The 141217-nt window shown below is 34.2% G+C and overlaps 17 protein-coding genes and 1 pseudogene across 30 annotated transcripts in view; 12 read left to right on the forward strand and 6 right to left on the reverse strand.

Annotated features, from left to right (window-relative positions):
• Positions 1-216: 216 nt before the first annotated feature.
• Positions 217-5939, reverse strand: LOC123890906 (mitogen-activated protein kinase kinase kinase NPK1). Its single transcript, XM_045940642.1, has 17 exons — positions 5532-5939; positions 5323-5364; positions 4843-4908; positions 4646-4756; positions 4486-4566; positions 4322-4399; positions 4118-4200; positions 3523-3607; positions 3349-3449; positions 3234-3273; positions 3009-3065; positions 2855-2904; positions 2597-2744; positions 2048-2278; positions 1592-1926; positions 1237-1304; positions 217-651 (listed from the first exon to the last, which is right to left on the reverse strand). The coding sequence occupies exons 1-17, from the start codon at positions 5814-5816 to the stop codon at positions 551-553; spliced, it is 1962 nt and encodes a 653-aa protein (XP_045796598.1). The 5' UTR covers positions 5817-5939; the 3' UTR covers positions 217-550.
• Positions 5940-7882: 1943 nt separating this feature from the next.
• LOC123890907 (aminopeptidase P2) lies at positions 7883-13469 on the reverse strand. The gene is made up of 13 exons (XM_045940643.1): positions 13084-13469; positions 12862-12987; positions 12661-12780; positions 11857-12132; positions 11481-11653; positions 11047-11307; positions 10633-10784; positions 10091-10281; positions 9779-9887; positions 9522-9676; positions 8907-8999; positions 8548-8628; positions 7883-8152 (listed from the first exon to the last, which is right to left on the reverse strand). Exons 1-13 carry the CDS (start codon positions 13393-13395, stop codon positions 8075-8077), a joined length of 2127 nt encoding a protein of 708 aa, XP_045796599.1. The 5' UTR covers positions 13396-13469; the 3' UTR covers positions 7883-8074.
• Positions 13470-13802: 333 nt separating this feature from the next.
• On the forward strand, positions 13803-18489 carry LOC123890908 (RNA pseudouridine synthase 6, chloroplastic). The gene is made up of 9 exons (XM_045940644.1): positions 13803-14065; positions 14134-14262; positions 14679-14933; positions 15019-15100; positions 15683-15798; positions 15882-15936; positions 16319-16430; positions 16857-17026; positions 17621-18489. The coding sequence occupies exons 1-9, from the start codon at positions 13848-13850 to the stop codon at positions 17894-17896; spliced, it is 1413 nt and encodes a 470-aa protein (XP_045796600.1). The 5' UTR covers positions 13803-13847; the 3' UTR covers positions 17897-18489.
• A 5218-nt stretch (positions 18490-23707) lies between these two features.
• Positions 23708-28012, forward strand: LOC123890909 (protein AUXIN RESPONSE 4). The gene is made up of 2 exons (XM_045940645.1): positions 23708-25466; positions 27446-28012. The coding sequence occupies exons 1-2, from the start codon at positions 24276-24278 to the stop codon at positions 27671-27673; spliced, it is 1419 nt and encodes a 472-aa protein (XP_045796601.1). The 5' UTR covers positions 23708-24275; the 3' UTR covers positions 27674-28012.
• A 5534-nt stretch (positions 28013-33546) lies between these two features.
• On the forward strand, positions 33547-40021 carry LOC123890910 (probable linoleate 9S-lipoxygenase 5). Of its 3 annotated transcripts, none has more exons than XM_045940646.1 (10): positions 33547-33624; positions 33890-34124; positions 36074-36366; positions 36491-36734; positions 36945-37262; positions 37539-37624; positions 37807-37914; positions 38038-38342; positions 38438-38701; positions 38925-40021. In XM_045940646.1, the coding sequence occupies exons 2-10, from the start codon at positions 33923-33925 to the stop codon at positions 39676-39678; spliced, it is 2574 nt and encodes an 857-aa protein (XP_045796602.1). In that variant the 5' UTR covers positions 33547-33624; positions 33890-33922; the 3' UTR covers positions 39679-40021. The 3 variants fall into 3 exon arrangements, with proteins under 3 accessions (XP_045796602.1, XP_045796603.1, XP_045796604.1); XM_045940647.1 differs by lacking the exon at positions 33547-33624 and adding an exon at positions 33652-33861 and having other exon boundaries at positions 33898-34124; XM_045940648.1 differs by lacking the exon at positions 33547-33624 and having other exon boundaries at positions 33986-34099.
• Positions 40022-40935: 914 nt separating this feature from the next.
• LOC123890911 lies at positions 40936-45262 on the reverse strand. The gene is made up of 5 exons (XM_045940650.1): positions 44514-45262; positions 44165-44282; positions 43396-43748; positions 42959-43057; positions 40936-42805 (listed from the first exon to the last, which is right to left on the reverse strand). The coding sequence occupies exons 1-5, from the start codon at positions 45092-45094 to the stop codon at positions 41317-41319; spliced, it is 2640 nt and encodes an 879-aa protein (XP_045796606.1). The 5' UTR covers positions 45095-45262; the 3' UTR covers positions 40936-41316.
• Positions 45263-48392: 3130 nt separating this feature from the next.
• Positions 48393-64442, reverse strand: LOC123890912 (DNA polymerase zeta catalytic subunit). Of its 4 annotated transcripts, XM_045940651.1 has the most exons (24): positions 64236-64442; positions 64001-64083; positions 63408-63462; positions 63073-63122; positions 62841-62953; positions 62630-62672; positions 62407-62475; positions 61776-61889; positions 61493-61664; positions 61302-61393; positions 61031-61209; positions 60800-60947; positions 58291-59929; positions 57196-57417; positions 56377-56729; positions 55256-55398; positions 54531-55122; positions 53935-54081; positions 52681-52956; positions 52488-52595; positions 51910-52115; positions 50892-51195; positions 49902-50513; positions 48393-49398 (listed from the first exon to the last, which is right to left on the reverse strand). In XM_045940651.1, exons 1-24 carry the CDS (start codon positions 64345-64347, stop codon positions 49225-49227), a joined length of 6006 nt encoding a protein of 2001 aa, XP_045796607.1. In that variant the 5' UTR covers positions 64348-64442; the 3' UTR covers positions 48393-49224. The 4 variants fall into 4 exon arrangements, with proteins under 4 accessions (XP_045796607.1, XP_045796608.1, XP_045796609.1 ...); XM_045940652.1 differs by lacking the exon at positions 64236-64442 and having other exon boundaries at positions 48439-49398; positions 63929-64056; XM_045940653.1 differs by lacking the exons at positions 62407-62475; positions 62630-62672; positions 62841-62953; ... (2 more) ...; positions 64001-64083; positions 64236-64442 and adding an exon at positions 62081-62174 and having other exon boundaries at positions 48439-49398.
• A 1195-nt stretch (positions 64443-65637) lies between these two features.
• LOC123889028 (translation initiation factor IF-2-like) lies at positions 65638-69230 on the forward strand. Its single transcript, XM_045938201.1, is given in 7 exon segments — positions 65638-65748; positions 66137-66308; positions 66454-66659; positions 67655-68123; positions 68126-68694; positions 68944-68961; positions 68964-69230. Coding segments are annotated over 7 exon segments (1812 nt in total).
• A 619-nt stretch (positions 69231-69849) lies between these two features.
• LOC123890913 (sucrose nonfermenting 4-like protein) lies at positions 69850-77470 on the reverse strand. The gene is made up of 13 exons (XM_045940655.1): positions 76704-77470; positions 75862-75949; positions 74943-75125; positions 73275-73382; positions 73104-73163; positions 72923-73012; positions 72282-72416; positions 71740-71884; positions 71494-71667; positions 71030-71093; positions 70858-70927; positions 70637-70754; positions 69850-70533 (listed from the first exon to the last, which is right to left on the reverse strand). Exons 1-13 carry the CDS (start codon positions 76829-76831, stop codon positions 70442-70444), a joined length of 1455 nt encoding a protein of 484 aa, XP_045796611.1. The 5' UTR covers positions 76832-77470; the 3' UTR covers positions 69850-70441.
• Positions 77471-83708: 6238 nt separating this feature from the next.
• LOC123890914 lies at positions 83709-90576 on the forward strand. 2 transcript variants are annotated; one of them, XM_045940656.1, is made up of 4 exons: positions 83709-84014; positions 86389-86443; positions 86998-87461; positions 88128-90576. In XM_045940656.1, the coding sequence occupies exon 4, from the start codon at positions 88737-88739 to the stop codon at positions 89595-89597; it is 861 nt and encodes a 286-aa protein (XP_045796612.1). In that variant the 5' UTR covers positions 83709-84014; positions 86389-86443; positions 86998-87461; positions 88128-88736; the 3' UTR covers positions 89598-90576. The 2 variants fall into 2 exon arrangements, with proteins under 2 accessions (XP_045796612.1, XP_045796613.1); XM_045940657.1 differs by lacking the exon at positions 83709-84014 and having other exon boundaries at positions 86298-86443.
• A 40-nt stretch (positions 90577-90616) lies between these two features.
• Positions 90617-95873, forward strand: LOC123890916. 2 transcript variants are annotated; one of them, XM_045940660.1, is made up of 3 exons: positions 90617-91043; positions 92720-93208; positions 93781-95873. In XM_045940660.1, the coding sequence occupies exons 2-3, from the start codon at positions 92720-92722 to the stop codon at positions 95623-95625; spliced, it is 2334 nt and encodes a 777-aa protein (XP_045796616.1). In that variant the 5' UTR covers positions 90617-91043; the 3' UTR covers positions 95626-95873. The 2 variants fall into 2 exon arrangements, with proteins under 2 accessions (XP_045796616.1, XP_045796617.1); XM_045940661.1 differs by lacking the exon at positions 90617-91043 and adding an exon at positions 92244-92309.
• Positions 95874-97886: 2013 nt separating this feature from the next.
• On the forward strand, positions 97887-102314 carry LOC123890915. Of its 2 annotated transcripts, none has more exons than XM_045940658.1 (3): positions 97887-97978; positions 99342-99947; positions 100314-102314. In XM_045940658.1, exons 2-3 carry the CDS (start codon positions 99342-99344, stop codon positions 102213-102215), a joined length of 2508 nt encoding a protein of 835 aa, XP_045796614.1. In that variant the 5' UTR covers positions 97887-97978; the 3' UTR covers positions 102216-102314. The 2 variants fall into 2 exon arrangements, with proteins under 2 accessions (XP_045796614.1, XP_045796615.1); XM_045940659.1 differs by lacking the exon at positions 97887-97978 and having other exon boundaries at positions 98950-99947; positions 100314-101865; positions 101905-102314.
• A 2316-nt stretch (positions 102315-104630) lies between these two features.
• LOC123890918 (membrane-bound O-acyltransferase gup1-like) lies at positions 104631-113351 on the forward strand. 6 transcript variants are annotated; one of them, XM_045940664.1, is made up of 20 exons: positions 104631-104839; positions 107678-107890; positions 108017-108075; positions 108186-108367; positions 108463-108511; positions 109282-109385; positions 109465-109529; positions 109900-109970; positions 110507-110566; positions 110731-110844; positions 111207-111331; positions 111435-111486; positions 111646-111708; positions 111794-111903; positions 111985-112077; positions 112177-112258; positions 112350-112427; positions 112630-112705; positions 112784-112833; positions 112925-113351. In XM_045940664.1, exons 2-20 carry the CDS (start codon positions 107749-107751, stop codon positions 112964-112966), a joined length of 1617 nt encoding a protein of 538 aa, XP_045796620.1. In that variant the 5' UTR covers positions 104631-104839; positions 107678-107748; the 3' UTR covers positions 112967-113351. The 6 variants fall into 6 exon arrangements, with proteins under 6 accessions (XP_045796620.1, XP_045796621.1, XP_045796622.1 ...); XM_045940663.1 differs by having other exon boundaries at positions 104707-104839; positions 107737-107890; XM_045940662.1 differs by having other exon boundaries at positions 104742-106970.
• On the forward strand, positions 105116-107103 carry LOC123890917 (annotated as a pseudogene).
• Positions 113352-118179: 4828 nt separating the features above from the next.
• Positions 118180-128259, forward strand: LOC123889030. The gene is made up of 7 exons (XM_045938204.1): positions 118180-118273; positions 119410-119530; positions 119915-120400; positions 121029-122786; positions 125398-125985; positions 126213-126722; positions 126874-128259. Exons 3-7 carry the CDS (start codon positions 119915-119917, stop codon positions 128146-128148), a joined length of 4617 nt encoding a protein of 1538 aa, XP_045794160.1. The 5' UTR covers positions 118180-118273; positions 119410-119530; the 3' UTR covers positions 128149-128259.
• LOC123890920 lies at positions 124568-128259 on the forward strand. Its single transcript, XM_045940668.1, has 3 exons — positions 124568-124649; positions 125398-125985; positions 126213-128259. Exons 2-3 carry the CDS (start codon positions 125398-125400, stop codon positions 126879-126881), a joined length of 1257 nt encoding a protein of 418 aa, XP_045796624.1. The 5' UTR covers positions 124568-124649; the 3' UTR covers positions 126882-128259.
• A 2275-nt stretch (positions 128260-130534) lies between these two features.
• Positions 130535-134766, reverse strand: LOC123890921. Its single transcript, XM_045940670.1, has 3 exons — positions 134653-134766; positions 132893-133498; positions 130535-132641 (listed from the first exon to the last, which is right to left on the reverse strand). The coding sequence occupies exons 2-3, from the start codon at positions 133496-133498 to the stop codon at positions 130731-130733; spliced, it is 2517 nt and encodes an 838-aa protein (XP_045796626.1). The 5' UTR covers positions 134653-134766; the 3' UTR covers positions 130535-130730.
• A 2592-nt stretch (positions 134767-137358) lies between these two features.
• The window catches only part of LOC123890922 (acyl-CoA-binding domain-containing protein 4), a 13609-nt gene continuing 9750 nt past the window's right edge, over positions 137359-141217 (forward strand). The window contains exons 1-4 of the mRNA XM_045940671.1: positions 137359-137813; positions 138752-138822; positions 139248-139311; positions 139401-139472. Coding sequence (XP_045796627.1) covers positions 137649-137813; positions 138752-138822; positions 139248-139311; positions 139401-139472 — 372 coding nt within the window. The 5' untranslated portion in view covers positions 137359-137648. The remainder of the gene's footprint in view (positions 137814-138751; positions 138823-139247; positions 139312-139400; positions 139473-141217) is intronic.

Here is a 141217-nt window from a genome sequence, read left to right on the forward strand (position 1 = left end):
TTAGAGACATTGGTCAGCAACAAAGAAAAGAGCGTAAACTTACACCATAGAATAGCACATTGTCATTCTCTCCATCTTGGTGGTATACGTAGATTTTTAAGGAATTTTCAAAAACTTTCAAATAAAAGCTGTTTTTACCAAAAACCAAAACAATTAAAACCTAATTTAATCACAATAGTTTCGTATCGATAAATCAATTCCGTGCTGCGGGGGAAATAATAAATCAAACTGCAATTACCGTTGAAAAAAACAGAGGCAAGTGGCACCAGTTACATAGTGCACCACAAAGTTCTGATTATTTCTATTTTCATAATACAATCAGCATATAAACTTGAGATGAGCACCCATCTCAAGCCAAAAATTCCAAGCAACACCTGTATAAAAAGCTTTACATAACACAACAGCACGGACGAGCTAAGCATGTGTGATATGTCAAACGACAACTATTAAATCATAGATCAGATCATATCAGATATATATAACATTGACAACCCCAACAAAACTGCAGCAATCCGACGTTCACAAAGACAGGATGAACGCAACACGGTTATTAGCTGGGAGAAGCAAATCTTGTCCTTTCTCTCGGTCGATTTAAAGCTCGATCCTTTGGTGAAGATGTCTTTCCCGTCGTATTGGCTTGGCGCATCATTTCTGCAACATTGTCCATAAAGCACACGTAAATAAATGAATTACATGCCAAATGCTGCTAGGTGTCACATTTTGTTAACTTAAGGATCTTACAGCTCTAGTATACTAATAATAGACACTGATATGCCAATAGTTATTTTATATGTAGTGTGATTTTTTTATGATACAACAGAATCGTTGTCAATTGTGGATTGTTCAAATTCTGCAACGCATGAGTGCTAGCCACTGTTTCACCGAGGGAAAGCTATCATAACGGACTAGTTCTCTTATCCGTTAGGGTGGGGTGCTTGTGGTAAGCTGCCTTGGATATGAGTCTGAGGAATTGCTTAAAAAAAAAGGCAAAGTCCTATTTTGTACTAAACTAAATAGTGTATCGCGGAACATAGTGATTTGTTCAATTTCACTGTGCAATAGCACTATAGCAGCTATTTAACAACACTGGACAAGAACAGTGGAGTAATAATTTAATATTAACGTTAAAATTAAATAGATATGATCTATATAATAGAATTTTTAAATCAATTATGACTTTAACATTGTCCAAGTATGAACTCCAAAGATAAACAACAAGTTAGAAAAACTTCTAACCTCGTTTTCTCTCAAGCTCCTGGTCGAGCTCTTCTTTCCACTTCCTCTGTCTCTCGGAAAAGCTTAAACTGCAAGTGAAACATAGTATTATTAAATTACAGTAATTCTGAAAATAATTGATGCTGTGAAAGAGTTTAATTGTGATACAGTGTTAGTGTAAAATATATTACATTGTCAGCAAGTCACAATCTATCATATGTGAGACTTTAGAAGCAATCATGATTAAAGTCAAACGTAATTAATGATCTAACGGTTATGACCGACTGACGGTGTAAACAATATTTACATTGACATGTATATGAATTAAATCCGCTATGAAAAACAAAGCAAGTAAAAGATTGAATACAAACAAAACCTTGGGCTAAAGGGCTCCTGCTGGGAGTCAACTACCATTCCTTTCCGTTCATTAATGGGAGATGCTGGAACATCCTGTGAACCATGACTATTTACATTGCCAACAGTTGCTGAGGACCTGCCATTACTTCCAGGACTTACAGCATTGTCAACTGGTTTAGATGGAGAGCTAATTGGCATCCGACTTGGTGACTTGCTTTTAGGAGGTAATTTCAAGTATTTTTTATCAGGGGTATCATCACTTGGGCTATCAATCACATTGGGAGAACAAGATGCATTTAAACTGTTGAAAAACTCTTCATATAAAGGTGTCTGCAGTTTTTTCAGTTCAAGTGCCTGTAATAAACGGACCGTCATCATTCATCATCATCATGAAACAGCAGTTTGTAAGACAAAAATATTGATGAAAAGTTTATCGCTGACCAATTAATAACTTGATTCCAACTAAAAGCAATACCTTCTCATCCAGAAAGGCTTTAATTTTGACCTCTGTTAGGTCATCATCGTCTTCTGACAGAGATGGCACACATGGAAAGGGTAAATCTTTCTGTTCCTTATTGGACTCTAATTGAACACATGGCATGTGACTTTCATCATTGTCCAAACTAACTTCTCTATTTTCCAGTACTGGACTTGCGTCAAATTTACAGCCCCAATCATCCAAGGGTTCAGACATCGGGTTAAAACTCTACATTAGAAAAATAAAATAAAAACGGGTTTTCAGAAGTCATTACTTTCATATTAAATTAAAGACAAATGCTAAAAAGTTCCCCATAGCCCAGGGGAACTAGATAAGAAACTAATTGTAGAATTTTATTTTTTTTGACAAAGTAGAAATATTTTATTGAAAGTTGTATATTCAACAACTTAAAAGTTTAAATTTTGATTTTTTTTTCTAGAAAAAAACTCTTCTTTTATTTTCCCTTTTTGGTTCCTTAACTAGTTCCCCGGGGGCACTTATTAGCAAGACCCTAAATAAAATAAAACAAGACTTGAATGCAAGAACCTCAATATTATCTGACATTAATGATTTGTATTTGATATTACACTCTGAGAACTCTTCTTTGTCATCAATCTCACACATGTCATCATCATTGTTCATTCCCCATACATGATTATTTCCTGAGTCCTGAGGATTTTCTGTTGAGCAAAGTCTACATAAATCACAAACATTTGTTAACCAAAATCATTTTACTGTTTCAATAGAATCAACGGAAAAACTTCCAGATGTTACAAATTGAAAAAAGAATGTTTTAACACTTACAAGGATTCAACATTTGGAGCACATGATGGTGAAGATGCTCTAAAACTTCCCTGTCAGAAGTGAAAGTTATGTCTTAAAACTCAAATTTTAATTTATTTATAGAAGATAGAAGATACATGTAACAGCATTTCAAATATTACTCGAACTATCATACCATGGCAGTAGATGAATGAGAAATCGAATCCATATTTTGACCAGTAACAAAGGGATGCTGCAGCCAATTACAAACTGAATGTTAATCTCAGGGGGAGCTGAATATTTCATGCAAAACACTGACAATAGCGAAGTAGACTCCACTACTAAGTACTAATCAATAGCAGTATTAAAAAGACCACAGTGCTCATATGCAGAGTCAAAAGAGAAATGCTCATAGAATCACCTGCAGCAGTTCTGATGCTGATAGCCTCAAAATTGGTTCCCTGCGAAATTATTTAGTATGATCAGTTATCATGCATATATTCATTATAAATGGAAAACAATTAAAAGGAACATACTTCTGCAAGCACTTTAGCAGGAAATCTTTTGCTCCAGCCGAGAGATGATCAGGAATTGGTGGATGAGACTTAGTTGTCCCTATATGGAAGAGAGCAGCAACCTGAAACCCATTATTTTAGTAAATATTCAGAGCATACCTCAAAAAGAATTAAAGAAGTCAAAATATAAGTGACCTCTTGTTGGTATTGCTGGCTCCAAGGAGGCTTTCCCGTGGCCATCTCAATCACAGTACAACCCACGCTCCATATGTCAGCAGAGCTGAAAAAGAATCATCAGCATATGAAAAGATTCGATCATTAGTCTAGAAGGCTTTCTGAAAATTCATGCCGCTAACTTTTTTTCTATATCTTGAGCAAAGGTCTCTATTTTTGGAAAATGCTAGTCGGTAGAAATAACAATTCACAACTTTTATATGAACATAATTTTCCTCTCACTTTTTATCCCTGATCCCTTCCACCTTTTCTCCATACTGTTCTGTTTTCTCTCTTCACACTCATTTCACTATATGAAGGGTACTAAATAGCATCTCTATTTTTTTTAACAGAAGCCATCATCGTATAATTAATATGATTAAGGCAGTTATAATGCAACTCCAGATATGCCAGACTTGCATAGAATGGTCAACACTTGGAATCATAAAATAATCAGTCTCAGCTACTATACCGAATGACATCTAACAAGAAGAAACCTCCAGTTTTGTTCATGTCAAAGCATATTAAAAAGAAAGCAGCATATCGTAAAATATGTGAAGAGGGCTAATGTCCTTACAAGCTATGCCCAGTCTGGAGAATAACTTCAGGAGCCATCCAATATGGAGTACCCTTCATAGACTTGGCACCAGAAATGGTGGCCTAGAATGAAACAATGTACCTCTTAAACAAAGATCCAAATATAATATCCTTCACAAAGGTAAAGCAGTATATACTGTATATAATGTCATAATTGTAGAGTGGCTTATAAGAGTTACATTACCAGCTCAACGACCTGTTTGGATGCTCCAAAATCTGCTACTTTTATGCATCCTTTATTATCTACAAGAATATTGGCCCCCTGAAATTAATATATATCCGTGGACATCAGTAGCCGAAAAAGAACCAAGCTTACATGCATATCAATGAGATGATACAAATAGCAACCTTAATGTCCCTGTGCATGATTCCATTTTTGTGCAAGTACTCGAGTCCAAGTAATATCTGCTTCGTGTAAGTTCTTATGACCTGTTGAGTGAATTAGTGGAAATAGTTAGGCATAAAAAATCACCAAAGTACATTGATTGATTCGGTAGCCAGAACTTACGGCCTCAGGAAAAGCTCCAAACTTCCCCAACAGTGAAGATATGGATCCACCAGGAACAAACTCAAGGAGAATATTTAAGGTATCTTCTTCTCTGACCGTACCCAAATATCTCTACAGCACAAAAATAATAAGAAGATGATTAGGGTGAACTAATTGGTTTGTCAATATCGTTTACCAATATAGAACATCATACTTACAACAATGTTGGGATGCGAAAGATCTTTAAGCAGTTTAACTTCTTCCTCTAGCTCTTTTACGTGAGCCTGTTAGTAGTATGAACAACATTAACAAAAACAGCATATGGTCTCTGCTAATTCAATTCATATAGCAAATATAATGACGGTCCAAAATCTGAATCATACGCATGCCACAAGCAAGTCTTCCCAATCTTACCAAGTTTATACCCTTCTATAGCATATGAATGAATTTAACAAATCCAACAGTTGAATCACATGATATTAACACTAAAAGTTCATAAACTATAAACTATATCATGCACTTATATCATAAATTGAAAATGTTGGACGATGAAGTATCGATAATTTTTTAAGTTTCACATTCGATCTATTTAATTAGAACTTTCAATTAAACGGTTAGATTTACTAAATTCATAAGCAGTTAAATCGACTAGCATATAATTGATGTAATTGACGACGTGATCAGAAGCAGTTACAAACCTGTGCCTTCTCCTTCGAAGCACTACTTGCTGCAATCAAAACCTAAAAAAATCAAACAAGTAAACAAAATCAATTTAACCATTAAATCTAAATCCACATCCACTTTCTCAAAATAATCACAATCAAATTCAATTTCGAAGAATCAAGTGAATCGGTCAAACAAATAGCTTAAAATACGAAAATCGAAAAAAATGAAGAAATGAATTGACCTGTTTAACAGCAAGAAGCTCTCCAGAATCGAGATTCATTCCAACATAAACTTGACCAAAAGCACCACAACCGATTAATTCGCCTTTTCGCCATCGGATTTGAGGGACAGTTTCTTTAGGAATCGGAGGAGACGGTGGTGAAGGTTTAGAGAAAACTCTAGAATTACGAATACAGTAACCGATCTTATCAACTAGGGTTGTTCCTCCGAGTGAATGATCTTCGGTTGTCTCCGGTGATGGACGGAAGACTAGTGACCGGCGAACTGATCCGAAAATGTCTTGCATTTGTGAGAGCCGTTATGTTGTTGCGTTGAACAAAGAAAGAAACAAACTATACAACAAAGGAGAAAGAGGGAAAGAAGAAGGGTTTGTTTATTTTCAAATTTCGGTGAATAAAATATCAAAATTAATAACTTATGGGGGGGTTATTTTCTTAATTTCCAAGTTCCTTTTTTTGACCAATAAACACATCTTTGTTAAACACGTCATTATTACTAGTACTGTTATTTTAATTTTTTATAAAACTCGACATTATTACTCCTTCGTCTATGGGAGCAGATTGTCTCCCGTCACTTTTTTATAAAGTGAAATCTGGGCCCTTGATTTTTTTGCTAGTTGGACTTCCAATTTTTTAAGAATAAAATGATGGGTGGATATGGCAACTGGACTTTCTCCAGTGAATCCTCCACGGGAGAGGATTCATTCCCCTTCGTCTATTGATATGTTTGACTATTTTATACAGCTTATAACTTACTCCGAACTTTGTAGTAATATTATGTCTCATTATTTTTACTTAATTATATTTAAAAAATATCGATAATAGATATAGGAGTCGTAAAAGTACTTAATTATCTTTTATTTTTCTATGAAGTCAAGTAACTTAGTGATTAAAAATTCACCCTTAAGATAAGGTAAATAGATAAAAAATTCTAAATTTGAACTACAATCCCTATTATATAATGTGGTGTTCCTTATCAACCGAATTATGTTTAAAATAACCATAAATGAAAGGAGATATTTTTTTTGTATTAACTCTCTAGTTCTTAAGGAAAAAGGGTTTGGTTATCCAGAGTTTGGCCGTGACATAAGTAAAAAACTAATTAACAATTGTTTTCAACGGAAATTAAACATGAGTTTTCTCGAACGATTCATCCAATAAGAACTCATTAATCACTTGAATTTAATATCTAAGTTAGATAATGTATGTTCTATATTAACCACCGGATGTTTATTACTAACATCCTTCAACAAATAATCATCACTGTTGACTTGACCTTTCCATTGTTCCAAGGCTTTCTTTTCTTGAAAATAATAATTATTTTTTTTTACAACAATTAAGGCACATCATCAGAAAGGAATAATAATTGATAGTAAGTAGATACTGTATTTTTTATGGGAAAATAGTAGATGTCTTTGTTATTATTGTTATTACAAGAATTCATGTTGGATTTCTCAAGAAAAAATCATGTTAGATTATTTGTTTTTTTAGGAAGAAGCCGGCTAAGAAAAAAAATGATATAATGAAAAAATGTATGCATGTTTTAAGGAAAAAAAAAATTCAAAATAGACATATCAGTTAGTAACTTATAACAAAACGTGCCACAACAAAAAATATGAAAAATGCAATACAAATTTGTCCAGCTAATTTCCTACTTATTACTTGATGTAAAATATTTAATATGTTTTTTTTTTCATTCAATCCATAAAAATAAAAGTCCATCAAAAATATGTTGTCATTCAAATAAGATGAGAGTTGCTACGTGTTTGTCTTTTAAACAACCAAAATTTCGAATTCATGTGATGGTTCTTGTGTTCTTGTTAAACCAACACTAAATCCAATGATAAGTTGTTGAAATCGTTTTGTTAATTTTGAAATGCTACATACACTGATCATTATTAGTAAGTTTGTAGTATATGGCAGAGATGGTTTCCTTATATCAGTACATTCGTTAGACTCCCCCTGCTGCTGCATGATGGGTCACATTGAATGTTGATGGTGCTCTCTGTGGCTGTCTCCTTTTGCTGGTTCATACACTGATGCTTATGCAGATGCCAGAAATCTGTGTGATTTTTATGGGCCATGTCTACTTGCTTTTCGATTAATTTGTCAACAAAACAGACAACAAGAGCAATTGAATTTATTTTTCTTTTGAATCAAGGAGCAGTTGAATTAATGCCACCAGTTTCTTTGACATTATTAGGATCCATTCAGACTCTCCTATTATGTTCCATTATTAGGATCCATGCAAAAACTACTTAAAAGACTTTTAATCCTTGTAATTACTATATACTTCAGAGTAGAGGGAGGAGAGTGTTAACTATAACAAACACTACAACATTTAATATTATACTGAATATCATAAAAGCAAACATACTTCAATGATGCAAATGGCTAAATGCTCATTTGTCCTGCCAAGCTCAAATCCTATGGATCAAATTTCTGTAATATCTATTCACTACTTTATTCACAACGTCCAAATTAGAGCCGGAGTAGGTAAGGGCAGCACAAGCACTGTCTCCTGAGCACAATAGCATGAAAATCATTAAACTGACTTAGTGATGATGGGCCGAGTGTTGTTCCAAAGCCATTGACGAGCAGAACCATCCAACAATGGTGAAACCTGTGGGTGCATTAAAGTAGTTATAAAACAATCAACCATACAGGATTACAAAATAGAAATCTTGAGTAGGAGCATATATTAAAAGAAAAGCAGCAGCTGGAGGATGTGGAAGTACAGAATGATAGAATCCTTTTTGAGCAAGATCGAGAAAAATTAAGAAGGAAGAAACAAGGAATTTTTTTTATGAAATTGTTGCGTCCTGCGAGAGAATTTATATTTTATATTTTAAAGAAACAAAGAATAAGACTCGGGGATTACAAAAGCACATCCAGATTAATTTCTATTACTTCATAGCAAAGCCATGGATACATAGCGCCTTCTAGAGACGTGTAAAAGATCGGGAAAAAGAGAATCAAAAGACGAAAAAAAGGAATGCAACACACAGAGCAAAATACCTTTTCCCAGACTACTGAGTGGTAGTCGTTAAGCCAATCGATCTCTGTGGCCGATAGCAGAGATATGTCTACCAGTTTAATCTGCAGGGTATGCCCAGGTAACAAATGAGCGTATATGAAAGAATATATGGCTCATAATTAAGTGTTTATATCATAAGTCAAATAAATTCTTCCAAACGCTCTCTAAATTGGCTTCAAGAACCTCTGTGGACCAAGTCAGTCCCATATCTCCAATTAAAAAAAGGACTTAACAACAAATATATTAATAGAGAAGCATTACAAGATAAAATTTTATGGGACCATAACCTATTCTAACAAAATAAATATCAGACCAGGGTGATTGACAGCCATCAGCATACCTGAATGGGTACGTATGTAAGTTTTTCAAATCCTAGATATTGGATTCCTCCGAAACGGTTTGGTGTCTCAGCATTTCTCACACACAGTAGATTCTGCAAGTTAAAATAGTGTTGTCATTATGCAATCCAGAATAGGACTGACAAATTTTATCCCAAGAGTTATGCAGAAAAAAATGGAAAACACAACATAATGTACAAACTTGGTGATCAAGTAGGACGGTATCTGGGCTTTTCTGTTGACAAATAAGTGATGCTAAGAATGTCGAAATATATTAAAATATTGAATCAAGTAATTCACGGAGAGCTTCTTAAGACACTCATGATGACTCATGGAAGGTTTTGCAATCAATGCATATAAGTTGAAACTAAACTTATTAAACCAGTGATGAAATCTAAAAGATAGTTATCAAGTTTCAACAGATCTCAAAAGACCTCATCTTTCATAAGAAATTCAGCTTCTTGAATGTTTTAGACATACATTTTATTGGTATATACGATGAGCTCTTTAAAGAAGATAAAGATAATACGACTATATACATACTAAAACTAGTTGAACAAACTGGAAGCCAGGATTAACATTTCAAAGCATGTTTACATAGCTGAAGAGAATATTACCTCAATCCGAATGCCAAAGGCATGGTCTTCATAATAGCCAGGCTCATTGCTAACAATCATGCCATTCACTAGAGGCGTAAAATTTCCATAACGGTAACTGATACTTTGAGGGCCTTCATGAACATTCAATGCAGCTCCTACACCATGCCCAGTTCCTATATAGATAACGGTCAAGCACAAATGCTCAGTCAATCAATAAATTAATTTGGGTTTTTAAGCAGATGAATAACGGCCATCCGCATGAAGCAAAAATATACCATGTCTGTAGTCAAGTCCAACTTTCCAAAGAAAGGAACGAGCAAATGCATCCAGCACAAAACCAGGGGTATCTTCTGGGAAGACTGCCTGATCAAGAGCTATATGACCCTGGTAATAAGATATACGTGTTAAAACAAACAATAATTTAAGAAAGTCAGATTGCTAGGACTGATGTGTTAACATTAAAACAAGTAAAAGGTATAAATTTTCATGATTTGGTTGTGAGGAACAATAACGAATAAAATGCAGCCATCAACTTGTGAAAAAGGTTGGTAAAAAACAAAACTCGGGAAGAAGTACAAGCACGATACCTGCAAAACTCGGGTAAAACATTCTTTCTCTCTTGCCGTTGGTTTGCCAAAATGAACTGTCCGTGTAATGTCAGTTGTGCCATCAACATATTGAGCACCACTATCCAATAAGAATAATTTATTTGGATCCACAATACTACAACTCTCTGGTTCTGGTTTGTAGTGTATGATCGCACCATTTGGACCAGAACCTGAACCGATGAAATGAACAGATTATAGCTCAAGGCAAAGATAGGAGTTGAACCAAAACTTATATTTGTCTATCTAACATTAGCTCAACTACGGGTCAACATTTGTGTCAAAATGGAATAACATTGAAATATTTACATAGACTTGTTACATTTTTACACAGAATCACTAAATTGTATAGTTGTGTTCATTTACGGTCCATATTTTACCATGCAATGTTGTTTTGTAATATTGACATAGATAATTGTAGGTTAAGCCAATCTTTCAAAAAATTACAGTTGCATCTTTTTATGTTTCTTTAACCAATTTTTTAGCAAAAAAATAGAAACAGATTTATCAAAGTACTACAGTACCACTTATGGTGTCAAAGCTAGTATCCAAGAAACCATCTTGTTTTGAGCGAAACTCAAGAAGTTTGTCTGAAACTTCTACTTCTGTTGATACCCTGTTGTTAGTAATTTCTGTTTCTAGCCAATCCCAGAACTGAGCAAGAGCAGCAGCATCCCTGAAACAATAAGATAGCACCTTTTTATATATGCCAAAAGCAAGCTTCTATGTGGACACTTCTATTTTTTATTTTTTTGTAATCAATAGTAAACTCTTCTACATAAATTCAATATTCTTAAAGAGTCCAATGCATAGCTCATCTAGATAACCTGTGGTTTCTGTATGTACAATAACTCCAACTTAAAGGAGATCATCAAAATATATAAATCCAAACATGGAAAACATTGTGAGTAATCACTGTCAAAGTAAGTTATAATCACCTTAAATGACAATTTTGCATTCCTTTCAGCTCCGTTTCATTTTTTATGGCCTTCGCTAGAGAAACAGGGGATAATTTATGGACAGCAATGGGTGCACCTACATCCGATTTCTCATTCGATCCATCAAAAACTTTATTCCCAGTTTTGTGTTTATTCTCATAGTTCTGATAATATTTGTCGCAGGCAGCATTATAGGCATTTACAATAGCAGCATTAACAGAGGAAGTATCCAACCAAAGGGCGGCACCACGTGCTGCCAAACTGAAAGAAAATCAATCTTAATTCCAAAAATAGAGCTGCTTTTACAAATAAAATATGTAAGTATAAAAGAGTGGCCTATCTACTGAAATATTCTTGGACATTTCCACTAAAAGTTGTAAAAATGCAAGGGTTGTGAAAAATTCAAAAAAAAAAAAAAAGATTTCCATAGTTACTTTTCAGTCTCAGATATAATCGAATTGTATGGCTTGATCTCTATGTTTGCTTTCTTCAAGTGGCCATCCACCTCTTCAGTAACTTTTGAATTGTCGATAAATAATGTAGCTCCATCAATCTCCACAATCAAATATGCATACACAACAGGTGAATGTGGGATATCACTCCCTCTCTTCAAAGAAAAAGTCAAAAGTTACTTTCACTGATTAAGACATCAACATAGAAAAACAGAGGAAACAGGACATCAATGAGCTACTTATGTTAGACCCAAGTAACTTGAATAAAATCCTGAATGAAGGTTTTACAAGGATACATATTGTACACACAAAGAACCATCAATCCATCAAGTTAAAAGAATGTGTTTGGATGCATTACCAAGTTCAACAACCATGCAATTTCATCAAGTGCGGAGATGATAATTGCAGATGAACCAGCCTTAACAAGTTCTGACCTCAGAGATGACAATTTTGACGCAACATCTAAACCAGCATACTTTAGGTCATGCACTCTAACCGGCTTATTTGGAGGCTCAGGCCTAAATTCTTTCCATATTTCATCCACAAGATTTGAATTGTACAAATACACTAGCTCATGGTTTTTCTTAGAGATGACCTGCTTAAGTTCTTCAGCAGCATCCGAAGTAAAAAGAAACTGCCTCCTTAACAAAACATAACATAACGCCCTATCAGGCACGATAAAAATTTAAAAGCATTGCAATAACACAAGGAAAAAGGGAAAAATATGGTTTCAATTGGTTTAGAACTTTAGATTAGAAGTATAAACAACATATTTTAACATAATGCTTAGGATTGAGATTACCAATTACGAAAGATAACCTACTTAGGTCATGTTTGTACAAACAACTAATTAACATAAAAGTTCTTATGTATAAGTTATATCTATATTATCTATAACATAAAATAAAGTCAAACTATTTTTATATAAGTTAAGTTGTTTTCGTAAGTTATCCTAAACAACTTATGGAAATAAGCTGAAAACCATTTATGGACATGTCATAAGCTATTTCCACAAGCTCTCCCAAACAGCCTCACAAGTACTTATGTCAGTAGATAAGTTCAAATAAGTCCATCTAAACACATCCTAATCGCGAAAATGAAACAAATAAAATATAGAAAATAATACTATTTAAGGTGCAATGCAACATTAGTAATTACTAACAGGATCAATTCCAACTCTGGCACCTGGAGCCAAAACCTGATTGAGCCATTCACTAGTAGTAGGTACTCCTGGATTTCCGGCACGCATGAGAATCCAACTGGAATTCAGTTGCTTCTCTGCCTACAATCAATGATAAATATTACAACAACAACAACAAAATCACAATATGCAGAGTGTAGAATTGAAAAGAGTTTGGAAAACCTGAAGAAAATAGCGACCATCAGTCCAAAGAGCAGCTTTATCATTGGTAACAATAGCAGTTCCAGCACTGCCAGTAAAACCAGATATGTATTCTCTTCTACCGTAACATTCAGCAATGAACTCGCTCTAATAAAACATGAAGAGTTTAATTCTCTTAGTGTTTGGAGGAGGTGAAGGAAGTAAAAAGTGAGGTGTTAAAAAGGAACGAATGAAATTGTTTACCTGATGAGCGTCTTGAGAAGGGATGATGTAAGCGTCGATGGAGACGTCGGGTTTGGAGAAGAGACGGCGGAGGGAGGTGAGTTTGGGGTCGGAATTAGTGGGAGGGTTTTTACGGAAATTGGAAGATGGTTTTGCTGAGATTGAACTGGAAGTGCAAGTACGGATGGAGAAGAAATGAGGTTTATGATTATGATGAGATGATTTGAATTTGTAGAAGAAGAAGAATGGATTGAGAGTGAGGAAAGAGGAAGGGTGGATTGAGAGGGAGAGTTTCGTTACAGTTGCAGGTGATGCCAGCGACCTCATATTCATTGATTGATGATGGTGGTGGTGGAATACGGGTAAGGGAATCAATACAAGGCGCACACACAACAAATACCAGTCCGTTTAGTGGTCCTTGACACCGAATTTAGAAGGGAGAACCACGATTCGATCCCGTAACTGCTATTGAGAGGGGTTAGAATGTCTGAACTGACATCCGAATTGGATTAAAAACAAAAAAAATTAACATTTTTTTACATCATTTTATAGATATGGAACATTTTATTAAACAGTATAAATTCAATCATTTAACTTATTTCACATTATGGAACACTGCAAATTCAATCTATTTGTCGTAAGCTAAAATTTAACTTATTATTTATCTGCTATTTTTTTACCGCCAATGTAATATAACAGTTACTTATTAAAAACAAATTTATTTTAGACAGATTCAAAATTCAAAACCCGATAAGTGAAGGAGAAAATCGGAAGCAAAAGATAAGATGGGTTCAGTGGCGGTGGTGCCAATGTTGTTCGCCGACAGCTGCCGTAGCATCGCCGTTACAGATGCGGCAAGTGCGTTTCCCATATCAGTTAACAAACACCTCAACAAGCACGCATTTGGTTGGTGCTGTCGAAGTTCAAACAACACTAACGCCAGTGAAACTATATCCTCAACAACCGTTGCCGGAAAATTAACCGCCACCTCTTCTTCCAATAGGTACTATCTTCACTTACACTTTTTTTGTTTTCATAATAATTGATACTGATTCTTGCTTTTTCTTCAAGTTACCCAAAGTATGATCGATTGCTTCCATGTCCTGCACATAAATCACCACCAAGAATTGAACACTTAGTTGTTTCAGAAGGAGGACCTGTTTTAGAATACATTTGCAAAGTTTTGGATCTTCCTCATTTGTAAGTGCCAAATTCTTTTTATCACTGTTGAACCCAAACACACCGAGGCTCTGTTTCGGAAGGCCGTATAGCTTTTAGCTTATAAGCTAAGCTAAAAGCTCTGTTTGGTAACAATTTATAAAAAAGAGCTTATAACTTATTTTACTAGCTTATAGCTTATTTTTCAAACGCTATTTCAAGTAGATTATAGCTTATCATTCGTTCTTCCAATTTTATATTAATTAAACATATCTTTTTTATGTCATTTCATACTTATAAGCTAGTTCAACCGCTAATTTTACCAAACACTACAAATTCAATCAGCTAGCTTATTCACTATAAGTTAAAAGCTAGCTTATAAGCTATCCGCTATAAGCTAGCTTATCAACTATCGGCTATTTTTTTACCAAACAGAGGCTAAATTTTATTTTGTGAAGGTTTGTTGCAGATTTGATTCAATTTGGAGCTGTGTATTTCGCTCTTGTTTCTCCGGAGCCTCCTTCTACTGCTACTGCAGAGCAAATTAGAATTTTCAAAGAAGTAACCAAACCATTGGTTCTTCAAGAAAGAGATTCTATCAAAGGAAAAACTTTAAGAGAAGCTCAGAAAACTTTTCGTGTAACTGATGTGAATCAGGTTGTTGAACCAGGAACTTATTTGCGAGTTCACGTGCACCCTAAGCGTTTTCCTAGGTAAATTAGAATGTTCGTTGGAAATTGGAATGTTATTATAGAGTCATGATATGATAATGTTTGACATTTTAAATCTAATTATTAGGTGCTATGAGATTGACTGGAGATCAAGGATCATAGCTGTGGAGGAATCATATGTAGTTTTGGATAAACCTGCCGGTACTTCAGTATGTAATCAATCCTACTTTATGAACTCCGTAAAGTTATTAATCCCAATATACGATTCTTATAGAATTGTTAGTAAATATTGGATTGCAGACAACATTGTTAAGTCCTGTCATTTTCGTATCCAATGGCAATTTGTACATCAAGTGAATCAAAACTGTTATCTGAAAGGTTGTTGTTGTGTCCAACATTTGTTTCAGTCTATACCGAGTAGGTGAGATTTATGTGTAATCTGATTCCTCATGCCAGATTCCTCCATCTTTTGATAGGCGTCGAGGTCCATCAATTTGAAGTCCGTGTCAAGCAATAATGGTTTTGTAAAACACTGTTGAGTAAAGATATAGAAATCTCATGAATGGTTGTTTGTAGGCTTGATGCTTAGTAGGTGGAGTTTTTGAGAAGTGTCTATGAAGTATGCTCACTAGTTTTGGACGAGACATGGCGTTGGATTTCTAACTCGGAGCATCAAGAATTTAATATTTTGTATGGCTTGTGTTGAAATTTACTGATATGATATGTCTACATTATTAATTAGTTGATTGCCTAAAGTTTTTGTGCATGTATTCTTTTCTTAATTTGGTTAGGTAGGTGAAACTATCGGCAACATTGAAGAAAGTTGTGTAACCTTTGCAACCCGTGCCTTGGGATTGACAACCCCTTTGATGACTACCCATCAAATTGATAACTGTACAGAAGGCTGGTAATATGTTTATGTTAAAATAAATGTGTTGTGTGTCATTCTGGCTGTGATAGATAATGTAATAGACTTTTATTTAAGTGCAGCGTAGTATTGGCTAGGAATAAAGAGTATTGCTCCATCTTTCATTGCAAAATCCGGGTAACTCTGATGTCTACTTATAAAACCACACTCACACACGCCATGAGCTTTTTGTTCTTTGTTGTGAGATGGGGCTTTATTCTTTAAAAGATTTCATTTCGCTCCAAGTGAATGTGCAAATTAATTTTTTATTATATTATGTTCATATGTTATTGAACACTCAAGCCCTATGCGATGACATATCCCAACAAATAAAGAAGGTAAAGCATCACATAGGGCTCTAAATCCAAGTACAAAATATTTGCAGAAACTACTTCAAACTTGTTCTTCAACTTACTTTGATTGATGTCATAATATTTATTCTTTTCAAGTGACTGTTCAACTCAACTTTATCTGATATTATGTTGTCATTTGTTATTGAACACTTAATTATTATTTTCAGGAGAAAAAGGTGAAGAAGATCTATCTTGCTCTTGCAGCTTCTCCTTTACCAATTGGAATCATTAAGCACTATATGCGTCCTGTAAACGTGGCTCCTCGACTTCTTTCTGAAGGTAACTACACAAATTGGAATGCTTAGCAAAGATCTTGAAATGAAATAATGAAGTAGTAAATAAGTGTAATTTTGATGCTTATGTATTATAAGCAACTTCTAGGAAGAAGCCAACTCCATGCCTCATCAAATATTATGGATTATATATGTAGTGAGTGTTGCCTTGCATCCAGAGTTGGGCTTTGGCACAATCCTTTTCTTTCCCTTAGTCAGAATTCTGTTAAAGACAGCTGTCATTATATTATAGTTAGTTGTATCTAGCTATTCTACAAAAATACACCAATGTGTACTGCAACAACATGATGTGTCAGTGGGCAAAGGCACTTCCAGATTTTAAAATGTTTGTTTACTCTGCAGAGTTGGTAAAAAGGTTTCCAGATAAGTGTCTTGTATTGTCGATTCAACCTCGTAAATTTATTGAATGCAGATTTTATCAAGGGATGGCATATTTGTCAACTTGAGGTCATGGAATGCAGAAAGATTCCCTGGCCGACTATTGTTGTTCAAGATGAATATTGTATTGAAGACTGTGGATGGCCCTTTCAAGATTACGCGTACGAGTGTAAAATCAACCTTCTCACTGGTCGAACTCATCAGGTCTGTTAGCTGTCCTTTTATGTATTGTTTGTACTTTTCTTATGTTGATTTTTAACACATTACAATGAATATGAATGTTCAATTCAAAAAATAATGAAAACATATTTGATTGATGATTCTTATCCTCGGGTGAACTGAAAAGTTATTTATTGCCTACTTTTTCTGTGTTTTCATGTCACATGCCTTCATGAGCTGTAGTCTGTTTGCCAACTGATTTTGCTAGTGAAGCAATCAGTAGACAAACTCTATTGTTCTAGCAATTGTTGGATCTAACATTAGGCGATATTTGTGTTAACTGTCAAGTACTGCTTCAATTTTAAAATATCTCCCCCTCCATTTGTTTTTTGGAAGAGTATATCTTCTATGCTACATAATGGAGTCACTTTTATATAGGCTCAAGACAATAAATACAAAATTAAATATAGGAGATAGTACTAGGCCTATTTTCATGATATGCCTATACAATAATACAATTTCAAAGGCTAAATTTATAATGAATGAACAAAGAAAATTTCCGTATTTCTTTTATTTGGTTATCTTTTAGGAAGACAGAACTAGGTTTTTATTGATATAGTGACTTTAATTTTACTTCAGATTCGAGCTCAATTTGCTGCTTGTAAGGCACCGATAATTGGCGATTCTATGTATATGGCTGCTACAATTGCAGAGATGATTAATCCTGGACTTAATCCATTTGGAAAATATAAGAAAGATTTTGACTGTGAGAGTGAAAAAGAAACGGCCATGATAAATTGGATTGCACAACATGGAAAAGAGCCTAGTGTTGCAATTGGCCTTCAAGCTTGTCAAATTTCATGGGATGATGATGAACACTTTTACAGAGCGGGTTCACCTTGGTGGAGGTGTTAAAATGCTGGAAATGTGTTTGAGTTGCGGATATGACTCAACTCTGAAGTCATTATGTTTTAGTATTGACTCAGTTTTGAGTGAGTATCACTCATTCAAATCGAAAACATCCTGATTCAGTGTTGCAACTGATTTGTATACCTGAAAAATGAAGAGATTTTTTTACATGCAGATATTCAATAAGAGGAAGCGTTCTCATGTATCATTCTATGTTTGGTTTCTCCATTTTACAGCAAGAGTGCAAATTTCCCTAAGATGGTAGAGGAATGCAATGAGGTTGTGCGAGTTTGAAAAGATAAACCCAAATAAAAGGGAAAAAAGAGGAGCTTCATGGAGGGATTGGTACATGCTGTCACATACCGGCGAGCCTTGATCATCCTTTTCTATTTTAATCAACTCTAAAATCTAAATAGGTAGGCTAGAGGATAGATTATTCTCTGTCAAGGCCTCTTTCTGAAAATGTACATTTACTTGGATATTGAAGAATCGAGAAAATGTCACAATATTGGAAACTTGGCTAATTAGAATGTTCTGTTCCGTACTGCATTTTGGCATATAAGTTTTTTGTTTATGCTTGTAACTTAATCGTTTCTACTAACTTGCAAATCGAAAATGGTGGAATCCAAATCTAATGGAAATATCCATATAACTTTGATTCATTTGAAATGAGAGGTACTCTAGAGAGTAAATTATTGTAAAATTTCAAATTCAAACTAAACTCTTGAATCGTACTTTCAATCTTATATGAATGATTCTTGACAAATCATATCCTATAATGGTTGTGCATAAAAATATCGATTAAAAAAGTTGTAAGAAAGAATTGTGTCAAAAAGAGGTTGCAAGAAAGAACCGATATTAGTCCTGCCGGCAGAAGAAAAGAGTCTCGGAAGATTATAAAAAAATCTCGAGGGTTTGAGTGAAATTGTTTTTTCTTTTTTTTTTTTTTTTGGGAAGCATTGAGTGAAATTGTTGGACGAATGTTTTATTGTGTATTTTTAACTAAAAAGTCTCTCAAAATTTATCTATCAAAATATGTAGACTTTTGAATACCAATAATTTTTTTTTGAAGTGGCAAGAAATCTCAATTGAATACCAACATATTTTGTTGCGTGAAAAAAAAAACTTGTCTTAATTGAATATCACAAGATTTATTTGACTTTTATAAAAGTCTTGATTGAATATCACACGACTTTTTATCATAAAAAATTCTTTTAAATCACAATCCAATACACCCTCCTAAAAGACTTTTTAGGATCAAGATTCTTAATTCAAGAATTTGTGAGATTTTATAACACATGTTTTTGAGATTTCAAATTACTTTATAGATTTTTAAAATTTAAATACCTTAATAAATTCGATACAAACTTCTTCTAAAAAAAATAATGAATGAATATGAATCATTTCTTAAAAAAGTCAACGAATTAATATAAACAAATAAAATCAATAAATCAATTTTAAACAAAAAAAATATAATAATCATAAAAAGGAATGACTCATTAACAACGTTTTATAAGAAAGTGTAAAAATTCTACAACTTTTTGAAGGAATGACTCATTAACCTTGTAAAAAGACAAATAAACGTTGTGAAAAATTTAACAGTTGATGAAAAGAAAATTAACTATGAATCATAAAAAAAAAGTTGTGAAATTAAATTGTTGGTAAAACAAAGTTATTTTAAATTAATGTCAACTCCGGATGAACACACATCTACGGATAACCTCTGTTGATTATGCTGGAGGGGTCACATAATGTGTTGAATGATTGGATGACACAATTGAAGGACATAATTATCTAGTTGATCAATTCACTTCATTTGGAGGTAAGACTAAAATTTATCGGGAAAAATCAGATGATATTACTGAGATGACAACTTTGATGTTTGAAAGACATTTGCTAGATGCATAGGAATCACCAAGGTGTTTCTACTAGTGGTAGAAGATTTGAAGAATCATGTTATTCGATAAAACATAATTGTTCAAAGTTTCAATGTATTTTTTTCTTAACAGAGTTTTAATGTATTTACAAACAAACATTTTGTGCACGTTTTTCATTTGATTTTAGGAAAATGATTATGGGTTTGCTTGGGGTTTTGTGCTTCATTCTTACTAATGAGATTTCCTTTTGTTATGATCTTACAAATAGCCCTACTTTGTGATTGTGTAGTTTTAACTTTTAAATGAGCATTGGTTAATTGTACTTATCAATAGACAATGTCAACCCGTGTGTTTGAAATTGTCAACCGAAAAGAGATTAGTGTCCATCCAACATGAGATGGATTGGTTCCAATGAAGCAGATGCATAATATGAGCGTTAAATAGAATATTTGTTTGATATGGCGATAGATCAATACGACATATATTCAATATGTCTATACGTCATTCCTTGAAAAATACATTATATCAGTATAAGTTTGACATTTGATTGTCTTTTGACTATGATTTATTATTGTTGCAGGATGTTGTTTACGATAAGCTTATATTTCTTTAAGTATCCATCAGATATTGATATTTACCAGATCCCTTCTCATGATATCCATTTTAAATTTTCCAACACCTCCATCTCCCCAGTTTGTGCCGTGGCTGTTTTCAACCAGCCAATACTCCACTTTTTTCCCGCGGACATACTTAAATGCATATCCTATAACTAGTAAAGCATGTCTATCTACTGGATTGATTTTATCGACATGTCGAAACTGTTCATTGCTGGCGGGCCCAGTGTATATTCCTTTCTACAATTAAATTAAACATTAGTCATTCAAGCAAATTATTGATATTGATATTTACTGTTGCTTAGGTTGTGATAGTGTCTTCTTCGCATCTTTGATCATAGTATGCCTAAAGCGACACCTTGGAAAATATCGGCATTGAATGCCGATAAAAAAACTGCGACACATACTGGTTCATAGATGTGGGTCTAAAGCCAATTGTCGATTATCGTGAGGTCAGTACAAATATTTGCACTTACGGGTATAAGAACCTGTTTGTAGCCACTTGACAAACATCGTGCCTATAAAGGCAAGTAGGGCCAAAGTAACACTGAACAACATATAAAATGTTCCAGCAAGGTTTGTCGTATACCCATTGTACACTAGGTTGTCCCTCTTGCCCTCTTGGATTTCCCTGGCAATAGACAAATGATTTATAAATTGTTCATAAATGTCTGGTTATATAGTGTTTGTGCGTAGGTTAAATGTGTGTTCATCCGGAGTTGAGAAGATATGTTTGCACATTACTTTGATGTTTGAGGCATTTTGTAAAACAGTTAAATAAATGCTCTCCGTCTTGCTGATTGTCGTCATGTTGCTGATCGCAATGATACTGGTATACAATTATACATAGTAGAATGTCCACAATATTTCTAGTGGTAGTAGATTTCCATGATGGTGTTGAGATGGAGGAAGGCATTGTTTATGCTAGATGTATATGAATGACCAGGGTGTTCTACTAGTGGTAGAAGATTCGAAGAATCCTAGTTTCAATGTAATTTTATTTTTTTTAACAAAGTTTCAATGTATTGTCATTCAAACATTTATGTTCATGGCTTTTGTTTTATTTAGGGAAATGATTATGGGTTTGCTTGGGGTTTTGTGCTTCATTCTTACTAATGAGATTTCCCTTTGTTATAATCTTACAAATAGCCCTATTTTATGATTGTGTAATTTTAACTTTTAAACGAGCAAACATTGATTAATCGTACTTGTCAGTAGATATTGTTAACCTGTGTGTTTGAAATTGTCAAACCGAAAAGAGAATAGTGCCCTCCAACATAAGATGGATTGGTTCCAATGAAGCACATATATAATATGAGTATTGGATACGATATTTGTTTGATAGGGCAATGGATCAATATGATTTGTATTCGATATGGCTATACGTTATTCCTTGAAAAATACATGATATCAACCATTGAATTAAAATTAGTGAAAAACCAATATGCATCGATAATATAAAATTTTATACTATCAACCAATAATAATCGTGTATTCCTTCATGTCACTTCATTTTACCGCTTTTTTTTTTTAATATGACATAAAAGTTTGAATTATTTTTATTAAACTGATGGTGCGTGTCTTTCAAACTCTTAAACTTATAATGGATCAAAGTATAAATAGTACTATATCCAACGAAAATGAAAAAATGTATAAAATGTCATCTAACCATTCAAGATGAAAATACACATAATATCAAATTCAAAATCCAACACCTAAGGAAGAATATATCCAACAACAAAAATGGCCATTCATGAAAAACACAAGGGCTACCCTGCTTCAAGGCTATAAGCCCAACTCCAAGAAACACACTTTATAGCTTATACACTACCTCCTCTGTAGTAAGAGTGTTTTGATAATAGTTTATTATAATAGTTTATAAGCTTGTTTCATAAGGTTATAGGTGTTTGGTAACAAACTTATTTTACTAGCTTCTAACATTTTACCTTTTATTCCAATTTTAACTTGCTTATTTTAATTTCTTTATTTTTTTTAATAAAAAAACTATCTACTCACAAAAATAACTACTCATTCACATAAAATAACCATGTACTTTTGAAATTCAAATCAGTCCCTAAATTTTACAACTTAAAAGCAAAATGCACCTTGACATTTTCAAATCATAGACGAATTGCTCCCCCAACTTAAATGCATTTAATAAATGAATTAGCAGGATTACACATGGAGTGGATAATGAATCTCCATGTAGTGGTTCTAAAAAAATCATTTGGACTCATTGTCCAAAATTAAGGTGGTTGTTGCAAATGCAAATGATCCTAAAAAAAATACAACGTATCCATTTTCCTTTACTCGTCTTTTGATCATATCTAACATGTGAATATAAGTTGTTGTTGTTGATGCTGCACAATTTTCCGTTTTACAAAGCTTCATTTTTATTTTTATGAAAACATGTTTCAACACATATATGAGTTGTAGAATTCAATGATCGATTTGAATATTTTACAAGGTTGTTTGTTAAGATTGTCCGACAATCTTTCTACCTCTCTAACTTTCTCCCTCTTTAACTCTCTTTCTCTCTCCCTCCGTCCACCTCTCTCTCTCTCTCTCCCTCTCTACAAATTTTAAAGAATTATCCCTTCGATTTTGCAATTTTAATCGATTACTCCTATGTGACATGGAGTCACATTGACAGATATCACATATGCAGTAAATGTCTATTTCATTATCACTGACGGAGTAAACGAATGTATGAATAATTTGACAGATGGAACACAATTTCATAAAAGAATTTGATGTTTCAATTTTTTTTTAAATATTTGATGATTTTTGCAATTTCAAATGGTATTTAACTTGTGTAAAAGAAAAAAAGAATGTAGTACTTTCTTCGGTCCTATACATAAGAAAACATTTGTTTTTTAGATTCATTGTAAATATGTGTTTGGTACGCATGAAAGAGCGAAGAGAGAAACAGAGACGAAAGAATAAGGGAAGAAAGACTGTCTTTCTCTTGATTAGCACAAAAAGAGAAATAGGGGCGATTGATTAAAAGTGTATGTGAAGAAAGATGGAAGAGAAGCATTTTTTTCTGCTATTCCTAATATGCCCTTGTCTCTATACTACTTGAAACACTCAGCATCCATCTCAATAAAATCTCAAATGTTCTTGGTATTTTGGTAAATCTGTGTGGTGGATGAAGAAAAGGTAATAGTCACACTTGCTATGCTCATGGCGGATTGATAAAGATTTTTTTATTATTATTATTAAAATAAAACTTTACATACTAAAAAAAAATTGGCTAACCTGATTTTTGTTTTAAATTTATTTTTTATGGATATATACACGGAGTGGAGAAAACTGGACAACTAATTCAAATAATGCTTTGATGAGTTTATTTTACAAAGTGTATTATGCTGGGAATATTGATTTGGTGTTGTGGTTTGAGTAAATTTTAAAAAATGCAAATGTGAAAGGTTTTTTAATTCAAGGGTATTTTAGTACTTTTAAACATATTCAACAATTTTTTCTTTCTTATTTCTTGTCTCTTTCTTTTATGCCAAACAATATATTAAATCTACTCTATTTCTCTCTTCTCACACTCTCTCACATATTTCTCTCTTCTCACTTTCTCTACACATCCAATCGAGGAGCTAGGAATCCTCTCCTGTGCTTTTTTTATGCAATGCAATCGCAATCACACCCTAAAAGTTAATGTTATCTAAATACATCAAACTTTAACTTTATGATAAATCTAAAAAACAAATATGTTTAGCTTATTCCTTTGGTAGAAAGACTCACCCCATAAGCAACACACCCCATGCAATGCAATGATGATGTCCCCCTTGATCTAGATTTCATGGTATCATCTTTTTTGAATTAAAGCCTGAAACCAAAAAAGAAACCTTTGAAAACTTTCCCAAACTTGATCACTCATTCATGGCGATCTTAACAGAAGAACAAAATCAACAACAACCTAAACAACACTCAACCAAAACAAAAACCAAGTCTTCCCACAAACCCAAAACACAACAACCTCAATTATCTTTCTGGTTCTACTTCACTCTTTCAATTTCTCTCATAACCCTCTTCTTCTTCTTCTTCTTCTTCTTCATCTTCACTTCTTCATCCCTTTCACCACAAAAATCGTTACTTAACTTACCCACAACTCTCCGTAAACACTACTCCAATGGCAGAACAATCAAAGTCCAAATTCATCCAAATCAACCACCCATTCAACTCTTCACCTTCCAGCGAGCTCCCAATACTCAAACACCTTCAGAAACTGTTCTCATTCTTCATGGTCAAGCTCTCAGTTCATACTCTTATCGGAATCTTGTTCAATCTCTTAGCACACAAGGTGTTCGAGTTATTGCCATTGATCTTCCTGGTAATGGGTTTTCTGATAAATCGGTAGAAGTTTCTGTTGAAGGGTTGGATGGGATTTTTGGGAGGTTTAGTTATGTTTATAGTGAAATTCAAGAAAAGGGTTTTTTTTGGGCTTTTGATCAAATTGTTGAAACGGGTCAAATTCCTTATGAGGAAGTTCTTGCTCGAATGTCGAAGAGGAAAGTTAGTATACCGGTTGATTTGGGTCCAGAAGAGATTGGAAAAGTTTTGGGACAGGTTATTGATACATTAGGGTTAGCACCTGTTCATTTGGTTTTACATGATTCAGCTTTAGGGTTTGCTGCTAATTGGGTTTCTGAGAATTCTAATTTGGTTTCAAGTTTGACGCTTGTTGATACACCGCCTTTGAATTCGGGTGCTTTTCCTATTTGGGTTTTGGAGGTTCCTTTGATTAGAGAGGTGGTTTTAGGGTTGCCTTTGGTTTTTGAAAAAGTTGTGAATTTTTGTTGTTCTAAGAGAATTGGTGGTTTGGATGCTGATGCACATAGGGTGCTGTTGAAGACTGGGGATGGAAGGAAAGCGGTTGTGGCTACTGGAAAGAATTTGAATTCTAGCTTTGATTTGGCTGAATGGGGTGGTTCTGATGGATTGAAAGATATGCCAATGCAATTGATCTGGTCTAGTGATTGGTCTGAAGAATGGATCCGTGAAGGGAATCAGGTTGCTGGCGCTCTTCCGCGGGCGAAGTTTGTTACACATTCTGGAGGCCGGTGGGCTCAGGTGTGTACAAGATTTATTATTGATTGTTCTATCTTGTGTATGATTTTATTTTATTTTTTGTTGTGTAGAATTGTTTAGTTGGATTGAAATGAATGCTGGAACAAAATGCAAACTGTGTTAATTACACTGAAAATTTGGGGGAGAAGTGATTGTGTTCTTAGCTAGCTGGCCACTGCTATTGTTCTTAAACCTCGATCAGATGTAGAATAGTTTAAGTGCGAGATTTTGTGATGTCTGTGACTGTTACATTTGTCTAAACTTTCCTCTAAACTCTAGCTTGCTATGCTTCGATAGCAAATTAACGATAACAATAATGCCCCCTTTCTCACTCAGTGGGCTCTTACATGAATCAAATAACACCATAATGCCTTTCACCATTTCATGCATGAAGAAATGCATTTGATGTTGTTTGTTTCATTGTTTGCACAATTAGTTTATGTAGGTTTTTCCTAATATGAGACAAAGAATGAACTTCATGCTCCAACTTAAAACTAGTCTAGTGAAGAAGGAGCCCTTTTTATTGCTATAAGTTACAACTTCAACACATGCAAACCTCTTCCATATATGTTTGCACACCGTTTGCTGATTTGACGTTCTGGAGTAGTTCTGTATTATTATTACTTTACAGATATCTACTTGACATCGACTCATAATTGGTCTTCTCTTATACTTTGGGATGTTTTCATTGGATTTGAAAATGTCGTGCAAAAACCTACAGTACAAACAAGTTTGTTTGCTGTATGTTTCAACAAAGAACTATGGAAGTCTTTCTAGAATTGGCTAAAGAACTTGTAATACTTAATTTTCACTTTCAATGCTGTGTTATATACCCTGGTTCTTCATGGGATGAGAATTTGAGACCCACAATACAGACAAATCCAGTGTTAGCTGCAACCTTAGAGAATCTCAGTGTCACCGGCTACAATAGTCCTTTAGTTGCTGAACTAGTTGGACTTAACTGGTCATGTTACTCTCCTGTAGTAAATAGCAATATCAGTATCCGATACAAAATGAGAACATAACCTTCTCTCGGTAACAATTTTTAAAGAATTATATGCAATTGTTTCCCCTTAGTAGAATTTTTAAAGAATTATATGCAATTGTTTCCCCTTAGTAGAGCCATTCATATGTCACGAATATCGAGGCCTAACTCATCCTTACAAAACCGGCTTGTAAGGTGAGGATTGCCTCCTCTTTATAAACTCTTCTCAAGAGTCCTATCTATCCGATGTGGGACTAAATCCCACCGAGTGTTGGCCGCTAACACACCCCCTCACGCTTCAGCCCGGCCCAATAATTATATGCAATTGTTTCCCCTTAGTAGAGCCATTCATATGTCACGAATATCGAGGCCTAACTCATCCTTACAAAACCGGCTTGTAAGGTGAGGATTGCCTCCTCTTTATAAACTCTTCTCAAGAGTCCTATCTATCCGATGTGGGACTAAATCCCACCGAGTGTTGGCCGCTAACACACCCCCTCACGCTTCAGCCCGGCCCAATGGGCCTGAAGCGTGAACGATGTCGGAAGCCCAACGATAGACCCGATAGGCTCTGATACCATGTCACGAATATCGAGGCCTAACTCATCCTTACAAAACCGGCTTGTAAGGTGAGGATTGCCTCCTCTTTATAAACTCTTCTCAAGAGTCCTATCTATCCGATGTGGGACTAAATCCCACCGAGTGTTGGCCGCTAACATCATAAACTCGGGGAGGTATAGGGATGTTCAAATATGATATTTTGAGGTATAGGGATAACTATGTTGCTGTGCTAATGAACTTCAATTCTTGGTTTTACTTTAAAATATCAAATAATGAAAGCTTCTTGCTCTCATCTCTACACCAGAATCATTTATTTGTTTGTGCCCAATTTCCAATACTAAAGAGTTTGCAATATCCCCATAAATCACCATTTTAGTTAGTGGTATTATTTTCTGTTTACTATTGAAACTAATTCAATTTGATGTGATCTTCTTAGGAGGATGTAGCAGTTGAGATAGCTGGAAAAATTTCTCAGTTTGTCTTGTCACTACCAAAGACTGTCAGAAAAGTTGAGCAAGAGTCCTCCATCCCAGACCACATACAGGAGATGTTTGATGAAGCTAAAACTGATGGTCACGGTCATGATCGCCTTGGTGAAGATGACATCCATGAAGTTGGTTACATGGACGCGTATGGACTCGGTCACGGACCTCGTGATTTGTGAAAGTGATCACCGAATATTGCTAGCTAATAATATTCACGCTAGTAGATATCACTCTGTCAACAAAAGCCGATATGTTGTATGTTAATTTATTTTAGCTGTTTTACATTTTCAAGTGTGGTGAGAAGATTGTGTGGCTTATGTAACAATTATGCATAGGGAGACTCTTGTTCTAACCGAAAATCTAATTACATATTACACTCTCGTTTGGAGCCAGTTTTTGTGTTTGGATTTAGAAACAATTTTTTGAATGTGTTTGTCAAGATGAAATGTTAATCATGTGTACTTGAAATATTTTGGTTATTTTGATGGCTGAGTAATGTTTGAGTTTGATGTATTTAATTTGAATCTCATGACATAAATATGAGATATAGTTACTGTGACTGTTTATATATATATATGCTGTGACTTTTAAAAGTTAACATGTTGTAATCTTTAATAGATGTTACCTTTTAAAATGTATTATAGTTTGGTCTAACATGTTGTAAGCTTTGCCTCTTAAACATGACTGTGATTGTTCATCCTGTGATTGTTCATCCTTGAGGACAAGAATGTTTGAAGGGGAGGGTATAGTTTATTTTATGTCATTTTACTCTTTTACCTCACAGAGTTGTATTTAAAGGTCTAGTGCCTCATTCGAAACACGATCAATCAATATGCAACAAATTTTCTTCTCCTAAAAACTTTCAATATCTCTTTACATGATTTCTTAATTATACCGATTCTATTCAAATTATTGGAATCCCTACTCTTGAAACTTGGGTTTTATTAGTTCGTCCCTAGAATCCTATGCAAATGAGTAATTTCAAAACACTTTTTAAAAAAACTTAAATAATATGCCGATGCATTAGAATTTGAAATATTTAACTTTTTAAATAAGTAATTTTGTTAAATGAAATTATTAAAACATGTCCTGAGAACACACCTTTATAATATAATATCATTAGTATGATAAAATAATAAACAATACGTAGTGATTTATGGGTATACTTAGATTCTAAAATGATACGTTTTGTTATATTTTATGCACAGTTATATTTCGACAAAAGAACTAGAAGTGCAGATATTTAATTTTAACTTTTACCTTCTCTTCCATGACTTGTTTCAGAAGCAATCGATCATGAGATCTTGAGAAGAGTATACTCCAGGTAATCAATATTTCTTACTTGGCAAAAATTACATTGTGACAGACAGGCAATGATCAGGGAAAATGGATTCTCTTGTCGCATTTTCGTTTTGTGACCATCCATAAAACAAGGGCGAGGGTTATAAAACTTGAGAGAAATTAATTCAGACAACGTCTCTGTTATGTTTGAAAATTCATTTCCACATGATAAGAGCAGAGAGCCAATCATAGATAAATCTAATTTGGAATTTTCAATAGATTTTTATAAATAAAATTGAGCAAACTGCCAAATATATCCCCCGAAATTTGGAAATAGACAAATATCCCCTGACATGGATTCTGACTAGTAGTGTCAGGGAGCAATATGATTGACGTTTTATAATTTCAGGGATGTATTTGCCTATTTCCAAATTTCAGGGGATATTTGACGAATTTTAAAATTTCAGGGGGTATTTGACAATTTACAACTTTGCACACTAAATATTAAAAAAACAAAAATAGAAATATTGAACATTTATAAAATATTATCGGTTAATAAAAACATCATATCATATATGTAGATGTTAAAGTTTGAACTCGAAATTTTTCATTTATTCACTTTTGTCCTTAAAGGGTAAATTTTTAATAACTAGACTATTAAATAAAAATAAAAAATCCTTACCAGTTTTTACCATCGTAGTTTACTTGCTTGACTTTGTTGAATACTAATGTATCTAGACTTACTTAAGGTCAAATACATTGGTTTTTCAATAATCTAAAAAGTAGAATTTGCTTATAATTAAGGCTGAATATAGTATCTCACAAATAAAAACTTTCACGTTTTTTATATTCTAATGGTAAAATCAATTAAAAATTGAAAACAAATCCTATACTCCAAACACTTGACCATTAGTAACCAATCAATGAAAAATGTTGACCATCTAATTTCTTGTTAGATTAAACTTTCTTTTTTCTTTCCTAAGAACAGCTCATACTAAGGAATGGTTCTGCGGATGATAGTTACATGAAACACTTTCAATGCAATGGGAGGAACATAAAGTGAGTTGCATAAATTTTGTTTAAGTAGCTTAATTAAAATGCATTAGTATTGTTCACAAAAAAAAATGCATTAGTATTAGAATAAAAAAATTGTGGATAGTTTAAGAGTTGCATATTTTTTTACTATTCAAATTAAAATTAAAGTATGAGTTTTACACATTGGTTTAAAAAAAATGTCAAAGGTTTGAATTGTGAGCTACATTAATGGTGAACCAGTTCTATACTTCTATTTTGTCCAAGACAATGACATTAAATTTGGTGGCTTAATGCACTTTCAAAATTTAAATTCTAACTAAGAGATGATCATAACTAATGTTCGACACACCTCAAATCAATGATCAAACTCTGAACCAAATAAGATTCAAGTATCTATCATTTTCTTTTTTTATGGTAATTCAAGTATTTTGTCCCAACCTATTCCATATCAACACGACAATTCAATGAACTCATTAATGTCCATGAGACGTGACAATGCTGGTAGCCTGGTACTAGAATTCTATCTATATTTTGAGCACGAGATAAGAAAATCAAACACATATTTAAGCAAATCTATTATAAATTTGTATTGAAAGTGTCTCTTTTTTTCTATGAGGTTATTAAATAATAGGCTTACAACAAAAGATAATTTGGTTCGTCGAGGAATGTCTCATTTGGACGATATTATATGCAAGTGGTTGTGGAGTTGCTGAAATTGCCAACCATTTGTTTTTTTGTTGCAATTTTTCTCTTTTTCTCGGGAATAAAATTCTTAATTGGTTGCGTGTGTATGATCCGTTATTAAATGTTGTTGGTGACCACGCTTTACAATTTTGTAATGCCTATGTTTTTCGTAAAGAAGTTCGCTCAGGTTTACAAGTTTTTTTTTTTTTTTATAAGCCTCAGGTTTATAAGCTGTTTGATTGTCTTGTTGTTGGATTCTCTGAAATGAAAGAAACAATAGAATTTTTGCTCATAAAAATTCTTCTGTAGAGATGTTGTTTGACAAGGTGAAGAGATTATCGTGGTGGTGGTGATTGAAATTTAGAAAGAAAAGTTTTTATTATAATTTGAACATGTAGTGGTTAAATTCATTTTCTTATCTAATGTTAATTGGTTGTTTTGGATGTTGATGTTTGTACATTTTTTTGTAGCCCTTATCAACCCTTTAATTAAACACATCTTGTACTTAATTTTATTTTAATACATAGCATATTTCTTGCCTTCTTAAAAAAAATTGGTAATCATTGAATTAAATATATCTATCATCACACAAGATTGAGTAAATCAATCACCAAATAATAAAATGTGCACATGCATGGATGCAATTTGCAAAGTGGAAGGATTTATTTTATTTTATTTTTAAGGTGAATAAGTAAGATGATTGATGTTCGAACCCCAATTATCGCGTATATAATGTGATGTTCCACCAACTGAGTTATACTTATAGGAACGGAATTAATTTATTCTTATGACAGTATTATATGCAAAATGGGATTAAATTATTATAAAACTAGCGGGTTTTTTATTGATAAGGGCCATAGGAACCTTCTTGGAAGAATTACATGGAAATTTTCCCTTTACACCTCTTATATTGCTTTCAAGCATTCTAAACTTCTATTTTTGACTTTTGAATATGGTTCGAATTCTATTTTGCAAACTAAATAGTAGTTCGGAAAATATTTTTCGCTCCACTTGGTTCGGATTCTATTTTCAAACCACTGGAAAGCAGAACAAAAACTAATTAACTCAAATTTATTACTATTTAACTCACTTTATTTTATTTTATTTTTTGGCATTAATTAGCCTTCTGGTTCTAAGAGCATCAATATCCATAATATCCACTTGAGTTCTTTAAATGGGTCCCACTTAATTTTTTATATTAATTTATACTTCTCAATTAATTAAACGACTCAACATATTTTTTAAATATTCATACAACTCATCAAAAACTCTAACTTGGTCCCACTAAATCTCTCATTATTGGGTCTTTAACTCTTTGTGCGTTTAAATACATATTTTTTAATCCAAACAGCCAATAAAGTTAGAGGGTGGCAGACAAAGAGCGTTGGAAAGCAGAGCAACGCTTGCAAATTCAAGAGCGTTTTTAAGCATGAATTATCGGTGTATCCCTGACAAAAATGTTTTTGTTCTGTGAAAACTCCATACAAATGCACCGATGTGGGTGCTCTAAGGAAAGGGGTCCGTAAATCTAAAGTTAGGGCCTGAGGTTAAAAAAACCTGACCAATAATTATTTCCACCAAAAATCGAATTCAAATTCTTCTGAACCATCCGTCGTAAGGAAAGTTTATTAACCATTTAATTCTGATATCTTGTTTTATTTAAGTCACTTTGAATCACTTTTATCTACAACTCATTTTAAAAGGAAATTTTCAAATAAAATCCCTCAAAATTAATTTTCATCACCTTAATTACAACCAAACACATTTAATAGGTTTTCTAGAAGTAACTCCATCATTTATTTTGATAGTAACTGGACAACTAACAACACTGTGTCGTGCTCTTTTCTCCACGATCATACTCCTTATACTGTAGTCCGTCCACATTCATTTTGAAGTAAGTGCAGTGGAATATGATTAAAATTATGTAAAATATTTTGAGCATCAACACCAATGGTACTCATCAATTATTCCACATAATTTTAATCATAATTGGTATACTTGTCATAGTGGTTAAAAATCACCGAAGGGTTGCAGGTTCGAATCTTAATTAAGACAAAATTGTATTATTTTTTAATAAAAATTACAAGATAAAACGGAGGGAAAACAGGAAAAACAAATTAGGGTTTAGAGTTTGTTTGTGTATAAAAACTTATAATATAAAAGATATAACTCACCGTTATTTTAGCCAAGAAGCCGCCATATCGTGCCTTGGAGTAGAAAGAAGTTTCTCAACATAAAAAAAAGGGCATGTGGAAGTTTTCTATTTGTAAATATTTTGCAAAAATATTTATGACCACAAATTAGGGGTGATCGTATCCGAACCAATCCAAAAGTAAAACCGCAAATCGAACCAAACCAAACCGAAAACCGCAAAAACCGCATTTGGTTTGGATGTATTTGGATGGCTTTCTTACTGAACCGCAAACCGCAAAAACCGCGGATAACCGCAAAAACCGCATTAAGTTACTATTATATATTTATATTCCAATATCGTAAAAGAAAATATATTTATATTCCAATATACATGCACAATTACCAAGTCAGTCGACCAAATTAATCGAACTTCAAGTTGTTTTTATTTTTTGTACTGAAATTTTATTTTGGTGTTGTAATGTTATTTTAAATAAACAAATTTTATCGGTACCGTGATGTTATTTTGAAAATTCAATTTTTTTATATATTTAAAATTGTAAGTTACTATAATGTTATTTTGGATAAATAATTTTTGTTGGTACTACAATGTTATTTTGGAACTTCAATTTTTTATTTTTTTTTTATGCTTAAAATTGTTCGGTACAATCATTATGTTTTAAACCGCACCAACCGAACCGATCCAAACCGCATTTATTTGGTTTGGTTTGGTTTGGATGACTTTTTAAAAATCAACCGAACCAAACCGAACCGCATGCATTTTTATCTCGCGGTTAGGATGACTTTTATGCTCAAAACCGAACCAAACCGCACCGCGATCACCCCTACCACAAATTAACGGATTATATCAAAATCAATCAAAATATATATAGGAGAGATGTCTTGTGTCAAAGATTACTACATATACATCACATGTCAAATTTAACGAGTGCAAGTTTCCATAGATGTTCCTATTTTGAGTCGACTTTTTCTTTTTTTGGTATTCATTTTGAGTCGACTTTATTAATGCCTCTTTTTTTCTTTTTCTTTGTTTCATTGGTAGATTTTAATTTCTAGTAAATCATATATATAGGTCAATATATTTTTTTATATCATAAATTTTCTTTTCTATCTATAAATACGCAACTTCATTCATATTATAAATTTCACATATATATTTTTTATTCTTTGTTTTTAATCTTGTGACAAATTAAGTACCAATTGCTTTGATTCTCAAATAGCTTTTTATTTTTTTTTTGACAAAGATTCTGAAATAGCTAGAAGGAACAAAAGAAGAGATGTTTGAGAACATTGTAAATGCCCTTAGCACACTTTGTTGGAAGAATAGTGATCGCATGATGATAAAAGGGAGAGTGGTATTGATGAAGAAAAATGTGTTGGATTTTAAGGATTTGAGTGCTTCTTTACTTGATAATCTTCATGAATTTGTGGGCAAGAGTGTTTCTCTTCAACTTGTAAGTGCTTCTAATGGTGACCCGGGTTAGTATTTTGATCCTCATATTTCTTAGAATTAATATCATCTGCATATATAAGTTTTTGATTTTTTGTTGCTAATCCATCATGATTAGTGTTTTTGATTCCAATAGCCTCGCAAAGTATCTCTATATAGTATTTTACTTTTTTTTTTTTTTGTGTTAATTCAATTTTAGAAAAATGATGCTCTAGTAATTTGGAGTTTAGTTACGTGGTATGTAAAATTGTTCTGCTTAAAAAACGAACTCGAGTTTTCTTAGATAATCTGTCTTTTGATAAAACTCATTAACTACTTAATACTAATGTCTTAATTTTTATTTTACTTCTATAATATACTTCCTATGTAATTAGTTGAAGGTCAATAGTAGCTAATTTTATTTAATTTATATGTTGTGGTAAAGTAAATAAACCTTCAAATTTTCATATATGAAAATTATTTCATAAAACTATATGTTATTACAAAATAAAATTTAAAATAATACTATAATTAAATATGATATAATTATCTCAAATTTTATTTATATTTTAAACCATTAATATTTCCTATATTCAATATTCTACTATTGAGTAGTTCTATAATAAACCCTTAGAAGTTAGAAACACGTGATTTCTTTTTCATGGATGTAAAAGTCCTATACATTACTTGCAAGGGATAACATAATAAAGATCTAGGATAAAATAGTCAAATGCCCTCCAACTTAATATATATGCAAGATTTAGAATAGAAACATTAAAGAGTTAACTTAGATAAAAAGAATCAAGTCATCAAGCTTAATTATATTTATAGGATCATGATACACGTTGCAGAACACTAGTTAAGTATAATAAAATAAAATAAAAATAAAATAAAAAAAATAAAATAAACCCACTTGGGTTGGTGCATTGATATTGGCTTGAGACCTGGGAGTGTGCTCCTCTTGAGGTCTGAGGTTCGATTCTCTCTGGCGCCAATTTGGGTGGGCTAATTTAGCTTCTTCAAAAAAAAATAAAAAAAAATAAAAAGATAAAATCAAAGTTTTTTCTTTAAGCAAGATATATAAAAAGATGACTTTTTACATCTTTAATATGTGGTAACTTGGCTATCCATTACATGAAATTAGGTCAGATTACCCATCTTTAATGGACCAATGTATTTAAGACACTTAGGATGGGTAGCCTGTTAGAACATTTTGTATTGGGGGACTGCTACAAATACTCAAACAAGAAGATGATGAGGACAAACATGATGATGGTGCACATAAATTCCAAAGCGTGTGTATCACACTAAACATTAGGTTCGATTCGCCCCGACCATAAACTGGATGCAAAAGGGTTAACCGGTGAATCCCCTTCAGGATACTTTGGAAACCTTGACATGGATTGCATATATACACATATCAAGCATATCGATCAATGATATTTTACGGAATAAAGTTTCTTCAATAACCCTTGTGCACTAGAGAAATGAAGAAATGATTTAGAAATAATTTTGGCAGAATTGACTCATGAAATTCATGATTTCTCTTATGTATTTTCTGTCTCCTAAGTGTCTCTATTTATTTATAGAGAAACTTATGTCAAATGATGAAGGGACACAACCTTTAAAAGGATTTCAAAAATGTAAATTTGAATTTCAAATTAACCATTGCAATCTTTCAAATATATTTTGGAAAATATCCAACATAGCCTGACCCAATTTCATGTAATGGGTAGATAAAAATTTGCCTCTTTAATATGTTGTATGTACAAGTTCTAAGATAATAAATTTTGTATATCAGTATGTTTAACTAGTGATCCGAGGGCACTATTTAACATTTTCTTTTTTTTTATATCGTTAACAATTAAATAATATTACTGTCAAAAAATTCAATTAAATATTAATATAATACTTAGCAAGAAAAATTCTTTATATTTACTTTTTTTTTTTAATGGCACGGAGTTTTATATATTTTCCATTATGATCATAAATTATGAAGGCAATGGCATGAAAGGAAAAGTTGGAAAGGTTGCATATTTGGAAGATTGGAGTACCACAATCACACCATCATTGTTAGCTGGAGAATCAACATACAATATTACATTTGAATGGGATGAAGAAATAGGAACACCAGGAGCATTTTTAATAAAGAATAATCATCATAGTGAATTCTACTTAAAAAGTTTGACACTTGAAAATGTTCCTGGCCATGGTGTTATACACTTTATATGCAACTCTTGGGTATACCCTTCACATAAATATCAAAAGGATCGAATTTTCTTTAGTAACAAGGTAAAATTTCATTTGATGTTCTATATTGACTTTATGTCTTTCAAGACAAATTAATATTAGTATAGTATTAGTTGTATATATTTGAGAAATATAATAAAAAAATTCGATTTTTTTTTTTTATCAGACGTACTTTCTAAGTGAAACACCGGAGCCACTTCTTAAGTATAGAGAAGAAGAACTACAAACTTTAAGAGGAAATGGAAATAATCTACAATTGCAAGAATGGGATAGAGTATATGATTATGCATACTACAATGATCTGGGTGATCCTGATAAAGGTCCAAAGTACGCTCGTCCGGTTCTTGGGGGGTCTAGTGAGTATCCTTACCCTCGAAGGGGAAGAACCGGCAGACAACCCACAAAGTCAGGTTTGAATTTTTTACTATGATTACGAGTTTAATTATTATGTACTAACAATTATTTAATTTTGTACATATGCGAGCAATATTTCATTATAGTTTGGTAAGATACGATTGAAAGTTGGTATATATAATAAATAAATTAGACGATTATTTGAGTCGTTTCTCGTAGTGATTCTAAATTTCTAATGTGGTTTTTTTTGTTGATAATATTACCAGATGCTAATAGTGAGAGTAGATTGAATCTTGTGATGAGCTTAGACATCTATGTTCCAAGGGATGAAAGATTTGGTCACTTGAAATTGACTGACTTTCTTGGTTATGCACTAAAAGCAATAGTTCCAATTATCAAACCTGAATTAGAATCACTATTTGATAGTACTCCTAATGAGTTTGATAGCTTTGAAGATGTACTTAAACTCTATGGTGAGATTAAGGAAATTAGGGATTATAATATCCATGCAGAGAGGCTCAAAGAAAATCTCCAAATTGATGGTGAAAAGCTTTTCAAATACCCTGTGCCTCAAGTAATTAAAGGTATTCTACACATGATTCTTATGCAATCTATAAAGCACCAACGTAGACACAGAAAGACACCGAACATGACATTGACATTGATACGTAGACACTGATAATAATTTTAAAAAAAATGAAGTGTTTGAATGTTTAACACATGTTACACATTTGACACATTCATTTTGAAGTGTCGGTGCTATGTAGATCTTTACGTATTATATTGTATAATCAAGAAAAGTTATGCATTTTGTTTAGCAAATTTGTGTTCTAATGGCACTCTTCAATGATTTGGAATAGAGGATACATCTGCATGGAGAACTGATGAAGAATTTGCAAGAGAAATGTTGGCTGGTGTAAATCCTGTCATAATTCGTCGCCTCCAAGTGAGCCTTACAAATTTTAGTTATCAAAATTTCTTAAAATCATTGAATTCAACAAGAATATTGTGTTTTTCTTATGAGTTACGATTATCCAAATTTATTTTCTTAAACTTAAGAGGGTCACTAGTCAAATAAATAATTGACTATATTTTCCCTTACATTTGTCCTAAATAATGAAATTGCAGGAATTCCCACCAACATCTAAGCTAGATCCTAATATCTATGGCGATCAATCTAGTACAATAAGGAAAGAACACATTGAGAGCAATTTGGATGGACTCACAGTTGACGAGGTAATCTTCGAGTTCGAAATGATATTGTTTTCATAATAAAAATAAATTGTGTGAATATTGTGACAGCTTTGCAGTCAAATTCAATGTTTTTTAATCTAATGCTATTATTCATTATGTTAATAGGCAATTGCACAGAATAAGTTGTTTATATTGGATCACCATGATGCATTGATGTTATACTTGAGAAGGATAAATTCAACTTCTACAAAGACATATGCTAGTAGGACTATTCTTTTCTTGCAAAACAATGGAACTTTGAAGCCATTGGCCATTGAATTGAGTTTGCCACATCCTGAAGGAGATCAACATGGTGCTATTAGTAAAGTTTACATTCCTGCAGAAAATGGTGTTGAAAATTCCATCTGGCAGTTGGCTAAAGCTTATGTAGCAGTAAACGATTCCGGCTATCATCAACTTATCAGCCATTGGTAAAAGCGTTTCTTCGAAAACATTTATTTTACGGTCCCTTATCTAATTTAGTTTGAAATATACTGATGATATAAGTACTCACCGTATATTACAGGCTGCATACTCATGCGGCGATTGAACCATTCATTATATCTGCAAACAGACAACTTAGCGTGCTTCACCCCATTCATAAACTATTGTATCCTCACTTCCGCGACACAATGAATATAAATGCACTTGCGAGACAAATCCTCATCAATGCAGGTGGTATTTTAGAGGCCACAGTTTTTCCATCCAAATATTCCATGGAGATGTCATCCGCGCTTTATAAGGATTGGACTTTCCCTGAACAAGCACTCCCTGCAGATCTTATCAAAAGGTAAACACATCATACAATCAGGACCAATGACCTGTTTGGATTGAATTATTTAAGTATGTTTATCAACATAAATACTTGTGAGACTGTTTGAGTGAGCTTGTGGAAACAATTTATGACATATTCATAAGTTGTTTTCAGCTTATTTTCATACTTGTCCAATTTTTAAACCAGACTCATTGACATGACATGATCACATGATTCACATCCCAATTTGTTCTTTCAGAGGAATGGCTGTTGAAGATTCAACGTCACCGCATGGCCTTCGACTATTGATCAACGATTACCCTTACGCAGTGGACGGCTTAGAGATTTGGTTTGCAATCAAAACATGGGTTCAAGATTATTGTTCCTTTTACTACAAAGATGACGACACAGTGAAGAACGATGTAGAGCTACAATCTTGGTGGAAGGAATTAATAGAACAAGGTCACGGCGACAAGAAAAACGAACCATGGTGGCCAAAGATGAAAACAGTTAAAGAGTTGATTGAAACTTGCACAATCATTATATGGATTGCTTCGGCTCTTCACGCAGCTGTAAACTTTGGACAGTATCCTTATGCAGGTTACTTACCAAACCGTCCAACGATAAGTCGTCGATTCATGCCTGAGAAAGGAACAATAGAGTACAATGAACTTGTGGAAAATCCTGATAAGGCTTTTCTGAAAACAATCACGGCGCAACTGCAGACACTTGTTGGCGTTTCGCTTATTGAAATATTGTCTACTCATTCTTCTGATGAGGTCTACCTTGGACAAAGAGACACTAAGCATTGGACATATGATGCAGAGCCATTGGAAGCATTTGAGAAGTTTGGAAAGAAACTGAGAGAAATTGAAGAAAGAATTGTAGCTATGAATGATGATGTTATACTCGAAAATCGAATTGGAGGGGTTAAAGTGCCATACACTTTGCTTTTTCCTACAAGTGAAGGTGGATTAACTGGTTCTGGTATTCCCAATAGTGTCTCCATTTGAAATGCCAATGTAAGCGATCATGACACGTATTCTTTTACTTGGGTAGGATACTTCATCTAAGGTTATGTTTTGTATCACGGTGGTTTACTGTGATTTTTCAAAAGCTACACTTTGTAGCTTCTGCAAAATCACGGTGAATCACCGTGATTCTGACATATTCACCGTGATATCAAACATAGGTTAATAAGGGATCATCACTACCTTAAAACATGCAACATTCCAATGGATCGGTGTAGTTGTAGGGTGAAGGAGTATGTATATGGTGTTGGTGTATTATTATATATTGTTTCTAATATTTTATGATGATCTTGGTTTCCATTTAAATAAAAATTGTAATTTAATACTTTCATGTTATATGTATATACTTTTGTAAAAAATAAGTCTATGCTGTAGTGAGAGACGAGACAGCAAGAAAGATTAAAACCAAAACATAAATGAACACCTCAAAGCAAAGTAATACTATGGATGGAACAAATAAATTCTTCATTGCTAACTCAAGAAAGTTGTAAAAGAACCAAAGTGGAGACAAATTGAAAACATAAACAACAAAGTGAAGACTAAGTTGCAGATGAAAAGCTTAGTCTTGCTAACATCGTGCTCTCAATTTTCCTTATCTTCATACACTTTCCTTTCGTACACATATTGTTGCGGAGAATATTTAACTACAAAACTAGCTTCCTCCTACAGATTAAATTGCATCGTTAATTCCTATTCCGACAAAACTAGCTGCTGACTCAACCTCCCCTCGGGTCTACGCCCTCGATGTTTTTGTCGACTACAAGGCATGGGCCTTGCTGCAGGCGTGTACCCACGTCTTCATCTCTCTCCCTCACCCCACATTTTGATCAACCAACAGCCATTACAAAAATTTGCAACCATTTCAATTTTCTTCTCCCAAATTCACCTCTCACCATTTTCACATACCCCTCCCCTGATTTTGGCCGCTACGCGGCCAATACAATACCCCATGATTTCTGTCGCCACCCAATCAACAAATAAATTATGGTGTATAATTTTACCAAAAAATGAGTTTAATTGAGATGCACTGACAGTGTAAAATAGTTTTATACGATTATCCAATAAAAAATCATCAATTTGACATGTCATATAAAGAAAATGGGTTGATGTGGCGAAAAATATGATTGTTATTGGTTGACATGTAAAATACAACCATATTCTTTTTTCTCAGAATATATATATATTTTTATGAAAAAATTAAGCAAGAATATACAGTGACAAAGAATTACAACACTATTATTTGGTAAAAGAAAAATATGGTTGTTATTCAATACTCCTGGACAATATACCGGATGATCCCATTTTAGCATGGCACAACGGTTCATATGGCAAGTTACCTTTGCCGATGGATAGCATAAGACACAATGGTCCCTTAACACTAATTCTAGCCAACTCCAATGATCTGACATCTTTTTTCAACTGACTTGGTATATAGGTAGATTGAACAGGGAAATTTTACCATGATTGAAGTCTTTCGGTCGATACCATGATATTTAAACAACAAATCCCACAGAAAAACAGACCTTTAGAGACTTGTACCACATTTAAATTTTGGTGATTGGTAGTAGTTACGTGCAACGACAAACCGGGTAAAAAAAATGTGTTCATGGAACTAATGGACTATCTTTCAATCACACGCCTACTGTTTCTAAAATCACCATCACCCTTCTCATCCATACTGTATTTATTAAACTGTCCTCTGCCATGCTCCCTGTCATCAAATTTCTGTCTACTCCGGCCATTTCCTCGGGACCCTCTATCATTCCCATAAGATTTCCGGGATGATCCATCAAAATCATCAAATCTCTTCCGATCACGGCTACTTCCCTGAGATCTTCTGTCATTACCATAAGATTTCCGGGATGATCCATCAAAGTCGTCGAATCTTTTCCAATCACGGTTACCTCCCTGAGACCCTCTCTCATTAGCATAAGATTTCCTGGATGATCCATCAAAATCATCAAATCTCTTCCGATCACGGTTACTTCCCTGAGACCCTCTGTCATTACCATAAGATTTTCGAGATGATCCATCAAAATCTTCAAACCTCTTCCTATCACGGCTATTTCCCTGTGACCCTCTACCATTCCAATAAGACTGCCTGGGTGATTCGTCAAAATCTTCAAACCTCTTCCTATCACGGCTATTTCCCTGTGACCCTCTACCGTTCCTATAAGACTGCCGGGGTGATTCATCAAAATCATCACTGAAAATATTTGATTTGTAGCCACTACCAGACTTTCCGTCTTTAGTAAAGTTCCTTCTCCCAGAATCATGTCTGTTCCTTTTATTTTGTCTGGATGAATATGCCTCATTTAAGTCATCATCCTCATCAGAGTATAAGCCAGCACCACCATCTTCGTCAGAGTCAGAACCGAAGCTTAATTTCTTGGTTGGACCTCTGCCTTTCCTTTTCTGGTCAGCAGCAGAAACATGGCCATATTTGAAATTGGAAAGAATAGACCGTTGTTCATCAGAATCATAATCAAGTTCATCATCCTTGGATCGAGAGAAAGATGTATTTTTGCGAACTGAATGGTTCCGTTCAGTTCTTCCATAAGCTGTTTTATTTTTATGATGTGCGTGCATTTTGTCATCAGTGTCTTCAGAATCTTCCCAGTCCAATGAGTCTTCTGTTTCTGAAAAATTACTTTTTGTAGCTTCCGTTCTTGCACTATTAGATCCAGTTTGAGTGTCTAGCTCATAACTATCTATATCATCTTCATCGTCAAAATCATCAAACCCTGTTCTAGGTCTAGAAGCATTGGGATTAACATATTCTTCATCATGGGACCCTGGCACTCTGCTATTCTTTTCAAAATCATCGTCCCACCCCACACGCCGAGCATTGTTATCTGAAGGAAAATCCTTGTCTATACCATGAGAATCTGCATACTCAAAAGCAGCAACGTCTGCACCATCCGACTCATTGTCATCAAAGTCAAAATTCCAGGCATTGGAAACCTCTTGCCGACTGCCCATCTTATTAAAGTTAGGCCCGGAACTGTACTTATTATCTTGAGCTTTATTTTCCAGGAATTCATCAGGTGGGCGTTTACACTCACAATGAAAACATACCACATTCCTCCTGTAATTCAAGAAGTTGCACCTGCCAGATAAAAAATAAACAACAGATGCTCAAAAAGTTTTAGCAAAATCTAACAATACTTGGTCAACATAATTTGTTTTTGTATCTCTCTGTGAGGGGAGGGGGTTGAACAGTAAAATGTAACCCCAGAACATTAAATGGACTTGAACTTACTCGGCACATTCCCATTCTCCTGGAAGCAACTGTCTCTTGGGACGCTTGGCATCACACTGTAGGCAAACATTATTCTTTGCAAAATTCATGAAATCACACCTGACAAGTATTTAGCATCTTCAGTTAACAGGAAAATAAACTATATACTTCATGCTATTCAAAGTAGCTTATTCATAACCCATTTGTAACATAGTCTAATATTATATCATTAATTACCAAAAGGAGAAATAGCAAAAATATCTAACAATGATGCCTATCAGTGGTTTGTCGACAAAAAAAGTTCACTTGGTTCACATGGTGTACCAAGCATAATAAATTGGTAAAAAGAGTTTACTACAAGAAAATTCACTAGAAATTGACAATGACATTCACTTAGGTGTTAAATAATTTTTTTAATTTAATATTGCAAGTAAATCACAGAGATTCCAAGGACATACTTAGAACATAGCCAGTCCCCCCTTTTCATCTCAACATCATCCCGTCCAACACGTCTCTTTGGAGTAGGAGGAGGTTGTTTCACCTTTGGTGGAGGCTTTTTTATCACAGGAGGAGGGAGATTTGGATCAATAGGAACTGAACTCAATTTGACAACTTCATGAAGCAATTTACGAACCACTGCTTTGACAGACTTATGCTTCAGAAGTGACTTATTGAGGACTGATCCATTAATAGGATCAAACCCAAACGTCAGTAGCATTCGCATGATATCAATAGTCCGTGCCTCATCTTCTTTGTTTGTAAGAAGATATGCGTTGTCACAATTGTTTCTCAAACTGCAGGAACTACATACCTGATTTCAATGAATATTGCATTATACATATATAAAATATATTCAAATAATGAGAAAAATATGCTTTGGGTTAAATCCGACACCGAATAAGAGAAAGATCACAAATGGGGGGTCTGAAAAAATAAAAAGTGACAGATGTGAGTGAGAGAAGAGAATGATAAAAAGGATGCCCAAACAGTCAAATCAATCTAGGTCCTGTGCAACAACCATAGTCCATAAATATCGACACTACTAATTTAAATATCTTCTCAATACAATAGTAGAGACGGGATTCCTACTTATCACTTGTAATGTATCCACACAGATGGATTTAAAAAACTCAGACAAATGGATTTTCGCAACTAAAATAACAATGAATCAAGAAGCACTCAGTCACTTAATTGTGTTGAGCACCAAACGGCATGTGTTCAACTTACATCTCCTTCATCAAGGTGGACAAGCTTCCTTAAAAGTTTTCCGGAGAAAACCACCTTTCTGTCCACATTGGGACATCCAAAACCTACCAAAATTTGAATATCCTGCCTCGACAACGACCTGAAATCAATCAATCAATGAATCTATCTTATCACCACATAAACAACACTCTCATAGATTAACGAACAAAACAAAACAATAACAGCCACAATATCATTATGCTACTCTGCACAATAAAAAGAGCATAACATCACATATAACATTGTCAAAAATTGATACTTTTCTTAATCTAAAAAAAACCCAACCAATTCAACCACCAAAATGAATTCAATTTAGGTGAAATGCACAAACCTCAACAAATCAAAACGATCTTTCCCAAAATTAAGACACGCAGCATGAACACTCTTAAAATCCTTAGTAAAATCAAACCCCTCATCATGTACAATCTCAGGAGAATCAAACCCTAAATCCTGCACCATTTTATCCTCATCCTTCCTCTTATGATCAAAATAATTCTGATGAACCAATCTCTCCATCAATTGAATCCATTCCGGCCACGGATGCACCAATTCCACCTCTTTCTTCACCAATTCCGTCGATTTACTGTCAATCTTAACCTCTTCATGAGACGAAGAAGAAGCTGTAACAATTGGTTCTGAAACGGGTTGTTCGGGAATTTGATTTTGAGTGTTTTTGGAATCACGCCAAGCACGAATTCGTTGAAGTGTTTCGTGTTTTTGAGAACGTTCTTTTTCGATTGCATCGATTTGATCAAATACGAAGCTGAGACGAGCGGAAAGGGAAGAAGGTTTAGGGTTTGGGTTTTGGGAGGTTGAGAAAAGATGGGAATGTAAGAATGGGGTTTTAGGGTTTAAGAAATGAAGAGAGAAACGGCGTTTGGTGAGAAGAAGAGATAAACGACCGTAGGCCATTGTCGTTTAGAAAGGGAAGACGGTGCAAAGTTCAAACCTCCATCGGAACACACGCTGCCGGAAAAAAGCTTAAACCCTACTTAGTATGTTTTTAACAGTTCATGCAAATGCAATTATCTTTTACACAATTTTTTATTTTTTTTTTGTCGAGTTATCTTTTACAAAATTAATTACCAATTAAGAGTGATATTTATTTTGGAGTGCATATGAGATAGAAAGAATTTTACAATTATTAAAACTGGTGGCTAAAAGGGCATCCCCATTTTTTTATGTTGTAAATGGAGATTTATTATAGGAGAATGTTAACTTGTGCCCTTAAGGGCACATGTTAAGAAGATAAATGTGGAAAAAATTTATTGAACTTGTGGTGTATTCAATTATCTAAACATTAAATGTTTTGTATCATTAAATGCTATATTTCTATTTTTAGGTAGCTTAACATGTGCCCTTAGGGCACAAGTTAACATGACCCTTTATTATAAAAGAATACTGGAACAAATGAAAAGAAAGTGGTAGCGTATAGTTGGTTTTTGAAAGTTACTGTATTAAAGAAAAAAGTTTGAATTTTAAAAAAATGCGTAAAATGAAAAGAAAAAAAAAAGTAGAATGCGTAAAATAAAAAGATAAAAAAAATTATTGTACTACCTTTCTACAAGATGGGTGAAGTAATGTTGGCTGCATAATCTAATGCCTCGGGTTTCAAAAATTGTGCAGGGATAATTTCGTGAGTTTGGACCTAAATGTAATAATTTGGATTCAGTTTAGGTTTGGGTGCCCCGGCCAATTCTAACCTAGTAGAGAAAATAAGAAGAAACCTTCTTGATCACGCGAAATCAGCAGAACGCACGACCGATGATGGATTCTACGTCAAGGGTTAGCAGAAGAACATATCCTCCACTATTGTTCTACATGGATTCCGACGTCGACTACCATGGTCGGATTATTTTTAAGGGTAACAAGTCCTCCTCCGAATCAAAGATGGTCAGCAAAAACTCTATTCCACTATCGTTCTACTACAACACAACCGTCGTCTACTACCCTAGTCTATCAAAGATGGATATATTTCTGTCAAATCATGAAGAAACTACCATGCTCCCCAATAAAAATCATCCACTATCGTTCTACTTCTACTCGGATTCCACCGACCCCGACCCCTGGTCTGCGTGTAAACTATATTCCATCATCATCCATGCCTTCCACCGCCGTCTCCAACTCCTCTGATCAATCAAAGGTCAGCTTTCCTTGCTTTGGTTCTCAATTTGTGGCGGGCAAAAACTATATTCCACTATCTTTCTTTGGTAGCTTTGGTTCTCGGTCCTCCAAATCAAAGGTTAGCGGAAACTATATTCCCGATGAAATTGTTTTCTCTATTCTTTCAAAACTGTCCATAAAGTCATTGAAGCGCTTTGGATGCGTTCGTAAATCGTGGTCTATTTTATTTGAAAACACTGATTTCATGACTCTGTACAGCAAGCATTTCATATCTCGTCACGGTTTGTGATGATGATTATCATACATTTATTCTCGCTGATGATGGTCTTTACCACTCTGAATTCCATTTGTTCAACAACAAACTCAAATTTAATTTGCCATCTCCAATTCAACCGGCAACTTCTACTCTGGATTTTAATGCTACTCGTATTCTGGGCTCCACAAGTGTTAACGACATTTTTTGTATTGGGCGAAAAAGTTGAGATATGATGCGCCGATATATATTGTGGAATCCCCTTATCGAGGAATTCAAGATCGTTCCTCTTAGCCCTGCTGAACTAGTACCAAAATACCCTGAAGACGACATAACCTATGTGGAAAATCGTTTTCACGGGTTTGGTTATGACCAACTTACAGATGACTTTAAGGTCATTCAGTATGTATCATTTACCTCTCGTTTTGGATGTTATGGCTATTATCTGCCGACATGTTTTTTTGAGATATAGTTTAAAAAATAATTCTTGGAGAATGATCCGCATGGACAAGGGTATGCATGGTCATGGTTTTAATGTTCATGCTGGCCCATTTAATGGTCTTGAAGTTTATGTGGATGGAGCTTGTCATTGGTTGGTTTCGAGATTTGAGGACCATCTTCATGCTATGACTCTGTTGTCATTTGACTTCAGTGATGAGGTGTTCCTTACAACACCCATCGGGGAAGAAACATTTTCTTCTCCATACCATCATCATCACCACTTGGCGGTGTTAAATGGATCAATTGCTTTAATCTCAAATTATTACGATGATATTGTTTATCACATATCTATTCTGGGTGAACTCAGTGTTAGTGAATCATGGATCAAACTATATATTTATAGCCCCTTACCTTCCATCCAATGGCCCCAATTGGATTTGGGAAGATGGGATATATGTTCATTAAAAAAAAAAAGATTACGAACTCGGCTATGTTGATTTGAGCACACAAATAATTGAGGAGGTTGGTATTATTACTGATGGTGGGAAGAGTCTTCGTTTTAATATCGGTCTTTACAAGGAAAGCCTTCGAAGGATCAAGTAACTCGTTTTTTTTTTCTTTCTTATTCTTCTTGTTTTCACTCATAGCTATATAGTCTATGGTGATATGATCTCGTTTTATCAATTTATTTAATTTTAAAGGTTTAGATCTTTGTGACTTGCAAACTGATTGTGTTTTCTTTAATGAATGTACTCCTATTTTACATTTATATATCTTTTACCTATTTTAAATTGGATCTTTATTTATAAAAAACATTAAAACTTGAAAATTACAAAGTGTTGCAATGGGACCTGGATTCCATGCATTCATTTTTTCGGTACAGTCGTGCAGTTGGGCTATTTGTAGCCGTTCGATCAAGATCGGAAGGTTATGATTTAAAAGCATATTTATTAACTGCATTTATTTAAATCGTCCGATTGTGATCGAACGGTTATAAAGTGACTGCACCAGAAATTCAACTGCACCTAATTGATTTTCGTTGCAATGTCCTACTTTTGAGAAAAATTCTGCTCCGTCAGTCTAATGCAGGTGGCGACACTGCCCCTGCCCTAATTTTAAAGCTGGACCTCTAATCAAAAGAAACTCAAAAAATTTATTTAAATTAAAATTAATATCAATAACATAAAATATCATCTTTATAAATTTGTCTTTTTCTCTTCTTTCAAAGAAAGTATAGTGAAAATCATGTCAATTGATATAAGGCTTATGTATGTTTTTTTATTATAGAACGTATAGTACAAAATTAATCCCGTTATAAAATTACTCGTCATTGTAAGATTATTGTCAGTGTATCATTATTATAATTGCAATATTTATCGGTAAAACAAATTGGATAGCCACAGCATATTACAATTGATTAATTGATAGCCACAGAACTGAACACAGATTTATTTATTTTTATGAAACAAAAATTACATTTAGAATCACTGAGGCAAAAACCTAGAAAAAAATACATCAGATAGACACAGATACACTTTAGCTAGACATCACTGCAATTGCAAGTGACAAAAAATTCAAAATCACCCTTACCAAAGTACTTGCATTACAAAGCCACTATGTTTGGTCTAGTGGTGAGGGATTTTGATAGTATGCTAGAGATCCTGGATTCGATCCCCGACTCCATTATGAACAAAAAAAAGTACTTACATTACATCTAAAACAATTAATTTTGGATTACAGCTATACAATTTTTTTGCTTATAACGGTGACAATGAGTTTGGACATGGAACATCATGTATGATGTATCCATACCTATTTTCTACTAGCCCAATGCCAGGGGCTTCGAATTTACAGAAAGCTAAGCACTTTGTGTAACAAATACTGGGAATTGTTAAATATAACCCAACAATTAGGAGTATGTCTTTACATTTTTCATTTTTGAAAAAAATAACCTTTATTAAAAATGTATATCACAAATATGATCTGTATACTGTAAACTTCAAATTTATGGTACATATCGTTAAAAATTGTACAGTCAACTTGAAGTTTACAGTAAACATTTTGTATACAGTGTATAAACTTTAAGTTAACAGTACGAAAAACTGGAAGGTTAGAAAGAAAAAAGGGTATTTTTGTCCAAACAGAAAAATACCGGTTAAAAGACCATCTGTAGCTATAAATTTAACAATTCCCAAAATATTTTACTAGAAAGGAACACATGCTTTCAAAACCATTCTACCGTGCATTTTGGGTAGAAGCCTTTGTCTGCAGCAACATGGGTGGCGGCTAGTAACTCTTTCTGAACTTTTCGCCTCTCATAAAACACCAAGCATGAAATCGATGTGCATTTCACACCACTTTCAAGAAGCCTATCACCGCCTCCACAGTGGTGACATATCTGCAAGAGAGGAAAAACCCCATTAACTATCACCAGAACAAAAAGAAAATATTACAAGTCAGATTTGAAATAACAGAAACTATCATTAAACCTGACCTGAGACAGCAAAACTACAAAATAGATAATCTTATGCGAACCAACTACACACCTATGTTGCATGGATAGAGGTACGGTACCCGTATCGAATACAAGTATAGAATTTTCAAAAAACAATCCAATAACCATTTTCCCTCTTTCCTTTCTCTATATATTCCTAAAAATAAATAATGTAACTAACAAATAATAAAAACATGATTCCCACGAATACGGCTACATGCACAACACGAATTTGGAGTGCCCATATTTTAGAGTTACATACACAAGAGTGATGCAACTGCCTATCATTTTCAAGCATATTTCCTCCATGTGTAAAATAACCTATTCAATCCCCTTGGCGAGAAAATAAAGAAGGATAGACCTACACACATTTTCATTACAATAGATGAAAAACATAATATACTTACAGACACAAGATGTTGCATCTCCTGCTCCAACTTTGAAGTTTTACCAATCACTGCTGTCGCAGCAGCCACCTCATTTTCAGAACATTGATTGCATAAACGGGCTGATGCCTGGACCAACTCACCACAGAGTACACAGTGTTTTGAGAGATAGTAATAATCAATTCTGGTTCGATGGAAGTTTGGAGTGAATGCATGTTTTACAGAAGCTTCTCTTATAGGGCGAGGCATCTCTGCAAACCACTGGTTCAGGTCAGCACCAACAAGCCCAAATACTCGCTGTAAAGCCGGTATTATTTGCTTATTAATGTAATATAAATCATTTATTCTGAATGGGGAATTAATTGCCAAGACTTCCAATGGATCAACAACCATATCAACCAGGCGGGCTCCAGGCTCTCCATGGATTACAACGTAAGGTATTCTCTCTGCATAACGTGGTTCAGCCCTACGATCAACCCTCATTGCCTTAGTTGCCACAATTGCAGCAGGAGGAAGTGATGAGATCCTTGCACTGTAGGTACCCAAGCGAACCTCCTTTGCAAAGATAAAATCCTTAAGGGAAACTCTGCCTGAAAGAATCCTCTTCCACTGACGTTGCAAATAAGTCTTCACCTGCATGCAGCAAATAAGAGATAATAATGAATTCAATAAAGTATCCAGAATAATCAGTTGGAAATCTGTTGTTTTGTATTTTTTCTTCCTTTCAAAAAAATTTGCTTGAACAAGAAGGGAAATTAAAAGGGGGAAAAATTGGCGTGGAGGATTCATTAGATGGACTTTTCAGTTGATGAGGATGCTGAATACAACATCCAAGTGATCAATTATGCAGAAAATGTATCCATGAGAAAAAGGAAAGTAAATCAGGGAAATACCTTGACAGTAACAAAACACGCATTAGCTTATATATCATGAAATATATTATGATCATTTTTAGAATATTACATTCATTGGGATGTATACAGGAAAGATGCGACATGAAAGCATGTGTACCTCCAATACACTCTGGTGCTCAAAAAAAAGTCTCAAAGATCGCTCCATTATTTTTGCAACTGCTTCACACGTGTCCCTGCGTACTGTTTCAATACCTTTGGCGTCAAAAACAGGTTCAATTTGATTGGGGCTTTCATAACTGTAGCCAACATATCTCTTTTTAGTAATGAGGAAACACGGGTGATAAACTTTCTCCATCTTCAAGGTGATGGGACTTGGATTCATAGCAGTGATAGCAGAAGCAATCTCACTCCCAATTTGGAAGGACTCTTTGACAGTGCGTCCTTTAAGGAGGACAAACATACTGCAGCAAAAACACCCTTTAATTCTGTCACTTTAATACACATTACTTGATATAATAATAATTGCAAAGATGATTCAACAATGGCCATCATTCAATTTTTACACTATCCAAGTCAGCTGTATGCGTAAACACTTCAATTGAAAGGAGCACATAAATACTTGCAAGTGATTTATGTAAAAGTTTGATTTTGCAATTACACAATCACTAATAATCATCTTTTTTACATGTGACAATGTCATGATATAGGATAAAAGGGGTTTCATGTAATTTTCAAGTGATCTTTCTCTTTGGGGATTTTATTAATTATTTTAAGATAACTATGTTGTATTTTTCTTCTTTTAGATAGAAGAATGATTAATTTAATAATGAAGAGGAAAAAGTTCACAAGCGCAAACAAAACAACAGCAAAGGGAAGGAAAAAACAATAATAAATAAGGTCAAAAGAGCAACTCAATTACGTAGCCAAGTTTGACCAAATGCCAAGAATGGCACGTGTTAGAATTAGAACATCAATATATAAATTAAGAATGCTATGGAAGACTTCCTGTCAGAAAGTTTTTGTCATAACTTCTATCACGTTTCTTAATTCCTTGTGTGCATATGTTTGTTCAGGAGAAAAAATTACTTTCTATATAAGAGAGGTAAGTGTAATTAGGCATATCTCATGAGCGTGTAATTTAACCTAGCTAGAAATATTGTACATGTTAGTGTTACCTATCAGTATCTCCATAAATAACTTTAGCATTCCACTTTTCATGTAGATTTACAAATGATATAGCCTTTTCCAGTGTACACCGTCCACATTGAACAATGCTGTCTGCAAGTTCTGCACAAGGCATGCGACCACTAAATCCAGCAGCAGTGTAACCATATGTTACATTTGATATGAGCTTCAAAGCAAGCTGTCGTGCATTAAATATCTGAAAAGAAAATTGCAATATTTGGTAAATCTATTTACATGCATTTGAAAAATCATGTCCTACATTGCATATAGCTGATGCAATTGAATCCATGAAAAGCAGCAACACATTAAGTTAAAAATCTTTAGCATGTATTCAGTTCAGAAAATCATCCAGACTGAAAAGAATCATAAAATTAATTTTACGCCAGTATGGGAAATAAATATTTTAAAAGAGAAAAATTATACTTTAAGAATAACACAGACTCTGTAAATTTATTATCATATGGACATGGTCTCCAATTCTTTACCGTTATACTAGTATATACAAGTATTATTGAATAATCATACTGGGTGTGACTTGAAAATATTCAATTCCAAATCACATGCATACCCGCTGAAGGACTTGCTCTGAAGGAGGCAACTTTTTCATTGCTTGTTTTACCATTATTCTAGTTGATAAAATTTCTTCCAATAGACGGGGAAGTATGCCTCTTTGAACCTATACAGTACAGTACAGATTGAAGTTAGTTTATCCTCTCCTTGAGTCATGACAACTCAATAGGAAAAAAAATTGACTGAATCACCTTGGAAGGTACAAACATAACACCATTTGGAGTGAGCAAGATTTGATCTTTTAAATCCTGCAGAACATGTCGTTCTGGTGAAAATGGACTAACCCCAAGAATGTTAGTCTTTGATGCCCCAACTTTGCCAAGACATGTACAAAAGCAAAGGTTGTATGCAATTATCATTGATGGATATAAAGATTGGAAGTCAAGCACGACAACAGGATCTGAATAAAATCCTGACTCTGGTTCCATTACTAGCGGCAGGCATTCCATGGCAGGTTGAGAAGCAACCTACAACAAGAATGATTTGGTGAATAAAACAAACATTAAATAGACATTTAAGAAGCCCCAGAATCAGAATGACAAAAAACAACAATGAATAAGGGAGAACAAAAGTCAGTTTTGATGCGCAAACAACAATACCAATAGTTTGGGCTCTAAGCCCTCTTTGTGTAACCCAGGAAAAAAAAATACCAATAGTTTGACTAAAGGAAAAACTTGATAGCTTGAATAATAATAATAATACAACCTGTTTCAATGGGTTAATAGAAAGAAAAAAAATGCCCATAGAGATATAAATGCACTGTCCTTCAGAATGACTCAGCCGTTATATAGTCCCTGGTGATGCACTGAACACATAACCCACCAAGAACCTTTTTATTAATGGAATTATCCATTCATCACACTCAATCTTCTTTTTCAACTAAAATAACACATCTAGAGAAGAGTTACAAAAGTAAGTTGAGAAAATGAGAGATCCCTTAAATAGTAGTGGCAACTTGAATATGAATATTTCTCATTAACTTGAAAAAGGTTGAAACAACTATTTATATACATATAATCTACATAGGATTGTAATCCTATCATAACTGCAAAAGATACTAACAAATCATACTACAATAAATATCAATATCTCAACAGACATGATATGTTATGATCAATAACACATCTAGAAAAGAGATATAAAAGTAAGTTGAGAAAATGAGACATCTCTTAAACACAGTCTAGACTCTAGAGTATTTGATAGTAGTAGTAGACATGATATGTTATGATCATAGTACTATAAATTTAAAGATCATAAATGAAATCTTCCTAGGAGGGCGGGTGAACAAAAGGATGAAGTATATTGAGTAGTAGTAAACTCATTGTTGTCTGGACATCCAGAATAATATTATGGTATGTAACTTTATTATGCCCTGTATGGATCACAAATATTGTAGTTTTACATGGATAAAAGGAAAGGAGAGGATGTGAGAATTGTGAGAGAACCTGTTGATTTCCAGGTGAGATAGCAACATAGTTTTGTGTGTGGGCCAACCTCAAAAACATGGATTCAACCCGATATTGTGAACCTCGAGAAAGAACAGAAAAAAAGTCTATTCCAAAGACGCGAGCAAGTTCTGATGTTCGATTCACCTGCAAAATAAAAATAAATAAGAATTAACAAAAGCCTAAAAATCCAGTGAACAAGAAAAGACGCGTAAATGTTACTTTTCGACCCAAAACGTCATAATAAAGCAAACTAAGGAATCCACGGAGTTATAGATTCACAAAAATACAGTAACATATTACTACCAAGACCTGAGTATTATGTATTAGTAATGAAGGTTTTGACCAAATAGTAAATAGTCCAAATAGTAAAGAGAGATTTAGAGGCAAGTGGTTTATCTTTAGACTTAATACATGACAAGCATATAGTGTTGATTGATCTATGCAACCAACACCGCCTAGTGGGAAAGTTTAATTGGTAATATTGTTGTATCATCCATTAACTTATCAAGAATAAAAATAGACTCTGCTTGTAGTATAGCCAAAACAAGCAGCATAGCTACGTGCATTGGCAATAATCTTATAATCCTACTTACCATATCAAGTTGGTTTAATATCTCAAGGTTCAGCTTTGCTCTATCCATAACATATTTGATACACTGATATCTTGCTTTCCCTGGACCACTTGAAAACCATTTTGTCAGCACCTTGTGGTTAAGTGAAGGAACTTTACGCCTCAATACAGCTTCAGCAACAGCTTCAACCGAATACAAATTCAGCTTAACTTCTCCACGAATCAATCTCCATAAATTAAGGACAATTCTTCCACCAACATGAACTCCGCTAGCATGTGTACGTCCCCATTCATCCTCAATTATTGAACTTTGTTGCGCACAACAATCTAGACTAGGAGTATCCGAGATGTCCGGTTCCAAGATACTTTTTTCAGATGTTTCAGTGTCTTGAGAATTAATCCAGGAATTAGATGGAGTGCGAGACAAATCATTAAGTAATCCCAAACCAAGATGTGAAGCCCTTTCTGCTAGAAAACCAAGAGAACTCCCTTGAATATCCCAACCCATCAATATATCTGGGTCAGATGAAGACACAATCTTCATAAATTCTTTAAACAAGTGCTTCTCATCAGTGAAGTTCAGTACTTTGCAGTCTGATAAGCCATCAAGACTTCTGGAAACCAATCAGGAATAAACATGAATAGTAATTTAGAAAACATAAGATGAGCATATAAAATTTTCCACCAATAAAAAACCAATCAAGAAAGCAAATGAGTAACTGTTGACATAATGAGACATTACCATACCTCTGACAAGGTACAAATTTACTATGCAAAAGAACTTGAACTTTAATAGTAGCATCGCAATCGTTCTGAAAACCAAGAGCTACAATGTTCACCCCATCAAATTGAGGATCAGGTAAAAGGTCTGCTCTAGATTCTGCAAGCACCTATCAGTGTTGCAATCAAGTCAGACCGACATGAATGCCAAGACTATAGAAATGTTAACTAAAAAATACAACAAAAGAAGCTTATTTAAAATATTAAGATATATTTAAAACATAACACAGTAAAAAATGTACTCTTCAATAACAAGAAATAAAGGCAAAATAGATGCCTCGGTTCCTAGAACAACAATGATACTGATCACTTCTCAGAAGGTAACATCAATTAATATATTTGGGTTTTAACTAATTATCATTAAAAAATAAAATGTATAAGAATTTGGAAGTTGAGAACTATACTGATAACAAAAGAAGCATGATCGCAGATCACCAAAAAGCATCTAACAACAATAGAAAAAGCTAATCTATAACAATATATAAAAAGGATAGGTGAGTTTGGGCTGGATTTTTTATATTGTCCAAATTACCCTTCAATTTTAAATTCAAATAACACAATGGTCCTTTCTTATTAAGGTCTTCCAACTATCACAATTCTTGCAGAAATTTAAATAAGGTACTTTTTTTAATTGCAAAACTTTATTAATCTCTGATTTTTAATTTCATAACATAAGAGTTTTTTTTTTTACATAAGTTAGACACAGGCAGGCGCGGAACGCGCCTGTCTGGCCCGCTAGTAACTAATAATATAAATATAAAATAAATCATTAACCAAAAAAGAAATCAACAATACAGTTAGTTATTCAGTTATCAACATCATCACTTTTGAAGCATGACCAATAATGGGGATTGATGTTTTGTGTGTGTGTGTGTGTGTAAGAGAGAGAGAGAGAGAGAGAGAGAGTAACTGTCACCCAATATTAAGAATCAAGTTCTTAGAAAATGTTAGAAAAAAGTTGTTGTATTGCAAAAATAAGGTCTTCAAATCAGAACCAGATATTAAAATCTCAGAGGCATCGAAAAAATTTAGAAGACATTGTCACATATTTTCTGTAAATAAAACTATGACAATACTATGTCCAATACCTCTATACTAAGTAATGTCAATTGCTGTCCACGGCCAACACTTGCAGGGTCCCGAAATCCAGTTTGACTTAGAGGGGTAAAACTTGAATTCTCACCAGGGCCTGATATCTGCGAAATATCTTGAGAGCGATCCATGCATGCTTTTATTCCTTCTGTTTGTCCTTCGCTAATGCATGGAAGCTTCTTTTCTGTGCCAGCATCTTGATACAGCTCAGGCCTAAGAGGAGGTCCAGATGCGCATTTAGACACAACCTTGTCCTCTGCACCAGGTTCTTGACGCACTTGATCAGGAGAATGCCTAAGAGAAGGTCCAGATGTGCATTTAGGTACATCCTGGTCCTCTGCATCAGGTTCTTGATGCATTTGATCAGGAGAATACCCAGGAAAGAGAAGATTAGTATAACCAGATTCAGGTATTACCTTGTCATAATTATTAAACATGTGGGATGTTTCTGTTAGTCTTGTTGTTGCAGACTTTTAGTTTGGTGATGTATCTTTGTGTGTTATTAATTAAAAAAATTCAGAGCAGTGTCTGAACTAGACATGAATACCATTCTTTAGAATTGGTTCTCTTTCTGTTAATAATAACAAACTGCCTAAAGAAAAATCAACATTTTGCTAGAAAATTTGCCCATGAATAATCACTCATGGACCAATTCAAATTTTCAAATTATTTTTCTAAAAATAAAAAATAACACCCTAACATTTTGCTAATTTTTTTATATTTCTTTAGTGAATTTCCTTGAGTAAGTGAAATTGGTAAAAACTAAAAACAAATCACTGATAAGCTATGAAATGCATATATGTTCAAGCAGATACCTCTCTCATCACAAAATAGCCATCTCTGCACAGAACTGGCAGCAGGAGGCAAAATATTAGGTGTTAATAGGTATAGGTGAGAGCCATCATTTTGATAGTAAGTGGAAACACTGTTTCTCCCAGAGGATCCGGGGGTTTTAATAGTAACACACTTTTTCCAAGATTCCATCTGTTTCTGGGAATTCCTTGCAGAAATAGGAAGAAAAACATCCAGAGCATTCCCTTCAAGAATTAAACACAAGCTCATGAGAAGTTTCATCAAACATCCAGTAAGATCAGACCAGAGGATATGGAAGAAGACATAACAAGCTAAACTTAACAACCAAGACTTATCCTACTAGATGGGGGTCAATTACACAGCATATAACATCTAGTTCAGGAATTCATTATTTCACAAAATACCTTACTTCCTGGTTAAATCAAGTCACCAAAATTCATTGGGATGATAATGCATCTAAACATGCGTATATGACGGAGACAAGCATTAAAAAATACAAGTCTCTAGGACCAATACGAGAGAGACAGTGAATAAAATGATAGCAGTTTGTAAAGTTTTGCTCGCCTGAGGATTTTCAGCCAGATATTGACATTCATAATACTATTTCCACTGCAAAGATGGCTCCTTCTATATCGCTTTCATGCCAGAACCATGTGTCTTTAAGGGAAAACAATGCCAAAAGCAGCCACCCGGCAATGAAAATAATTTTTTTCTATCAAAGTTTCTTTAAATGGTCACAATCAAATTATTCACAACATAGTAATTCCATATAAATCAGCACTCAATCTAAGAAAAGGATATCTTCTATACACATTTTATAAATGATTGGACCTCTGGAGTCTGGACACCAAAAATGACATAAAAGCATAAGTTTTTTTATGTATACTGGCTATTCCACACAATGGCAAGTTTTCAAAAAATAGTAATAAAGGCTGACTGACAAGTTAACGAAAGAACCATATATTCACCAAAATGTCTCTAATGAGTAAAGATAAACATATCCAAAAACCATTCAAATTTCAATGTATAACAAACATGGAGACAAATTTACAAAAACAAGGGGTGGGGAGTTGAGTTAAAGAAGGTATAGTTAAAACCTGGCATTTCATCATCCTCGTCCAAATGTAAATGGGTATCAGAGAAGGTTGACAACGACAAATTACTTTCAAGATTCTTGTCGACTAAAGAGTTATTGCCTATGGTTATTTCAGTTAATTTCACGTGATTACTCTTCAGGTCATCAACAATGGGTTCTGAGCCAACAGTCTCACCCAACAATTTTTTATCCAGCTTTTGATTATCGACCTTTTCACTTAGCAATACTCTTGTGTCACTTTCAGCACTTTTTCCAACAGCATGCTCGTAAGGCTTCATCTGTTCATGCTGCACAAAACATATGCTACCACAATTTTTTTTATCCATGCAGTTACTTTTGCCCGACACTTTGTCATCAATTAACGAGTTCTGTCTACTACCTGAAGCAGCAGAATCAGTTTGCTGGCACCTCTCAGGAGCTCTGACTTTATGATCATCATCAGTTCTCAACTGAGCATCTAAAGAGGAACTTGGGGTATAGGTATCCGAAGCTACAAGTTTTGCATAAGTTGTTCCATCCTTGGTATTTTTCTCCCTGCAAGCTATCGATTTGTCCATGGCATCAATAAAATGAGAAGTTTCAAGAAGGTCTGGCCCTTCATGCATTGAAGAAGAACTTTGATTTGTGGATTTTCTCAACACCACACTTGCTTCTAGACACCTCCTTTCATGTTGGCCTAAACATTCATCTTCTGATATATTAAAAAAACCATCACTGCCAGAAGGAAGCGACTGTTTCCCACACACTAAATTATCACGACTGCTCACTTCATGATCAGAATTTGTCTGGAGTTCTGTTTCTAATTCATCGGTTTGCATTGTTTCCAATTCAAGTTTTTGCCAAAGGCATGTTTTTGGTCCCCCGTGCCTGTCCAAAATAAGCTTCTTTGCAGTTCCAGATTCACGTTCATCATGTTCAACTCGATAGGATCGCTTTCGCCTCATCAAGTCCCGTATAGAGCAGCTAACTAAACTATGTACTTCTTTTGAATCTGAAGCGCCTTCACCAACATTTCTTTTAATACAAGTATTATTTTTAACCTCGTTTGTGGTTAAGTAATCTGAGAGAGCAGAATCCCTGGTTTCACTTTCAAACAGATGAGCCACTTGTGAAGTAGTATGCTCTCCGTCATTATTAACCTTTCCGGTCATGGAAAAAGGCAAAGACCCCCATTGCCTATTCCTTTTATCTGCAGTAACTGTTCGTGTGTTTGTATTGTGCAGTAAATGGTACTCAGAAGCTCCTTTCTTTTCCCTGTTTATCTCAACTGCAGAAGAAGTGCCAGCCAAATTAGCACATGGACTTGAGCATTCATCATCGTTAGAACCATCAACTTGAGGTATCATACTGTCAGATGAAGCTTCAACGGGACAATTGTGATCAAAGGAACGAGAAGGCTTTTTCTTTGGAAGGTCTAACTCCTCCATATCATCAATTGAATCTAGAATATCCTGACACTCCTGCTGGGACTCACTCTCATAAGCCATATTCGCTTTCTCCAGCATCTTATCAATTGTTGCAGCAGGTAGCAAGGGACTCAAGATTGTTTCACAAGCAAGTTCATCATCAGAGTTTATATCCTCTGCGGCTTGAGAAGTCGCAAGCCACTTAAGAAGATTTTGTGCTTCCATATCAGCATCCTAGAAAGCAGGAAATACAGAAATGGAAGGTAAAATTTCAATAGACATAATCGTGCAAAAGAATATGAAAGACTGAATAGTGTCGTGATTAATCTAAATTCTAATCCTTTGGCTCCATGAAGTCCAGTAAATACTGTTCCGGGATTTTTTTTTTGGAAAATGACAACAACTTTATATATAAGTGAGAGCATTATTTTCTATTTATTTAACAGGTATTTTTTTAATGGCTTAACAAGTTTATTATTTATCCATAAATTTATAATTTGTTTGAATAGTTCATATATATCATCCATAGATACAGTTGTCAACAAAAAATATATATGGAAAACATAAACCCAGGATAAACAATTTAAATATTTTTCATCAACTTCCATTTGGGAGTGTAAACAACGCATGAAATTGATGCAATTGTGTACTAGCAGAACAGCAAGCTCTAGTTAAAACTTGCACTATTTTATTAACGATGATCTAGACAATCAGCGACAAAAAATATTATTTATGGTAGGTGATACCAGCTTTTAAGAAAGAATGAAGATTTCAAATTGAACAGTTCTTCCAGATAGACCATTCATGGGATCCTGACTACATATAGAGCAACTGATCATATGGTAAGACATATTTTTGTGAAGGGGTGGGAGGAAGAGTCTATGAAATAAACAGGTATGTATTTGAATACTTATGTTATTATGTAATTAACATAAAAACCAGGTGCGCATAATAGAAAGAAAAACACACTCGCCGTCTATAAATTAAACACTACAAACTAATATCCCACTCCTGAAAAAGGTTACCAAATTTTTTTTTAAAAAAAAGGTAATAATGAAAGTATCTTATTGTATGTGGAAGAAAAACACTGGAAAAACTTCTTGCCTTTATGTCCAACATTCTGATCTTTTCAGCTGATTGCATTTCACCAATTTTCAACAAATTGAGACTTGTGGCAGTCCCTTCCTCGGGCAATTTGGCATTTTCACACAATGAAGCTGGTGGCGATGCTGAGCCTATTATGTCTGTTTCTCTGCAACATTTCAAGGCTTGTTAGGCCTTCATATATAAGATAAGATACAATAAATTGTCCATCGGCAATGGCTGTAGAAGAACCTTAATTCTTTCTCCAAAGGAGTGCAAAATAAAGTGGTCTCAGCTTCACTGCACAATTGAATAACTTTATTCTCAAAGTCGAGACCAGATGAGAGAAGTTTCATGACATCTTCAGGTAGTGGTTTACCAGGATCAGAAGCCATAGTAGCCTCATGAATCCCCGTTCGTTTTCGCTGTTCCTGAAACATTACAGGAAAACTAATTTAGAAAAACCCAGACATTGACAACATAACATGTAAAATGGACATAGAAAAACAGATTAATAGGTTACCTCCCATATTGGTACAAGTGACTGAACCATGTTGACATTTGAGCTTGTTTGTGAGAGAGATGAAAACATTTTAAATTTCTGATTAAGAATCTCTGCAGAACAGATATGTCATAATCAGAAGAAGAATAACAGTAGCAGAAGACATCATTATTTGTATTTGTGTGTCAGTATGGCCATGAAACTAGACCAACCATCTACAGAAGCATCTCCTTCAAGCTCACAGATGCTTTGACGCTTAGGACAGTGAGCCTTATCATTTGATGAAGCACCAAATTCACTAGGCACTGACCACATCCAGTCAATTGAGATCATGGAAGATGTCCACAGTTTTGACTCTAAACAAACATCAGCACCTGGATCTGCCTAATGAGAATATTATAGGGAACACATTATCGAACCGTAACATTACAGTAGTCTAACAAATAAACAAAGTTAGGGAAACCTTGAACAATGAAAACATTCAAGTCAACTCACCTTTCGGTGCTGGTTATTGATGTCTAAATTCTTGTGAGTAGAATCCGGCATGGGATGGCGGAACCTCATCTTTGATAGGTGTAAATGACCCATGCCATACAAGTTGTAATCAACCTAACATAACAAAACAAATTTTATCGACCGGCACTAAGCAAACATGTGCTAAAGGATTTTTCATTCAGGCAATGAGGCAATCAAATGAGAGAACACTGGTGGACAAACACAGTGCGTTTTCACAACTAAAGAAGACAAACAGCAAAGGCACAAAATTTATTTAACATTACCGGGGAAAAAATGACACTTACATGTACAATTAACAGAAGGTACAGAGTAAAATGAGCAGAAAATCATAAGACAGTGGTAACTTAAATGTATCACAATTCCAAGCTCAAGACAGTATCTGGATGTTCCAAGCCAATCCCAATCATAGAAATAATAGGAAAAAGAATACATAAAATTAGATTGAACAAATTTAGTGGCTGAATGCAGCCTGATGAGTAAAATTCAGGGCGTTGATAACGGCATGTAAAGAACAACAACTAATTTAAATAGAAAATCTTATATCATGTTTAGTTACACATGAACTACAATAAGTTTCAGTTATACCAAATCATCATATGAAAATACATACCAGAAACTGAAGAATAAAGGGAATATGTGATTCGTGCGGCTGTAAACTTTTATCAAGAACAGCACCTGCCTGAAAAGCAAATGTCATGATGAAAGCTTATTCTCTGTAACATCAAATGAAGATGAAGTAGTTTTAAAAAAGATTTTCTAATTATCAACAAAATTTGTAGTATTCAGAACAAAATGGTGACAAGTTTACAAGCAGCAAGCTGCATGAGAATTACCAAGAGATGATTTGCTGCACGAGAGACATCTTGAGGATAATATCTATATGAACCGGTCAAGGCTTACCCTTTTCTGGTAAGAAGTATTCCCATAATTTAGACATGATATCATTGTAGCTTGTACATGCAACTGGCATGTGCAGGATGTGCAACTGTGCATGTGAAAACATATTGCAAAAAGAATAAAAAATTGTATAAAACATCCGGATACAGGTATATCTTTACAAAAAACTCTTCAAATGAGCGATAGCCATAAAATTTCCTTGCTCGTACAAGGCTGCAGCCATGTACATGTTGTCTCGATGAACCAGCACTGCTTTTAAGCTGTAAAAGTTCAAAACATGGTATTACATCTTTAATATATGAAAAAGTTTATCTATTAATGCAAAAAGAAAATCATAAAATAGAGGGCGCAAAACCCTTTCTAACATGTCCAAAGATACCTTCAAAGCTTTCTCGAGAGAAGCAGCTACCGTATAGGTGTATGCATCACCTGTACAACATCAACGAAAAAATATTCTAAACAATGAGTAATTAAACCGAAATTTGACAAATATTTCAAGCGTAAATACAGAATACTGAACAAAACTTAATCAATAAAAAAAAACATCATGCAGATGATGAAAATTAGCCTACAAATAGTACAGAATCGTTAGACAAGTCAAATCAATCAAATTCAAATATAAAAATTTTAACAAACACATGAACCTGATTTGTCAAAAAAACAAACACTTGATACATAAAAAACAGGGACCATGAAACGTGACTTGTTTATTACCTTGGTCTAGTTGAAGTGGTATATCCGAACACGGAACATATAAATAAGGTAAAGCCTACAAAGAATAATATGGATGAACAATTAAAATTTAAGCATAATAGAATTATTGAAAGATAATGAAACGTTAACAATTTTGCATCATACAAAATTAATATAAACATAATAAGAGAGTGTAGATCAAATATTTCCTGTCCCTGTGAGCTTAGCTCAGTTGGTGGTAGGGACATTGCATTATATATACAGGGGTCGAGGTTCGAACACCGAACACCCCCACTAATTCACCTTAAGGTGGGATTTCTAACCACTAGGCAAAAAAAAAATTAAAGAGAAAAAGGAATATGCACTGACAGTGTAAAATAATTTTACATTATCAACCAATACCAGCCATATTTTCCGCTACATGTGTAAAACTATTTTACACGGTCACGGTTAGTACATCTCCATTAAACTCTTATTAAAACAGATCTAACTAACATCTTCAAAAATATTTAAAAATACCAAAACATTGTTTCGAAAATTACATTCTTCCTAATTTGTCATCGATTTTCTCTCTATCACAATTGTTATAGACAAAAATTGATATGAAAACTTACTCCATGTATGTGCAAGCAAGTTTTCTGTCCAGCAGGAGTAGAACCATACACTCTTATTACAGGAACTTCATTCACTTTTCCACCTTACAAATAAATACCAAACCACAACAAAATCAGTGGAAACTGAATCTGAATATTGAAAAACGCATAACGAAGCATAAATCGTAGTCGTTTTGTTCTTCGAATAGTTTAATTGATGATTGAAAGTGAAATTAGTTAGGGTTTAGTGTGATACCATGGAAGCTGCTGTAAGAGATATCGATGTCTGGAATTGGCGGTGCCATGTAATGATCTATGGAGACAATTCGAACACTAAAAACCTCTGAATTTGACTGTGAATCTGACATTTTCTTCGAATCGCGATGAAGAAACTTGCCAAATGAAAAAGTGAGCGAAATTGAAAACGGTGGAACTTTTGGCGCTAGGTAGTAGTCGGAACGAGTTCAACATTTTTACAAGAAACTTCCACTAATTTTCAAATGTTTAATTTCACTTATGCCCTTATTTATTATTTATTAGAGAGAGAATTTTAAAAATAAATAAGTTAGTTGAATTAAGGGTAACTAAATAAGAGTATACATTGAATAAATTTAAATTTATATGAGTACAGGACAGGTGAAATTCTAGTCATTAGGCTACTGGACAAAAAAAAAAGGCTTAATTAGTAAAATGGTCCCTTAAAAACATTTTTGGTTTCAGATTGGTCCCTTAAAGAAAAAAATGTCCAAATAGGTCCCTTAAAGAAAAAAGGTCCGAATAGGTCCTTAAAGACATCTCCGTTAATCAGTTTGGTCTTATTCGGACCTGTTTTACCAAACTGATTTACGGAGATGTCTTTAAGGGACCTATTCGGACCTTTTTTCTTTAAGGCCAAACTGATTTACGGAGATGTCTTTAAGGGACCTATTCGGACCTTTTTTCTTTAAGGGACCTATTTGGACCTTTTTTTCTTTAAGGGACCAATCTGAAACCAAAAATGTCTTTAAGGGACCATTTTACTAATTAAGCCAAAAAAAAAACTTAAATTAGTCATAATTTATATAAATAAAAAATTAGTTTTTGACATATTATAACATGGATTAAATTGTCTCCAATATAAAAATGTTAAAGACTAATTTATATATTATTTTTCAGGGGTTAAATTGGATCACGAAAAAATTGTGAGACTGAATTGAATCTCTACTCTACTAATTATATGGAGTGCTTTCCAGTGTTCTAGAGTTTGTTTTTACAATCGAGCTGAAAATCGAAACTAGAATCTCGTGCATAGTATCAAATATGATTTAATGTCATTTTTTATATTTAGTTTTTCAAAAATAAAAATAAATTTTAAACTAGTTTCACATATGATAATGATGCCATCTTTCAAGATACAAAATAATAGTCCATTCATTTTTTATTTTATTTTTTGTGAATATAGTAGGAGATATTCTTAGATGGTCACATGTCCAAATAAATTGCATTTGGTCACACTCACAAAATATAAAATAAGTATTTTAAAAAAATATATATTTACTTTTCAAATTATTAAATAACATAATAGTTTTTGTACGTGTGATCAAGTGCAATTTATTCGGTCACGTACCATTTAAGAAAAATCCATATACTGTAGTAGTTCGTTGATACAGAGACACATGATGGACAGTTATACGGAATATAACAAAGCAATGAAACTAAACTTTATTATGAAGATGAAGATGAAAGCAATGCTTTGTGCTGGTTCCGTTCGCGCCAAAAACACCATGAACGTACATTATGCTAACCAACATTCTTGATGCTGCGATAGGTGGCCTTTTTTTTTCTATATCTTCGGCTTTGCCCTTGCTTTCAGCATACCTTCAAACGGTTTCATTGAAAAACATTTTTTCGGTCTTAACGATTTCCCTTCTCAGACGTTTGATTTCGGTTTTTTTCTCTTTCAATGGGCTTTTGCAATTGCTGCAGCAGGAATCACTAGCGGATGAATTGCCGAAAGAACACAATTCGTTTCTTATTTGATTTATTCGTCTTTTTTTAACCGGTTTAGTTTATCCAATTGTTGCTCATTGGTTTTGGTCTTCTGATGGTTGGGGTAGTCCTGTTAGAACTGAGAATCTTTTGTTTGGTTCTGGTGTTATGGGAACTTTCTTACTTTAGTTTGGTTGGTACAGTTTTAACCCCGGTTCTTTTCTTAATATTTTGAAAACTTATGGTGAAAGTGGTAATTACTATGGTCAATGGAGTGCTATTGGGAGGACGGCCGTGACAACTACATTGGCCGGTTGCGCTTCGGCTCTCATGACTTTGTTTGGTAAAAGGATTCAAACAGGTTATTGGAGTGTGACCGATGTATGTAACGGTTTACTTGGTGGTTTTGTGGCTATAACCGCAGGGTTTTCATGTTGTGGATACATGGGCCGCAATTATTTGCGGAATTATTGCTGCTTGAGTTTTAATTGGATGCAATGTTTTAGCTGAGAAATTCCACTATGATGATCCTCTTGAAGCTCCACAACTTCATGGTAGTTCTGGTACATGGGGGAATATTTTCACTGCCTTGTTTGCCAAGAAACAATATGTGAATGAGATTTATGGTGGTTCAATTGATAGGCCTTATGGTTTATTGTTGAGAGGTGGTGGAAGATTATTGGCTGCAGATGTTGTTCAGATTTTGGCTATTGTTGCTTGGGTGAGTGTTACTATAGGAACAATGTTTTTTATTCTTCATAAATTGGGATTGCTTAGGTCTTCCCGGAAATCATATGGGAATGATAGAGTGTCCCGAGGAAATGGCCGGAGTAGGCAGAAATTTGATGACAGGGAGCATGCCAGGGGACAGTTTAATAAATACAGTATGGATGAGAAGCGTGATGGTGATTTTAGAAACAGTAGGTGTGTGATTGAAAGATACTAGTAGTTCATTAGTTCCATTGAACACATTTTTGTTACCCGGTTTGTTGTTGCACGTAACTACTACCAATCACCAAAATTCAAATGTGGTACAAGTCTATAAAGGTCTGTTTTTCGACCAAAAGACTTCAATCATGATGGTAATGGTAAAATTTCCCTGTTCAATCTACCTATATACCAAGTCTGTTGAAAAAAGATGACAGATCATTGAAGTTGGCTAGAATTAGTGTTAATTAAGGGACCATTGCTATCCATCAGCAAAGGTAACCTGCCATTTTATGGTTTATAAACATGGATTATTATGTTCCCTTTTTGTACATTCTATCATGGTTTTCTCATGCCCACATGTAAGCTGTTATGCAAAAGGAAGCATCAGCAGAATTAGAACTTGTACTATTAAACACAGAAAAGTTAGAGCTAGTAGGAGTGAGTTCACTTTTTAAGATATGCATAAGATTGTACACAGATGGATGAGTGAACCTCCAAACTTTTAAAGATAGTGCTCTGTGAGTTGATAGGTTACTGCATGGTGATAATAATCCTGGTTGGAAGATTGGGCTGGGTTTAGTTACATACTAATAATACTATAAATGGTCCTGGATTTTTCAAGCATCTTTTGGCTGTAGATGAAAAAGGGAACACTAAAGTTTGTGTGATTGCACATTGAAGAAAAAAAGTGACATTAGTTGAAAATTTGGAATGCTTCATGATGGATATTTGGATTTCGGTATGCCTTAATTGGTTCATTGTTGTTGGCTGTTGCAGGAGGTCGGCGTCAATGTTAAGAGGTTACATTCAACTGAAGGTTCAGAAATTTTACCACGTCCTGCAGTTGTAACAGTGATGGGTCATGTTGATCACCACAAAACTTCCCTTCTTGATGCTTTGCGTCAAACATCAGTGGCAGCCAGGGAGGCTGGTGGCATTACTCAGCATCTAGGTGCCTTTGTGGTGGGCATGTCATCAGGAGCATCAATCACGTTTCTTGATACTCCTGGTCATGCTGCATTTAGTGAAATGCGCGCAAGAGGTGCAGCAGTCACATATATAGTAGTGCTAGTTGTTGCTGCAGATGATGGTGTAATGCCCCAAACACTTGAAGCCGTGTCCCATGCAAAATCAGCTAATGTACCAATTGTAGTTGCAATCAATAAATGTGATAAACCAGGTGCAAATCCTGAAAAAGTTAAACTACAGCTTGCTTCCGAGGGCTTGCTGCTGGAGGAGATGGGTGGGATATTCAGGTCGTTGAAGTTTTAGCGATTAAAAAGACTGGATTGGATAACCTAGAGGTAGCTTTACTCCTTCAGGCTGATATGATGGATCTTAAAGCACGATTTGATGGGCCTGCTCGAGCATATGTGGTTGAAGCAAGACTTGACAAAGGACGGGGTCCATTGGTGACTACTATAGTGAAGGCAGGGACTCTAGTTTGTGGACAGCATGTGGTTGTCGGCTCACAGTGGGGAAGAATAAGGGCTATTAAAGATGCAGCAGGGAGGTTAACTCAACGAGCAACTCCGGCAATGCCTGTTGAGATTGAAGGGCTTCGAGGGCTGCCAATGGCTGGTGATGATGTCATTGTTGTTCATTCTGAGGAGCGAGCTAGAATGCTTAGTTCTGGTAGGAAAAAGAAATCTGAAGAGGACAGGCTTAGGGGCAAGATGGTGCAGAATATCCCAACTACTTCAGATGATACTGAGGAGGTTCCGCTGAGGGTTGAAATGCCAGTAATTGTAAAAGCAGATGTTCAGGGAACTGTTCAAGCCGTTACAGATGCTTTGACAACTTTAAATAGTCCTCAGGTATGCAATGATTATTAACGAAAAACACATAGATTAGTATGAACACAAGAGCTTAAACTTTTTTCCGTTTTTGTGTTGAAGCATCCTTGATCAAGTTATTAGCTTAAACATGGTTTGTGCTTTGTCCAAATGTTTAGAGATATAAACTGACACCATTCACAGGAGTGCAAAATTTTAGTATTGTTTTTCTATTATTTACTATTTGTTTGTTGCTGTACAATAATAACCAGTCTATAATATCGTTGCCAGGTTTCTGTGAATATTGTCCATGTTGTAAGGTTGTTGAAGGTTTAGTGAACAGGACAGCAACCATGAGGCTTCTGCGGAGCGGTGATGTGGTGTTTGAAGGACCTTGTTCATCTCTTAAGAAGGAGAAACAGGATGTGGATTCTGTGAAGAAGGGAATTGAGTGTGGATTAGTTATCAGTAACTGTCATGATTTTCAGATTGGTGATGTTATTCAGTGCTTAGAACAAGTAGTTAGGAAGCCCAAGTTTATTAAGTCGGAGAGTGGTGCTGTTCGAATAGAGTGCTGATGAAGCCAATACTTCTTTCAGCATACATTTTTGTGGTAAAATTATACCTGAGATGCCAAAATAACTAACAAATACAGTTACATGACATGACACCCTTTGTTGATAGGTGTGTGTGTGGCTGCACATGTTCAGATTTTGGCTAGTTGGTTTGGTGAGTGTTACTATGGGTACAATGTTTTTTGTTCTTCATAAATTGGGATTGCTTAGGTCATCAGCTGAGGAAGAAGTGGCTTATGAGTATGAAGAAGAGGTTCAAGAACAAGACAAGACACATGCATTTGAAGTATGAAGAAAACTAAGACTCTTTCTCTAGATAGTATATAGCTAGCTACTTGGACATTATGTATGGTAGCCAAAAGTTGTGAATGTTCTCCTTCCCAATTATGTTTGTGTTTTTTTCTTTTTTAGCAATGTTTATGTTTCGTTTTAATTCGTTTTCTCAACAGACTCGTACATATTTCGAAAGCTTTGATTTCTATACAGTCAATAAAAATGTTTTTTACAAATTATTTTACCACTTGGATCAATTCACTATTGGTAGAAACAAAACAATTTGCAATTGAAAGGAAAATGAAATAAAAATATAACCATCATCTCAACTCAGGACCGTAAATCTTTCTAAGCTCATAAATAATAAGTATATTAAACACCGATGCTTTTTCATTCAATACAATGAATTTCTACTTAAGTGATATTTTTACAAGTCTATTTAAGTAATTAAGACATAAAAATATATCATTGCTCTTCTTCCTCATAATGCAAGGGACAGCTCGACAAACTCGAGCCATGAAACTTTAGCTGCTAAGAGAAATATAAGGCCATAATTATCTGAAAAAATAAACCTTAGATTACAACGATACAACCAGCCAACGGCATGCGCTGCTGAATATGGTTAAACATTTCATCTTTTGCTGGTCCTTATTTTTATTGAAAAATTTTGTTGAAGTTTCTCCATGAATTCTGTTAGCACTGGACACAGATATTGCAGATGTGCCGGCACAAAGGAGAAAACTGATCCTCAATTTACAGAATTTTCTCTCCAATTTCTATCCTAAAAAAGCATGTGGGCAAACAGCAAATGATCTTCGCCCAAACAAAGACTACGAAAAATAGAAAACAAGTGCGAACAGAAAAGTTGTTCCCTCCAAATGCTACTAACACTGCTATGCCCTTCATAATTCATATTAAATAAGATCACCAATATATCCCAACTAGCCCAATAAGAATCTGAAAACATCACTTAATGAAATAATCCCTTCCACACGCTTGCTACCAGCCTCCACAATCACAAGTCTCCTAACCCCTGCAAAAGTGCAGAAAACCCGTGAACAAAGGAATTATATTATTTTCCTTCTAAGAAAGGGGAGAGTGCTTTAGCTTATTTATATTAGTAAACAAAGTAATACCAGGACTAGCCAACCGCTCCATCACTTTGTGCAACGAATCAGACCTCAAACACATATGACATCTGTGGCCATTGTAAAGCCCATAAGGAGCATTTGCATCTTGTCCCAAAAGTAATGCCTACAACCATGAAGCACTAATATTTAGATTCATTTTACGCTGAAACAACAACCAAATAAATGTATGACTGTTAAATCTCAAAAGTTATCACATAGTAGGATACCTGATGAATACTAATTTCATCGAGGGATATTCGAGCATATGCTTTATCTTTAGCCAATGCAGTAATATCGCTGCAAAGAAAATAATAGGCATGTATCATATATGTTCGAGGAAATCTTTCAAATTTTAAATATGAGAATCACACACAAAAAGGGGGAGGAAAAAAACACTACCTTCTTGAATATATGTCGAGCAATGAATCGTTATCATCCACAACTGGTATTGAGCTAACTTTAGCTGCAAAGAGAGAGCGTATTCAAGTAGGACATCAAAAGCAAGACCACAACAGGTTAAAGTACCAAGATTTTAACAAAACTGACATTGCTACAAACTAAATCAAGAGAGAAAACTATTCAGCAAATATTGTCCCACTTGACAACAAAAATAAAAACCACAAATGTGTATTGGTGAAATGACATTTTAATTTTAAAAAAATTCTAATTTTGACATGGAGTGGCTGTTTAAATTGACAGTTAAATGGACATTCTTAGGTTTGAGTCCTAACAGGAACTATTTGTTAAATAAGCTGAATGTTTCTATTGGTTCTATACAGAAATGCATGGTTATACACAATAACCGCCCCTTCAATTTCCTTTCCCTTAATTAATAGATAACATTAAAACATAAGAATGATCACCTTGGACAAACATCGACAAGGCAGCACCAAGAGAAGCATTTGGCCTTAGCATTGCGAGTGGCTGTCCATTTGGATCCCCAACTCTAGGCACCCATGTACCCAAAGGTATTGAACCAATAGGAAGTTGAAGAATGGGCAAAGAACCAGCAGAGTGCTTAAAATGCCTGCATATACCTGAAATTTATTCCAAACATCAGTTCCAACTTCCAAACCATTTATCTAGAGACAATAGACCTAGAAGCTTACATTTTAGAATTCCTGATAGGGAGGCAAGATGCAGCAGTTGGGGAATTGGTCCATCCTCTGGAGAAGAATGAATGATAGGAATTGTTGACACCTTGTTTTGCAAAACCTTCAAAGCCACGTCTTTTAGGCATTCCTTGGGCCCAGCCTGAAAATCAAAGACAAATAAAAAGTATCATAAAAGGTTCAAGAGTTTACCTCCAGTCCTTTTTGATAGAGGGGAAATCAAACATCATCAGAATTAAGTACACAGCAAAAATGCATTTTCTTCAACATTTAATGTTAAACCATCATCCATATGAATGCAAAAGAAGGAAGCTATCAAAAGTTATATGATACAAATTGATAAATACTGTAGAGAGGAAAGGAATAAGGATTAATTGAGAGAAGGAATGAAGCAGAAGTATGACATAACCACAGACGGACATTTGTAGCTGACAAACCTGAATCGTCTAGATACATAAAAAGTGGAGAACTTACAAACTATTAAATTGGGAGAACTTAGATACAATGAAAACTTTATCACAGTTGTCAGGAGGTCTTACATGAACAAAACAGTGAGGATCTGATACCCCATTAATATCAAGTGCCCTGCGTTGCTTTAATTTTCCCTCTTTCCAGGCTGCTATAGTATGAGTCTCAAGTTGTTCTTCAGTCAAATTTGATCCATGATTCCCCAACTGAAATCAAACATGTTACAGATAATTGAATTTACAAAAATAAAAATGCATTCAACTAGAATAGTGGGCTAGGAACCATAGATACTAAAGGGTAGCAGTGAACGATCATGATTGCAAATATGTTCACAAGAATATAGACCAGCCACGCATATCTAGAATGGAAGAACTAGAAGACATTTAGCAAAAAGACAAGAGCATGAAAGAGATTTCACAATGCACATATTTTCAAGGCATTCTCCCAAAAAACAATTTTATGGCATTACTGTATGAGCTGAAATAATTTTCGTGCCAGCTCCACAAATTATCTATTACTAGCCTAATATAAGGATGACATGATCCTCTTTTTAAAAAATTATGTCATTTCCTACCCATCAAGTTTTTATTTTTTACAATTTTGTAACCAGCTGTTTAATAGCGTCTTAAAACATCAACCCAATAGTTTGTAGGGTGTCTTTTACCGAAAACTGGCACAGAAGGGTTGCATAATTGTTTTATTACCCACAAACCTCTTTCAATATGAGAATGAAGTCCATTGCACTAAGCACTCCAACAAACCGACTGCTGTGAAAATCCCATAGAGGGGCCATAGATACATCCTGAAAGAAGATAACATTAGACACATATATGGGCATGAGTGTGTGCCCTGATGCAAATAGACAAAATATATCTTAAAGAGGGGGAAAATACCTGCTCATACAGAACATGGAATGCTTGCTTAACTGGTAAATTTACATCCAAAGCAATGACCTGCAATTATTATAATATAATTATATAACAAACTATAAATGATCCAGCGTCAAATAAGTCTCAAATTAGTATGAGGAAGTAACAAAAGTTGATAACGAAAATCATTCAAACCTTCCCAGATTCGGGAAGCAGTTCATATGCAGTTTGACCGGACAAGAATTCAGATATACGGCGACGAGAGACCTCCAGATCAGACTCTGACATCCTTGGATTAGCTTCCTGGTAAAGTTATCAAGTTAAGCAACTTCTATTGTGTAGCACATAGTTTAAGACTACAATTCATTTCAAAGCAAAAATAAAAACAAATTTGACACTTCCCAGCATCAATTCCTTTTTCATTTGTATTCTAAGATTTATCACTAGAGGGAAGAAAGAAAATTTTCAAAGGGAACCTGTTAGGATCCTTTCTTTGTGTAAGAAAGAATTCCTAAAAACTGAACAGAATAATTCTAACTAGAATCAAGATTGATCAACAAAATTGAGAAAAAAATAATTCTTTGAATATCTTTCTGTTACTATCAACTGAATGGGATAATAGGAATGAACTAGAAGATAACCTTGGTTAAAGGAGAGAAAAGGGAGAGAAACGGAAATGGAATTTTATGAATTCCTTTTGAATATTCTCTCTCGGTGCCGGGTCTCGAACCGAGTACCTCAAGGTTGAAGAACAAATCCTCAACTCAACCAAGTGACCACTCAGGAGACAGGCTCCTTTTGAATATTCTGTTATCTGAGAAACTCAGAGAGATACAATATTTATAACAGAATTGCTCCGCAAGATAGACAGTTATAACTGTGTTATAACCGCTAAGCTGATGTGGCTCACCTTTAACGGCACTGAGATTCTGAGGTGGCACTCTAACTAACTAATAGAGAGAATAGTAAAAAGTAATACACACTGATCCATGAAATAAAACTTGTATATTCACACAACCTTGCGCACAAAGCTACCCCAAAGGAGCACTCTCAAGTCTCACTCTCCTTTCGCACCAGATAATTCTCCAGTTACAACTTAATTATTCAAAGTTATCATTTCCCTCTACCAATTGAGGGATATTTAAAGACTTCCTAAAAGGAAACAAAATAACAACTTTTAACAACTACCTGACAAACTTATCAACTTACTAACTAATCTAATTATCCTCTATTCTATATCCTAACAGAGCCGCGACATCAATTCATTTTTCATTTGTATTCAAAAGATTTATCACTACAGGGAAGAAAGAAAATTTTCAAAGGGAACCTCGCCTAAAAAACAAAAGTGGAGATAAGGTGACTCCTAAAGAAAGTACAAAGAAAAATAGGGCACATCGTTATTTCTACAGATAAACAAATTAATCAAAATAATAGAGCTAGAAATCATCATTTCTAGGCATGATCATTATTTTGAAAGTAATAACTAAATACACCACCATTATTTCTACCAACACCTATTGGTAATGAGTGGCAACGAGTTTGATTCTTCTTACATTCTATCACCTTGAAGACAATGATATGACATAGCATTAGTAATGCAAAAGGTGAACACCCATCCTAAAAGCCGGTCTGTCTAGAGAGGAAAGCCACTACATTAAGTGGGAGTTCAGTTTCTTCCACAAAGCCAGTGTGGAACTTGTGCTACTAAGCCAGTTGTGTTGGAATGAACAGTCCATCCACAGGGAGGGGGGGCAATAAACCAGGCACCATTACCAATTTCAATTAGAGATGAGACTTGAGAGCACTAAAATATATGGAACAACAAAAGGATGTGGCTGAAGAGGGAACGAAGAAGAGACATACCGCATGCCCAAAGACATCATTATCAACCTCCATGTGGGACCTACTGGTTGTTTCAGCACTTAAGATGGCAGGTAAAATATCCGGTTCTCTCAATACATAAATAGTATTTACTACTCCATAGGTCCCATTTGCAATTGGCTGCTCAATATCATGCCGCCACTCACCATCCACATTAAATTTGTACTGCACATAATAGGGAAACGATATTGTCATGGTTAGTATGGCTTCCCCGAATATCAGATATTATACTAGCAAATTAGCAATACCTCGGTTTTACAAAAATCAATATAACAAAAATGCTCCCCCAAATATAGGAGTATGGATTATATGTAGTCTATTGTTTTGATGGATGAATTAAAGCAAGTGGAAAAATTACAAGGTCTTTCAATTTTACAAATAGGAACAAAATCCTAGTCAAAATCATAATGTGTAAAATTTTATAGGGTAGCCAAGTAATATGGCATTGTTCAAGTTCAAATTTAATGAAATATGCGATATCATCGAATAAACCACTAGAGTAAAACCCTAGTCTAGCGATCTACGTAAACATACTGTTTTTGAGAAAAACATGTTCAAGAAAAATAGACACAAATCACCTAAATATTTTCACATTTAAAATCCAACCAATAACCATTAACATTCACTAGTTCACTCCTTCCAAAACTCCAAAGGCAGCTCTAATACCATCACAGAGGCCACCCCAATTTTACCAATCAATTAGTGATACAAACTGTTTACGGAAGTTGGAAATTATCACAAAGATCCAATTTTTGTTTCTGAAAATTCTAAATTAAAATTTTAAACTCGCACTATTCAGCCACACACATTAGTAAACAATGTAGAAAAAAAAGCTAATCATAGAACCGATAAGATTATTTTGTCCCATTTTTGCTAAATTCATAAAAGCCGAACAAACAACCTGATGATATCCTGGCATCAAGCTGCAAATAACCTGAAACACAGAAGGGCATCCTTCCATCGGAGACATAGGAATATGTTCCGACCATCTGTCCACACACAAAAATTGACATTATCAGATCAAATTTAATTCTAGCATTAATAAACAAAAAAAAACTATAAACACGGACACGTCGACACTGGTAACGTAAAAAAACATAGGACACGTCACTGCTATATATATAATTTTTAAAAAAATCCAAATTGATAATCAAAATATATACGTGTACATTTAAATCGACCAATTTATTTCTTTTAAAAAAGTTCTAAAACAAGATATAGTAGAATTTGACTTTTTTCTATGCATCTACTATCGAAAAAACTAAAGATGCCGTAATCAAATTTAATGACTTTAACTCCGCATTGACCAACATTGTGTCAACACATCTTTAATTAACCATTGATCAACAAATTTTCAAGACATTTGTCTTAGTCGTCCTACACGTGTCGTACAAGTGACATACAACTGTCGTACACCGATCCAAGGAGTGTCACAACAAAGGAAAAAAAATCAAATTTTTTGGGATACTTATGAGTTATTACCAAGTGTCATACGAGTGTTGGACACCGGCGCGTGCACGCGCCACACGTATGTGCTTCATAGAACAACACAAACAAAAAAAACACACAATCCCATCTATCTACCTATCTACCTATCTACCTATCTATGTATCTATCTATCTATCTATCTATTATCATATGCATATGTTAATAATGAATGTGAATATTATATTATTGAAAAACAAATTAAGGAAGTTAAGAACAACAACTAGCATGAAAACAATAAGAAATTGTATTGTATACCTGGTGAAAGAACCAGTGAGAAACACTCTTCTTCCACCATGACGCCAAACAAAACGACTCGGAATCAAAATAGTTCCAGAACCTCCAACACTTCCTTCATATCCCCTATCTGTTACCGAAGCATACATTTTTTTTCTTTTCTTTTCACAAATCTCAAAAACAACAACAATATCAAAGTTATGACAAAAAAATCCTCTGCCACCGGAAAAAATTGTCAACGACGGCAGAACAGAGGAGAGGACACAATCCCCTCCTCTTCAATAGTTAAACATACAGTGCACCTTCACAATCACCACACAGACACAAAGTCTCTGATTGTTAAATCAGAAAGTTATGATCGATAATTGAGAAGCAGAAATAAAAATGAAGGAATGAATTAGGGTGAAATCGATGAAATCGGAGTGAAAAAGAGGAATTAGGTCAAAGAGAAAGAGATATATGATGATGATGATGATGAGAGAGAGAGAGAGAGAGAGAGAGAGAGAGAGAGAGAAATTTGAAGAGAAGAGAGAAGAAGAAGAAAGCATTAAATGATTAATAAATATGGAAATAATTTAATTGATTGAAATTAAATATTAAAATGAAAAAAAAATATGAAAAAAAAAAAGGGAAGGTAACAGAGCACTGAATCTGATAGACATATTCCTTTTTATGTTCTGGTCGGAGTCGGAGAAGACATCTAAGCTTGGTGGAAAAATAAAATAAATAAATTTATTGTAAAATTGCTCAAAATTATAGGAATATGTTGGAATAAAAAATGTCTTAATATTTTTTAAATGTTTTTTTATATTTAAATATATGTTAGCAGATTACTCCTATTTGCGTAATTATTTGCGCAATTTTTTTTGAAGCAAGTGATGCAATCGTTCGTGTAAAATTAGTATTATAAGATAAGATATTGGCATAATATGCTCTTCTTTCTACTTTTTATCATTTTATAGATAAAAATAATAAATATTGCAAAACTAAAAAGGAAACATAGAATCGTTTTTTTATTGATTGGCTATTTTTTTTTTATCTTACATGAATTGATAAATTCACATATAATTGTTGTGAGATCCTAAGTTCGAACCTGAGTCACGACATTCGACCTAACAATTTTGACATTTTATCAGTTGAAATATGACTTATGGGACAATTGACTAAATTTTTATGACATCGTTTTTCATTTTTTTTTACTAATTGACTACATTTTTATGATATCGTTAAATATTTTTAATAATATAGAGTTATCTAAGTATACACAAATTTAAAACATTTTTTTTACGGATACACAAATTTAATTTAAGGGTAAATAGTGTCATACCCCCTGCAAAATAGGCGAGTTTTGCGTTACCCCCTGCAAAATATTTTTTTGAGATTACCCCCTGCAATGTCAAGATTCCTTGCGTTACCCCCCTGGCTCAACAAGTGGGCATATGACATGGACGAATCTTGACGTGGCATGACACGTGGAAATTAATTTATTTTTTATTTATTTTTAATTGCCAACTCAGTAATTATTTATTTTTTAATTAAAAAAAATGAAAAAAACTTTTTTTTTTAAAGAAACTTTTTTTTTAAAGAAATCTTTTTTTTTTAAAGAAACTTTTTTTTTAAAAAAAAACTTTTTTTTAAAGAAACTTTTTTTTTTAAAGAAATTTTTTTATTTAAAGAAACTTTTTTTTTTGGTTACTCTATTATTATTAGTTATTATTATTATTATTATTATTAGTTTTTTGGTTACTATTATTATTATTAGTTTTTTTTCATTTCATTTTTTTTTTGGTTACTCTATTATTAGTTATTATATATATATATATATAAGAATTTTTTTATATATATATATAATAACAACTTTTAGTAAAAAAAAAAAAACTTTCTTTTAAGTAAGTTCATAAAAATATAACAACTTTTAAGTTTTTTTTTCATTTTTTTAATTAAAAACCCACATTAATTAATGAGTTGGCAATTAAAAATAAATAAAAAATAAATTAATTTCCATGTGTCATGCCACGTCAAGATTCTTCCATGTCATATGCCCACTTGTTGAGCCAGGGGGGTAACGCAAAAAATCTTGACATTGCAGAGGGGTAATCTCAAAAAAATATTTTGCAGGGGGTAACGCAAAACTCGCCTATTTTGCAGGGGGGTATAACACTATTTACCCTTAATTTAAAGATGAAAATTAATTTAAAGATGTAGATATTTTAAATACAAAGATTAATTTGACACCAAAAAAATGTATGAATAGTTTATTTGAAACTTTAAATTAACATAAAAACGTACTTTGGTTTAAACTAAGTTTAAATTAAAAAAACAATTTGTCATTTATCTTAAAATAATTTTTAAATTTTTTAAATTTCTTGTTTTAGATATTTTTAAAAGTTTAAAATGCCGCATAAGCAATTTTTAGTCAAAAAAAAAATCAGCAGCGGCTCGCAAATGCAAAAGAGGGTAAAGTTTGGGGTCAAAATAAATCAATTGAAATTTGGGGGGACAAAATCGAACAATTGTGAAACTTAGGGGGTCACAATCAAGCAATTGAAACTTGGAGGGTTGAAATTAAACAATTGTAAAATTTACGGGGACAAAACTGCATTTAAGTAAACTATGATATTGTCATACATTGTTGTCAAGCGAGTAATAGGTGTGGAATACTATAAAATGCAACATGTCAAGGACAATAAATAAAGTTAACATCAATATTAGATGACGGTGTGATGACGTCGATGATAAGTTGAAGACGAGACTGAAAATTATGTCAAATCAAAGTGAGAGAAAATAAAATAATAGAATCTCGAAATAAGACAACATATAATTAGACGAAACAATTTAATTTTCAGATTATGATTCTCAAATATGTAGTTCATCGTAAAATTGTAGAATGCACAAATGTAGGTTTACAAGTCCATTTTTTTCTTGCAAGTCTATGTTTGGTAAAAAATGAAAGAGTCTCTAGTTCTTCTTATTTCCAAAATATACTACTCGTCCTCTTCTACCAAGGGCCTATTTCACGTGGATTAATGTTTTCTATTTATGATTCTTCGTGTTGCTAATTATTCCACCACTTCTTTCCTTTATAACTAAGAGTCTATAAGACCATATGAGAATTAACAATTGCCATGAGATACTTTCCACTTGCCATTGAATTTTTAAGAGAGAATGGTCTAACATAATTTTTGTCAAAATATTTGTCTTAACATTATTATACCATGATCAAATACAAAGACATGCTTCTCATTATTTTCACACATAAAACAAACTAGAATAATTTGTTTTAAATCATAAACTTAATTATTATTTTCAAGTAAGTGAAATTGTGATAGAAATTTAAGCTCACGGATCCATAAAATAGTGAACAGAAACCAATAAATTAGACTTGTGGTCAATAAGCTCCTCATAGGATGAATTGTTTAGAAAAATTCGAGTTCGATTCCTAGTAAAAGCATTGTTTGATTATATTTTACTTACCTCGTCCTCGGCCGAACTGTGAATTACCGAGATCCCTTAAAAATTAGTAGTGAGTTAATAAAAAAAAGTAAACAGATAGAGGCTTACCGCTTGCTATCGAGAGAGGCAGGGGCGATTTTGCGGCCTGGCGAGCCGGGGCACGCGCCCGGGATCGGCATATATATATATATATATATATATATATATATATATATATATATATATATATATATATATATATATATATATATATATATATATATATATATATATATATATATATATATATATTTTTAGGGTTCTTATATATTTTAATATGAAAATTCGAAAGTTAGTTTTAATATATATATCAGTCAAGCTATTCCTATTTAGCCAAGTGCACATTGGCCCAGTGGTCGAACTTTTAGTTGAGCATGTAGAGGGCTTGGGTTCAACTCCCAGTTTTGCCCTTTATTTTTTACTCAAACTAGTTGATGTCATTTATATTAGTTAAAAACGGTCTAATCCGGTTGAACTCCGATCCGAAAACCTTAAACTAATAAACATTTGTGCATTTGCGGTTAAAATTGTGCTCAGACTTAATATTATTCCTGGAGTCGCCACCGGATAGAGGGACTAACGAACTTATTATCACGATTGGTCAAAGCAAACTATCATGTGCTATGTGATGCATGCATGCATATTAAAGTGTTTTTTTTTTTTTTTTGTAGTTTTGTCAACAAAAAAAAACCGTTTTTTGTAGTATTGTAGATTTTTTTTTGCATGGATGCATATTAAAGCAAAGTACAATAAGAGTAAGACGTAGTATAAAATAGTACTATAAACTATGCTAACTAGGGTCTTTAGGACACAAATTAAAGAGACTAATATTTGGTACTAATATTACCCCCAAAAGTACTTTTTCCATAGTTTTGGCTACTAATATTTGATATCTCCACGTCAAAAAATTAAAGACGCGTGTGTGTGGTATTAGGTAGCCATGGAATCTAGTTCACAACAATGTTAGTTCCTAGTTTGATCGGGCCATGCTTTGATCATTGATTTTACTACTAACCAAATTGAGACAAGAATCTCTTGTTTTGTTTTTGTGATGTTGCCAACGAAAGGGAAATACAAACTAAAAGACGTAATGGGATCATATCATGGGACCATAAATTTAGTACCTTAAGTATGAATTTTAATTATTTTTTTGGAGTAGTAAGTGAGTGACTAGTGATCGAGTGGGATGAATGGTCTAATGAATTGACGGTGATAGAGATTTTTTGTTGAGTAGGACCTTGAGATTAAGAGGCATTGACGGGCTGGGCCAGTGGGCTTACAACCAAACGTGATTCTTGGAGGGAGGCCCCCCCTACAATTTATTGGTTGGATTATGACATTTAGATTTGCAGAAGCACTGCATGGTTTTCACCTACACCCCGTCTAAATGCATATTTTAATTGACGTTGAGATATGTGATGTTAGGTTATGATGTGATTATATGAAGAGATCTGTTAAGAGTCTCACATCGATTGAGAGATGACCTGACTAAGTGATGACCTGACTAAGTGTTTATATACTAGAGGCAATCATCACCTTACAAGCCGGTTTTGTAAGGATGAGTTAGGTCAAATACTCAATTCTAAGAAGATCTAAAGCGCGTCAAATAGTGTAACATAAGACAACACTTAAACGCCATGATATTTGACGAGTTATTGTAGTAGACCTCGCGTGACACTTGAGGAAAATTTGAATTGTCGCTTCAGATCACATATATTGAATAATATCGCTCTTTTCCAAGACGACCTTTCAAATTCAAAATTCAAAGTATCTCTTATGGCGTATTATCAAATATTTTATTGACTTTGGGATCTCAAAACATCCGAAAGGGCTACACATCAACGACAAGAGTTCAAGGCGTTATCTTACCAAACATGACATCGACCCTAACAAAGAACACAAATTCTAATTTCCTCATTCACGAGTTAACAACCTAAGGGGATTGTATTTGAAACTAGGTCAAGAGACTCAAGACCCAACTAGAATGAAATTTAATTCAATGGCATATGCAATATTTGTTGCACTTTGAGCACACATGTGCGCTAACAACCAGTCATCGCACTAAATGAAAGACCAAACATGAACAAAATTATTCCCCAAGTACAACTCAATTTGCTAGCTATAGTAATATTGATATGCAAGAGTCTGAATTTAATTTTAGAATTTCTCATTTCTTTAATATTTAAAGCGTGTAAGTCTAACAACTAAATTACTTGAAAAAAAACATAAAAATATTATGAAGAAAAAATGAATTTCATTAAGCAGCTAAATCACCGGAAACATAAGAGAGAATATATAATAAGGATAATGATTAATCAATTAGAGTCTATGAAACTCAAAGCAAACATAGCTAAATGATTATGAGTAAAAACATTTGCGAAACGTTTAACATGATTTAAAGTAAAAGAAGGGAAAAGTGTACTAAAAATTTGACAATCACCAAATCATTTGCATCACACATAGTAACAAGTCTAATATCCCTTTTCTTGTTAACCAGTCCAACAATATCAACATCAACTTTAAAAGTTGTTGGTGGGGAAAACTATGAGATTAATAATTTAAAACTAAGTGTTCAGTATAGTTTTATGGTCATCAATAATGGTCCGAACTTTACGAATAATTTCAACATAGAAAGTATTTTTCCTTTTAAAACTAGCTTTGTTTTCGGGGAATCAGATTCTGTATAGTCGTGACCGCATGTAGTTAGGGATTATGAACCATATGATCAAGACGGTTTATATTTTAAGATAGTTTTTATTTATTTATTTTGTTTTAATATAAAAAATTTAGTTGACATTTGAACCGTTCGATGACGATTGTACGGCCTAAATCTCTTGACGGCATGATTGCACATACGGTTGAATTTACTGAATCCGTACAACCACTACCAACACAAGTGCAAAACAAAATTACTTTCTTCTAAGAACCTCTTCTAAGAGAGATTTGAGATAAGAGATAGTGGAAGAACGGTTAACGATAACAATTGCAATGAAAGTAGAATTTGTTTAAAAAATAACACGATCAAGGTGGAGATGGCGAGCAATAAGCATAAAATGAAGTAAACTCTCACATTGAGAATTATTGCGGCCAAGATTGCAATAGAATCCTTGGATAAGGCAACCCCTGAGCATCTATAAGTAATCCATCACAAGCTAATAAATTAATTACGTCTTCCATCAACATTTTTTTTTTGGTTTTCACCTTTAGGTTCCTAGAGAAAAGGAGCCCTAGTAGTCCAGAGTTCAGGGCGAGTTCTGGTATCAACTGGTTCCATTACGTGTTCCATCAACATTAATGATGCCTGTAACAGAGGGCTCCCATTTAATATAGACACTGAAATGCGAATTATCCGTATAAGCTCGAGGTTTAGCAATATCTTCCTCAATACAAAAAAATTAAAATTAAAATAGTATCAGAGGTTCCAATGCTTCTTAGAAAAAACATAGTTAAATCGATGTCACAAGTTTTATATGGATCACAAATAAAAATACAAAACCCAACCCAAAAAATCCATTTTAAGTCACAGTCTCACACACACAAGGACTTATGGAACACAAAAATGACATTGTCAACACAACTGAACACGAGTGTGACTATTTTTTTTTTTTTTTTCAAAAACTTGGTATCCGGCCTACGACCAACTAACTAATCTTAGGGGACCAATCCCACCGCCATCTTATTTAAAGCCAATTTTTTTTTTCTCTGTATGGACTTAGCCCACTGAAATTAACATCAGGGGAGTCACGTTGTTAACTCGGCATGAAATGAGCAGTGTAACACAAATAGTTCATTAGTGCTGTTTGTTCATGCCTAGCAAATTCACTTACCTCACTTCACCAGGTTCTCTTTCTTTCTTTATCTCTTTATGTTAATTAATTAATATATTTTCTTGCACCTTCAAATATCTTAACTCATTTGTGTATTATCATTATGTATTCTTTGTTCTTGATGCTTGCTTACCCTTTGATACTTGAATATGTGGAAAAATGTGAAAAGATTAAGCTCACAATCATCTTATCTCGGAATTAAAGATAAGATCACAATTAAGCATTAGTTAGTGCCAATTTATGGACATAAATCAGATTGCAAGATAATTCAGTGATATGCAAAACATCAATTAAGAAAAATCAGTAATGATAGTAGAACCATTTGGCAATTTCAGAGTTATAGGTTTTAATTCTTTTGATAGTTTGAAACAAAACATGATTTGTATCCTCAGTATCTAAAAGTCAAGAAAATGTGAAAAAACTTGCATTGAATACAAGATCACAATTATGAATTAGTGCCAATTTAGGGACACAAATCAGATTGCAAGAGAATTCAGTGTTATAGGTTTAATTCTTTCAATAGGTTAAGTAGTGATGTTAATGTTATGAATGTTATCTGAAATCTGACCTAAAGAGGTGAGAGGAAGATCCTTGAAGGAGGGTAAGTAAGGCTTTGTGTTGGTTATGACCAAGATTGTCATCAACAGCTGATTTATGTCTTCAGTATCACTGTTACAGTTATTAATAGCACTGCCTCTAGGATTCTGATAATATGGCGGAATTTGAACAGATCGCTATTGTTACTTGATACTTTGTTTAGCACAAAACGTTGTCATGTAATGGCTATATAGCGACACTATAACATTGTTGCGCAGCACAATTTGAATGAACTGCTGTTTTCCACAACCCGCTTTCGACAACATTGTCAGGAGTAAAAGTAGGATTGTTGCTGTTATGATTATGGCCAAGGTTGTCATCAAAATCTGATTTATCGTCTTTAACATGGTCCTTAGCTTCATTTTTATAGTTATTAATAGCACTATCTCCAGAATTTTGTAAATATGATATGGTAGAAATCCATGTTTCTTGAAACAAAATTCCACTGTATGTCATGTTTCGTTGCAAAAAGCGCAGAATTCGGTTCCTTGACCAAGACCAACTGACCCTCATTTCCATGGCCAGAATTAGAGAGACTAGCTACCAATTTGGTGTCGTCAAGGAGAGTAAGGTATCAACGTTCTTGCTGAAACCTTGGGAGAGGCTGAATACGCATTATTTGGGATCTGGTAGGGCTATATTGTTTAGTACAAAATGCAGTAACATAGCGGTTATAGCAGCGCTATAGCACTGTTGTGTAGTGGAATTTGAATGAATAACTATTTCCCTCAATCTGCGATTGACAACACTGGTCACCAGTAAAAGCAGGTTTGCTGTTACGACCAAGATTGGCATTAAGATCTGATCCATCGTCTTCAGCTGGTCTTTAGCATCTAGATATTTTGAATGTTGTCTAGATATTTTAGTCTTCAGCATCATGTTAAAGTAATCAATAGCACTACCTCTAGGATTATGAAAATATGGTGGAAATTCATGTTTCTTGAAACAAACTTCAATTGTATGTCATGTTTTGTTGCAGTAAGCCAGTAAGTACATAATTTGGTTCCGGGAGCACCTCCTTTATCCTTAGAGTTTCCACCTTAGAGTTACCAATTTGGTATCATCAAGAGGAGCAAGGTTTTGACATTCTTGTTGAATGAGCATGGTAAAAACCTTGTTTATAATGTGGACTGGACTTCTAGAGCGTGACCTGAGTGGCCCGATAGCAGGCTTCCTAATGAATTTTAGATATATTTTGATACCATCTTAGAATTTTGGTTGGCACTAACTCAATCCTTACAAAATTGACTTGTAAGGTGAGGAATGTACCCACTTATAAACATATGTTCAGACCATATGTCATCCAATGTGAGACTCTTAACAAAATTCATGGTCGCTGTAGTCGACAATCATGACGAATGTCCCCACTTATAAACACATGTTCAGGCCATATCTCATCCAATGTGAGACTCTTAACAAAATTCATGGTCGTTGTAGTCGGCAATCATGATAGTGGATATAACGTAGGAGAACAAAGCAAAGAAAAAAGAAAAGAAAGGGACGGTCAAAGACAAATGATGGAAGAAAATACAGGATATCTTCTGATACCATGTGGAAAAACTGAAGCCTGGCATTTAATGTGTTCACCGTTTGTGCTCGTGCTACTGTTATGTGTATGATAACATAGGGAGAAAGATACTTGGAATATTTTATTGTAATGTGGGTGTACTCAATCTTGGTGTTGTTAATCAATGTGCTTGTTTGTTATCTTCTGGTTTTCATGCTTTATTTTACTCTTCATCGATTACACGTTCTAATTGGTTTTGTTATTATGTATTAATCTGCAACAGTTTTAATTGTAAACTAGCATACACGTGGATCTGGGGTTGATTATCTTGTTTCTTGGTAATCAAAATTCTTCACCTTTATATGAACGGTTTGTTATTTTATATGATGTTATCTATTAGTCATTGTTGGTGTATTTATGTTGAAGTTGTGTTAAGAATGGCATCTTTGAGAAAAAATGTGACAAATTTGGCACAGAAAAAATATGTTTTGATTGTTGTGATCCTTTTAGCTATTGAAGATTTCCTTACCTGAAAATTGCTCATGTTTAGTGAAAACATTTGAGATCTAATATTGTTTTAGATAACAAATATGCAAAGGCTTGTAAAGTTAGAAAACAAACTATCAGTTCCTTAGGGTTAGGGGTAGTTAATAGTTTTGAAATCTGAATTCCTTCATTAAGTATGATGCTTTGAAAAACCAGTGGCCTTGTAAAGTTAGAAAACAAAGTATCAGTTCCTTAGGGGTAGTAAGTAACACTGTATATTAGTTTAATGCCTAGTTACAACTCATGTCTGAAGCATGCTTCTTTATGATGTTATCTAATCTACATTTCTTCTTAAGCCTTGATTTGAGTTTATATTTATCAGGTTTGTTTCCTATATTTCTCGCAGATGGGGTCCTTTGAGGAGAATGATCATGATATTTTCGTGGAGCCTTCATCTTATGGAGTCCATGATTTGAGTCCTCGAATAGGTCCTGAGTACCAGGCGGAAATTTCTTTTGTGATTAAGAAATCAGAGCAGCTTTGAATGAATCCTGCTGATTCAGAATCCGTGCATGATAAATCACGTTCCTTTGAAATTGGTTTTCCCATCTCAGTCACATGGAGTGATGCTGATACAAAGAGTTTTCTACTTGGTTTGTTTATTTTCAGGAAGAACTTTGTTCAGATCAAAAGATTCTTAGACAACAAAGGGATGTGGGAAATACTTTCATTTTACTATGGAAAATTCTACAAAAGTGACGTATATCGTAGATGGTCAGAGTGCAGGAAGATAAATGGGAGAAACTGCATCATAGGACAAAGACTCTTTACTGGACCAAGGCAACACAATCTCAAGATGCTTTGTTACAGGTATTCAACTTCATTTCATGTCCATCTTCCCTGTTGTTTATGAACTGCATCTGTATATTCCAGTTGCCCGGTGATTGGCTTTCCTTGTATGACTGCATTTTGTGATTTCAAAATTTCATACATATTCCCATGTCCCTTTTCAGATATTGTCCTCACTCCTTTGCAAGCTGTAATATTGAGTTTTTCCCATTTAATTTTAAATATAGCCTTTTTTACTTAATTCTTGAAGTGCGGTGATATTTCATGACAATAATAATTTCATGACAGTAGTATTTTTTTTTTTTTTTTACAGTCTGACAGTTATAATTTTGTTTAACAATAATCTGGTTTATATGGTGCACTCACTACATGTATAAGATTGTCTGTCCATATTTTATGGATTTGTTAACCATGTTGAAGAATAGAAGTCTTTAGGAACAAGAGACTACATATCCTATGGAAATAACTGTTATTTATGAGCTTCAAACAATGCTTAGATTGTTTCTTCTAATCCATTTGATGTTACTAAGTGAAAGCTTCATTAGTTTATGGAACATCTTATTTCTTCAATATTACATGCAATGTGCATTTGATAACATGATAATTACGATTGAATAGCCAAGCGAAATATCATTTTATTGTGACGTACCATTGTTATTTGAACTTCTATGCCATATTTATACTCAGGTTTCTAAGTCGTATATGGAGGGCGTAACTTCTCTAGAAGAATACATATCTTCTTTGAAGTCTATGGTGTTCTTGTTGAGGCAGTAGGTATTGGCAATGAGAAGGGAGACCTTACTAGGCTTGGTGTGGAACATGGAAAGAACAGTCGAGCGTCTTCAGATCCAACCAGCAAATCTTTGTTTTCTCTTAGACCGAGTGATATAATACAGTCTTTAACAGGAGGATATCGGCTTAGCAACCAAGAGTACTGAACTCTTCTGGGAAGCTGTTTGGCCCCGCTTACAGGCAAGAGGTTGGTACTCCGAGAAACCAAAGAATCGAGGCTATGTTACTTCTGAAGATTATCTGGTTTTTCTTATTCCCAGTGTCAAGAAGTTCTCGAGGAGAAAACTTGTTAAAGGTGATTATTACTTTGATTCTGTTAGTGATGTCTTGAGCAAAGTAGTAGCTGAACCATATGTTCTTGAGCTTGAAGAAGAAGCTAAAGTTGGTAGCTTTAATGAGGAAGAGCTGGAAAAGGGATCAAATGAAGGTGATTTATCTGATGATCATCGTCAATGTTACCTCAAGCCCTGATCTTCTCCTTACAAAAAAGATTATACCAAATTCATGGTTATTGATACCAGTTTGGTGCATGGCAGAAAGCTATCTGATCTAAGGGGATTGAAATCTGTGCATATTAATTCAGTGTGTAAACTTGAGGTATATGCTGATGGTAAAAGATATAAAGGGAAAATATATACGAGGAAAGTAAGCCATAGCAAGGATATGTCTAAAAGTGTTAAACAGAATTCGACAGAGTTAACACTTACTGATTCCAATAGACTTTCTGAAGGAAAACTATTGAATGTGAAACAACTGAGATATCCGCCCGTTGAATTTGCAGATGCTTCTACGATGGCTACTGGTCTTCTGAGAGAAAGTACGGGTGGAATTTCAACTGATGATTTACCAAGTATGGTGGAAGCTAAGATGCGGAGATGTGGCAAAAAGAAAATCAATGAAACTGATAGTTGCAGGAGTGTATCTAACAGTGATGCTACCTATAAAAAAGTATATGATATTTCTGATAATCATGCAAGGAAGATGGTTGAAATCCAGAAAAGTCAACAAGCCAACGTGTTAGACGATAACCGACTGAAGAGGATCATAAAATTTCAATTCAATCGGAGGGCAAGATCAGGTGATTCTAATCATGTAGCTGTTCCTATTAAAAGGAGAAGGTTGACTGCCTGTGCCAAGGCAGAGGAAAGGCGTATCATTGGGAATTCTTCAGGAGGTATAGGATCAGATAAACTAGGATTCTCTCTATCTTCTAGCTTTCCATATTCCAACAAAAATGTTTGTGATCCAATTAGTCATCAGCAGAATGGAAGTTCAACTGTTTTTTCAGCAGAAAGAATTGTGGAAGAGAATAATGAAAAGAACATTTACTACGACAGTTATCAATGCACAAGTGTTTCTTATTAACCATTATTCTCCAGGCGTAGAGAACAAAAAGATATATTTGAAGCCAACAGGACAAAGGTCTGCAGACTGATGAGTTGGTTGATAAAGAATGAAGACTCCGAGTATTATCAGAAGCTGAGAGAGTTTGAATATAAAAAGACTGCACGAAACAAGTTAAACCAGGTTGTGCTGCAGAAACATCAGAAGAATTTGGCAAATGATGTCAATCGAGAAACAGATGAAGCAGTCATCAAGACGCAGCAGGCTGAAGAGAAGAACACTGAAGAAATCAAAGTGAAACAGGTTGCAGAAGCTCTTGCATCTTCCTACGGAAACCAGTTAGCCTCAACTTCCTCGGCGCTTAATGACAATGAAGTGGTCATTCTGACCAAAGCAAAGTATGAACGGATGTTGCAGAGTGCTGAGAAGGTTGATAAGCTTGAAGAGAAACTTCTACAAATCCTGAACCTTCTTCAACAGAGAAACATTGTCATTTCCGACGGGTTAACCACTCAGAAAGTACAAACTGTTAAATCTGTAAATTTCTAGGGGTATACTACTTGAATTTGTCATTATACAGTAGAAACTATAGCAAACCAATGAGATCAATTGCAAAACATTTTCATTTCAAACAAATGGAATGAAAAAAATAGAAACTGTACTAAAATTTTGACAATCATCAATCACCAAATCAAGATATGAGAAGTCTTTGAATTTTGCATATATTCCTCGAATGACGTTGAAAGAGCCTCCTTCATGGACAACACATCGAAATCCAGTGTCAAGAGAAACTGGGGGCTAGTCCAACAATATCGACCACAAATAGTTCTGAAAAAAAATTCTAATACCCCTTTATGGTCATCAATAATACTCTAAGCTTTACTAATAGTCTTAACAAAGAATTTTTTTCCTTTCAAAACTAGTTTTGTTTCTAGCATACAAAATATCATAACACAAACTAAAAGCAAAACCAATTTGACCTAACTCTGAGACATGATTGATCATATTTTCAAAACATATAGCTCTCAAAACAAACACTCAAAGAAGATTGAAACCAAATCAGTTTTGACCACAAATAGTTCTTAAAAAAATGATCAATATCTTCTTCGGCCGAACCACGTCTAGAACAAAAAAGATCCATCATCATACCAGTATGAATAAATTTCTACTATTTTGGGAATCTAGCTATCTTTCAAAATCCACAAATTCAAGTGAACATATTTTAAAATAGTATCAAAAGTTCCAAAGCTTACAGAAAAACACATAATTAAATCAATCTCACAAATTTTATATGGATCACAAATAAAAATATAAAACCCAACGGACAAGCCCCATTTTAAAACTCTCTCTCTATTCCTCTCTCTCTCTCTCTCTCAATAAAACAAAAAGCCACGTTATAAAAGAAACAAGTAGTATAGTTCATTGGTGTTGCTTGTTCATGCCTAGCAAATTCACTCACCTCACCAGGTTTTCTTTCTCCCTTCATGTTAATGTATTTTCTTGCACAATAATCATCTTCATGTTATTTATTTGTTTTGTTATTATTATATGTATACTTGGTATTTCTTGATTCTAGCTTTACCCTTTGAAACTTGAAAATGTGAAAAAACTTGCATTGAAGATAAGATCACAATTAAGCATTAGTGTCAATTTAGGGACATAAATCAGATTGCAAGAGAATTTAGGGATATACAAAACATCAATTAAGAAAAAATTACTTGAAAGAACCATTTGGAAGAGTTATAGGTTTAATTCTTTTAATAGGTTAAGTGGTGGTGCTGTTAATGTTATCTGAAATCTGACCTAAAGAGGTGAGATGATTCACAGTGGGAGTTTGAGAGGATGAAGATCCTTGAAGGGGGGGTAAGCAAGGTTTTGTGTTGGTTATGAGCAAGATTGTCATCAACAGCTGATTTATGTATTCAACATCACTGTTACAGTTATTAATACCACTTCCTCTAGGCTTGTTCAAAAAAAAATACCACTTCCTCTAGGATTTTGAAAATATGGTGGAAATCTATGTTTCTCGAACTAGACATCTGGAGCGTGACCCAAGTGGCCCAATAGCAGTGACCTGATAGCAGGCGGCCTAACGGATTTTGGATAAACTTAGATACCATGTTATAATTTGGGTTGACCCTAACTCAATCCTTACAAAGCCGACTTGTAAGGTGAGGAATGTCCCCACTTATAAACACATGTTCAGGCCATATCTTATCCAATCTGAGACTCTTACCAAGATTCATGGTGGTTGTTGTCGGCAATCGTGATAGTCGATATTAGCATAGGAGAATGAAGCAAAGAACAAAGAAAAGAAAGGAATGGTCAAAGACAAATGATCGAATAAAAAGGCAGGATATCTTCTGATACCATGAGGAAAAACCGAAGCTTTGCATATCTGGTTCAAATTCAGAGAGAAAGAGGAGAAGGAACAAAAGCAATAACTAAGTCACTGACAGAAAGCCTTAGCATTTAACTTATTCACCGTTTGTGCTCGTGCTACTGTTATGTGTGCTCATGCTAACAGTTTACAATATTTGTTTGTAATGTGTGTGTACTCAATCTTCTTGTCGTTAATCAATGTGCTTGTTTGTTATCTTCTGGTTTTGACACTTTATTTTACTCTTCATCGTTACACGTTCTAATTGGTTTTGTTATTATGTATTAATCTGCAGCAGTTTTGATTGTGAACTAGCATATAAGTGGATCTGGGGTTGATTATCTTGTTTCTTGGTAATCAAAATTCTTCACCTTTATATGAAGATTTTTTATATATTTTTTTTATGATGTTATGTTGAAGCTGTGTCAAAAATGGCATCTTTGACAAAAAATGTGACAAATTTTGGTTTGACAAAGAAAAAATAATAGCTTATGTGAGTGATTTAAGTAACCATGTTGAGGGTTTGTAAAGTTAGAAAACAAAGTATCAATTCCTTAGGGATAGTTGGATACTAATAGTTTTAAAATCTGAATTCCTTCATTTAGTATGATGTTTTGCAAAACAAGTGGCCTTGTAAATATGAATGGGCGGTGAGTAACACTGTATATGAATTTTATGCATAGTTACAACTCATATCTGAATATGAAGTATGCTTCTTTATGAGTTTATAGTTATCAGGTTTGTTTTCCTATATTCCTCGCAGATGGGGTCCTTAGAGGAGAATGATAGTGATATTTTCATGGAGCCTGCATCTTATTTGAGTCGTCGAATAGGTCCTGAATACCAGGCGGAAATTTCTTTTGTGATTAAGAAATCCGAGCAGCTTCGAATGTATCCTGCTGATTCAGAATCTGTGCATGATAAATCATGCTCCTCTGAAATTAGTTTGCCCTTCTCAATCACATGGAGTGATGCTGATACAAAGAGTTTTCTACTTGGTTTGTTTATTTTTGGGAAGAACTTTGTTCAGATCAAAAGATTCTTAGACAACAAAGGGATGGGGGAAATACTTTCATTTTACTATGGAAAGTTTTACAAAAGTGATGGATATCGTAGATGGTCAGAGTGCAGGAAGATAAAAGGGACAAACTGCATCATAGGACAGAGACTCTTTACTGGACCTAGGCAGCGCAAACTATTATCTCGCTTGATTTGTCATGTCTGTACAGAATCACAAGATGCTTTGTTACAGGTATTCAAATTTGTCAACTCATCTCCATCTCCTTTGTTAGTAATGATATCCATAAGTGTATTCCAGTTGCCTGATGATTGATTTTCCCTGTATGACTGCATTTTGTGATTTCAAAATTTCTTACATTCTCCCATGTCCCTTCTCTGATTTGCAGAAGTAAATTCAGTCTTGAAGTGCGGTGATATTTAATGACAATAATAATTTTGTTTAACAATAATCTGATTTATATGGTGCACTACATGTATAATGATTGTCTGTCCATGTTTTATGGATTTGTTAACCATGTTGAAGAATAGATAGTCATTAGGAACAAGTGACTCAATATATTATGGAATTACCTTTTATTTATGAGCTTCAAACGATTCTTAGATTGTTTCTCCTAATCCATTTGATGTTACAAACTTACAAAGTGAAAGCTTCACTAGTTTATGGAACATGTTATATCTTGATTTTTTTTAATACTACATGCTATGTGAATTTGATAAAATGGTAATTACGATGGAATAGCTGAGCGAAATATCATTTTGTTGTGTCATTTGTTTCAGTCCTCACTTGCCTATATTTATGCTCAGGTTTCTAAGTCATATGTCGAGGGCACAACTTCTCTAGAAGAATACATATCTTCTTTGAAGTCTATGGTTCGAATTGGTGTTCTTGTTGAAGCAGTAGGTATTGGCAATGAGAAGGGAGACCTTACTAGGCTTGGTGTGGAACATGGGAAGAACAGTCGGGTGTCTTCAGCTGCAACCAGCAAAGCTTTGTCTTCTCTTGGACCGAGTGATATAATACAGTCTTTAATAGGAGGATATCGGCTTAGCAAAACCAAAAGTACTAAACTCTTCTGGGAAGCTGTTTGGCCCCGCTTACTAGCAAGAGGTTGGCACTCCGAGAAACCAAAGAATCGAGGCTATGTTACTTCTGAAGATTATCTGGTTTTTCTTATTCCCGGTATCAAGAAGTTCTCAAGGAGAAAACTTGTTAAAGGTGATCATTACTTTGATTCTGTTAGTGATGTCTTGAGCAAAGTAGTAGCTGAACCAAATATTCTTGGGCTTGAAGAAGAAGACGAAGCTAAAGTTGGTAGCTTAAATGAGGAAGAGCCAGGAAAGGGATCAAATGAAGTTGATTTATCTGATGATCATCGTCAATGTTACCTCAAGCCCCGATCTTCTCCTTACAAAAAAGATTATACCAAATTCATGGTTATTGATACCAGTTTGGTGCGTGGCGGTATGCCATCTGATCCAATGGAATTGAAATCTGTGCCTATTAATTCAGTGTGTAAACTTGAGGTATATGCTGATGGTAATAGATTTAAAGGGAAAATATATACGAGGAAAGTAAGCCATAGCACGGATATGTCTAAAAGCATTGAACAGAATTCGACAAAGTTAACGCTTACTGATACCAATAGACTTTCTGAAGGAAAACTATTGAAGGTGAAAGCTAAGATGCCAGATGAATTTGACGACGCTTCTACGATGGCTACTGGTCTTTTTAGAGATAGTAAGGGTGGATCTTCAACTGATGATTTACCAAGGATGGTAGAAGCTAAGATGCTGATATGTGGTGAAAATAAAATCAATGAAACTGATAGTTGCACAGGTGTATCTAACAGTAGCGCTACCAGTAAAAAAGAAGCATATGATAATAATCCTGATAATGATGCAAACAAGATGGTTGAAAGCCAGAAAAGTCAACACGCCTACGAGTTCGATGATAATCGGCTGAAGAGGATCATAAAGCATCAATTCAATCGGAGAGTAAGATCAAGTGATTCTAATCTTTCAGCTATTCCTATTAAAAGAAGGAGATTGACTGCTTGTGCCAAGGCAGAGAAAAGCCGCATAATTGAGAATTCTTCAGGAGGTTTGGGATCAGATAAACTCGGATTCTCTCGGTCGTCTAGCTTTCCAGATGCCAACAAAAATGTTTATGATCCAACTAGTCATCAACAGAATGGAAGTTCAACTGCTTTTTCAGCAAACAAAATTGTGGAAGAGATTGCCGCTGTCTTTAACTCTCCTATCATGAGCCACAACTCTGGTATGGTGAGCAAGGTTTTAATCTCTCCTACCATGAACATGGCTGCTGCTTCTGTTCTTGTTCCACCCTCAAAGCCTAGCTCCTCTACCCTACCCAATATTCCAACACATATTGGATCGATTGACTCCATCAATCAACAAGGAGAACCAAAGGATAAAGCTGCTGCTACTCAAAAGGATGTGAGTCGGCTGGAAAAGAATCAAAGGAAGATGAGAAAGGATATCAAAAAGTTGCTTGCAGTACAAGAAATAATTCAAAAGCTTCTCCTTCGCGTCCTTGAGAATCAAGCTAATGTTTTTTCTGCTGTTCCTCCAGTAGAAGACCAACCTCTGCCTAAGCCGTCCACATCATTTTCTTCGCCGTCTAAGTAGTTTTACTACTTATGTTCCTTATTTTGCTAATGACAAAAGGATGCTTAGTGATCAATTCTGATCTTTTAGGATCTTTTTGGTGAAGTCTTTTTGGCATACAATCAACAAATGAAGGTGTTTCACATTGTTATGATTGTTGGTTTGTAGGATTAAGAATGTTCTTTTTTTCTTTTTGAACTATTGTACTTTCATGATCATGTTGTAGCCATAATATTTTGAATTAGTGAAAATTACAGTTTTTGGTTTGATACTTGTTCTTAATTATTATAGATCTACACTATATCTTTGAGTTCAGAATCACTAATCTCATCTCAGAAACATGTGCACCTACAGTTGCTTGGTCACAAAGTCTCCTATGTAGACTAAGAAGCAACGACTAATTTTTAGCTTGATCTCGAGGATCCTACATGGACAAAGAGCCACAGCCATATTGAAGCTTGGCCTCCAAGATTAGAAGGAACAAACTTCTCTATAAAAGGAAACCAATCACACCCAAGCTCATACACTATATCTTTGTATAAATCTTTTAAGTGTGTTGCAAACATAGTTAGTTGCAAACACTTTTAATCTTCCTTGGACATTCTGCTATTCACCGAGGTGGAATTTCTAGCCATTAGATTACTTGACAAACACAATAATATAATTAGTGATTAATAATCACAAACTGAATTAACCTATAATTTAAATTTGGCTTTCACCACAAGTTTAATCTGATCTCGGGGTCGATTTTGGCATCAAGTGGTTCCAGCCCCTCCCGATCGCAGTTCAGGAGATCGAATCGTGATTCTTCGTACCAAGTTTAGTGTCAATCACCACTGAACTAACTAACGATTGATTAACCTATTATTTAAATGTCATTAAACATCTAATTTTTAACGCAATGTGAAAAAGTAAATTTATCGTCAATTTTTTTTAACTGATCATTAACCAAGTATTTGTATGTCATTAAGGGCATATTTTTTACTAGTAAGTTGTTAAAAAAAAATTTAAAAACTAATTAAATAAAAAATAAAATTTACAGTTCATTAACTACTTTTTTTTACTCTTAGTTCATTAATTACTTATTATGCACATTAACTACATATTTATAGTAATGTTTATAGAGAATTAGAAATCATAACTATTTGTATTGGTTAAATTTTATTTACTTCGCAGTTGAATTTTAAATTACTTTGATATTCTTCCTTTAAGAACTAGCGAGGTAAATATCGCAAAAAAGAAATGTTGACATTGTACGTTAAGATAACATTTTATAATTCATAGTCACACTTTTTTTTTCTTCATTTATTTTAGATAAATTGACAAACATCATAATTTTAGATAAATCAACAAACATCATACAAAAGTTCACAGATAAAAAGAAGATCATGAGTTTTAGACCAAACAACCACATAAATGTTGAGGAAAAAAAATTTAAATCAATCAATTTGTTTAAAAAAATTTGGATCCTCTAACACAAAAAAAATAAAAAAAATATTTGTTATGATATACGGGATTATGACCATGTTTGTTTAAGCTTATATAAAAATGATTTTTTGAAAAAAATCTAGAGATTTTTTTGGTAGATATTTTGAAGAAAACTATTTTCGAGTCAAGTTACGATCATAAAAAATTTAATGAAGAAAGCTATTTTATTTGCTTTCGAGTCAGTGTTACGATCATAAAAATTAATTTTTTTAGAAAATGATTTTAAAAAAAATAGATTTTGAAGAAAGCTATCGAAAATAGCTTTTCATTTTGAAGAAAAAAAAAGATTTTTTTAATAAAATAATTTTTGAAAAAATCTGAAACAAACACAAGTAAAATAAAATAGTAATTTTTTTTTTAAAAAAAATAGATTGTTTTCCCGAAAAATCTGAAACAAATAGGGTTTTTTTTTACAGGAACAAATAGGGCCTATACACTTTACTCTCTACCTCAATTTAGATGACGCTCAATTTTTTTTCCCAGACCGCTTAATCTGGTTCGAAATCAATTCTAGTATTATGTAGTTCCAATTCCTCCAAATCTCACTTACAAGAAATAATCGTGATCCTCTTTATCAAATTCAGATGTACAACTGTCTAACTCAATTTAGATGAGCCGAATTCTTTTGAAAAAAAAAAAAAATACAAAACATTGAAGTTTCAACTTGCTTTTTTTTTTTTTTGGGAAACAAGGACTTGTTTTTTTAAATAAAAAATAACGACGTCAACTTAACTCGAGTGTGACGAACTCAGGCGAGTCAAGTTTAAACTCGGTCCGTTTTTAAAAGTAAAAGTAAGCAAATAAAACTAGTATAGTACAAAACAAAACTTAGTTGCTTTGTTCGTTCCTCGCAAATTCATCTCTTTCAACAACAAAACCAACCAAGGTTCTTTCTCTTTTCCTTTCTTCTCCTTCTCTAATCTCTACATTCATGTATATATATATCTTCGATCACCCATTTATTTGTTTATTTATTTATTTTTTGCTGTTATTATTATGTATTTATGTGTATACTTTGGTCTTTAATATGCTTGCTTATCCTTTGAAAATTAAACCTTAGCAACATTTATCACTTGTTACTCAAAGCTTAACAACAATCCTTAACTTCTTCAACACGTGCTTCTGTTATGTTATGTCATGTTATGTGTGTGATAAACAATAACATATATGTATTTCGATTAATAGTTTACAGTATTTGTTTGTAATGTAGCTGTGTTCGATCTTGGTGCTGTTGTTGTTGATGAATATGTTTGTTAGTTATCTTTTGGTTTTCACGATTTGTTTACTCTTTATTTCATTATTACACGTTTTACTTTATTGTTATTATTGTGTATTAATCTGCAATAGTTTTGATTGCGTGTGTTTGATTGTAAACTTGCATTGCATACAACTGGATCTGTTCTTTCTGGGGTTCATTATCTTGTTTCTAGGCGATCAAAATTCTTCGCCTTTATATAAGGGGTTTTCGTTAATTATGTTTTCCCTTGCTCATTCTATATGGTGTATTCATTTTGAACTTGTGTCAAGACATATTTAAGATGAAAAATAAGTTGACAAATTTTGGTTTATTCACGAAAAAATCTTAGAATTGGAAGTTGGGCCTAACTAAACCGGCCTGTAAAATGAAGATTGTCTCTACTTATAAACTCGCGTTCAGACTATCGATCTCACGTCGGATGTTTTACATTGTATTGGAAATTTTTTAGTCTTAGCTTTGTTTTATTTTTGGTACAGAAAAACATATGCTTTTATTAAAGTGATTTTTGGTAATGAAAATTGCTCATGTTACTTGTATTCTATTCTGATCCTGAGTTCATTGATAGTTATTAAAATTTAAAGTGAAAAATAAGTTGAAAAATTTTGGTTTATTAACGAAAAAATCTTAGAATTGGAAGTTGGGCCTAAGTCAACCCTACAAAACTGACTTGTAAGGTGAGGATTGCCTCTACCATAGACTCAGGTTCAGGTCATCTCACATCCGATGTTTTACATTGTAGTGGAAATTTTTTAGTCTTAGCTTTTTATATTTTTGGTACAGAAAAAAATATATGATTTATTAGAGTGATTTTTGGTAATGAAAATTGCTCATGTTACTTGTATTCTATTCTGATCTTGATTTCATTGATAGTTATTAAAGTGAAAACATTTTGTTAGATGACTAGGGCTAATAGTTTATGAAATCTGAATTACTTGTATGCATGGTTTGAGTTTATAGTTATGAGGTTTTGTTTTTCTATGTTACTTGGCAGATGGTACCCTTTGAGGAAAATGATAATGATATTTTCATGGAGCATGCGTCTTATGAAGGCCTTGATTCGAGTTCTCGAATAGGTCCCGAATTCCAGGCGAAAATTCCTTTCGTGATTAAGAAATCAGAGCCGTATTCACTTCGAATGAATCCTGCTGGTTCATTAGCTGTGCATGATAAATCACTTTCTTTTGCAATTGGTTTGCCCATCCCAGTCACCTGGATACACAATGAAATGGAGGATAGTGGACATGAAGAGTTGGTATATCATCGAGACATCGATTCATGTCAATTGGCCCCTGGCATATTGAGTAGCTCTTGGAGTGATGCTGATAAGAAAAGTTTTCTACTTGGTTTGTTTATTTTTGGGAAGAACTTTATTCAGATCAAAAGGTTCTTAGACAACAAAGGGATGGGGGAAATACTTTCATTTTACTATGGAAAATTTTACAAAACTGATGGATATCGTAGATGGTTGGAGTGCAGGAAGACAAAAGGCAGAAAATGTATGATAGGACGGAAACTTTTCACTGGTCCGAGGCAGCATGAACTGTTGTCTCGCTTGATTCCTCATGTCTCGGAAGAATCTCAAGATACTTTGTTACAGGTATTGCTCATGGTTCACTACATGTTTAATGGTTATCTGTCCCTAAGTTATAGATTCATTAGCCATGTAGAAGAATAGAAGTCATTAGGGACTTTGTATCTATTGGAAATACCTTTATGTATGAGCTTCGAACGATGCTTAGATTGTTTCTCCTAGTCAATTTAATGTTGCAAAGTGGAGGCTTCAGTAATTTATGGAGCATCCTGTTTCTTTAGCATTACATTCTATGTGCATTAGATACATTAGTAATTACGATTGAATAGCTGAGTCGATTAAAATTTTATTGCGATATATCATGATTATTTGAGCCTCTATGTTGTTATATATCATTTGTTTCAGTCTCACTTTGTTTTTGTTTATACTTAGGTTTCTAAGTCATATGTAGAGGGCAGAACTTCTCTAGAAGAATACATATCTTCATTGAAGGCTACTGTTGGACTTGGCGTTCTTGTGGAAGCAGTAGGTATTGGTAAGGAGGAGGGAGACCTTACTAGGCTTGGTGTGGACCCTGCCAAGAACAGTCGGGCGTTAAAAGCACCAACTTGCAAAGCTTTGTCTTCTCTTGAACCGAGTGATATAATACAATCTCTAACAGGAGGATTTCGGCTGAGCAAAACCAAAAGTAATGAACTCTTTTGGGAAGCCGTTTGGCCCCGCTTACTGGCAAGAGGTTGGCACTCTGAGCAACCAAAGTATCGAGGCTATGTGACCTCCAAAGATTATCTTGTTTTTCTTATTCCCGGTGTTGAGAAGTTTTCGAGGAGAAAACTTGTGAAAGGTGATCATTACTTTGATTCTGTTAGCGATGTCTTGGGCAAAGTAATAGCTGAACCGAATATTCTTGAGCTTGAAGATGAAGCAGCAGCAGCAGCTAAAGTTGGTAGCTTCAATGAGGAAGAGCCGGAAAAGGGATCAAGTGAAGATGATTCATCCGATGATCATCGTCAATGTTACCTCAAGCCCCGATCTTCTACTTACAAAAAAGATCATATCAAATTCATGGATATTGATACCATTTTGGTGCATGGCGGAAAGCCGTCTGATTTAAGGAAATTGAAATCTGTTCCTGTCAATGCAGTGGGTAAAGTTGAGGTCGATGCTGCTGGTAAAAAATATAAAGGGCAAAAATATATGAGGAAAGTAAACCATAGCAAGGATACCTCTAAAAGCATTATACAGAATTCGACAAAGTTGACAGTTATTGATACCAATAGACTTTCCGAAGGAAAAGTATTGAAGCTGAAAGTGAAACAATTGAAATACCCGTCAGTTGAGTTAGAGGGTGCCTCTACGATGACTACCACTCTTCTGAGAGAAAGTAAGGGCAGCTCTTCAACCAATGATTCGCCTAATATGCTGATATGTGCCAAAAAGAAAATCAATAAAACTGATAGTCGCAGAGGTGTATCTAACAGTGGTGCTCCCATTGAAATAGAAGCTTATGAAAATCCTGATAATGATGCAAACAAGATGACCGAAAACCAGAAAAATCAACACACCTATGTGTTTGATGATGATGTTAGTCTGAAGAGGATCGCAAAGCATCAATTCAATCGGCGAGTAAGATCAGGTGATTCTACTGATGCAGTTGTTCCTATTAAAAGGAGGAGATTGACTGATTGTGCCAAGTCAGAGAAGAGCCGCATCATGGAGAATTCTTCAGGAGGTTTTGGGTCAGAAAAACTTGAATTTTCTCAGTATTCTAGCTTTCGACACGGCAACCAAAATGTTTGTGATCCATTTAGTCATCAGCAAAATGGAAGTTCAACATCTTCAGCAGACAAAAGTGTTTCTTGTGTTAAAGTTGAGAAATGTGAATCTTTCACCTTCAACATACCTCAGGTTCCATCGAAGTCCCAATATAGCAAAACAATGGCAATCGTGGAGGAAGGTGAGCAAGAACTAAAGTCAAAAGATTCATGTCTAACATCTACTACTCATGAAGTAGTTGAGGAGCCTCTTAGAATCCCTTGTGCTGTTGGCTCTTTTGAACAAGAACAACCGGCTGATATGATTCCGAGGAGACAAAGCACTAGAAACAGACCATTGACAGTTAGAGCATTGGAATGTATAGCAAATGAATTCTTGTATGTGCAAAGGAGGCCGAAAAAGAAAGACATCGTGACACACAACAAAGATGCTCTCGATCGTTATTGTAAGGCTCGGAAAAGAGGCAAAACAATGCTGAACCATCATTGTTCCGATCATGGGACTGCTGTTTTGGTACAAGAAGAAAAACATTTGGATGGAGATGGTAGTGTTAGCTAAATATTGCCCAAAATGTACACAAAAATGGCAAAAGTATAAATTATGCCATATGATTTTTTTTTAAGATAGAATATAGATATAGATAAATTATTATTCGGATATCGATCATTCGGTAAAAAAACTCTCTTAAGCATCTAGGGTAGGAGAGAGACTTTGAAGCAATATTATCAAATTCGGATCAGTCATTGAGTCAACCATAGTACTAGATCGTTGAATCATTAGTTGAGTCGCACGAAGTAGCTCCTATGACCAAAGTTATTCCGATCATGACAAACTAAATTTTACAAAAACAAAGACCTTAATTAAAACCAAATGGTTAGTGTTTGAGAGAAATGAATACCTTAACTAAGACATAAATGTGAATCAAGAATTGATTTAGGGTTTAGTAGAATCTAAGTTAGTGTACATTCTAAAATTATGAAGATAATCGATATAAAAAAATGAAGATAATACAGGTTCAACAACAACAACAACAATAATAATAATAATAATTTTGTTTTGTTTAAAAATTACATAAAAAACAGAATTAAGGATTTTTTTAGTACAAAATTTTGAACCTAAAGTCTTTGCTCGGGTCGTTTGGCCTTTGAGCCAACCTGAACATTTCAATTTCGCACTCTCGGAAAATAACCCAAAATATCTATTTTGAAATCCCGAAAAGAAAACTTAGGGTTGCAATTTTTCTTCATCTAATCTAATTTGAATGTAAACACAAAAATCGTATATTTTTTTTAACTTCAAAACCTAATAGAAGCACACAACCTCAACAATCAATTTATTTCTTTAATTCATGTTTAAAAGACTTAATTAGTCTTTTGGTCCCTTAAAGATATTTTAGGTTTTACAATGGTCCCTTAAAGAAAAAAATGTCTGGATTGGTCCCTTAAAGACACATTTGTTTCTCAATTGGTTCTTTTCGTCAATTTTTTACCAAAAAAGGTTAGTTTTAGTAGACTGAATTGTGGATGTCATTAAGTATAAGTGGTCCACCAAAAACCTTATTAATTTTTAAAATTTTAACCATTGGAATTTTTTGTTATATTTGGAGTTAAAATTTAACGGAAAGGACCAATATGGCAAAAATATACTCCCTCCGGTCCTTATTATAAGAAACACTTTGACAAAATCACACAGACCAAGGAAGGTAAATTTTCTCATTAATGATTCTAACATTTTATGTTATATTCCAAAACTAACCTTTGACTAACATGGGAAATAGGCCTCTCTAATTAATGCACTAGCATTATAATGAATTATTTGATTGTATTTAATAAGGGTACAAATGAAATTGTGTCAAAGTGTTTCTTATAAAAAGGACCAAATAAAAATTCCAAAGTGTTTCTTATAAAAAGGACCGGAGGGAGTATGTCTTTAAGGAGCCAATCCGAGTCTTTTTTTCTTTAAGGGACCAATCCAGACATTTTTTTCTTTAAGGACCATTATAAAACCTAAAATGTCTTTAAGGGACCAATAAACTAATGGGTCTTGCTAACGAGTGCCCCCAGGGCACTCTTTAAGTATTCTATTTAAAGAAACTTTTGATTAAAAAAGTTAAACACTACAATTTTCAATGCGTTGACTTTACGCATTCCGATAAAAATTTTATAAAAAACTTACACTAACTAAGGATTTTACTATTTAAGGGCTTAAAGAGTGCCCCAGAGTCACTATTTAGCTTTTGCCTAAACTAATTAAGCCTTATTGAAATTTACTGAAAAGTTTATCCATTATTTATTGGCTTAAATGCAGTTTTGACCCCCCAAGTTTCACAATTGCTTGATTTTGGTCCCCCACATTTTAATTGCTTGATTTTAACCCCCTAAGTTTCACAATTGCTTGATTTTAGCCCTCCAAGTTTCAATTGCTCGATTTTGGCCCCCCAAGTTTACCCCCTTTTGCATTTGCTAGCCTCCCATTGAATATTTTGATTAAAAATTGGTTATGTGGCATTTTAAAATTAAATAAGTATTTAAAAATAAATAAATAAATTACAAACTGTTTTTTAAAAACTAAATTATAATTTTTTTTATTATATGTAGTTTGTAAAATAATTTTGTTATATAAAAAAGTAAAAAAAAACATTTTATGAATTATTTTTTAAAAACTTTGTAAACTTTTTATTAAAAAAACAATTTTTAATACATTTTTATAAAAACAAATATTATTATTTTTTAATTAAAACATATTTTTAATTTTTTTAAATGTCACATAAGCAATTTATAGTCAAAAAAGTCAATGGGGGCTAGCAAATGCAAAATGGGGTAAACTTGGGGGGCCAAAATCGAGCAATTGAAACTTGGAGGGCTAAAATCAAGCAATTGTGAAACTTAGAGGGTTAAAATCAAGCAATTGAAATGTGGGGGGCCAAAATCAAGCAATTGTAAAACTTGAGGGGCCAAAACTGCATTTAAGCCTTATTTATTATACTGTATTTACAGGAGACAAAAATACTATTTTGCCCTTGATGTGTAATAAAATTACAAACAAAACCAGTCTCCTCACATGCGAACAGCAACACATATCGACGCCACCGCTTGCGGTTCTGCGCAACCTACCGCCACATCCCGCCCTTCCACCGTCGACCGTCGTTCTCTCATCTCTCTGATTTCTGTTCGCTCTCGAAGGTCTCACTCTCTGATTTCTGATTTCTGATATTTTGTTAACTTTTTATTGATTTCTGGTTCTCTCTATAACACTATTGTTAAATGTTGCTGTTATTGAATGTGTTGATTTTTTTATTGAATGTTGATGAATTTGATTCACAACACTGTCTTATTCTCTTCCAAAACGTAACCTAACACACGAAACCGGTTCAGTGTCTGATTCACAACAAGACTGAATTTTGGTGATGTTTTCGGTTACCCATTTTGGTGATTAAGCAGAAAACACAATTTTTATCAATGGGTGTTGGTGGTAATTTCTGGGACTTGTTGAAGCCCTATGCACGCAATGAAGGTTTTGATTTCTTGAGAAACAAGCGAGTTGCTGTTGACTTATCGTTTTGGATTGTTCAGCATAACTGCATAACAATGCTATCAAAACCCATTTTACGATTAATCTGTTTTCTATGTTTGGAGCATTTCCCGTGTTTGTTGTTGATGGGACTCCATCGCCATTGAAATCACAAGCCAGGATTGCTAGATTTTTCCGGTCATCTGGAATTGAATTGACTAGCTTGCCAGTACCGCCACCACCTGGAGGTGGTGTTTCAGCTGAGAGGAACAGTTCATTTTCAAAATGTGTTCAAGAGTGTGTGGGATTCATGTAATGAAGGCTAAAGGAGAGGCTGAAGCACTCTGTGCCCAGTTAAATAATGAAGATCATGTATATGCATGCATCACACCTGACAGTGATGCATTCCTCTTTGGGGCCAAATGCATTATAAAATCTTTCGCTTCCAATTCCAAAGAACCGTTTGAATGCTACAATATGTCAGATATTGAAGCTGGGCTTGGATTGAAGAGGAAACACTTAATAGCTATGTCTCTTTTGGTTGGAAATGATCACGATTTGAGTGGTGTTCAAGGGATTGGACTTGACAGTGCTCTTCGTTTTGTTCAAGCTTTTAGTGAATAGATTACATGAGATAGGCAAAGGGAATGCTTTTCAAATTCCTATTGACATTAAATCTGACGACAATATGGATATTGATGGGAGCTCCCCAAATACGAAACAACCTCACTGTTCATTCTGTGGGCATCCAGGCAGCAAAAAAGATCATACCAAGTTTTCGTGTGAATTTTGTGTCACAGATGACCATGAAAGTTGCATGAAAAAACCAGAGGGTTTAAATGTGATTGCTTCTCTTGTGGTATGAATAGGAAACATAAGGAGCAGAAAAAGATGGAAAATTGGCACACAAGAATTTGTGACAAGATTGCAAAGGAGCCAAATTTTCCAAAGGATGAAATCATTGATATGTATTTATGTAATGACAATGGTTATTTTTCTGCAAATGATGGCCCTCAGATCTCATGGGAAAAACCAAAAGTTGAACTCCTGATTGGTTTTCTAAACTTCCATAAGCACTGGGATCCGTCATACATTCGACGGATAATGTTTCCTATGATGTCCACCATCTTCTTGAGAGAAATGGCTACAGCTACAACAGATAATTTGTTGTTTGGACAATTTGAGTTTGATTCTTTAAAACGTGTGAAGACGAGATACGGATATCAGTCTTATGTTGTCAAGTGGAAACGTGTGATGGTCAATGTTGCTTCTAAAACTCCATCAAATCAATCTGGCACGCAACAGGATGCTATAGATCTAGAGCTCGATGAAACGGTGGACCGACATCTACTGGACGATTGCGATTTTCCTGAGACTTGTGAAGAAGGTGGATGTAGTTTTCTGTTGACAGATGAAAATATGGACCTTATAGGTGCTACTTTTCCAGAAGAAATGAAAAAGTTTTGGCAGGAACAGGAACTGAAGGATTCGAAAAGAAAAAAGAATCCAACCTCAAGATCTCAAGAAAATGAAACGTCCTCAGCATCATCACCAAACTCAAAAGGTGTCCAGCTAAATATTAAAGAGTTCTTCCCAACAACCAAAAGTAAACATAATCCAAAACATGGAGAAGAGTCATCATCCAAGAAAGACGATAGCCCGGACAGCGGAGGCTAAAAAATGAAGAGAAAATCGTCAAGTCCTAATATTTCAAAATCTGTTAGGCGTCGCCTTTTGTTTGATTAGTGTGCTAACTGAATGTTGAAACAGTGACAACAGACCCTTTTGTGATCATGACCAAGGGTAGTTCAGTGTGTATGTGTAGTTAAGAATTAGTTTGAATAATGTCATCAATTTCTACCTTTGAGTAAAAAATATAAAAATTAACTCTATTGTTGAATGTTGCTGTTATTGAATATGTTGATTTTTTATTGAATGTTGATGAATTTGATTTTATTGTTGTAAGTAAGTTGTTGTTCTTGTTATTTAAGTTATTAAAAAGCTTTGTTGATGATGTGATTCTTCTGTTGTTATTGTTGAGTGCTGGTTTTTGCATAAGATATGTTGTTATTGAAAAGCTATGTTGATGAAAGTTTCTTCTGTAATTGTGCATAAATGAGGTGGGGAACGAACGGGAATGAAATTAAGTTGATTTATTGATTTCATGAGTTGGGGAATGGCTTTCCGCCATGTAATGATGTAATCTAAATTGAATGATACATGAATCAACATTTATATTTGGAAGGTTTTGCTTCAATCATTTTCATTCTAGTGATTTCTTAAAAGGAAAACTTGGGTTTCCATCTTAAATCACTTTCATTCATTTTATGAGTTCTTTATTTTATTGAAGCTTTGTTTTAGTTTTTGGCTAAGTATGAATAGCCAAAGTTAATAGAGGTTCGTGGTATTATGCATCATGTTATTTGATCGATACTCTTAGTCTTGATAATTGTTGTATTTTCATGGATGAACTGGAAATAATCTGCAAAAATCTCGTATTTCCAAAGCAGGTAAACACGAATTGCTGGAATTGAGGTGCTAATTAGAGTACATTTGTTTATTATTTAAGGCCATATCAAATATGGGTACATCTGTTACGAACAAGGACAACTATAATGGCAGGAAGAGTGGGACTTGGAAGCAGAAAGAGTTGTTTTTTCTGGTTACTTATGTATTAGTTTTCTATGCTATCATCATAAGACGTTCCCTTCAAATCTCTCATGGTATATTTCTTTTTTCATATATTCTCTCATAAATTGTTTCTGTAATTATGTCTTCTGCTGGGTTTTTTCTTATTGTATTTTCTTATTAATTGTTGAGCATTGTGTACTTTGTTTTTATTATCACAGATCACTACAAAAAACTATTTGGTTTACGCCCAGGATGGCTCATACCTAATCACCTCAATGTATGATTGTGCTCTTTCTATCATTATGATGATCATTTGTCTGTAAGTATTTCAGTAGTTGGTTTGCATATTGCTGATTAAATGTATGTCTTGTTCTGTTTTGTGTAAAGGATGTCTCAGATGCTCAGTGGAGGAATTTTCGAGGAAATTTACCTGTTCTAACTCTTGTCTTTGGAATTTTCACTCTTCTGGCCAACTTGATGAGGGCTTTCTTCAATTTGAATGTGAGAGGAATGTCCGTTGTCTGGCTTTTATTTTCCTTCGCCTACCTATCATATCTACATGGAGCATGGTATCAGAATTTATAGTTCATTTTGATGTTGTTTCTTTTAATATTGATATTATTTTCTTTGTTTATTCTAATTCTGTGTTTGTTTCAATTTGCAGCGTCATATTTGTGCTCTCAATAGCTACTATTAATTTTCTTCTTGTTAAGGTGTGTGTAACTTAATTTTCTTTCTTCAATTAAGTTTTAGTGCAACCTTTTTAGCTGGAATGTGTTGGTTTTAATTATTAACTTAAGATTACAAGTCTCATGTCATAGCAATTCTGTTTTTTTGTTGTAAACTTTATTGTATATCAGATGTAGAAATCTATTGAGACATTTATATCAATTTTCATGAATTATTTACATGAATCAGATCACTCTGCTATAAAATATGAATTAATTTTAATGCTTGTTTTCATGTCGATTATTTGTGTATTTTTAATGTTGTATATTTTTGTTTCTAGGACTCTGAAAAGTTTGAAAAAATAGTGATTACTTAAATGAGAATGGTATGACCATGGATCACATAGATTAATAGGTTCTACCATTACCATATTAAAATTGTGTAGTAAACTTAATTATATAGGAAGTTTGCATTTGCAACAAGCATTCATTCCCACGATCCTACTAAAGAAATAGGGGTTAAACTTAAATAAGTTTTTTAGGTTGGTTAGGCTTTGAAGTTTCAACATATTTATTTTTTTAGGGACATGAATGGCCAACATATATAAAATATCACTTAGAAATTTGAAAGCCAAATAAATTAACTTATGAGTTATTGATGCTTTGACCTATTTTTTAATATTTGGCTATCCACATATGTGATCTACTTATTCCTAAATTGACAATGTTTTGGACTTTTGGTATATCATTTAATTAATATATTTATATCGCTCTTTCCTCAGTTATCATGTAAGACTAAAATGATATTTCCGCAGATATTTGCACGGAAAAAGTACTTTCCACTTATAATTTGGAGTTACAACATATTTTTTCTTCTATGTAATCGGATTTATGAAGGATATTCATTCTCTGTGTTTGGGTAAGATGCATCCAATTGGTTGTATTTACTCATTTATGGTAGGCGCAATCCCACTTAAGATTATGTATTTATATTGCAGGCAACAATGGAGATTTTTGGACAAGTACCGTGGCAGCTTTAGGTGGCACATATGTTTCAACTTTGGTATTTATTGAGTTTCTATAGCATCTAAAGTTGAAACTGTCCATGTATTTATGGTTCATGTATATCTTTTGCGTGTCCTATTTTTTTCCCATCTTGCTGGTTGAACTATTTTCATTTGTGCTATCACCAGCATTCTTATGACCTTGTAAAAATTGCAAACTCAACCATTCCTCACTTACTTTGAAACTGGTTTCATCTTAGGCTGATTTATTAATTAGGACACTTATGGGCTAGAATATTAAATTTGGTGATCATAACATTTTAAACATTCTATTTTATTGTGCATTTTACTAATTCTATATGCATGTCTTTCTATAACATGATGGGAAATATAGGTTACTTTATATCTAAGCATAGTTGTTTGTGGCAGTTGTTTTGCGCATGATAAGCTTTGGATTGGATTATCATTGGACAAATCAAGATTCTCATTTTGACCAGGAGGTATTACTATATTAAGGAATATCGTATTTGTTTGTTTTGAGTATAAGTTTCTATTCTATAGTCTCTCTTAATTTGATATGGTTCTGGTGAACGATTATTTATTATATTGCTGGGGCAAATACTATGGAAACTGTATTGCCGAAAAGTAACTTTTGATATTACACAAAGTGACTGCACAGAACTTAGATTTTGTTTGATTTCTATTTAATAATTTTGCCTTGGGCGCTTCACTCAACAATTTTAAAAGGCCTGACAGACTTAATTAGTTTGTTGTAGTGTACTTATGTTTATATAGATTTGCTTCGTCTGAGAGAAACCATGTTGATATTTTTAAGCTAAAACCTACAATGAAGTTGTCCTCATGGTTCTTAAAAAGTCTAATTGCTAGTCAATGCATTGCTTGGAAGTTGAAACATATTAGCTTGCAGTATCAGCGTCTAATGCACATCTTGTCATGTCATGTAGTTGTTGACATGTTAACTGGTTCATGTGATCTATAATAATTTTGTCAATATTTAGTTCTTTAATGATTGCAGAAGCATTGTCAACGTTGTCATATTTGTAAATCAGGAAACAGATGCTATCAAGCTTTACAGGTTAGGATGGCTGCTATTTAAAATCAAGCATGGGTGAAATATCATTGCTAAATTATGTTTTACACTTCTTTTTCTCTCATGCTTTCCATTTTTATAATTATATAATTTTTCTTCGGCGTGTGGTGTCATGTTTTCCAGTTCAATAATTTTGATTGCATTATCAGGAGAGAAGTCTACACATCAACAAGTTCGGATATGTCGTGTACCTTAGTTATTTGGTGTATGCACCACTTTATATTGCTGGTCCAATAGTGAGCTTCAACGCTTTTGCTTCACAGGTGTGTGACTGCAAGTTATTTTTATAAGTTTCAAGATTGAATTTCATTACAATTGTATGGTTGTGGTCTTTGTGAAACCTTTAGGGGTGAAGTGCATCCTCGTCTTGTTATTTTCCAAAATTGAAGTATATGGAAGATATTATTTGTTTAAATTGAAGAAAAAAACAATTTTGTCATCATTGTTTGGAGTTTGAAACTTTAACCAATATATATAGTTAAATGCAAATGTAATCAGTCAAAACACTCTTGTGAGTTTTCTATAATACAATCAAACTGTTATTGTATTGCTAATTGTTTTCAAGTTTCTAGTGGTTGCTTGAGTCTATGTTATGTTGATGGTACTGGTTCTAATGTTTTTGCAGCTAGATGTTCCTCAAAATAGTAATTCAGTTAGAAATGTGATACTCTATGGTTTCCGTTGGATATTGTGTTTTATCCTTGTGGAGTTCATGACACATCTATTCTACTATAACGCCTTTGCTAATAGGTAAGTGCTTCAAGTTCAACACTCTTTAAAGCACCACATGTTATATTTAATTTTTTAATCTAATTTTATCCTATGGTAGCTAAAATATTTCTTCATCAATCAGTGGTTTGTGGAAGCACTTATCTCCTCTGGAAGTGTTCATCATCGGATATGGGGTAAGAGAATGCATGTCCATCAATTCACATAAGTGGTTCTACTGAACCTAATGACGCTAACCAATCACGTAGCCAAACCTACCTAGTGAGATACTATGCTTTCCAATTTAGGTTACCATGGTGCATTTTTTTAACATTTTTATTATGTATTTGTTTCAGGTCTTAAACTTCATGTGGCTAAAGTTTTTACTGATCTGGCGCTTTTTCAGGTTCTGGTCACTGGTATGTTACTTGCTCTTTTAGCATCTAAACATAAATGTCCATGTATCTACGTGGAGAAACTCATTACTTTGGAATTGTGTTGTAGGTGAACGGAATTGATGCTCCAGAAAATATGCCAAAATGTATTAATAATTGCTACAGCTTGGAAGGATTTTGGAAAAATTGGCATGCTTCCTTTAACAAATGGCTTGTGAGGTGCAATCAAGTCTTTTTTACCTTGATTTTCCATTTAGTTTTCCCAAATAATAACTTAAATTTGAATGGGTAGAAATTCAGGTATATGTACATTCCTCTTGGGGGATCTCGGAAAAAGCTCCTAAATGTATGGGTTATATTTACTTTTGTTGCCATCTGGCACGATTTAGAGTGGTATGCTCCCTTTATTGCTCAGTTTTTTCCATTCTATTTGTAAAAGTTGCACATTCTTTGACCAAATATTTTATGCTTGATTATTCTCATGAACCTTAGGAAGCTTCTTTCATGGGCATGGTTGACATGTTTATTTTTTATCCCCGAATTGGTATTAAAATCAGCTGCAAAAGCATTTCAGGTAATATGTATATTATTGTTTTCTCTTCTAAATTTTTCAAGGTAAAAAATTGTGATTCTTACTGCCTAACTTAGTTAAATTTGAATATCAGGCTGAAAGCTCTTTTGGGGAATTCATATTTCGTGAACTCAGTGCTGTTGCTGGTGCAGTTACAATCACTTGCCTCATGGTTTGTCCCTGGTTGACCTTGGAAGCTAAGCATATATGATTATTATAACTCGTAATTATTTGTAGTCACAGTGACAGTAACCATTCTTTTTTTCTAATGCTGAGTGGTTCTCATTTCTGTTCCGGTAGATATTGTCACATTTTGTTTATAAAACAAAAATATAGTCAATATCTAATTTGAAAGCCGAGACTTTTGTTAACAGGTAGCAAATCTGGTTGGTTTTGTTATTGGACCAAGCGGTATTAACTGGTTGCTTTCTTCTTTTCTACGCAAGGAAGGTCTGTTGAGATCCTTAGCTTTTTAACATAGCAAAAGTTCTGTACATTTTAAATTAATTACAAAATTCCATTTCTCAGGGTTGCCTGTCCTAGGGAGCTTGCTCATGACATTTTATGTTGGAACAAAGGTATACATTTTTTTAAGTGTTTTCTATCGTTTGAATTGTTTCTTTTCCTCACATTTGTTTTTCTAATAATATTCTACATGTGTATCTGCAGATTATGTTCCACATAGAAGAAGCAAAGAAAAGGTCACCCTGAACCAGACAAATGCATGACCATGATTCTTGGTGCAAATTCATGTTTGGTGCTAGGAGTTTCATATCTGATACAGAACAGTTTGTTTGGCTTGGAGGTATCTGTGGGTATGAATCTTGACCCATTTTACAGATTGACGATGCATCGTACATCAAATTTGGGAATCACACGTTCAGATTTTGTACACCATACACTGTAAAAATCACTGTTAACAGAAAACGAGGAAAATGAAGAAGGAAAAAAAAAAGTAATTTTATTGAAAATAGGGTAGGTTTGCTTAATGAAACTAAGATTCCTCTTTCGCCTCCTTTTTTATTGTTGCTGAGAAAATGGTCAAACAATTTGATACCTTGCAAAAAAAAATTGGGTTCTCATATGCTGTTTTCAATATATGATCTGATATATATTCGTATCTGAGTAGTTCTAATCTTATACAAAACCCTTCAATGGTACATTTGGTTATGGATTTGGATTCTCTCATGTTGGGCATGTTATACTAATCTTAGCTATTCACTCAATTTTTTGGTTATTTGTCTTTTGGCCGCGGTTCCTGTGTTGCCTGTTTAGTTATTAAGGTTCGATTGAAATATGCCAACTTATCAACAGAATATCTCTTACCATGTAATAGATAGTTTGAGTTCAAAGAAATCTAAGTATATACAGTACATTACAAGGAGACTTGATACACAAATAACAGTTTCTTTTTTCATTTTTAAAATTTTAAATTACTAGTACTAACTCTTAATTCTCAATCACCAGGACACCATCATAATTTTTCATCATCTCCTTTATTATACAGTTTTATATATGGTATTCCAAGTTTGAATCAAATAATGCTCTTAATGAATCAAATAACACTCTTAATGACATATTAAGTTGGTAAACTACAAGATATGTAACCACCACAGTTGATACAGAAACTTTATTCTCTTTAAACATTGCATTTCATAATTAAAACCAATAACATATTTCATAATAATTCAAATAATTACATCAGATCATGTTAGTCACTTAAAAATGCGATTGAGGGTGGCTGCCAATCGAACTCCCCCTTGAGCTAATCACAAATTGACTATTGGTGACTATTGGAAAACGCGATAGGAAGTAATCATCTGCAGGGTATTGTTTCATGATACAATGAGAAAATGTAAATGAAAAATCTCTACTTGCAAAACTACTATAGCTTACCTTCTAGTACAGAATCTTCAGGGGCACCTTTATAGGCCCATTGACAGGCTGCCTTAAAAAATAACCAAGTTATAGAAGTAGGTTTGTACAGAAAAATGTTGGGGATTTTCTAGCTAGTTTTGAACACAAATTAATTGCCACTGTCACTGCCAATTTTCATTACTAGTTTAGTATTGGGACTGGGCATGTTGTCTCATCAGAACTGCAGGCTTCCCATCCTGCTACTTCATCCGACCATGTTTTCTGTTTCATAAACGTTGAAGTAAATATTAAACTATGATAAGTAAATACTTTTATCGAGTACTAGTAAGTATCTGGTGCAAGATTGTACAAATGTCGAGAAAAAATGACAGGAAAAAGTGGTGCAAAATTTAGTCGCATGTCATTAAATAGATAGATAACAGAAAATTGTTGGCTAGAATACCGTGATATTGGAAATTGCAAAGACGAGGAGGGGTATCAGCATAGTGCAAAGGAGACGACCAACGGAGATAAAACTTTACACGATCAGCCCATGTACACACACTTGCCAAGTCATTTTGTGCATAATCTGGCAGCAATTTTTTCACAGCCTCTGCAGCTGTATCGCTGAGGCGAGACTGTACACAAAAAAGAAGAAAATAATGGTTTTTTTTTTTCTTTTTTTTTTTTTCTTTTTTTTTTTTGAAACAGCATATTCATAAAACCACCTTAGGTACAAGAAATACATAAGGAGGAAAACAGGTTAAAACCTGAAAACAAAACCAAATCTCACAAGGAGAAACCACCTAAAACCAAAACCCCTTACAGCAAAAACAGAAAGCAGCACAAACACTAAAAACACACCAGAAAACTAAAAGCAGCAGGAAAACAACAAAACAACTCCAGAAAAAACCCCGCACCGCACGGCAAACACATCACCGCCGGAAACAATAACACGGTTCCTGCTGCCATTCGTATAGTAAACAAGGCGCAATCTTTAAGCGATGAACACTCCACCTCCACGACATAACTTTCACCTCGTCAACAATATCAATTGGTTACGGATTATACCGGTTACATATATTTAATAATATTGCAAAGGTAATAAGCCACCTTGACCAAAAAAAGAAAAATAACCACGAAATTGGGATTTTAGTGTGAACCGTGTGAATCAGTGACTGAATAAAGTGAACGTTGTACAATGGAGAAACTGCATCATAGGACAGAGACTCTTTACTGGGCCAAGGCAACAAAAACTATTATCTCGCTTGATTCATTGTGTCTGTTCAGAATCTCAAGATGCTTTGTTACAGGTATTGAAATTTGTCATCTCATCTGTTGTTAATGATCTGCATAAGTGTATTCCAGTCGCCTGATTATTGACTTTCCCTGTACCACTGCATTTTGTGATTCCAAAATTTCTTACATGCTCCCATGTCCCTTTTCTGATCTGCAGTAGTAAATTCATTCTTGAAGTGCGGTGATATTTCATGACAATAATTATTTTGTTTAACAATAATCTGGTTTATATGGTGCACTACATGTATAAGATTGTCTGTCCATATTTTGTGGATCTGCTAACCATGTTGAAGAATAGAAGTCTTTAGGAACAAGAGACTCCATATCTTATAGAAATAACTGTTATTTATGAGCTTCAAATGATGTTACAAAGTGAAAGCTTCACTAATTTATGGAACATCTTATTTCTTCAATATTACATGCTATGTGCATTTGATAAAATGGTAATTACGATGGAATAACTGAGCGAAATATCATTTTATTGTGCTGTACCATGGTTATTTGAACCTCTATGCCCATACCACGTGACCTTTATATATTTATGGTTTGTTTCAGTCCTCACTTTGCTTACATTTATACTCAGGTTTCTAAGTCATGTGTGGAGGGCACAACTTCTCTAGAAGAATACATATCTTCTTTGAAGTCTATGGTTTGAATTGGTGTTCTTGTTGAAGCAGTAGGTATTGGCAATGAGAAGGGAGACCTTACTAGGTTTGGCGTGGAACATGGGAAGAACAGTCGGGTATCTTCAGCTCCAACCAGCAAAGCTTTGTCTTCTCTTGGACCGAGTGATATAATACAGTCTTTGACAAGAGGATATCGACTTAGCAAAACCAAAAGTACTGAACTCTTCCGGGAAGCTGTTTGGCCCCGCTTACAGGCAAGAGGTTGGCACTCCGAGAAACCAAAGAATCGAGGCTATGTTACTTCCTAAGATTATCTGGTTTTTATTATTCCCGGTGTTGAGAAGTTCTCGAGGAGAAAACTTGTTAAAGGTGATCATTACTTTGATTCTGTTAGTGATGTCTTGAGCAAAGTAGTAGCTGAACCAAATATTCTTGAACTAAGAAGAAGCTAAAGTGGGTAGCTTTAATGAGGAAGTGCCAGAAAAGGGATCAAATGAAGGTGATTTCATCTGATGATCATCGTCAATGTTACCTCAAGCCCCGATCTTCTCCTTACAAAAAGATCATACCAAATTCATGGTTATTGGATCATAATTTCATAAACCATTATTCTTCTGGCGTAGAGAACAAAAAGATATATTTGAAGCCAAGAGGACAAAGGTCGGCAGACTGATGAATTGGTTGATAATGGATGAAGACTCTGAGTATTATCAGAAGCTGAGAGAGTTTGAATATAAGAAGATCGCACGAAACAAGTTAAACCAGGTTGTGCTGCAGAAACATCAGAAGAATTTGGCAAATGATGTCAACCGAGAAACAGATGAAGCAGTTATCAAGACGCAACAGGCTGAAGAGACGAATGCTGAAGAAATCAAAGCGAAACAGGTTGAAGCTGCCAAAGTAAAAGAAATGCAAGAAACAAAAGCTTTTGTATCCTCCTATGGAAACCAGTTAGCCTCAACTTCCTCTGCGCCTAATGACGATGAAGTAGTCATTTTGACTAAAGCAAAATATGAAAGGCTGTTGCAGAGTGCTGAGAAGGTTGATAAGCTTGAAGAAAAACTCTTACAGATCCTGAACCTTCTTCAACAGAGAAACATAGTCATTTCCGACGGTTAACCAGTAAGAAAGTACAATTGTTAAATCTGTAAATTTCGAGGAGTATACCACTTGAATTTGTCATTATACAGTAGCAACTAAAGCAACCCAATGAGATCAATTGCAAAACATTTGCATTCAAACAAATGGAATGAAAAAAATAGAAAAAGTGTACTAAAATTTTGACAATCTCCAAATCAAGATATGAGAAGTCTTTGAATTTTGCATATATATTTCTCGAACGACGTTGAAAGAGCCTCTTTCATAAACAACACATCGAAAACCAGTGTTAAGAGAAACTGGGGGTTAGTCTCAAACCCGTGGCTTACGTACTATCATACTCAGATATTTCCTCAAAATTCAAAAACCAAGTGGCCGCGGCATCACCAAACGATTTGCATCACAAATATAAATTCTAATACCCCATTTCTTGTTCACCGGTCCAACAATATCGACATAGTTTTATGGTCATCGATCATACTCTAAGCTTTACTAATGGTTTTAACAATGAATTTTTTTCCTTTCAAAACTAGTTTTGTTTCTAGCATACAAAATACCACAACATAAACTAAAAACAAAACCAATTTCTTCAATTAAGACATGATTGATCACATTTTCAAAACACGTAGCTCTCAAAACAAACACTCAAAGAAGAGTGAAACCAAACCAGTTTTGACCACACATAGTTCTTAAAAAAATGATCAATATCTTCTTCGGCCGAATCATGTCTAGAACAACAAAGATTCATCATCATACCATTATGAATAAATTTCTACTTTACTGGGAAGCAACTATCTTTCAAAATCCACAAATTCAAGTGAACATATTTTAAAACAGTATCAAAGGTTACAAATCTTACAGAAAAAAAAAAGATAATTAAATCAATGTCACAAATTTTATATGGTTCACAAATAAAAATACAAAACCCAACCGAAAAAACCCCATTTTAAAAGTCACAGTCTCTCTCTCTCTCTCTCTCTCTCTCTCTCTCTCTCTCTCTCTCTCTCTCTCTCTCTCTCTCTCTCTCTCTCTCTCTCTCTCTCAATAAAACAAAGCCACGTTATAAAACAAACAAGTAGTGTAGTTCATTGGTGTTGCTTGTTCATGCCTAGCAAATTCACTCACCTCATTTCACCAGGTTTTCTTTCTTTCTCCCTTTCACTCACCTCCCTTTATTTTCTTGCACAATAATCATCTTCAAATATATATATATATCTTTACCCATTTATTTATTTGTTTTGTTTTGTTATTATTATGTATACTTGGTATTTCTTGATTCTAGCTTTACCCTTTGAATCTTGAAAATATGAAAAAACTTGCATTGAAGATAAGATCACAATTAAGCATTAGTGTCAATTTAGGGACATAAATCAGATTGCAAGAGAATTTGGGGATATACAAAACATCAATTAAGAAAAAATTACTTGAAAGAACTTTGGAAATTTCAGAGTTGTAGTTTTAATTCTTTTAATAGGTTAAGTGGTGCTATTAATGTTATGAATGTTATCTGAAATCTGGCCTAAAGAGGTGAGATGATTCAGAGTGGGAGTTTGAGAGGATGAAGATCCTTGAAGGAGGGTAAGTAAGGGTTTATGTTGGTTATGAGCAAGATTGTCATCAAGAGGTGATTTATGTATTCAACATCACTGTTACAGTTATTAATACCACTACCTGATTTTGAAAATATGGTGGAAATCCATGTTTCTCGAACTGGACATCGGGAGCATGACACAAGTGGCCCGATAGCAGTGACCTGATAGTAGGCGGCCTAACTGATTTTGGATAGACTTAGATACCATGTTATAATTTGGGTTGACCCTAACTCAATCCTTACAAAGCCGGCTTGTAAGGTGAGGAATGTCCCCTCTTATAAACACATGTTCAGGCCATATCTTATCCAATGTGAGACTCTTAACAAGATTCATGGTGGCTGTTATCGGCAATCGTGATAGTGGATATTGCATAGGTGAACGAAGCAAAGAACAAGATATCTTCTGATACCATGAGGAAAAACTGAAGCTTTGCATATCTGGTTCAAATTCAGAGAGAAAGAGGAAAAGGAACAAAAGCCTTAGCATTTAAATTGTTCACCGTTTGAGCTCGTGCTACTGTTATGTGTGCTCATGCTAATTGTTTACAATATGGGTGTACTCGATTTTCTTGTTGTTAATCAATGTGCTTGTTTGTTATCTTCTTGTTTTCACACTTTATTATACTCTTCATCAATTACACGTTCTAATTGGTTTTGTTATTATGTATTTGTTCTCATAACAGAGAACCTTATCATAGGCCCTTAGCCTTAGTTGGAAGCTAAACAAATACAAAGCTAATCTGCAGCAGTTTTGATTGTGAACTAGCATACAAGTGGATCTGAGGTTGATTATCTTGTTTCTTGGTAATCAAAATTCTTTACCTTTATATGAAGAGTTTTTTATTTTTATTTTGTATGATGTTATCCTTGGCCGTTGGATGGTGTATTTATGTTGAAGTTGTGTCAAGAATGGCATCTTTGAGAAAAAATGTGACAAATTTTGGTTTGACAAAGAAAAAATAATAGCTTACTATGTGAGTGATTTAAGTAACCATTGTTGAGGTGAGGGTTTTGATGTTTTATCGTGTTGGCAATTTTTGTAGTCTAAGCCTTGTTATATTACTTTTATGCATAGTTACAACTCATGTCTGAAGTATGCTTCATTATGATGTTATCTAATCGACATTTCTTTGTAAGTCTTGATTTGAGTTTATAGTTATCAGGTTTGTTTTCCTATATTCCTCGCAGATGGGGTCCTTTGAGGAGAATGATAGTGATATCTTCATGGAGCCTGCATCTTCTTTGAGTCGAATAGGTCCTGAATACCAGGCTGAAATTTCTTTTGTGATTAAGAAATCAGAGCAGCTTCGAATGAATCCTGCTGATTCAGAATCCGTGCATGATAAATCACGTTCCTTTGAAATTGGTTTTCCCATCTCAGTCACATGGAGTGATACTGATACCAAGAGTTTTCTACTTGGTTTGTTTATTTTCGGGAAGAATTTTGTTCAGATCAAAAGATTCTTAGACAACAAAGGGATGGGAGAAATACTTTCATTTTACTATGGAAAGTTTTACAAAAGCGACGGATATCGTAGATGGTCAGGGTGCAGGAAGATAAAAGGGACAAACTGCATCATAGGACAGAGACTCTTTACTGGACCTAGGCAACGCAAACTATTATCTCGCTTGATTTGCCGTGTCTGTACAGAATCACAAGATGCTTTGTTACAGGTATTCAAATTTGTCAACTCATCTCCATCTCCTTTGTTAGTAATGATATCCATAAGTGTATTCCAGTTGCCTGATGATTGATTTTCCCTGTATGACTGCATTTTGTGATTTCAAAATTTCTTACATTCTCTCATGTCCCTTCTCTGATTTGCAGAAGTAAATTCAGTCTTGAAGTGCGGTGATATTTCATGACAATAATACTTTTGTTTAACAATAATCTGATTTATATGGTGCACTACATGTATAATGATTGTCTGTCCATGTTTTATGGATTTGTTAACCATGTTGAAGAATAGAAGTAATTAGGAACAAGGGACTCGATATATTATGGAATTACCTTTTATTTATGAGCTTCAAATGATTCTTAGATTGTTTATCCTAATCCATTTGATGTTACAAAGTGAAAGCTTCACTAGTTTATGGAACATCTTATTTCTTAATTTCTTTAATATTACATGCTATGTGCATTTGATAAAATGGTAATTACGATGGAATAGCTGAGCGAAATATCATTTTATTGTGCCGTACCATGGTTATTTGAATTGAACCTCTATGCCCATACCAGTACCTTTATATATATAGATATATCATTTGTTTCAGTCCTCAGTTTGCCTATATTTATGCTCAGGTTTCTAAGTCATATGTGGAGGGCACAACTTCTCTAGAAGAATACATTTCTTCTTTGAAGTCTATGGTTGGAATTGGTGCTCTTGCTGAAGCAGTAGGTATTGGCAATGAGAAGGGAGACCTTACTAAGCTTGGCGTGGAACATGGGAAGAACAGTCGAGCGTCTTCAGCTCCAACCAACAAAGCTTTGTCTTCTCTCGGACCGAGTGATATAATACAGTCTTTAACAGGAGGATATCGGCTTAGCAAAAGCAAAAGTACTGAACTCTTCTGGGAAGCTGTTTGGCCCCGCTTACAGGCAAGTGGTTGGCACTCCGAGAAACCAAAGAATCGAGGCTATGTTACTTCTGAAGATTATCTGGTTTTTCTTATTCCCGGTATCAAGAAGTTCTCAAGGAGAAAACTTGTTAAAGGTGATCATTACTTTGATTCTGTTAGTGATGTCTTGAGCAAAGTAGTAGCTGAACCAAATATTCTTGGGCTTGAAAAAAGCTTTAATGAGGAAGAGCCAGAAAAGGGATCAAATGAAGGTGATTTATCTGATGATCATCGTCAATGTTACCTCAAGCCCCGATCTTCTCCTTACAAAAAAGATCATACCAAATTCATGGTTATTGATACAAGTTTGGTGCGTGGCGGTATGCCATCTGATCCAAGGGAATTGAAATCTGTTCCTATTAATTCAGTGTGTAAACTTGAGGTATATGCTGATGGTAATAGATTTAAAGGGAAAATATATATGAGGAAAGTAAGCCATAGCACGGATATGTCTAAAAGCGTTGAAAAGAATTCGACAAAATTAACACTTACTGATACCAATAGACTTTTTGAAGGAAAACTATTGAAGATGAAACAACTGAGATATCCGCCGGTTGAATTTGACGATGCTTCTACGATGACTACTGGTCTTCTGAGAGAAACTAAGGCTGGATCTTCAACCGATGATTTACCAAGGATGGTGGAAGCTAAGATGCTGATATGTAGCGAAAATAAAATCAATGAAACTGATAGTTGCACAGGTGTATCTAACAGCAGCGCTACCAGTAAAAAAGAAGCATATGATAATCCTTTTAATGATACAAACAAGATGGTTGAAATCCAGAAAAGTCAACAAGCCAACGTGTTAGACGATAACCGACTGAAGAGGATCATAAAATATCAATTCAATCGGAGAGTAAGATCAGGTGATTCTAATCATGTAGCTGTTCCTATTAAAAGGAGGAGATTGACTGCTTGTACCAAGGCAGAGAAAAGCCGCGTCATTGAGAATTCTTCAGGAGGTTTGGGATCAGATAAACTAGGATTCTCTCGGTCTTCTAGCTTTCCAGATGCCAACAAAAATGTTTGTGATCCAATTTGTCCTCGGCAGAATGGAAGTTCAACTGCTTTTTCAACAGACAGAATTGTGGAAGAGATTGCCGCTGTCTTTAACTCTCCTATCATGAGCCATAACTCTGATATGGTGAGCAAGTTTTTAATCTCTCCTACCATGAACATGCCTGCTGCTGTTCTTGTTCCACCCTCAAAACCTAGCTCCTCTACCCTACCCAATATTCCAACACAAATTGGGTCGATTGACTCCATCAATCAACAAGGAGAACCAAAGGATAAAGCTGCTGCTACTCAAAAGGATGTGAGTCGGCTGGAAAAGAATCAAAGGAAGATGAGAAAGGATATCAAAAAGTTGCTTGCAGGACAAGAAATAATTCAAAAGCTTCTCCTTCGCATCCTTGAGAATCAAGCTAATGACAAAAGGGGGAGATGACATTAGGATGCTTAGTGATCAATTATGATCTTTTAGGATCTTTTTGGTGAAGTATTTTTGGCATACAATCAACAAATGAAGGTGTTTCCCATGGTTATGATTGTTGGTTTGTAGGATTAAGAATGTTTTTTCTTTTCTTTTTGAACTATTAATTGTACTTGCATGATCATGTTATAGCCGTAATATTTTGAATTATACTTCAGATTCAGGACTTCAAAAATCACTTTGAAGGTTCAAATTCAAAGCAAAGTCAGAACTAACCATTAAGACACATTAGTTCAGGATCATGCAAACAAGACAAAGTCAAATGGTTAACAGTGAAGAATTAATGACTGACAAGGTTCACCACTTCATAATCAATTTCAGAATCATGAAGATTCGAGTTCAAAATCACCACATTATATCTAGTGAATATGAAATTGAATTGAAGACAAAAAGGATCAAAATCAAGATCAAATCTGAGAGTTTAGAATCACTGATCTCATCTCATAAACATGTGACCTAAAGTTGCTTGGTCACAAAGTTTCCTATGTGGACTAAGAAGAAGCAACGACTAATTTTCAACTTGATCTCCAAGGAAAAAAAATAAAACCAGTGTTGTCATGAAAATAAAAAAGAAAATTTATTTAAGTACCAAAGGAAACTAAAAACAGAGGAAACAAACAAAGTATAAAAAGGCTAAATTTCACTTTTGACCCCCTATGTTTTAGAAACTTGCGATTTTAGCCGCTTATGTTTCAAAATAGCACTTCTAACCCGCTATGTTCACCCCTTTTTGCAAGTAACTGGATTTAATGTTGTAAATAATGACACGGTTTTCATGTCGTTATTCATTACAGTCGTCCGATCAAAATTGTACGGTCACGATTGTTTTAAGGGATTTTATAACTGTGTTGATCTGGACCGTACGATCTACAATCAACGGTCAAGATTTGAAACAGCGTGAAAACAGTGTGAAAACTACCACAGCAAATCCTTGTCCCTTTTGTAAAAAGTCAATTTTGATCAAATCAAACGCTCATGTGACAAGTCACTCAAGTGACTCAACTGTCACATCAATTTTTTTTTTCACTTATAATTTAAGAAAAAAATAAAAGAAAGAAGTCACGGTGTGCTATCTTCTCATCTATTATTTGTTTACAAAATCAATAAAAAAATATAACACGCAAAACCTTGTTTCTTGTGTCTTCTCGATTCCAAAACTCAAAACAAATTACATTGATTCAGTTATTGACAGATTGGTAGTGGTTATGTGATTAATGAATTACTTGATATTACATTAATTAGCATTTTTTTTGTCAAGTAGTCTAGTAGTTAGAAAATCCACCCTTAAGATGGATAAGTGGGATGATCGGGGTTCGAACTCTGACCCCCTACATATATAACGTGATATCCTGTCAATTGAGCTAAGCTCGTGGGACCATTAACGCTTCTTTTTATAAGCATACATTAACCACTTGTATCTATCGTAAACCGCACTCAATTTAGATGAGCCAAATTCTTTAAAAAAAATACAAAACCTTGATGTTTCAACTAGCAAAAATATTAAAATTGTTAGGCCGAACGTCGTGTCCCGGGTTCAAACCCGGGATCTCCCAATTATATCTGAGTTTAATTACACTTATTGACAAAAAAAACTGTTTTTTTTTTTTGGAAATAAGGACTTGTTTTTTTAAGTATAAAAATAACGACGTCAACTTAACTCGAGAGTGACGAACTCAGGCGAGTCAAGTTTTAACTCGGCCCGTTTTTAAAAGTAAGCAAATAAAACAAGTACAAAACAAAACTAGTTGATTATGTTGCTTTGTTCGTTCCTCGCAAATTCACCTCTTTCAAGTTTCAACAAAACAAAGAAAGGTTCTTTCTCTTTTCCTTTCTTCCCCTTCTACAGTTCTACGTTAATGTATAATCATCATCATCTTCAAATATATATATCTTTGATCAACCATTTATTTGTTTGTTTATTTTTTGCTATTATTATGTGTATATATAGTTTGGTCTTCAATATGCTTGCTTACCCTTTCAAAATAAAACCTTAGCAGCATTTATCACTTGCTCCTCAAAGCTTAACAACAATCCTTAACTTCTTCAACACGTGCTTCTGTTATGTTATGTTATTATTATTATTATTAATCTGCAACAGTTTTGATTGTGTGTGTTTGATTGTGTGTGTTCAAAATTCTTCGCCTTTATATAAGGGGTTTTTGTTAATTATGTTTTCCCTTGCTCATTCTATATGGTGTATTCATTTTGAACTTGTGTCAAGACATATTTAAGATGAAAAATAAGTTGACAAATTTTGGTTTATTCACAAAAAAATCTTAGAATTGGAAGTTGGGCCTAACTAAACCGGCCTGTAAAATGAAGATTGTCTCTACTTATAAACTCGTGTTCAGACTATCGATCTCACATCGGATGTTTTACATTGTATTGGAAATTTTTTAGTCTTACCTTTGTTTTATTTTTGGTACAGAAAAACATATACTTTTATCAAAGTGATTTTTGGTAATGAAAATTGCTCATGTTACTTGTATTCTATTCTGATCCTGAGTTCATTGATAGTTATTAAAGTGAAAACATTTTGTTTTCCTATATTACTTGGCAGATGGTACCCTTTGAGGAGAATGATAATGACATTTTCATGGAGCATGTGTCTTATGAAGGCCTTGATTCGAGTTCTCGAATAGGTCCTCAATACCAGGCGAAAATTCCTTCCGTGATTACGAAATCCGAGCAGTTTTCACTTCAAATGAATCATGTTGATTCATTAGCTGGGCATGATAAATCACTTTCCTTTGCAATTGGTTTGCCCATCCCAGTCACATGGATACACAATGAAATGGAGGATAGTGGACATGGAGACATCAATTCATGTCAATTGGCCCCTGGCATATTGAGTAGCTCCTGGAGTGATGCTGATACAAAAAGTTTTCTACTTGGTTTGTTTATTTTCGGGAAGAACTTTATTCAGATCAAAAGGTTCTTAGACAACAAAGGGATGGGGGAAATACTTTCACTTTACTATGGAAAATTTTACAAAACTGATGGATATTGTAGATGGTCGGAGTGCAGGAAGACAAAAGGGAGAAAATGTATGATAGGACAGAAACTTTTTACTGGTCCGAGGCAGCAGGAACTGTTGTCCCGCTTGATTCCTCACGTCTTGGAAGAATCTCAAGATACTTTGTTACAGGTATTGCTCATGGTGCACTACATGTTTAATGGTTGTCTATAGTATTACATGCTATGTGCTTTCGATACAATGGTAATTACGATTGAATAGCTGAGTCAATTTAAACTTTATTGCGACATATCATGATTATTTGAGCCTCTATGCGGTTATATCCATACCAGTACCGTTTTACTTTAAAATACTTCAGTATCTTGTTTTAGTCTCACTTTGCTTATGTTTATACTTAGGTTTCTAAGTCATATGTGGAGGGCACAACTTCTCTAGAAGAATACATATCTTCATTGAAGGCTACTGTTGGACTTGGCGTTCTTATGGAAGCAGTAGGTATTGGTAAGGAGGAGGGAGACCTTACTAGGCTTGGTGGGGAAAATGGGAAAAACAGTAGGGCGTTTTCAGCACCAACTGGCAAAGCTTTGTCTTCTCTTGAACCGAGTGATATAATACAATTTCTGACAGGAGGATTTAGGCTGAGCAAAACCAAAAGTAATGAACTCTTTTGGGAAGCCGTTTGGCCCCGCTTACTGGCAAGAGGTTGGCACTCTGAGCAACCAAAGTATCGAGGCTATGTGACCTCCAAAGATTATCTGGTTTTTCTTATTCCCGGTGTTGAGAAGTTTTCGAGGAGAAAACTTGTGAAAGGTAATCATTACTTTGATTCTGTTAGCGATGTCTTGGGCAAAGTTGTAGCTGAACCGAATATTCTTGAGCTTGAAGAAGAAGAAGCAGCAGCAGCTAACGTTAGTAACTTCAATGAGGAAGAGCCAGAAAAGGGATCAAATGAAGACGATTCATCCGATGATCATCGTCAATGTTACCTCAAGCCCCGATCTTCTACTTACAAAAAAGATCATATCAAATTAATAAAGAAATTTGGTGCATGGCGGAAAGCCATCTGATTTAAGGAAATTGAAACCTGTTCCTGTCAATGCAGTTAGTAAAGTTGAGGTAGATGCTACTGGTAAAAAATATAAAGGGCAAAAATATATGAGGAAAGTAAACCGTAGCAATGATACCTCTAAAAGCATAATACAGAATTCGACAAAATTGACAGTTATTGATACCAATAGACTTTCCGAAGGAAAGGTATTGAAGCTGAAAGTGAAACAATTGAAATATCCGTCAGTTGAATTAGAGGGTGCTTCTACGATGACTACTGCTCTTCTGGGAGAAAGTAAGGGCGACTCTTCAACCGATGATTCACCGAGGATGGTGGAAGCTAAGATGCTTATATGTGCCAAAAAGAAAATCAATAAAACTGATAGTCGCAGAGGTGTATCTAACAGTGGTGCTCCCATTAAAAAAGAAGCATATGAAAATCCTGATAATGATGCAAACAAGAGGACCGAAAACCAGAAAAATCAACACACCTATGTGTTTGATGATTATGATCATCTGAAGAGGATCACAAAGCATCAATTCAATCGGAGAGTAAGATCAGGTGATTCTACTGATGCAGTTGTTCCTATTAAAAGGAGGAGATTGACTGATTGTGCCAAGTCAGAGAAGAGCCGCGTCATTGAGAATTCTTCAGGAGGTTTGGGATCAGAAAAACTTGAATTTTCTCAGTATTCTAGCTTTCGAGATGGCAACCAAAATGTTTGTGATCCCGTTAGTCATCAGCAGAATGGAAGTTCAACATCTTCAGCAGACAAAAGTGTTTCTTGTGTTAAAGTTGAGAAATGTGAATCTTTCACCTTCAACATACCTCAGGTTCCATCGAAGTCCGAAAATAGCATAACGATGGCAGTCGTGGAGGAAAGTGAGCAGGGACTAAAGACAAAAGCTTCATGTCTAACATCTGCTACTCGCGAAGTAGTCGAGGAGCCTCTTAGAATCCCTGTTGGTTCTTTTGAACAAGAACAACAGGCTGATATAATTCCGAGGAGACAAAGCACTAGAAACAGACCATTGACAGTTAGAGCATTGGAATGTATAGCAAATGAATTCCTGCATGTGGAAAGAAGACCAAAAAGGAAACACATCCAGACACACAACAAAGATCCTTTCGATCGTTATTGTAAGGCTCGGACAAGAGGCAAAACAATGCTGCACCATCATTGTTCAGATCATGGAACTGCTGTTTTGGTACAAGAAGAAAAACATTTGGATGGAGATGGTACAAATGTACACAAAAATGGCAAAAGTATAAATTATGTCATGTGATTTTTTTTTGTAAAGATAGAATATAGATATAGATAAATTATTATTCGGCTATCGATCCTTCAATAAAAAATTCTCTCAAGTATCTAGGGTAGGAGAGAGACTTTGAAGCAATATTATCAAACTCGGATCGGTCATTGAGTCAACCATAGTACTAGATCATTGAATTTTATTTTTTTTTATAAGCAGATCATTGAATCATTAGTTGAGTCGCACGAAGTAGCTCCTATGACCAAAGTTATTCCGATCATACAAACTAAATTTTTACAAAAACAAAGACCTTAATTAAAACCAAATGGTTAGTGTTTGAGAGAAATGAATACCTTAACTAAGACACAAATATGAATCAAGAATTGATTTAGGGTTTGGAAGAAACAAATAAATTAACTGAAGTAAAATCCAAGTTAGTGTTCGTTCTAAAATTATGAAGATTAAGATAACAGCACTGCTAAATGGTACGAAGGAAGTGTGCAAAGAAAAGCAAGAATATGCAACGTGGAAGCTTATAAATAGCTTCAAACTTTTATCTCCTTGTCCCACAGAAATCATGCGGTGGGTGGGTATAAAATGAAGGGTCCAGATCATTCTTGCCTTTCGTTTTTTCCCTTTCTCGTTACAATTATCATTATCCTTAAGATAATAACCTAAAATTTCACTTCACTAAAAAAAAAATACAGGTTCAACAATAATAATACTTTTGTTTTGTTTTTTGAAGCAATACTTTTGTTTTGTTTAAAAATTACATAAAAAATATGGAATATTAATCTTAAAAAACTTTTCAAGTAGATAATAAAATCACTTCATGAGTAAATAACCATCTACAAAAATGGATTTGGCTCATCTAGATTGAACAATTCACTTTATCATATGAAAAGTGAGCAATCTTACCCATTGATTAATAAATTAAAAGTAGATATTATAGGTACATCATAATAAATCATGAATTTGTTAAAATAACAAGTAACTATCATTGATATTCTTACATTTTCTTACTCACTTTAGAGATTGAAATCCTTAAAAAAATGTTTCATATACCTATAATTTTGTTTTATTTAAAATGTGAGAAAAAATAAATGGATGGAAATTGACAAAAAGAAAAATGGATGGAAAATCTTATCTATTGAATGTCATAAATGATTACTTTGATTTGATTATGGACCTGTTTGTTTGAGATTTAAAAAAAAATCATCTTTTTTAGAGATTTTGAAAAAAAATCTAAAGTTATTTGCCGTTTGTTTACAATAATTAAAATCTATTTTTTTAAGATGGTGAGGGAGGATGAATGATAAAAAAAAGGCTTAACTACGTATTTGGTCTCTTACGTTTATTTTATGTTTCAATTTGGTTTTTACGTTTAAAAAGTATTAATAAGTCAAATCAAACCGGGCCTTTATCTATATTTGGTAGGAGTCTCTGGAAGAACAAATGGCTTCAAAATTTAATTTACAGGTCCAAATATTTAATTTTTTTGAACTTTTGTCGCTTAAATAATTCATATTTAATTCATCCTTCGTTAAAAAATTCACATTTTCAAAGGGTAGACGTTCAAAATTTTGAAGGGTACATTTAAGTTAGCTTAACAGTAGAAATATAAACAACATTGTGGGGACGAAAAAATCGAAGGAATTTTTTATAGAGATTAAAAATAAAATCCTATATGAACTAAAAATATATTATTTAACTCTAATAAATTATAAATGCATTTATTTTATTTCTATTATGCATTTCCATATTTTTAAACAATTACTATTACTATATGCTTTATTTTAATTCTCTCAAACAAACTCCGACATTTTTTTAATCAAGTAGTTTAGTGGCTAAAATTACACATTTTTAAAGTGAATAAGTGAAATGTTTGAAATTCGAACTCTGACTCTTACATATAAAATATGATATTCTTACCAACTGAACTATATTCACGGAAACTTCTTTTTAATGTGCATTATTCTTTTCCTCTAAGCAAGAAGTTTAATTGGACGAACATGGCATATTGAAAAGAATTCGTTAATGCTTGGGTGACTTGGAAATGAATGTGACAAGTACCTCTTAGAGTTGTCTGTTGAATTGCATGCTACATTGAAATAAGATGATATCAACTTTAACACTTTTCATTTTATGAACTAAGATGAAAAGTAACAATGGTTCCACCGACGATGAATCTATATGCTAAAACTATTCAAACACACTCACAATGTGATGTTCAATATCCATTTATCGCAAAATGGAAATTCTATGTCCTGCTAAGATAACATTCAATTCAACCGATGTTGTATAAATGAATGGAAGATCAGCGCATAAAAAATTTTAACATTCTTCCACTTGGATGGCATTTTAATTTATATAAAAATAACCAAAAAAAATTGACATCAAAATAAACCAAAATATTATGTACAGCATGTGTACAGTGTACTCATCTAGCAGCCTTAGAACACAATTTGCAAGTCAGGCAGGAGAAGCATCAGTACATTCAAAACCAATTTGTTTCCAAAAGTCAAAAAATCTATGATAACAGATAGTTAGGTAGCTTAAGAAATAATAACTATTGACCTCTACTCTTTAACTTAACCAAATGGCTTTGCAAATATTTAGCTAACACTACCATCTCCATTCAAATGGTTTTCTTCTTGTACTAAAACTGCAGTCCCGTGATCTGAACAGGAACGACGCAGCATTGTTTTGCCTCTTGTACGAGCCTTGCGGCATGGATTGAAAGGATTTTGGGGTGTCTGGATGTCTTTCTTTTTTGGCCTCTTTTCCTCAAACAAGAATTCATTTGCTATACATTCCAATGCTCTAACTGTCAATGGTCTGTTTCTAGTGCTCTGTCTCCTTGGAATTATATCAGCCTGTTGTTCTTGTTCCAAAGAACCAACATCACAAGGGGTTCTCAAAGGCTCCTCAACTACTTCATGAGTAGCAGATGTTAGACATGGATCTTTTGCCTTCAGTCCCTGCTCGCCTTCCTCCACCATTGTCATCGTTTTACTATTTTCAGACTTTGATGGAGCATGAGGTATGTTGAAGGTGAAAGATTCACATTTCTCAACTTTAACACAAGAAGTACTCATGCGTTGATAACTTTCGTTGCAAATGATTTCTTCATTATCCTCTTCCACAGTTCTGTCTGCTGAAGAAGCAGTTGAACTTCCATTCTGGTGATGACTAACTAGATCACAAGCATTTTGGTTGGCATCTTGAAAGCTAGAAGAACGAGAGAATCCTAGTTTATCCGATCCCATACCTCTTGAAGAATTCTCAATGGCACGGCTTTTCTCTGCCTTGGCACAATCAGACAATCTCCTCCTTTTAATCGGAACAGCTGAATGATTAGAATCACCTGATCTTACTCTCCGATTGAATTGATGCTTTGTGATCCTCTTCAGTCGATTATCATCAAACACACTGGCCTGTTTAATTTTCTGGCTTTCGACCATCTTGTTTGCATTATTATCAGAATTATCACGTGCCTCTTTTTTACTGGTAGCACTTCCGTCAGATACACTTTCGTGACTATCAGTTTCATTGATTTTCCTTTTGCCACATATCAGCATTTTACTTTCTCTAAGAAGACCGGTAATCGTCATAGAAGTATCTTCTAATTCAAGTGGCGGATGTTTCCGTTGTTTCACTTTCAGCTTCAATATTTTTCCTCCGGAAAGTCTATTGGTATCAATGACTGTTAACTTTGACGACTTCTGTTTAATGCTTTTAGACATATCCTTGCTACGGTTTACTTTCCTCATATATTTTTTCCCTTTATATTTCTTACCAGCATCATCTATCTCTGCTTCACACACTGAATTAACAGGCACAGATTTCAATTCCCTTATATGAGATGGATTTCTGCCATGCACCAAACTGGTGGTATCGATAACCATGAATTTGATATGATCTTTATTGTAGGTAGAAGATCGGGGTTTGAGGTAACATTGACGATGATCATCAGATAAATCATCTTCAATTGATCCTTTTTCTGGCTCATCCTCGTTGCAGCTATCAATTTTAGCTTCTTCTTCGAGCACGAGAATATTAGGTTCAGCTTCTACTTTGCTCAAGACATCACTAATAGAATCAAAGTAATGATTACCTTTCACAAGTTTTCTCCTGGAAAACTTCTCAACACCAGGAATAAGGAAAACCAGAAAGTCTTTGGAGGTAACATAGCCCCGAGTCTTTGGTTGCTCGGAGTGCCAACCTCTTGCCAGTAAGCGGGGCCAAACAGCTTCCCAGAAGAGTTCAGTTCTTTTGGTTTTGCTAAGCCGACCTCCTGTCAAAGACTGTATTATATCACTCGGTCCAAGAGAAGACAAAGCTTTGCCCGTTGGTGCTGAAAATGCACGACTGTTTTTCCCATTTTCCCCACCAAGCCTAGTAAGGTCTCCCTTCTCATTGCCAATACCTACTGCTTCAACAAGAACACCAATTCCAACCATAGACTTCAAAGAAGATATGTATTCTTCTAGAGAAGTTCTGTCCTCCATGTATGACTTAGAAACCTGAGTAAAAATATAAGCAATAAGCAAAGTGAAGACCGAAGCAAAAAAGGTACTGGTGAGGGCAGGTTCAAATAACCATGGTACAGCACAATATAATGATAATTCCCTCCCCATCAGATTTACCATTTTATCAAATGCACATAGCATGTAATGTTAAAGAAATAACATGTTCCATAAACTAGTGAAGGTTTCACTTTGTAACATCAAATGAAGGACTAAACATGAGGAGATGAGATGGAAAATGTGAATACCTGTAACAAATTATCTTCAGATTCTTTAGAGACATGAGGAATCAAGCGAGACAACAGTTCATGTTGCCTAGGACCAGTAAAAAGTTTACGTCCTATCATACATTTTCTCCCTTTTTTCTTCCTGCACTCTGACCATCTACGATATCCATCAGTTTTGTAAAACTTTCCATAGTAAAATGAAAGTATTTCCCCCATCCCTTTGTTGTCTAAGAACCTTTTGATCTGAATAAAGTTCTTCCCGAAAATAAACAAACCAAGTAGAAAACTTTTCGTATCAGCATCACTCCAGGAGCTACTCAATATGCCAGGGACCAATTGACATGAATTGATGTCTCCATGATATCCCAACTCTTCATGTCCACTATCCTCCATTTCATTGTGTATCCATGTGACTGGGATTGGCAAACCAATTGCAAAAGAAAGTGATCTATCATGCATACCTTCTGAATCAGCCGGATTCATTCGAAGTGAAAGCTCCTCCGATTTCTTAATCATGGAAGGAATTTCTGCCTGATATTCATGACCTATTTTAGGATTCAAATCAAGGACTTCAAAAGACGCATCCTCCATGAAAACATCATTATCATTCTCCTCAATGGATCCCATCTGCCAAGAAATATAGGAAAACAAAACCTGATAAGTGATAACTACACACTCAAATCATGGCTTAAGAAGAAATGTACATTAGATAACATCATCAAGGAGCATACTTCAAACATGAATTGTAACTATGCATAAAAGTAATATAAATTGATACTTTGTTTTCTAACTTGACAACCCTTTGCATATTAGTTACCTAACAAAATACTAGATCTCAATTTTCAGGTAAGAAAATCTTCATTATCCTATTACTCCAAAAGGATTATAAGAATTAAAGCATTTTCTCAGATAAACAAGGTTACCTAAATCACTCGCATAAAAAGCTTTTTCCTTGTCAATAAACCAAAATTTGTCAACTTTTTTCTCAAATACACCCTATGAAGCACAGACACAGACACCAAACACTATGCAGACACCGACACATTGACGCCGATAATTTGAGAAAATGACATGATCTAGTGTAATCATAAGTGTTGGTGTCGTGTTGGTGTCATGTCGGTGTCTGACACTGACGCGTGTCCAACTACAGGACACGCCTAATCCGAGGAGTGTCCGTGCTTCATAGAATACACCATTCTTGACACAGCTTCAAAATTAACACGCAGTACACAATGAGCATAGGAAAACAAATAAAATTAAATTCCCCCATATATAAAGTTGAAGAATTTTGATTACATAGAATGAACCCCAGAAAGAACAGATCCACTTGTATGCAAGTTCACAATCAAACACACGCAATCAAAAGTGTTGCAGATTAATACACAACAATAAAGTAAAACAAACAAATCGTGAAAAGCAAAAGAATACACATTGATGAACAACAACACGAAGATTGAACAAAGCTACATTACAAATGAATACTGAAAACTATTAATCGAAATATTGAAAGTACGTTTGTATCTATCTATATTATTATGACTCACACACATAAGATAAAAGAAGCACGTTGAAGAAGAAGTTAAGGGTTGTTGATAAGAAAAGGAAGATTAATAACCTTTGAAGAAATCATAGAAACGCTAAATGCTATAAGATTTTATTTTTGAAAGGGTAAACTAAGCATCAAGACCAAAGTATTATACATAATAATAATACAAATAAATGGGTGAAGATAGATAGATATTTTTGAAGAAAAAAGGGTAACGTAGAAGGAGAAAGAGAACCTTGGTGTGGTGTGGTGAGGTGAGTGAAGAATGTTGCGATGCTGCAGGCAGGCATGAACAATGAAGAATGAACTACTACTTGTTTTACTTGCTCACTTTTAAACACACACCGAGTTATAAACTTTCCTTCATAATAACAACGTGACTCGCCTGAGTCACACTCCAAGTTCACCTCGGGTTTTTTTGTCCGGCAATTTAGTGGCTAAGAATTTCACCTTAAGGTGGATAAATGTGATGATTGGGGTTGGTAACCCGACCCTTACGTATATATTATATAATGTAATGTTGTGTCAACTGAGTTAAACTCGTGAGACCACTTGCGTTGATTTCATGAATTTTTTATTTTTATATAAAAATTTAAAAAACAAGTCTTTGTTGTGGGTAAGTCTTTGTGTGTGTGACTTGGTTTATCAATTAGGTTTTGTAAATTTTTATCCTTGATCCATGTAAATTTTGTAATTGATTTAAATACTACATTAGTTGCTTATTATAAGAAAAAGTTTGTTTTTTTTAGATTAATATAATGTTGATGTATTTAGTTCATAATATGATCTAGATATATAAAACATTATATAAATCTTAAAAAACAATTTTTTTTCTAATAATAGGGAGAGTATAATTTTGGTGTTTGTAGATGAAATGACAAACATTACTTAAAATATGTATACAACTGTGAGATTTTAAGTTCGAACTTAAAAATGTACGATTAATAATATCAATATTATTATTTGAGTTAGCATTTGTACATAATTAATTATCAATTTTTGTTCCTAATATTTAATCTATATCTTTTTTGTTTCCCATTTTTTAAAATGTAAATGACCACCATTGTTTTGGTCTAGTTGGTATACTTTTTTTAGTAAATCCTTTTTACGATTAGTAAATCATATTTTGACAAAGAGAAAAAAGGACATTATATGTTTTTTTCTATGTGTTTTTCTCTTGAAATATTTTGGATAATTTCGAAGTTTGATCTAAGGATAAGTAAAGTTAGTTGATAATTATATAAGTTATAAGTTATGATTTGAACTATACTTCTTCTAAATTATTTGTTTTTTACTACAATCGATTAACTACTTAATCTCTGTTCGACAAGAAAATGTCCTATAAAAATTAGTATTATAAATAGTCACTTTTAAAGTTCCTTTTATATTGTTCCGTGAGCTAAGCTTAGCTCAGTTGACAGGAACAATGCATTATATATGCATGTTACAAATATAAATAAGAGTCGTGTGACTTCTTGTTCAAATTTAGAAAATAAATAATGTCAACTAATTAAGTTTTTTAAATAAAAATTAGCAATGTCGGCTCTTTTAGATTTCTTGTCTCTCAGAAGTATTTGTTTCGTAATATAACGTTAAGAATAATTTTTGTGTTGCGTCATCTCTTTCGGTCGACATGGAAAACACTAAAAATGTTTAAAATAGTAATTTTAATGTCATATTGTCACTATAATGCAAGAATTTATCAGAGTTATAATAATATCCTTAAATTTCATGTAATAATACTTATAAATAATAATAACTCATTCTATAAGTATGATAAATAAGAACCTGATCGGTCAAATATCTTATTTTTATGCGTTCATCTCCTACTTGTATAAATCATTAATTAAAAATAGCAACTGGTTTTTTTGGGACCTGAGATATGCGGCCTAAGAGAACGATGAAAGGTTGAAGACGACCTGGACATTGATCACCAACTTCAGAGAAGGGGTGATGTACATGCAAACATTTTTCAGAAGAATTATGATTTTATAATCTAAATCTTCTGCTTCAACCAGTTGACAATTGTAGACACGTTGTGTTGAGTTTTAAATTCAATGGTTACTAATTGGATCATCGACTCTACTTTAGTGTATCTTTAAGATGTGTCAATGTCACGTTTCGCTTAAGAGTCAGTATCTGAGGTGATTGGATCAACAATTCTACTTTAGCGTGTCTTTAAGATGTATCAATGTGATAGTCCACTTAAGAGCTAGTATTTGAGGTGATGTGATCCGTTAATGGATTGTGTTTCGACCCAATCGGCCAATCCAATATGCATTCATCTCCTTCCCATATAAATCATCAATTAAAAATAACAATTGATCTTACTAAAACATAAGATCTGCGACCTAAGAGAACGGTGAAAGGTTGAAGACACCATAGACATTGATCATCAACTCACCATAGACATTGATCATCAACTTCAAAAAAGTTGTGATGAAATTTAAATCTAATAATCCTAATTACATCAACAACTCTACTTCAATATCTTAAGAGCTACTAATATCTTAAGAGCTACCCATGTGTCGGCTTAAAAGCTACTAATATTTGAGGTGACTAACCCACTTGAATTGGTGGATTGGTGCATTGATATTGATTTGGGACCTGATAATGTGCTCCTCTTGAGGTCTGAGATTAGATTCTCTCTAATATCAATTTGGATGGACTAATTTAACTTCTTCAAAAACAACGATAATCCTAAAATAAATAAATAAAAGTGCAAGTAGCAAAAGTATTTCCTCAATTATATGCAAGAGCGGTAAAATTCACAAGCACATAATACCCGGAATTACCATTAACCAAAAAGTATATCAACTTTTAACTTAACTTACGTCTAGTCAAAACTTAACTTATATTGCATTAAATTAAATTGACTTCACAAAAAAACAAAAAATTCAGTCATAAAGAATAAAGAACTCCATGTAATAATCGAAACCATAGGGTCATTTTGCTAAATAAAAAAGATAGCCAATAAAATAGATCTCATCTACGAAGAGTGCAATCGCAGAAAAACAGAAGGAAAAAAAAAAAACTTGTCATCTTTAATTAATTAGTTAATTAATTAATTGAATAATCTTGATTAACTTAATTGATTTCGTACATCCAAAGACATAATAGAGTAGTTCAGAAACCCATTCTCCCTGAAATAATAATCAGATCCTAAGTTATAACAGTTTCAATTGAACTGAATAATTGGATCTGAATAATCATAATCAGCAATCTCCAGAAATGTCGATGGCGATGGCGAGAGCAAGTTCTGGTTTGCAATATCCAGAGCGGTTCTACGCTGCGGCATCTTACGTCGGTTTCGATGGATCCAATTCTCCAACAAAATCTCTTACATCTAAGTTCCCTAAGTCCACCGCGCTTCTTCTCTATAGCTTATATCAACAGGTACTCTTTTTCCTTCTACCTGCATTGCATTTCAATTTTGTCGGTGATGCTTTTTCAAATCAATTATGTGTGATTTTCATGGATCTGTTTTTATTTGATTGATTCAAGTTTGTTGTTGATTTTGTAATTTACTTACTTTCTTTGTTGTGGTGTGTTAAACAATCAATTCTGTGGTTTTGAATCGTGATTTATGATTATGAGTGAGGAATTAGATTAATGCTAGTTGAAACTTGAAATTAGTTGATGTGATTTGATGATCCGTCTTATAAAGATTAGGTGTGGATTTTTAATTGCTTAACATCATAGATTTTATATTCGAAATTACTAGCTTCAGAGTGATTATGGAAAACGCTGCCGATCTATATGATTTATATTAGGCTCTGTTTGGATACACAACTTAAATTTATATTATAATTGCTCACTTGCATAAATGCATGCTTATCATGTAAGCTATTTCTATAACAAAAAATAAGAAAAAAGTCAAACTGTTTTGGAATGAGGTATAAATAAACTGTTTTCATAAGCTATCTGGGAGAGATTTTGGAAATAAGCTGAAAACAGTTATTTATATGTCATTAGATGTTTGTATAAGCTCTCTCAGACAGTCTCACAAGTGCTTATGTCAGTAGATAAGCTTGAGTTGCTGTAGCATTTGCCGTTGGATAAGTCTACATTCAGATGAAATGCATAGAATTGCAGTTTTTCTTGCATGCGACTCATATGCTACACTTCATTAAGAGTAAAGAAGTATGCAATATAAACATGAAAGAATGAAATGTTGATTTACTAGCAATTTCTACTGTTCTAGGTTCTGCTTGTGGTTTTTTTTGGGTCTGTTGTGCCACTGTTCTGTGGAATTGAATGAATTTGAAGCGGTGAAGTTATCATTGATTCATTGTAAAATTTATTGCTCATTTGTGGTTATTTTGTTATTTCAGGCTAGTGTAGGACCCTGTAACATCCCAGAACCTAGTTCGTGGAAAATTGTGGAGCATAGCAAATGGGCCAGGTTTGTTTGCTTTGAAAACATCATGCTTCTCCGCTTTTCTGTGCTATTACTATACTTCTCCATTAAACCTCTATATTCTATATATCTGTATTGATATGGAATTCTGGTTTTGCTATTCTTGTGCTTGCATTTGTGTTATTTAATTACTTCCTCTGGTCCTTTTTATAAGAGACACTTCACCTTTCTAGATTCATTGAATAATGAAAGTATCTGGTCTATATTAGACCATATACATTAATTATTCAACGAATCTAAAAAGGTGAAGTGTCTCTTATAAAAAGGACCGGAGGGAGTATTTTCTTATGAATACTGTATTGTTGTTTTTTATCGATGTTATATTTGAAATTACACTTGCAATATGCACTAGTCCATTCCTGTTCCCATTTTGATTGAGAATATTGTTAAAATAGTAATTATTGATGCAGTTGGAACCAGCTTGGAAACATGTCTTCAACAGAAGCCATGCGTCTTTTTGTGAAAATATTAGAGGTCATGCAAATAATTTTTGTTAAGATTTATTTCTTGGTATAATGCAATATATTGTCTGACTTTTATTTTTATTTTCTTTTGTTGTGTAGGAAGAAGATCCTGGATGGTATTCAAGAGCATCTAACTCTGTTGTAGAGCCTGTAATAGACGTTCAAATGAATGTGAGTATTCTTAAGGCTATATATATATATATATATATATATATATATATATATATATATATATATATATATATATATATATATATATATATATATATATATATATATATATATATATAGTCTTGTTCTTTCTGAGATGTACTTATGCTTTTGGCTTGCTTTGAGCTTTACGTGTCATACACATATTTTCTATCAATTTAACATTAGAGTAAGTACTGAATGAGCACAATATGTTCTGAACTCGTGGCCAAATAAGTAAGAAATCAATTTTTTGCCTAATAAATTTGGGGTATTGTATAGTTGCTTGTGTTATACTACTTTTCACCCACTTGACATGCATGCAATTCTTATGCAATCAAGATAGTTGGATGATTTTGTTGTAATTGTTAAACTTAAAGAATGTTAGACTCATGGAAGTATTGATCTGAAAACTGTATCTTCTCCTCTAGGAGAAGTCTCATATAAATACAATGTAATTACATTTGAATCAGCCCAATAAATCTGTAGCTGTCATATCTACATTTATTATACAATATATACTAATTAATAGTAGTTACTATTGTCAAAATAACAGTTACAAATGCATAGCATTTGAATTTGCCATTAAGACATTCAACCTATTGACATCCCCCCTCAAATTGATGCTGGTAAATTAACTAGCATCAATTTGCTAACCAAAAAATTGTGTCGCTGACGTGTCAATGATTTAGTAAAGATGTCAGCTGTCTGATCTGATGTGGAGACATGTGGTAGATTGATGATTCTGCGATCATAGGCTTCTCGGATAGAGTGACAATCAACCTCGATGTGCTTTGTTCGTTCATGATAAACTGGATTTGCTGCAATTTGTATAGCACTAGTATTGTCAGCATGCAATGAAGTTGGTTGTGCTTGAGAGAATCCAAGTTCTGTTAGAAGACCGCGCAACCATACTATTTCAGAACAAGCAGCAGACATTGCACGATATTCTGCTTCAGTGGATGACTTTGAAACTGAATCTTGTTTCTTACACTTCCAGGAAATAGCAGCATTTCCTAGGAACATACACCAGCCAGTAGTAGACTTCCTTGTGTCTGGACAACCAGCCCAATCAGCATCACTATATGCTTGAAGTTGGAGTGTCGAATCATTAGGAAAAAACAAACCACGTCTTGAAGTGCCAAGGAGGTACTTAATGATACGCTGCACTGCTGAAAAATGTAAATGTCGTGGTGCTTGCATGAACCTACTTACAGTGTGCACAGCGAAAGAAATATCTGGGCGGGTAATTGTTACATAAATGAGACTACCAACCAACTTGCGATAAAGAGTTGGATCATCAAGAAGTTCACCTTCATCTCGACGATATTTAACATTAACTTCCATGGGAGTGTCAACAGTGTTTGAATCTGTGAGTCCAGCAAGTTGCACAAGATCCTTAATATACTTTTGTTGATTTAAAAAAATGCCTTCAGATTGATAATGTACCTCCAAACCCAAGAAGTAAGTAAGGCGGCCCAACTCTTTCATGTGAAAAGATGAATGCAACAATTCTCTAATTTTAGAGATGCCCTCTTGATCAGAACCCGTCACCACTATATCGTCCACATAAACCAGAAGCACCACAATGCCTTTAGGAGTCCTTTGTAGGAAAAGTGATGGATCATATTGACTTTGAATGAATGAAAAACCAAGTAGTGTGGATCGGAACTTTTCAAACCATACTCTTGGTGCCTGTTTCAAACCATATAAAGAGCGTTTTAATT

This window comes from Trifolium pratense, linkage group LG6 (genome assembly GCF_020283565.1).
Source record: "Trifolium pratense cultivar HEN17-A07 linkage group LG6, ARS_RC_1.1, whole genome shotgun sequence".
Taxonomy (NCBI): domain Eukaryota; kingdom Viridiplantae; phylum Streptophyta; class Magnoliopsida; order Fabales; family Fabaceae; genus Trifolium; species Trifolium pratense.

Bases quoted from the DNA above. Each gene is read 5' to 3' on its own strand.
- LOC123890906 (XM_045940642.1), bottom strand. From the start codon at position 5,816: ATGCAAGACATTTTCGGATCAGTTCGCCGGTCACTAGTCTTCCGTCCA. The intron at 3,450-3,522 runs GTCACTTATATT...AATGGGTTTCAG, and splicing joins GCCAGCAATACCAACAAGAG to GTTGCTGCTCTCTTCCATAT. The intron at 2,745-2,854 runs GTAAGTGTTAAA...TGATTTATGTAG, and splicing joins GCTCCAAATGTTGAATCCTT to ACTTTGCTCAACAGAAAATC.
- LOC123890907 (XM_045940643.1), bottom strand. From the start codon at position 13,395: ATGAATATGAGGTCGCTGGCATCACCTGCAACTGTAACGAAACTCTCC. The intron at 12,988-13,083 runs GTAAACAATTTC...ATGTTTTATTAG, and splicing joins CTTCTCAAGACGCTCATCAG to AGCGAGTTCATTGCTGAATG. The intron at 9,677-9,778 runs GTATATTTTTGC...TTATCTATATAG, and splicing joins TGGACTTGACTACAGACATG to GAACTGGGCATGGTGTAGGA.
- LOC123890908 (XM_045940644.1), top strand. From the start codon at position 13,848: ATGGGTTCAGTGGCGGTGGTGCCAATGTTGTTCGCCGACAGCTGCCGT. The intron at 14,066-14,133 runs GTACTATCTTCA...TTTTTCTTCAAG, and splicing joins GCCACCTCTTCTTCCAATAG to TTACCCAAAGTATGATCGAT. The intron at 16,431-16,856 runs GTAACTACACAA...TATTGAATGCAG, and splicing joins TCCTCGACTTCTTTCTGAAG to ATTTTATCAAGGGATGGCAT.
- LOC123890909 (XM_045940645.1), top strand. From the start codon at position 24,276: ATGGCGATCTTAACAGAAGAACAAAATCAACAACAACCTAAACAACAC. The intron at 25,467-27,445 runs GTGTGTACAAGA...TGATCTTCTTAG, and splicing joins CTGGAGGCCGGTGGGCTCAG to GAGGATGTAGCAGTTGAGAT.
- LOC123890910 (XM_045940646.1), top strand. From the start codon at position 33,923: ATGTTTGAGAACATTGTAAATGCCCTTAGCACACTTTGTTGGAAGAAT. The intron at 38,343-38,437 runs GTAAAAGCGTTT...CGTATATTACAG, and splicing joins CATCAACTTATCAGCCATTG to GCTGCATACTCATGCGGCGA. The intron at 38,702-38,924 runs GTAAACACATCA...TTGTTCTTTCAG, and splicing joins CCTGCAGATCTTATCAAAAG to AGGAATGGCTGTTGAAGATT.
- LOC123890911 (XM_045940650.1), bottom strand. From the start codon at position 45,094: ATGGCCTACGGTCGTTTATCTCTTCTTCTCACCAAACGCCGTTTCTCT. The intron at 44,283-44,513 runs GTTTGTGCATTT...GATTGATTTCAG, and splicing joins GATCGTTTTGATTTGTTGAG to GTCGTTGTCGAGGCAGGATA. The intron at 43,058-43,395 runs GTATGTCCTTGG...AATACTTGTCAG, and splicing joins GGGGACTGGCTATGTTCTAA to GTGTGATTTCATGAATTTTG.
- LOC123890912 (XM_045940651.1), bottom strand. From the start codon at position 64,347: ATGTCAGATTCACAGTCAAATTCAGAGGTTTTTAGTGTTCGAATTGTC. The intron at 62,476-62,629 runs GTAATTCTCATG...TTTGCTTTTCAG, and splicing joins GTGCAGCAAATCATCTCTTG to GCAGGTGCTGTTCTTGATAA. The intron at 61,890-62,406 runs GTATGTATTTTC...TTGTTATGTTAG, and splicing joins CCTTTATTCTTCAGTTTCTG to GTTGATTACAACTTGTATGG.
- LOC123890913 (XM_045940655.1), bottom strand. From the start codon at position 76,831: ATGTATGCTTCGGTAACAGATAGGGGATATGAAGGAAGTGTTGGAGGT. The intron at 71,668-71,739 runs GTAAGCTTCTAG...AATAAATTTCAG, and splicing joins CCTATCAGGAATTCTAAAAT to GTATATGCAGGCATTTTAAG. The intron at 70,755-70,857 runs GTATCCTACTAT...TCATGGTTGTAG, and splicing joins ATGAAATTAGTATTCATCAG to GCATTACTTTTGGGACAAGA.
- LOC123890914 (XM_045940656.1), top strand. From the start codon at position 88,737: ATGGTTATTGATACCAGTTTGGTGCATGGCAGAAAGCTATCTGATCTA.
- LOC123890916 (XM_045940660.1), top strand. From the start codon at position 92,720: ATGGGGTCCTTAGAGGAGAATGATAGTGATATTTTCATGGAGCCTGCA. The intron at 93,209-93,780 runs GTATTCAAATTT...ATTTATGCTCAG, and splicing joins CACAAGATGCTTTGTTACAG to GTTTCTAAGTCATATGTCGA.
- LOC123890915 (XM_045940658.1), top strand. From the start codon at position 99,342: ATGGTACCCTTTGAGGAAAATGATAATGATATTTTCATGGAGCATGCG. The intron at 99,948-100,313 runs GTATTGCTCATG...GTTTATACTTAG, and splicing joins CTCAAGATACTTTGTTACAG to GTTTCTAAGTCATATGTAGA.
- LOC123890918 (XM_045940664.1), top strand. From the start codon at position 107,749: ATGGGTACATCTGTTACGAACAAGGACAACTATAATGGCAGGAAGAGT. The intron at 107,891-108,016 runs GTATATTTCTTT...TTATTATCACAG, and splicing joins TTCCCTTCAAATCTCTCATG to ATCACTACAAAAAACTATTT. The intron at 111,487-111,645 runs GTAAGAGAATGC...TATTTGTTTCAG, and splicing joins TGTTCATCATCGGATATGGG to GTCTTAAACTTCATGTGGCT.
- LOC123889030 (XM_045938204.1), top strand. From the start codon at position 119,915: ATGGGGTCCTTTGAGGAGAATGATAGTGATATCTTCATGGAGCCTGCA. The intron at 122,787-125,397 runs AGATGACATTAG...ATTACTTGGCAG, and splicing joins AAGCTAATGACAAAAGGGGG to ATGGTACCCTTTGAGGAGAA. The intron at 125,986-126,212 runs GTATTGCTCATG...GTTTATACTTAG, and splicing joins CTCAAGATACTTTGTTACAG to GTTTCTAAGTCATATGTGGA.
- LOC123890920 (XM_045940668.1), top strand. From the start codon at position 125,398: ATGGTACCCTTTGAGGAGAATGATAATGACATTTTCATGGAGCATGTG. The intron at 125,986-126,212 runs GTATTGCTCATG...GTTTATACTTAG, and splicing joins CTCAAGATACTTTGTTACAG to GTTTCTAAGTCATATGTGGA.
- LOC123890921 (XM_045940670.1), bottom strand. From the start codon at position 133,498: ATGGGATCCATTGAGGAGAATGATAATGATGTTTTCATGGAGGATGCG. The intron at 132,642-132,892 runs GTATTCACATTT...ATTTTTACTCAG, and splicing joins CTGAAGATAATTTGTTACAG to GTTTCTAAGTCATACATGGA.